We start from the raw sequence: 144,179 nt of genomic DNA, 5'->3' as shown, positions 1-144,179 counted from the left end.
ATGAAGACCTCCAAGATATCCTCCACCATGTCGGTGAAAATAGCCATCATGCAACATTGGAAAGTCGCCGGAGCATTACACAATCCAAATGGCATTCTAGAGAAAGCAAATATGCCATAAGGACATGTGAAGATGGTCTTCTCTTGGTCCTCCGGGGCAATTAGAATTTGATTGTACCTAGAGTAACCATCCAGAAAATAATAGAAAGCCTGGCCCGCAAGACGATCAAGCATTTGGTCAAGGAATGGCAATGGGAAATAATCTTTTCTAGTCACCTTGTTCAGCTTCCGATAATCCATACAAACTCTCCACCTGGTGACCATTCTAGTGGGAATGAGCTCATTGTTGTCATTGGTCACCATGGTCATACCACCCTTCTTCGGCATACATTGCACTGGAGAGGTCCACGAACTGTCAGAAATAGGATAAACCACCCCTGCATCTAGCCACTTGATAACCTCTTTCTTCACCACCTCTTGCATCGCCTCATTTAGTCTTCTTTGATGCTCCAAGGAAGGCTTTGCATCCTCCTCCAAGATGATTTTGTGCATGCAAAATGCGGGGTTTATTCCCTGAATATCAGCTAGAGTCCATCCGATTGCTCTTTTCTACTTTTGAAGAACCGCCAAGGTGGCCTCAACCTGCATGTTAGTAAGGCAAGAAGAAAGAATAACAGGTAAAGTAGAATTTGAACCCAAGAATTCATACCTGAGGTGTGGAGGAAGTGGCTTCAACTCCAACACCGGTGGCTCCTCAATCGATGGCTTTGTTGGTGGAGTTATGCGGTTTTCAAGATCCAAGGATAGCCTCCTAGGCTCATATAAATATGAACCCATACCATGCAATGCATTCACGCATTCCATTCTACTAGCATCATCATTGACATCTATATTAAGAAGCACGACCTCAAGGGGATCTTCAACATGGATCGTGGAACTTGTGTCATCCACTATCACAGCTGTGACAATGTCCACAAATGAACACACCTCCGTGTTATTTGGTTGTCTCATTGATTTGCAAACATGGAATACCACCTTCTCATCCCCCACTCGGAAAGTCAACTCACGAGATTCAACATCAACCAATGCCTTCCCCGTAGCTAGGAAAGGCCTACCAAGAATAATTGGCACTTCAAAGTCCACCTCACAATCCAATATGACAAAATCAGCCGGCAGTATAAACTTATCCACCCGGATAAGTACATCATCGATTATGCCCAAAGGTCGCTTTATCGATTGATCCGCCATTTGAAGTCTCATTGAAGTGGGTTGAGGTTGTCCAATTCCCAAAGTCTTGAAGACCGAGTACGGCATCAAATTTATGCTAGCCCCCAAGTCACAAAGGGCCTTGGCAAAATCCGCACTTCCGATAGTATAAGGGATAGTAAAAGCTCAGGGGTCCTCAAGCTTGGGTGCCATTGAATGCACTATGGAACTCACTTGATGAGTCATTTTAATTGTTTCACACTCCATCGACCTCTTCTTTGTTACCAAATCTTTCATGAACTTAGCGTACCCCGGCATTTGCTCAAGTACCTCCACCAAAGGCACATTAATTGTGAGGCTCTTCATCATGTCAATGAACTTTTTGAATTGATTGTCACTCTTTTGCTTTGCTAACCGTTGAGGATAAAGTGGAGGTGTCCTAGGCAAAGGTGCCTTGGCCTTTGGTACAACTGGCTCGGGCATGTCAATCGTGTGTTCCCTAGACGGGTTCACGACATCTTGAGTCTCTACCTTGGTTTCATCATCAATATCAATCCGCACATCATTGTTCACATTTTAATTAACCATATCATCAACAATCAAAGGTACATCATTATCCCGTAACTCAATATCTTCATCCATAACTTGCTTTTGCTTTGAGGCATTCACATCACCGCCTCTCCCACTTCTTGTTGTAACCGCCATCACATGATTATTATTCCCACCCTTCGGATTCACTGCCATATCACTTGGTAGCACACCCTTGGGACGAGTATTCAATGCTTGAGAGATTTGTCCTAATTTCACCTCCAAGTTCCGGATAGATGTATTATGAGAAGCTAATTGGGCAACGAAATCTTGGTTCTTTTTCATCATTTGCTCGAACATGCTTTCAATTCTCCCCATATCACTCCAGGAAGAACTAGGACCTTGAGAAGGAAAGGGGGGTGGATTGTTCGGTTGTTGGTACATGGGGGCCTTTGAAAGCCTTGCCCCCCGTTGCCTTGGTTATCGCTATTGTTCCACCCACCTTGATTGTTGTTGTTGCCCCAATTATTGTTATTACCATTCCAATTCCCTTAGTTGCTTTGATTACCCTAATTGTTGTTTTGGTTGTTATTATTCCAATTGTCACCACCTTGTTGTTGATTGTTGTTATTCCAATTACCTCCGCCTTGTTGTTGATTGCCCCAATTTCCGTGAGGACACCATTGTTGATTCGAAGAGTTGCCTTTATTCCCTTGGTAGTTATTGACATATTGGATCTCTTCGCTTTGGTCATCATAGCACTCATTTGAATAACCACCACCATCATTGTTGTTGTCATATTGTTCACAATTACCTTGAGGATGTTGCCCTCTTTGCCTCCTTTTCAACATAGAAACACCTTCCATTGCATTGACTTGGTGCGGGTTTTGGACTTGTTGCAATTGCGCCTTTGCCAATTGATTCATAGCTGTTGTAAGATCGGCAATAGCTTGGCCATGATCGTGTAATTCCTTGTGCAAATGGATGACCGTAGGGTCACCTTGGGGCACATTTGCTCGGCTTTGCCATGCCGAAGAGGTGTCGGACATTTCATCAAGTACATCACATTCCTCTTGGTAAGAAAGTTTCATAAAGTTCCCTCCGGCCAATTGGTTCACAATGCATTGATTCGTGGTGTTGATGCCCTGATAAAAGGTTTGTTGAATCATAGCCTCGGTCATGTCGTTATTAGGGAACTCTTTGACCATTGTTCTATATCTTTCCCATATCTCGTGCAAAGGTTCCGTTGGCTCGTGCTTGAAGGCTAGAATTTCATCCCGAAGAGCCGCCATATGACTTGGAGAAAAGAACTTGGCAATAAATTTGTCCGCCAATTCATCCCATGTTGTAATTGAATGATTGGGGAGACTTTCTAACCAATCCAATGCTTTACCCCAAAGAGAGAATGGGAAAAACCTCAATCTCAACGCATTCTCGGACACGTTTATCTGCTTACTACCCCAGCATGTATCCACGAACCCCTTCAAGTGCTTGTAGGCATTTTGATCAGAGGCACCCATGAAATACCATCTTTGCTCGAGCAAGGTCACCATAACATTTGTGATTTGAAAGTTTTCCGCCCGGATTCGGGGAGGAACAACAGCACTGGTGTATCCTTGATTTGGTAAAACTCTGGGAGCCACTCTCGGTGGTGCCGGAGGAGGGTCTGGAATATTGTTGTTCTTATTTGCATTTACATTGGCATTTCGGCCTCTCCGTGGTACTTGAGGTAAGACCTCATCTTGTTCTAGATCCTGTACCTCCTCCCCCGCTATCACGTTGCCGAGATGGTCATTTGCATTAAGAGCCATTTGTACCTGATTGATCGACACAAACAAAATTAGTAAACAAGAAGGAAAGAGAAGCAAAACACAAAACTAAATAAACATATAGTCAACACCGTAAGCTCCCCGGCAACGGCGTCAAAAAGTGATCACTGCCAACTCGACGCTACACTAAGGTAGGTAGAGCGGGTCACAATAGCTTTTACCCGATATGAGGGTCGGGATCGAATTCCTCAAGGAGCTAGTAGTGGAGTTGGATTGTCTGTCTATCCTAGAGATGTGTTTGTACTCCTAATGTCACCTCAAACATTTTTGGGTTTTCAAATTATAACTATTTTTGTAAAACTATTGATTAACACTAAATTATGCTACGAGAATATTGCTAAGTTGTATCTAATGGGAAGACGGGCACTAGGGTCGTGACACTGCCTAGGTGGCTAATTGACGAGTAGATGTTACTAAGGTTCGATTGACATAATTGGGGCTTATGCTACAACCGTTGCATAATTTTACCCACTCTCACACCTCTCGATAGAGAGAGTGATTTTGCCCAATTGACTCTCTCAAGACCAAATGGGTAGGCAAATTAGACCAAGCAACTAGGGTTCCAGTAGGGTAATTACTCTCTCGAAGTTTAACCCGTTAATTGGGACTATTATTTCTCATGAGTCCATCCCAATTCCTTGTTGGGTCAATTTTTGCGGTCATAGGCTCTCTTTCTCAAGAAGAGTTAAACCCACAAAGCTTGAATCAGTGTTTGCAACCACCAATTCTAGATTAAAACATAAAATCAACCCAAATAGCAAACACCCATAGTCAATCTAACACTAGATGACAACACCCATCAATTACCCACACTAGGGTTGAGCCACAACCTTAGCTAATGGGTTTAGCTACTCATGCTAGATAAAGAAATTGAAGAAATAAATGAAGAACTAAGCATATTAATTAATTGCTAAAATTAAATTACAAGAATCTATCGTAAATGTAAAGCAAAAGTGCCAAAATGGCTACAAAATATGTTCTCACGAGCGCAGCTCTCCACTGATGTATCTGATAACCTAAAAATGGTAAAATATTCTATTTATACTAGGGTAGAAAAACTAGACAAAAATACCCCTGCGGGGTCAGTGCGGGCCGCATTAAATGGACCGCGGCCGCACTGGGCTCACTTTTGCTTCTCAGAACTTGGACTCCGCGGACCGCATAGAACGGACCACGGCCATGGTGGGAGCTGGCGCGGTCCGTGCAACCACGACCGTGGACCGCATGGCACTGACTTTGCAAATTTCATCTCTCTAAACCTCATGATCGCGGACCGCACAAAAGAGTAGTGCGGCTGCGGAGCCTTCACTGCGGACTGCGAGATGTGTACCGCGGCCGCGCTTCTTCTAGCCTGATTCACCAACTCTCTGAACCACCTAGTGCGGCCGCATTCCACTTTGCGCGGTCCGCACTAGGCCTTCTTTTCTTAAATTTCTTGGTCTTTGATACTTGAGCAGGTTTCACTCCTTTTTGAGCCGATCTTTGACATTTCGTTACTTTGTCGATCAAACCTGCGATCAAGCACAACTTGAGAGCCTTTTAGGACTATTTTGTAATAATATATATTAAAGCATAGTCAAGTAGGGGCATAAAACATGTTAAAATCCTAACTTATCAGGCCCTCGCTTAATTAATATTTTAATCCTTTAGAAATCGAGGCACGCCATTTAGCAAATTTCCATGGCCATCGCAAAGTCAAAAACGCGTAGTCACTTTAGGCGCGTTATTTTAATAATTAACTTCCTTAAACTCAGGTGTGCATTTCATGTGACCCAAATCCAAATCTTAACAACGTTAAATAAAATGTGTCTCGGACTGCGGGTGCATTTCATGTGGCGTGGTCCAAAGACGTATTTTAGATGACATTGAAATCTTCCTAAAATAAATAAAAGCGGTTTAAATTAAAATGCACATAGGCTTTAAAAGTGTTCTAAATCAGATAAATAGGCCAATAATAACAGTTGAGCGACCGTGCTAGAACCACGGAACTCAGGAATGCCTAACACCTTCTCCCGGGTTAACAGAATTCCTTACCCGGATTTCTAGTTCGCGGACTGTAATACAGAGTTAACCTTTCCTCGATTCAGGATTTTAAACCGGTGACTTGGGACACCATAAATCTCCCAAGTGGCGACTCTGAATCTTTTAATAAAATAATCCCGTTTTGATCGTCATTTTAAGTTGGAAAAAAACTCCCTTATATCCCTTTACGGGGGTGTAGGAAAAAGGAGGTGTGACAGCTCTGGCGACTCTGCTGGGGATCGAATCCAGAATCTCTGATTCAGAGTTCAAGAATTCGAGCTTAGATGAATTATTATAGTTGGCTTTATCCATTATCTGATTTTGTTACATGTTTGGGCCTAATGGGCTAATTGTTGCTTTTACCACTTTGATATTCTGTGAACTGTATATAAACTGCTACGGAACCCTTCCTCTCTCTGAGTCTTCTAAATCATGGAGAAGTGTGAACTTTGTGTGACTTCTCTTCTGTTAGAGTCATATCCCAAATTTTAGAACGAGGTTCGGACAAGTTGCAAAGTCGGTGAAGCTTCTGTATTTCCGGTACGCTGCCCCTCCCCCTCGACTCGAGCTGTCCGCTCGGGTAAGCCAGGTCTAGAACAAATAAACCCAGGTTTTTAAACCTAGTATAACAAAACCTCATGTCGTATCCCTAGTAGGAACGTTTGTTTGCATCACGTGCATTTGACTTTGGAGACTCAACACAGGGGCTGGGTCTGTCTAGGACAGTTGTACCAAAAATGAAAAGACCATCCTGATATATCTTACTTGCTACTTGTACATTTATTTGATTTGGATTTGCATGTTGACCGACTTTTGAATAATGGGAGAAAGTTGGAAAAAGAGAATAGCAATGTGAGGGTTAAGTGAATTAAATCACCTGTTTTGGGAAAACCAATGTCCAAATGATACTAAAACTCTGCCGAATTTTTTGAGAAAAAAAAATGAAAAAAAAAACGGTTTTTTTTGAAAAATAGTTGGTTTTATTTTATTTGCCCGAACTACGCCAGTTTGATTCTCACAGGGTGTGAGATACGTAGGCAACCCCCATCGGGTCCAATTTCCCTTTTGCAAAAATAGCCCAAAAGAACAAAAATTTAATTTTATTGCAAATAAGTAAGGTGATGTCATTCTTGTCTAAAATAGCCGAATGTCCCCAAAAGGGCGCCGGAAGGCCGTTTTTGCAAGAAAAGCCACCTTTGGTCATTTCTCAAGGTTTTTGCCGGTTAGCGAACACAACCTTAAAATCTTCATTTTCGGAGTGCTGAAAGGCTGTATTGGTAAAGCCGGATATTTTTGTGGAAATTTTGAAAAAAAAATGGTCATTTTTCTTGAGTCAAAATGAGTCATAATTTTCTTTTAATTAAAATCACCTTAATAAATGTGCAGGATGAGCACAATTCAAAATGAACCTTTCTCAGTCCGTGAAGAGATCCCTTTGAAGCTACATATGTGGTGGCATGATTTGGGGGACGACAGCAGGAAAGTTGTGACAAAAGCATTGGGTGGTCTTATCGGGCTCTTGAAGGTTAAGCCGAGAAAGGACATAATTGAGACATTGATACCATTTTGGGACCCAGCACATAATATATTCCACTTTGCTGATTTTGAGCTAACTCCTACACTGGAAGAGATAGCAGGCTACGCCGGTTTCGGGGGGAATCTTAGAAATCAATACCCGGTAGCACCGAGAATAGTAACCCCTCACAAATTTTTGGACTTGTTAAGCATCAGTCGGGACATCCGAGACGGAAATTTGGCCAAAGGATTCTGTACCTTCTACTTTTTGTACCGACGTTACGGGAATCCCCGTGGCTTCGAGACGCCAGATACTGGTCTTACTCACCTGGGAAACCAAGACAAGTGGGAAGCTCAGAGAGGATTAGCTTTTATAATGGCATTCCTGGGTACTTTAATTTGCCCCAGAAAAGACGGGAACATAGAGTTGGGACTCGTGGGGATAGACGACTTTATGATGAAAAAGGCAAATGGGACCATAGTGCCAATGATTTTGGCAGATATTTACCGATCTCTGACCCTTTGTCGAGAAGGGAGAAAGTTCTTTGAAGGGTGCAATATGTTGTTACAATTATGGATGGAGGAACACCTTTGCCACCGTCCTGGATACTTGAATTGTGGTATGACTGTCCTTGAGTGCATTTAAAAACATGAAAAGCAGGCAGAGGGTTATGAGTTCCCGGATGGTACGGAAGCATGGCATGCTCATTTGAGATCTTTGACTGCAAATAAGATCGAATGGACATTCGAGTGGCTCTCTGTCAGTGAGGTAATTTATATGTCGGCTGAGGTATGCTTTCTGTTGTTAATGGGTCTTCGGAGTATCCAGCCTTATGCCCCACACCAAGTTCTATGTTAGTTAGGCCGATACCAGACCATCCCACATGATGAGGATTTGAGTCGGCAGGTTATTGAGTTGGAACCAAAAGCCGCTTTTCCAGAAGAAAGAGTGCATCAGATTTGGCATCAGTGCATATTCCTAGAGCCTAGAACTCAAGTACGAGATTTATCTAGAGGCGAGGTGGAGCCTAGTTACACTGCTTGGTATGGTAAAAGATCCCGAGTTCATCATGAGCCCGAAAGGCCCGCAAAGAAACCCCATGTCCAACAATTTACCGACGAAGCACAGGTGCAATGGGACTGGTTGACCAAAAAAAATGAGTACCGAGCCACCATAAGCAGGCTGGAAAGGCAAGTCATGGATATTCGATTTGAAAATGGTTTGCAAGCCGCCGCAGATGAGGGAGAGAAGAAAAAACTAACTTAGGAAAATGAAGCCCTCAAAGCTCAAATCTGGAAGATGAAAATAGCTGCTAGAAACCCGGAAAGAAGCCGAGCGGATGAAAGGCTTATAAGCAGTCTGAAAAAGAAAGCCCTTGAGTATCAAGATGGCCTAGAAAAGTCTGAGGCCCGTCTCGCAAAAGTCCAGGCTCAATTGGCAGAAAATGCAAAAGCGCGGGCACAGTTTGTGCAATAAATGAAGAGAAAGTATGAAGGGACAATCACCAGCCTAAAAGGAAAAGTAACTACTCTTGAGAATGAGGCAGCCAAGCGGGCTAAAGATTTCAAAGCTGATAGGGAACACTGTTATGATTTGATGGCTCGGATGGAGGAATAAATGTAACAGTTGCAAAATCAACATCTCCATGATACTCAGGTGTTAGAAGCCCGGAATCAACAGGTCGGGCGTCTGCTTCAGGAAAAGGGAAGAATCTGAGAGCGGGTCAGAGCCATTGCCGACTACATTGTTGTGAAATGCCAAGCATGTGAGGATATGACTCGCACCACTTTCTTCGCGGCAATGATGTCGTTTGTCCGACAAATAATGAGTGATTTGGAGAGGCTTCAAAGGGATCTTGCATATAGGCCCATGGCGAGACCGAATGATGTCCCGCAGACCCCAGGAGCATTTGAGGCATTAATGTATTCATGATTTTCATTAGAGTCTATTAGACTGCGAGTCTGTATTTTCTTTTATTGGAGTTTGTTAGTTGGTTTTCGAGTCTATTGTTTTCACCTTTCTATCAGAGTCTGTTGGTTTTGTTTTGAGTTAGAGTCTATTAATTTCCCTTTTCGAGTTTGTTAATTTTATAATTTGGTAAAATGAGTGGTTGTAATCAAAACTGTTTTATTTTATGTGAAGCCATGATACGTAGGCAATCTCCATAAGATTCGACCATAACCAAAAGAAAAAAACAGAGGAAAAACAAGAGAAAAACAAGAAAAGAAAAGAGAGAAAAATAAGAAACCATGGGGAGGAAACAACGGCAAAATAAGAGAGAGAAATGAGAGGATAAAAACAAAGAGAGATCAAGCAAGGAAAAGCAAGAATGAAAAAGAGAAAAAAAGAAGAAGTTGCAAATGGAAATAAGGAAAAGTCGGGATGACGCAAACAACCGATCAAATGCATAATAGAAATGATTAACTGCTTAGGTGCATTCACTCCTCAAATGTGTGATTACCTATCCGTTAAAGCGCTAATCGCTAACAAGTTTGTTATTGACGAAATTATAGTCCAGGCAGGTGGTTAGTTTGATTGGCATTCTGGCAACTCACTCCTACAACACCCGGTCCAAAAACAAGCTGAACATGGCCAACCAGGAACTTGAGGCAAGTATTGTCGATCCGTCAAAAAAGGTGGAAGAATAGGAGGTTGATCTGAAAGATGAGTTGTATAAGCTGAAGCAGCAGATGGCTGAGATGTACCAAGCATGGGCAAAAGGGCACCCACCGCCAGTTTACCCCGCCAACCCTGCTTTTATCTTGCCATTGGCTCAGCCCCAGGAACCTCCCACTGTGAACTCATCTCCGGCCTTTCCCCTCTACCAACAATGCCACGACACTACTTCCCATACATCACAAGCTCCACCACCCAAACAAATCGCGTACCCCCATCCACCAGTCACTCCTGTTTTTGTGGCACCCTCACCTGCTGCATTACACCGATCCTTCAGTAAGCCTCTGTTCCAGACTCACGACAACCAGTATTACTCCTCGGAGCCCACTTTCAAGGTTCCCAAACCCTATTCCTACACTCCTCATTTTGACCTCCCTGCGGAAATGAAAAAACCATCTAACAATACCGAACGGGAGGAGATGTTCAGGAAAGTTAAAAGCCTGGAACAGTCATTCAGAGACATGCGAGGGTTAGGAGGTCAAGTAAGTGTGGACTCCAAAGACCTATGTCTATTTCCAGATGTGCAATTGCCAGTAGAGTTTAAGATGCCCAAGTTTGATTTGTATGATGGGCACAGTGATCTAGTGGCGCATTTGAGAGGTTTTTGTAGCAAAATGAGGGGAGCTGGCAGGAAAGACAAGCTACTAATGGCGTATTTCAGTCAGAGTCTGAGTGGATCAGCATTGGAATGGTATACTCGACAGGATCATGGAAGATGGTACACATGGGATGATCTAGCCCAGGCATTTGCTTGTCACTTCCAGTACAATCTCAAAATTATTCCGGATCGTCTGTCTTTGACGAAACTTAAGAAAAAGCACAATGAGAGTTTCAGGGAGTATGGTTTTAGGTGGAGAGAGCAGGCAGCAAGGGTTGACCCTCCAATGAAAGAAAGTGAAATGGTGGATTATTTTTTGCAGGCCTTAGAACCTACTTATTACGGTCATCTGGTATCAGCTATAGGCAAGTTCTTCAATGAAGTGGTAAAGATGGGTGGTATGGTAGAAGAAGGGCTCAAGACAAACAAAATCATGAGTTATTCGGCTATTAAGGCAACCACCCAGGCCATTCAAAGCGGAACTGGGGGAGTAATTGGAAAGAAGAAGAAAGAGGATGTAGCAACGATTGATTCAGGAGCTTGGTTCGGACCCAGGGGTTCACCTCACCACTATCATCAGCCTCGTCCCCACCACCAAACATACCCCCATACCCCGTATAATCTACCCCAACACTACTACCCACCACCAAACCCCCATTTTTCTGTCCACCATGCCCAAACATACAGCCAACCTCCGGCCCACGCGCAATGGCGCGCGCCAGTCCCACAGAATACATACCCAGCTCCACAAAATGCCTATCCACCCCTAAGAGCCTACCAAAACCCTCCTAGATCAGGTTTCCGGCCCAACCAAGCATTTAAGAACGAGAGGTTACAAAAGAAGAAAACCTTCACTCCATTGGGAGAATCCTATACTAGTTTGTTCCACAGGTTGAGACAATTGGGTATGTTGAGTCCGATTGAGTCAAAACTGCCAAACCCTCCCCTGAGGAATCTTGATCACTCTGTGAGTTGCGAATATTATTCTGGTGCTTTGGGGAACAGCACGAAGAAGTGCTGGCTATTGAAAATAGCTATTCAAGAGCTCATTGATACTAATCAGATTGAGGTCCAAGCTCTGGAGGCGCCCAATATCAACCAGAATCTGTTGCCAGTCCATCCTAAGACAAATATGATTGAGATAGTGCATAAGGGAGGGTATCCCAAGAAGCCTTCGCAGACCATCATGATGATTTGGTCCAGTGAAGTCAGGCCAGTTGAAAAGTCGACAAGTGAGAAATCAGTGATCAGGTTGAGCGGGGCAAACAGCGAACCATCTGCGGTGGTCAAGAAGGGGACCCCAAGTGATATGGCATTAAAGCAAGAAAGAGCAAAAGTGGTTGTGCCAGGAGTGGCGAACAAGCCTGTTGTAATTGTGGAGGGTGCTCGCACAGATCCTGTAATTATCAAACCTGTCACCCAATTACCAATAGTCAACAGCAAGGCTGTCCCATGGAATTATGAACGAGTAACAGTGACTTACAAGGGGAAAAAAGTTAAAGAAGAAGTTTGTGAGAACCATGGTTTGACTCGATTGGGGAGATGTTTTGCCCCTGAAGAGTTGAGAAAAGCTAAGATCTCCAAAGATAACCCAGTGCTGGTGAAAAACGTTGTGACCGAGGAAGAAGCAGAGGAATTTTTGAGAAAGATGAAAGTGCAGCACTATTCCATTGTGAAGCAGTTGAGGAAGACACCGACTCAGATTTCACTATTGTCATTATTGATCCATTCAGACGAGCATCGTCGGGCTTTGATGAAAATCCTGAATGAGGCCCACATTCCTGACAAAATCTCAGTAAACCACTTGGAAAAGATAGCTAACAAGATATTTGAGGTAAACGGAGTCACTTTTTCTGATGATGAGTTACCCGTAGAGGGCACTGAGCACAATAGGGCCCTTTATCTTACGGTAAAGTGCGAAGTTTTCGTGGTTACTCGAGTGTTGATCGATAATGGTTCCAGTGCCAACATTTTCCCTCTCTCCACCTTAAACAAGTTGAAAGTGGAGGATGAGAGAATTCACAAGAATAGTATCTGCGTTCGGGGATTTGATGGCGGAGGCAAAGATTCAGTTGGGGACATAGTGCTTGAGCTTACAATAGGTCCAGTTGAATTTACCATGGAATTCCAGGTGCTCTATGTGGCCATTTCTTACAATCTACTGTTAGGTTGATCTTGGATTCATGCTGCCAAAGCGGTCCCGTCTACTCTGCATCAAATAGTCAAGTTTGAATGGGATAGACAGGAAATTGTTGTGCACGGCGAAGACAATTTGTGTGTTCTCAGTGATGCCATTGTTCCATTCATAGAGTTTGAAGATGACAAGGGGCCATGGGTTTATTAGGTGTTTGACACGGTATCGGTAGAGAAAATTCCAGAAAGGAAGTGAGTTCCAACTCCGAGAGTAGCTGCTGCATCAGTCATGGTAGTTGTTGAATGTTGAAAAATGGTTTTGTATCGGGCAAAGGTTTGGGTGCATCTCTGCAAGGTATCGTACAACCGGTGTCCCTCCCTAAAAACTTGGATACATTTGGTTTTGGGTTCAAGCCCACAGTTGCGGACATAAAAAGAGCCAGAAAGTTGAAACAGAGGGCATGGGTCCTCCCAAAGCCCATCCCACGGCTCTCTAGATCATTTGTCAGGCCTGGCACCAAGAAACGCCCAGTAACAACAGTTCCTAATTCTGTGGTTGGTCCTGATAAAGAGTTGATTGAAAGGTTCGAGAAGTTATTCGATGATGTGAACATGGTGGAAGCTGGAGAGTGTTCTAGCAAGGCGGATGTGCAATTTGTTGGGCCCAGTGCAAAGATTAACAATTGGGAAACTACTCCTCTCCCCACCAGGAAGGAGTTTTGGTAGTTTGCTTTGATTTTCTTTCAGTTTATCTGGATTATTCCAGGTTGTAATTCAGATTCTATGTTCCGTCCGTTTGGATGTATAAACCTTGTTATCTTTTAATTTCAATGAAATGCAATTTCCCTTTTTCCTCATTCCTGACAGTTTTATTTTTGTTTTCTTTTCTTCCTTATACAGTTCTTTTTATGTTGGTTTCAATAACATGACATGCATGAGGAATCTTTGGCTCTGTCTTAAAAGTCAATCTAATTCTGAAATAGTAATTCAAGAAATAGAGTGTGATGATGAATCGAAATACGACGAGGATGAGGCATTTGAAGAGATTAGTAAAGAACTAAGCCATTTTGAAGAAAAATCCAAGCCTAACCTGAGTGATACAGAAGCAATCAATTTAGGGGACCCAGATAATATCAGAGAAACTAAGATAAATGTCCATCTTGAACCTCAACTTAGGGAGGAGATAATTAAAGCGTTACTTGAGTACAAAGACGTCTTTGCATGGTCATATGACGACATGCCAAGTTTAAGCACTGATTTGGTGGTTCACAAATTACCTACTGACCTGGCATTCCCTCTTGTCAAGCAGAAGCTGAGGAAATTTAAAACTGATATGCGTGTGAAGATCAAAGAAGAGGTCACCAAGCAGTTCGATGCAAAAGTCATTCGGGTTACTCGGTATCCCACTTGGTTAGCCAATGTAATACCTATGCCAAAGAAGGATGGCAAGAACAGGGTGTGTGTTGATTACCGTAATCTTAACAAGGCGAGCCCCAAGGACAACTTTCCACTGCCAAATATCCACATTCTGATTGACAATTGCGCCAAACATGAGATTGGGTCCTTTGTGGATTGCTATGCGGGCTATCATCAGATCCTAATGGATGAGGAAGATGTAGAGAAGACAGCATTCATCACGCCATGGGGAACATACTGCTACAGGGTCATGCCTTTTGGTTTGAAAAATGGTGGGGAAACTTACATGAGGGCAATGACAACCATATTCCACGACATGACACATAAGGAGATCGAGGTTTATGTGGATGATGTGATCATAAAGTCTAGAAAGCAGTCTGACCTTGGCAAGGATTTGAGAAAGTTCTTCCAAAGGCTTCACAGGTACAATCTTAAGCTCAATCCTGCAAAATACGCATTCGGTGTGCCATCTGGAAAATTGTTGGGATTCATAGTCAGCCATCGAGGTATTGAATTGGACCCGTCAAAGATTAAAGCTATCCAAGAATTGCCACCTCCAAAGAACAAGACTGAAGTGATGAGTCTATTAGGGAGGGTGAATTACATCAGTAGGTTTATTGCTTAGCTTACGACAACTTGTGAGCCTATCTTCAAACTATTGAAGAAAGATGTTGCGGTCAAATGGACAGATGAGTGTCAAGAAGCATTAATAAGATAAAGGGGTATTTGTCAAACCCACCTGTGTTGGTGCTACCAGAACCGGGGAGACCTTTGATTCTGTATTTGACAGTTTTGGATAATTCGTTTGGTTGCGTGTTAGGTCAGCATGATATCACCAGCAGGAAAGAGCAGGCCATCTATTATCTCAACAAGAAGTTCACATCTTACGAGGTTAAGTACACTCACCTGGAAAGGACATGTTGCGCCCTAACTTGGGTGGCACAGAAGCTGAAGCATTATTTGTCATCTTACACTACTTACCTCATCTCTCGTTTAGATCCATTAAAGTATATCTTTCAGAAGCCTATGCCCACAGGGAGGTTTGCAAAGTGGAAGATTTTGCTCACAGAATTTGACATTGTCTATGTGGCCCGGACTACAATGAAAGCCTAGGCATTGGCCGACCATTTGGCTGAGAACCTAGTAGATGAAGAATATGAGCCTTTGAAGACTTACTTCCCTGATGAAGAGGTAATGCACATTGATGAGTTGGAACAAGTTGGAGAGCCAGGTTGGAAACTTTTCTTTGATGGAGCTGCTAACATGAAAGGTGTTGGGATATGAGCTGTATTGATTTCTGAAACAGGACATCACTACCCTGTTACGGCTCAACTTCGTTTCTACTATACTAACAACATGGCTGAGTACGAGGCATGCATTTTGGGTTTGAGGTTAGCTGCGGACATGGGTTTCCAGGAAGTGTTGGTCTTGGGGGACTCGGACCTTCTAGTGCACCAAATTCAAGGGGAATGGGAAACACGAGATTTGAAACTCATACCGTACCGGCAATGTTTGCACAATCTTTGTCAACGGTTTCGATCAGTAGAGTTCAAGAATATTCCAAGGATCCATAACGAAGTTGCTGATGCTTTGGCTACCTTGGCATCAATGTTACATTATCCGAATAAGGCTTATGTTGACCCGTTGCATATTCAGGTCCATAAGCAACATGCTTACTGTAATGTGGTGGAAGAAGAAATTGATGGTGAGCCTTGGTTTCATGATATCAAGGAATATATCAGGATGCGGGTGTATCCAGTACAAGCCACAAGTGATCAAAAGAGAGCAATTCGTCGTTTGGCAAGTGGATTTTTCTTCAGTGGAGGAGTGTTGTACAAAAGAACCCCAGATGGGATTGTTAAGATGCATAGATGCTAGACAGGCCACGACTATCATGATCGAAGTACATTCTGGAGTCTGTGGGCCGCATATGAGTGGGTACGTGTTGGCAAAGAAGATCCTCCGAGCAGGTTATTATTGGCTCATTATGGAGCGAGATTGTATCAGTTTCGAGCGCAAGTGTCATCAGTGCCAAGTGCACGGAGATTTGATTCATTCTCCACCATCTGAATTGCACACAATGTCTGCACCATGGCCTTTTGTTGTGTGGGGCATGGATGTCATTAGGCCAATTGAACCATCGGCATCAAATAGGCACAGGTTCATTCTAGTGGCCATCGACTATTTCACCAAGTGGGTAGAGGCTAAAACATTCAAGTCTGTAACCAAGAAAGCGGTGGTTGATTTTGTGCACTCAAATATCATTTGTCGGTTTGGGATACCAAAAGTGATCATTACAGACAATGGAGCTAATCTCAATAGTCATCTGATGAAATAGGTATGTCAGCAGTTCAAGATTACACATCGCAATTCCACCCCTTACCGCCCCAAGGCAAACGGAGCAGTAGAGGCGGCCAACAAGAATATAAAGAAAATACTTCGGAAAATGGTGGAAGGTTCCAGGTAGTGGCATAAAAAGTTGCCTTTTGCATTGCTGGGTTATCGCACTACTGTTCGTACTTCAGTGGGGGCAACTCCTTATTTGTTAGTGTATGGCACTGAAGCAGTAATACCCGCGAAAGTTGAAATCTCGTCCCTTCGGATTGTCGCTGAGGCCGAAATTGATGACGATGAGTGGGTCAAAACTCGCTTGGAACAATTGAGTTTGATTGATGAGAAAAGATTGGCAGCGGTGTGTCATGGTCAGTTGTATCAATAGAGGATGGCAAGAGCATATAACAAGAAGGTGCGTCCACGGAAGTTTGAAGTGGGTCAGCAAGTGTTGAAACGTATCCTTCCACATCAGGCTGAGGCAAAAGTCAAGTTCGCCCCAAATTGGCAGGGGCTGTTCATCGTGACGAGAGTGTTGTCCAATGGTGCTATTTAACAGACATAGAAGGCAAATGTGTAGAAATGGCCATCAATTTCGATGCGGTCAAGAGATATTATGTATAATTTCTTTGTTTAAATTGTATTTATTTTTACTTGGCATGTTTTGAAGATTGGAATGACGAAGGCATTTTGTTCTGCTATCTAAACACTTTGTCCTTTGTTATCCCCTTGAGCCTTATTTATTTCCTTTCATACCCCTCTTTTGGAATCAGTGACAAAATTCAAAAATGCGAGGGCAAAAGATAAGTAAAAGAAAAGAATGAAAAAAGAAAGAAAAGAATGAAAAACAAAAATAAAAAAAAAGAAGAGAAAAGAATGAAAAAAAACAACAGAAAGAAAAAAAAGAGAGAAAAGAAAGGAAGAAAAGGAAGAGAAAAGAAAAATCACAACAACAAAGCAATTTCTATGATATGAACTACGTTTGACCTGATTCCTTTTAAGAATACGTAGGCAGCCTCACGGTTCGGTCCCATCAAAATAAAATCCCAAAAGTGTCCAATCAGAGAAATTGGGGCAGAAGTTGTGATTGTTGTAAGAAATTTGATTCCGAAAGTTGTAATTTTGAACCCATTTGAGTTGTTTTGAGCCTTTTGACACCCTTTCTTTCTAACCCTATCCAAACGCCCACGTTACGGTCCAAAGAAAGACCTTCTGATCAGTCTTCGAGAGAGGCCAACTCGAGCAAGTAGAAGTGATTCATATTAGGGGCAACACTCTAGTCCAAGCAGGAAAATGAAAAATGAGAGAGTCTTATTGGTGAAAACCCTCACGGGCACCATAAGGCAACGGGGGCTGAGAGAAATCAAAAATGAGAGAGTCTTATTGGTGAAAACCCTCACGGGCACCGTAAGGCAAAAGTAAGTTGAGAAATGAATAAATGAGAGAGTCTTGTTGGTGAAAACCCTTTAGGGCACCGCAAGCCGAACAAGGTCAAGGTTTTGGCGAAGAAGTCAGGTTATAGAAACTCCGGGGCAACAAAGTATGGCAATTGAAAGTTGGTTGATTGGACAGACTGGGCCGATTAATCCGAAATGCATGTCATGATCATTGGTATCAGCTGCTCCACTCAGATAAGTCTCTTTTCTTTTTCCCTTCTAGCAGTCATCCAGTTTTGGATTTTTCTTATCCTTAACTCTCAAAGTCACTGCATTTCATTTCTTTTAGGTTTTATTTCCCTAAGATGTTTTCAATGTCAGTGTTGTTTGAGCAAATAAGAAAGGATTTCAAAGCTCACTACCAACTTCCAAAATTGCACAAAGCACAGTGTGGCCAAGGCATAACAAGGATAGTATGATGAAAAGTGGGATATAAAGTGTCAGCGAAAGTTCCATCGGCGGAATGATTTGGTAATTTCATGGGAGATGCAGAGGTTCCAATAAAGGGGTCAGAGATGTAAAACAACGGTTTGGGTATAAGAACATTCGGGTCATCCAAGGTCATATGATTTGAAAGTCAGTCGAAAAGTCAAGCGGTTCTTGGCCAGTTCAGGAGAAGTCAGTCAAAACAAAGCACGACAGCGGGGAGGTCATTTTCAGCAAGAATGCCACAAACTAACCACCACATTTTAAACTGACAAGATTTTTCTTTGATTGAAACAGGGGCAGAAAATTTCGATTACTTCGGAGAAACCTACTATAAGGAAAGGCAAGCATCATAAAGGTTTGACTGTAAATTTTCAGGACCCTCCTGGAAAATGGGACCTAGTTTAAAAATCGAAACAATCATAAGTAGCAAAATCTAGCATAAATGTAACCCCAAGGAATATAAGTTGGTTTTCAAAGTTTGCATGTTTAAGATAGGATTTAATTAAGAGTTGTCAGGACCCTATTGAATAATGGGACCTAGCTTTAAAATTTCCATTGGATAACAAATTTAGCGTAAGTTCTGGTGTAGGGTATTATAATTTAGTCGTAAAATAGTCACTCTTAAGATAAAACTTGACTTTTGATTTTTAGGACCCTCCTGGATAATGGGGTGTAGTTTAAGACCCTCTTAGATAACAAGAATTAGCGGAAGTCATACCTTTAGGAGATATAACTTAGATTTAAAATTGTCATTTAATTAAGAGTTTTCAGGATCCTCCTGGATAATGGGATGTAGTTTTAAAACTTGCTTGGATAACAAGACTTAGCATAAGACATACCTTCAGAAGACATAATTTAGCTTTAAAATTGTCATTTAAATAGGAGTTGTCAGGACCCTCCTGGATAACAGGATCTAGCTTTCAAATTCTTGATAATGTTTGGTAACATGATTCAGTTTAACACTCACAGATGTGCCCAGCTACCAAACTGGGGCAGGAAATTTTCTTTGTTTTGTCTATTTTTGTTGAAATCAGGCACCCAGTTGGAGAATAGGGAGAAGCAATTCAAGTTCAGCAGTCAGACGCCCACCTGGAGAGTACGGGAATACAATTCAAGTTCAGCAATCAAGAGCCTACCTGGAGAGCACGGGAATACAATTCGAGTTCAGCAATCAGGCGCCCACCTGGAGAGAACGGGAATACAATTCAAGTTCAGCAGTCAGGAGCCCACCTGGAGAGCACGGGAATACAATTCAAGTTCAGTAGTCAGGAGCCCCCTGGAGAGCACGGGAATACAATTCAAGTTCAGCAGTCAGGCGCCCACCTAGAGAGCACGGGAATATAGTTCAAAGTTCAGCAATCAGGCGTCCACCTGGAGAAAAGGAAAAGCATCTCAGATTACAATTCAAATCGGCAACAAAGGGACTTCACCGGGAGAATACAAGTCAACAAGGCAACAAGAACCACAAGAGCAAGTTTGAAGATATAGATAGGATTTTTGTAATGCATAGATCATAGTCTAGTCTAGCTTCTTTTTATTTTGACATGGTGTAATAAGGAGTTCAGTAAGCAGTAGCAGCAACAACAACAACAATAGTGAGATCACAGCTTCATGGTAGTCCCAGCTACCGAAACTTTCCGAACTACACTGACCTGATTCCTTAATACCCAAGGATATGTAGGCAACCTCGGAAGCAGGGTGCGGTCAAATCTTTCAAAAAAAATGCTTCCCACGGAGTATTCAAACGGGCAAAAAATCACTCGTATTCGCTCACTTTATCTTTGCACGAAAACTCTTCGTGTTTCCGAGCAAAGAGGGGCAGCTGTGAGCACGTGATTTTTGCCCTATATGAATTACTCCAATAAATTTAAGAAAAATAATTTTTTCCCATTATTTGCAATTTTGTGAATTTTTGTAGCATTTTTTATTAATTGCTTGCATTTGTCTTTGCACATTTATTTTATCTAATTCATGAAAATAAAAAAATACATTGCATTTGCATTTAGGATTTAATTTTGCATCTTAGGATTTAATTCGTAAATTAGTTGTTCTATAAAATATGAAAAAACACAAAAATAGTTCATGTTACATTTTAACTCTTTAATTTTGAATTTCATAGCTTTTCTTTTAATTTAGGACTTAATTAATTATTATAAATATTATGTTGAGTATTTAATATAATGTGGTAGGTTCATTTAGGTTAATAATTAATCTAGGTTTTATTTTTAATTTTGAAAAGAAGAGAAAATTTGAATTTGAAAAAGAGAAAAAGAATTAAAACAAAAGAAGTCTGGATTTTGGGCTATTTCAATTTAACTTTACCCATCCCAATTAATTCCCCATCAACCCGTTGAAATTGGCCCAAAACCCATCGTTTTACCCGGTCCAAGTGGTCAGCCATGAAGACCTTTGAAATGACGTAGTACGGGGACGATACTACGTAGTTTTGAGTTCATTAGGGTTAAATCGATCTCAGCCCTTCAGTTTTCATCATCCAACGGCTGTGAGACGCCCTATAATTTTAATTAAAATTGTCTGAACTTTAAAAGAACCTCGTTTCTCTTCACTTCCATCTCTCATCTTCAACCCTAGACCCGCCGCCTTGAACCCCTTCACCATCTCCGGACGGCAGCGGGGCTCACACCACCACTAAAATCCAACAATGCAACCGTCACCCCTCCCTGAACCCCAATCCACCACCATTTCTCCCCAAATCCTCACCAAATTGGGTCAATTTCAAATCTAAAAACGAAGAAAAGAAAATCCTACAAGCTTTCGAGTTTTCTATGATCGATGCGGCTTGAAACTAGTATTGTTCATTTGTTCTCAAAGAAAACATGCGGGTAATACCAGTTTCGGGTCAAATCGAAGTCGCTTAAGGTTGTCAAGCCTTGTCCGTGTGGCCATCTAGGTATTCTCGTTCTTTTCTCCTTCGTCTTCGTCTTCTGTTTTGTTCGTGTACTCGCCTCCTTCTGTTTCTTCTCTTTTCTGTCTTTTAAATGTTTTTAAGTCATTTTGTGTGCGTGTTTGTGATTCTGAATCTTCCTTCTCTTTAATTTAAGTTTATTTTTAAGTTCAATGAAATAGGAATAGCGTATCAATGTCTTGGTATAATTTGATTTTGGTTCAATTGCTTTAAATTAATGTTTCCGAACACCTTCTATTGAAAGGTTTGTTTGTTTAAAAGGTTCCGACTATGTTCATAGTTGGAAATTCATGTTTGGGCTATAGTATTCAGGCCCATGGGTTGGGTGAGGTTTTATTTTAAGATGACCCATATCTGTTTTGGTTTATAAAGGTAAACGGTAGTTGTTTAAGGGGTGGTTTAGGAAATTGGGCAGAGGAATCTTTTGTAACTGCATTAGGAAGCTTCTAGGAAAGTGGGGGAAGGGATTGGCTTGCAAAAACTGATTTGAATTGGGGTCTGAACCGAAATGATGAAATTGGGGAAAGGGGTGAATGATAATTAACAAAGCTATTACTGCTGCCCTAAAAACCCCTCTATAAAGTCCCTATTTCCTAAATTTTGGTAAAGAGGATCAGACCTGGGAAAATTGAAAACGGCTGAGACTGAAGAGTTTTGAGAGAACATTGAATTTCTTGCATTTCTTTGGTCAAAACTAGTCCAATTTTGCCTTAAAAATTCTTAGCTAATCAGATTTTCGAGATTGTTGTTCATCTGGGCTCTTTATTGGTTGGAAGAAGTGAATTTTATCTGGTGTTACTGATTTTTTTAGAAGCTGATTCTATTTGTTGCTGCTGTTAGCAGATTCCAAGCACATTTTTGGTTTGTTTTTGCTGTATCCAGGTACACTCTCGAATCCCTGGAATGGAAGTGGATGTAGTGATATCTGTAATATTAGAGTTGATGACTGAGATTGCTAAATAAAGTTTTATACTCAGGTGTTCATGTATCCTATTATTCAGAGTTACTTCTGCAGAAATCAGTGTAGTATTTCAGTGTTGAATTAGATGTTTTACTAGTTTTCGTAGTTTTTTTTATGTAAATAACATAATCACATTTTAATAGCTGGCTACAAAGTTTGTTTGAAGCATCCTCCAACTGAAATTGGAGGCTGTGCAGTTAACTGGAAGAGGAGACCCAAGTACCCCTTGGTAGAATTTTGTTCTAGTTGGTTTATGGCCATTGGTGTTCATATGTGGTTGTTACTGTTTTTCTATGTAAATTCATACCATTGGCTTTAGTTCACATAAGGTAGTTATCATCTGATTCTTGGTTAAATGGCATCTTTGGTTTTTTTAGTTGACGAGAGATAAGAGAATTATTGAATCAGTATGTGGTGATAGAGTAGAGTTTCAAGAGTTTGACATGCCTACTGCAAAGAGAACCCCATAGAACTCGAGAGAGTTGTTGAATGCATACTATAGGTTCCTAATCCAAGTCACAATGATATGTCCTAGTTGATTACTAAAAATGATAGTGTAAGATTTCTGCACTCATTAAGCAATTACTGTCAAAAAGGAAACCTCACGCGATATGATTTGCATGTGATGTAGCTGTTTCAACGATAATTGTTTTCTTTCCTTCTTTACATTTTGTGCTGAATGAGTACGCTGTTTTTTGGGCTTACACAGTTATCCAAATTAGTGTGTTCATGTATTACGTTTATCCTGAAATGATTAAACCCCTTTAACCCCTCCTTAATTACTTAGATTCTTTAGTTTAGCTTGAGGCGAGCTATATTAGATAAGTTACAATTTATGGCCCTCAATAGCTAATGTAGGAACCCTTTTGTTAGAATAGTTCGAGGCGTGCCATGCCAAGCAAATCTCAAATGCATGGCCCTCGCTTAATTAATATTTTAATCCTTTAGAAATCGAGGCGCTCCATTTAGCAAATTTCCATGGACCTCGCAAAGTCAAAAATGCGGAGTCACTTTAGGCGCGTTATTTTAATAATAATGGAATAAGACAATTAAAGGTACTTGCGCTGAAAACAACAAGAAATTATAACAAACAGGCAATAAGTGCACGGTATCACCCTTCGTGCTTTTATTCTCAATCCTCACCAATGCAATCAAGTAATGAAAATGTGCACGACATCACCCTTCATGCTTTATCTCTCTTACTCACCATGTAAATATTAGAAATGTGCATGGCATCACCCTTCGTGCTTTATCTCTCTTCCTCACCACATGCATCAATATCAATGAAAATGTACATTGCATCACCTTCGTGCTTTATCACTCTTTCCTTACCATATGCATAAGTATGAATGTGCACGACATCACCCTTCGTGTTTTATCTCTATTCCTCACCATGTAAATATTAGAAATGTGCACGACATCACCCTTCGTTCTTTATCTCTCTTCCTCACCACATGCATCAATGTCAATAAAAATGTACATGAATCACCTTCATGCTTTATCACTCTTTCCTCACCATATGCATAAATATGAATGTGCACGGCATCACCTTTCGTGCTTTATCTCTCTTTCCTCACCCAAACAATAGCAACAACAACATCCCGGCAAGGGAATCAACAACAAGAATAAACACATCCCGGCAAGGGAATCAACAGTAAGAAATAAATACGTTTCAGGAAGGGAATTAACTATAACCAAACTTGTACCAATAATTAACTTCACAAATGAAACCTCAACTGGAGCCAATGCTCAACAATAAACAAATACCACGAAGATAATCATAAGTCTCGCTCAACACGGAGAATCAACAATTTAGGCATTTATAGTACTTATTAAGAAACACAACGATCACAATTTAAGACTCACGGGCATGCTTGACACCGACGTATAGATACTCGTCACCACACCTATACGACGTACACTAAACTAGCACATAGCAAATAAATCACAATACCTATTTCTTCAAGCTAAGGTTAGACCAAACACTTACCTTCAACTTCCACGGCCAACTCAAGCCTCAAACACCATTTTTCCTTTAGAATTCGCCTCAAATTTACTTGTATCTAACCCAAATTAATTTAACATATCAATAAATACTAAAGAATTCATACTCAATGCTTAATTATAGGTTTATCATTTTTCCCAAAAAGTCAAAAATCGACCACAGACCTTGTCATGACCCGAATCAGAGGGCCGTGACGGGCACCCGGTGCTTTACTCAACCGAGTACCAACGTAACATATCTTTCTTATCATACTATCATGAGTAAATGAGCCAGAAAACCGGTCATGAGATAACAAGAATAAAACATAAGGGAGTACTCAACATATGAAGACCCAAAATGATATACAAACTTATATATGTGACATACGGGCCTATAAGGCCGACATGACCATTTGTAAACTCAAAACATAGGCCTACAAGGCCATACAAGTGTCCCTACACCTGACATCTGTCTACAAGCCTCTAAGAGTACATAAAATCATAAAGATAGGGATAGGGCCCCGCCATACCAATCAATACATATCCAAAGCATACTGACCAACTAGGCAACTCCGGAGCAAGTACCGAGTATGTAAGGTAGGAAAGCATAAAGAAGAACAGTAATGTAAAGAGAGATAGAGGAGATACAACTTGTAACATCTGAGTGCCTCTGGGGGCTACTGAGATGAAATGCATAATACATATATATACATGAACTTTTTTAAAAACAGTCGCCTCTGTGGGCATCATCATCATATCGTACCCGGCCTCAAATAGGACTCGGTAAAAACATACCCGGCCATCATAAGGCTCGGTAGAATCGTACCCGGCCACGTGGAGCTCGGTAAACCCAACTGATCAGTGATTTCACAATAGGTGCCATATCCGGCCGACTATAGCGCGGCTCGGTAGAGTAAAATAGATACATATATATAATGCATGCTCGACTCATGGAATCACGTTCTAACCCTTTCGGAGTGATGTAAGGTCATTGCACCTTCGATTAACATTATGGACATCCCTACCATCAATATGAACCTTAGTGGGATTTAAGGATCATACACACTTGTTTAGAATAACTTTATAAGGAAAGAACAACATGGACAACCTTAGTTTCTAGGAGTAGATCCGTTATGAATTAGCGTACCGTTTATGTTCATGTCACTTTAGATCATGCCAAAAGAAAGAAGTAAGTGCCTTAACATACCTTGTATATTCTTCCCAACCTCAAGCTATGCAATTTCATGGCTCCTTAGTCTACAATAAGAGAAATGACACTCTCGTTATTGTTTAAGCGTCGTAACTATTATGTATCGACCACAACCTATTTTACAATGAAACGGACAGAACCTCCCCTATATATATGACTTCACACTAGTCAAAACAATCACAAACAACCCAACATACCCCTATCACTTCATACACAACACGACAACCATAATAGTGTCAACCAACCCGAAAATGTTACGACGAACGACCAACAAACAACCTTGCCATTATGTGGTGTTTCTCCACAACCTTCCTCCTCTCAACTCCATAAAAATAGTAGTAAAAGAGACAACCCAATACCAACACGAAACAGCCCAAAAATATTCCCACAAGTTCATCAACTCAAAAATAATTTTTCAGTTTACTTAAACACGTTTCGACTTGTCTTTTCTTTCAAATTGGGAAATACAACCAAAAGTACATCATTATACCTCTTATCTAATAAACCAGCCATGAATTCAACTTAAAAATAAGTTTACAACTAGCCAACTATTACACAAGAACAAACAACATACCATTCTTTCGAAACTAGCTAGGTCTATTCTTTATGATCGAGTTACAACTTGCAAACGCATAGATAATGGAAGGAGAAGCATAAACTTACCTTGTACTGAGTATAACCCATGAAACCTGGTCCTTTTTCATCAAAAATAAGTTCCTCAACACGGCTACAAGAAGGAGAAAGAGAAACTAGCAAGCTATCCGAACTTTTCAGCACTAGAATCGCGTCGTAACACCCGGAATACCCTAGGGTTTGTGTGGAATTTCTGGGGAGGATTTGCAGGGGTTCAATTAGGTTTTCTTGGTCTGAAAGATAGGTGAAATAACTGAGTTTATAATCCCTTAAATGTCCCCTCTTGACCGACTTAGTTGAGGCCTCTCTTTTTGGCAAGTAGGTGATGCACCTACTTGTCACATACTAGCTGCGCGGTCTCGCGAAAATGCAAATATCTCTATGCTCAGAGATCGTATTGATAAACGGTTTAATGAGTTAAAAACTAGACTCATATATCTTAAATTTCATATGTAGATCATTCCTTGATTTAAAGTATGTTGGGAGAAAAACTCAGCTACATTTAACCTAAGTTTCAACTCATTTTTGAATGTAACTTGTGATGACCTTTTCCAACTTTTGTTCCACAACTTGCTTGACTTAAAAACATAACACACGACTATCATAAAACTAAACTAACTCATAACATAACCTCATCATCATGTTAATCACCCTTGTCTCACCCCAAAAGTATAGGTTATAACATTCCAAACTTGTCGACATTCGACAAAACTTATTTTCTTTAATTCATTTAGCGCCTAAGCTTTCCAACCCTTTTGGTACTCGTTATTCATGATCATAAAGATTTGTAACCTCCATTATAAAAGGATTAACTTACTTTACATACTTTCAAAGTTGATCTCATTTCTGAGCTTACATCAATTGACTTACGGATACTCTAACATACAAAAACATAGGGTGTAACAGGCCTGCTTGGTCAAATCTCGAGGTTCGGACCAAAACCCGATCACCCATTCACCCACGAGCCCGAATATGCAATTAGTTTCGAAATTCGACCCCAAAACGATGTCTAAATTCCAATTATCCAAAAGCCCTAATTCTACCCAAAATCCCTAATTCTACCATGGAAGAACAATATTTAGGTCTAGAAATCTAATGGGTGTTGATGGAAAATGAAGGAGATGGGTTTAGGAACAAATACCTATGATTTGGGGTTGATTTTGCACTTCAAAAATCGCCTAGGTTCTGATTTTGGGGAAGGAGATGTGAAAATATGGCTTATTCTCGATTTGCTACTGTTTTAAAAGAGTGGGCAAGCCTTCATCGTATTCGCGATGGGCTTGCCGCGTTCGCAAAGAGATGCCCGTTGAGGACTTACGCGATCGCGAGTTCTCCTACGCGTTCGCGAAGGGTAAGTCCCCTTGACCTTCGTGTTCGCGGACAGGCGTACGCATTCGCGTAGAAGAAATGGCAACTCCCTAGCCCACCTCCAATTTACTATACGCGTTCACGGGACATGGGTCACGTTCGCGTAGAGTAGCCCCCCAGTGCTCCGCGTACGCGTCCCTGTCTTCGCGTTCGCATAGAACAAATTCCGCCCCCAGCCTAGTTCCCTTTCGCGATTGCAAGAGTTACTTCGCGATCGCGAATCACAAAATGTCTGTGCATCAGAAGCAGCAAAACCTGCAACTTTCCTAAGTGTAAAAACATCTCGTGGCCTATCCGAAACTCACCCGAACCCTCGAGGCTCCAAACCAAACATGCACACAACCCTAAAAACATTATACGGACTTACTCGTATGATCAAATCACCAAAATAATGCCTCGAACGACGAGTTTAGTATCAAAATCAAAGAAAAGTCTCAATAACTCTTAAGTTTAATTTTTCACAACCGAGGGTCCGATTCACGTCATATGAAGTCCGTTTCTTACCAAATTTTATAGGCACAACTTAAATACCATATAAGACCTGTACCGGGCTCTGAAACCAAAATGCGCGCCAGATACCATCAAATTCAAACACATTTAAATTTCTAAAAACTCTTAAAATTTCAGTTAAACAATTTTCTTCAAAAATTCATTTTTCTGGCTTGGGACCTCGGAATCCAATTCCGGGCATACGTCCAAGTCCCATATTTTTTTATGGACCCTTCGAGACCGTCAAATCATGGTTCCGGGTCCATTTATCCAAAATATTGACCGAAGTCAACTTAAATTTAATTTTAAAGGAAAAATTAGCATTTTTATCAAATTTTCATATAAAAGCATTCTGAATATATGCTCGAACCGCACACAAATTGAAGTGAGATAAAAGGAGATTTTTAAGGCCTCGAAATGCAGAATTGACTTGTAAATCAAGTGATGACCTTCTGGGTCATCACAAAAATGTCTTTAGTCTTTAGTCACTGCTTTAATAAATTTTACCTGCCCGGACAAAAATACCCTTCTGCTCATAAAGTTCAGAACCAAGTGTCCTTAACTTATGAGCTTATTACTATAAGTTCAAGACTAGCTATCCTTAATTTATGACCTTGTAAGTCTAAGTTTAGGACTATATGTGCTTAACTTTTGAACTTGTAACTCTACGTTCAGGACTACATGTCCTTAACTTTTTCTTGAAACTCGAAGTTAAGGACTACATGTCCTTAATTTATGTGCTTGTAACTCTAAGTTAAGGACTACATATTCTTACGTTGTGTGCTTGTAACTCTAAGTTAAGGACCAAGTGTCCTTAATTTTTGAACTTCCAACTTTAAGTTCAGGACCAAGTGTCCTTAACTTATGAGCTTGTTATTGTAAGTTTGGGACTAGCTGTCCTTAATTTATGAGCTTGTAAGTCTAAGTTAAGGACTAAATGTCCTTAGTTTTTGAGCTTGTAACTCTAAGTTCAGGACCAAATGTCCTTAACTTTTGAACTTGTAACTCTAAGTTCAGGACTATCTGTCCTTAATTTCTGTGCTTGTAACCCTAAGTTAAGGACTACTTGTCCTTAATTTCTGTTCTTGTAACTCAAGTTAAGTGGCAGCAAAATCTCTACTTTGGTCAAGAGAAAACAAGCTGAAGATAAAAATTACTAATATCTACTTGCATATTCTCATCGAATTGCCAATCAAAGGGTTATATCAAAATATTGCAAGATTGCGTAATCTGGAGAATTTCAAATTGAAAATACGAGACACTTTTGTGGAAGATTGTTGGGACGACAGTAATGTCGTGTTCCAAGCACTTAAATACTTGAAATTATTAAACTTCATAGATATTAGAGAATGGAAAGCAACATCTCTACTTTGGTCAAGAACAAAACAATCCTGTACGTTCTTTACATTGGTATAACATGGACAAAAAAGAAATAGAAGTAAGGGTAACACTGTCTTTTTATATTAATTTTAATAGATTAGTGGCTATTTTTGCTCAATATTAAAAATGCAGGATAAAAAATAAATACCACTTTAAAAAATAGTTTCCCCACACAATTTTTACTTTGTGGGATATATCACACCAACTACTAACATATTAATGACAATGCGGTATAACATGAAATAACACTACTAACAAATTTATACATACCATTTTATTGAAATCAATCTGACGTGAAAAATTAAATAATTTGTCAAAAATCTAACATGTGAAATTCTTAAACCATACGAGTATATTATACTTCACTTTCCAATTATTATCATAACATGAAATGCATAAAACTTAATAGAGAATAATATGACAAATAATCATTTCATTTTGTATATATTTAATTATAATAAAATACAATAGATTTGAAATATAATAATTAAAAAACTTATGTATTAATATTTTAGACTAATTCTAAGTTATAACTTAAAATAAAATGTGATACTACATATTTATACTTTGAATTAATTTAAAGATGAGTATATTAAATAATTAAATAATATGTACTCAAAAATATTTTTGATAGATTTTAATGACGAAAGAGCTCTAAGTAAAAGGATAAAAGTATAAAAATACATTAATTTTAGGAATAAAAATTATATTTATATATGATTATCAAAAGGGTAATAAGCAAGATATTAATCTAATTGATAAGTTAATAAAAGAATACATAAAAATATAACAATATTAAGTAATGAATGATGCAACAACTATAAGCAAAAATTGAATAGTCTTTTTTTGGTGAAAATGTGCAAGGATAAAACTTATTCGACTTTGAGATAAAATATAAAGTGGTAGTAAAAATTTTATAAAAACAATATTCTCAAACAAGACATATTACAATGTGGTATCTTTAGTATTCTTTAATATTGATCACAAAATAAAATGCAAGTACTACGATCAAGGGTTGGGTTGTTACATATATATAAAAAAAAATATGTTATCCAGTACGAAATATGAGAAACGATTTCATGTCCTGTTTATTAATATCTAATGATTATATATAATTTTTATCTGGAAGGTTTGAATTTTAACGTAATTTGCATGTATATAATTCGAATAACCAAAATCTATTTATCCGCACATCACACGGGTACTAATACTAGTATTTATACGTACCATTTTATTGAAATCAATATTACGTGAAAAATTAAATAATTTGTCAAAATTTTCAACATGTGAAATTCTTCAATCATGCGAGTTTATTATACTTCACTTTCCAATTATTATCATAACATGAAATGCATAAAACTTAATAGAGAATAATATGACAAATAATCATTTCATTTTTGTATATATTTACTTATCTCGAATTTTTTGTTTGGCTCTGAATTAGCTCCCATAAACCTCAATTTACCGGATCAAGATGATTGGAGACCATTTAACGAAGCAACATTTGTTGTTGTTTCATTGAACCTTCAATGTGGCTCATTAAAGTGCTACTTAAACGAAACATTCTTTGTAACACGATAGTGATTAGTAAAGAGGAAAAGAACCTCCTTAAACACGAAATTCTAATTACTTAGTTTGCTCGTTTGGTCCTTTGGACGAAATTCTAATTACTTAGTTTGCTCGTTTGGTCTTCTGGGTCATGTCATGTAACATTGCATTGTAGGCTTGTAGCATATTATATTTGTGGTAGTATTTTCAAAATAAATGAATTCAAGTGTCAATATGCATGTAAAGAGATTTTACATGTGGCAAGCCTTCTAGAAGCTATGGACAAATGGCTTATTTTGTTCAAGTATCATCTTGCATGAAGGAAATTTGACAAGTAAAATACTTGTCTTGTGTAGAAGCTTTCCTTAGGCCTGTATATAGTCATGATTAGGACATCATTCTTCAATCATCAAACACCAAGAAAAGCTAATCATTAGCAAAGACGTCCCTCTCCTTCCAATTTCTTCTTCTATAATATTTTAATTGACATAAGATATTAGTTGCCCTTTCTCTTCCAACTTGCTGGATTTATTATTTAATTTTGCTGATTTTTGTATCCTCTAAATAAATAGAGATGAGTTTGTTTAATCCTGGAAAAACATTTCACATTGCTGAAATAATTTCTTAGGACATTGCGTAGCACAATTCAAGCTAGTTGGTATATTTCTGCTCACAAAAAAATTTATTGCAGTATTATTATCGTTATTTTCCGGCGTAATTTCCCTACAATATCTGCTCCTAACTATCACATGAGGTGTGCTATTTTTTCAAGGGGATCCAACCGAGGTGTAAGTAGCCGCTTCATTGCATGAAAAAGGAATTACGGTGCAATACCAATGGAGAAGGTTTACAATTAAACAACTAGAGGTCTTACAACTTGTGCTTTACATTAGAGAAGATGCATCACCACCTTCGGGACTTGGGACGTCCGCACTTGGGCGATCATGAGTCAGAGTTGGAACGTCCGTGTAAGCATGCAAAATTTATTGAATTGAAATTCAATAAAATATTTTGGATTGTACTTTAAATATATGTTAGTTCAAATAAATATTATGGGTCAATATGATTAGATTAATTATATTAGTCCAATATATATGGATTAAATAAATAAGTTTTAATCTATTGGGCTAGCCCATTTAATTGGGCTAAAGTGATGAGCCCACTTAATTAAGCCCAAGATGTTATCTTCTTAGAGGCCCAGTTTGGTGTCATATGTCAAATGACGTGGCGAGCCAAGTCAAACGAAAGAGCCAATAGAATTGTGCCATGTGTCAAAATGACAAGGCATGCCCAGTCACACTAAAAGTCCAATGAAATCGCGCCACGTGTGCAAGTGACATGTTCTGGCCAATCAAATGTGGTCATGTCACACTTCAATTTGATTGGTCGGAAAGAGTTTGTTCTTATCACAATTCCTTCTTTCCACAACTATAAATAGGGGTCTTTATAACTCAGAAAAGACACCAGAAGTTATAACAAGAAGCAAGAGAAAGCTCGTGGATCAAACGCCGCAAATTTCTCTACAAGTTTCAAGCTTCAAGTAATCAAGTTCAAGCTCAAGAACGAAGAACAATTCAAGTATTCAAGATCAAGAACGAAGTCAAATCAAATACAAGGCGTTCAAGATCAAGGCTACTTGTTTGTGATAAAATTCGTGGCAACAATCAAAGTGTTCGTGACGGATAAATCAAATTACAATCAAGATCAACCTCAAAAGCCCTTGAATTTATACTAGAAAAGTAGAATCAGAGGAATCATAGAGATTGTAACACTCAAATATTCGAAATAAAATACTACGATTGTTGCGATATTTTTTCGGTCTTGATTTTATCTTCTCGACCCAAATTTATTGTCTACAATCCGCAAATAGGTTAATTATGAGTTAATTGGAGCTTTCAAGAGTCACGATATCATCAATTCGTCTCTCTAGGGTTCAACCCTGACTCGGCTACGCTCTAGGGTTGAGGTTGGGCTATAACCACTTAAGTGTATGTTATAAATTTGAATGCAACTTAATTCGAACATATTTTGATTTTTTTTTTTTTTAAATGATTTGGGTTATCTACTTCAATAGTTATAACATGTTGCCGAATTAGTAAACTTTCTCCTTACACTTTTTTTTTTCTCTTTAATCTATTTAGGAAGTCTTAATCGTTCTTCCATTCTGATTGGAATTAATTCATCCCAACGAATAGCATTATTAGCATAGTAAGTAAGTAACATCTAAAAAATTGCCAAATAAAATGAGCTTATGCAAAATTAAAATATTGCAAGAACCATGCCGACTTAACTAAAATAATGTAAAAAAATATAAAAAGATCTTTTATATTTAAATACTGACCGGAACGAGGAAAACTTACAAGCGTCCTCCAAAATTGTTGCATGATTCAAGGGGAGCTGCCTCGGGGAAAAAATATACGTAATTTGTAAAGTTAAATATTATTGCATCCAAGAGATATTGGGAATGGATCGAGGATGTCACATTATTTTTATTTTTTTTTATCTATTGCAAAATTATCATACTATAATAACATTTGTAATGAATGACAAAACCAAATCTCCTCGTCCGAACCACATTCATCCAAAGCATGTTTTACTACTCAAAACAAACAGTAAAGGCTAAAGGGTATTCCCTTACCATCCTTAGGTAGAAAAGTACCAAAAAAGAGTAAGAAAAAGAAACAAGAAATAACTCTAATTTGGCTTATTTTTGTCAATACTACTATTAGCATCCCCATAAGGAATGAAGCTTCTCCACCAGGTGTTTCCCCATAGATTAATGATGTTGCTATAGATGAATTGCCCAACTCCATTATTTACATTTTCCTTTGAAGCATTTTCTCTTTCCACGGTCTGTACTGTTTTCTGCAAAAACAAGAATTTGGCCATTTTATAAATTATGGGAAATTGAAAAATATAGTAAAACCAATAACCTATGTTGCTCGGATTCTCTGAAAATATTGTCTCATTCATATATGTCGGATCCTCATAAAGTGCACTATTTTCTGAAAGATCCAACACACACTCAATAACAGTTTTGAAAAATCCGAGCAACACAGTCAATTAATCCATTCATGGGATGATTAAAGATGCATACATTGCTAGGAGTGAATTTGAGTCCAACTTTTATGTGCCCTTTGTATGTGTCATCTTCAAGCACCACATTATAAGCAACTGGTGTCACTTCCATGAATCCCTTTTCATTCCCCTCAGTAACTATTCCTTTCAGATAAATTCTGACTCAAATGAATCAGAAACCGAAAAATCAAAAATTAAAATTTTTCAATTAAATAGCTAGGGAGTAGTATAATAAGAAAAATAAACAGTAAGGATATGTTGCTGCAGAATTGGTTCAGGTAAAAATAGAAAATATTCTTAATTAAGCTTGTAAATTGTGTAAAAGATTTTATTCTACATCATCATTACATCATATAGCCACGCGAGTATGCAAAAAGCAGCGTCTTCTTTTTTTTATTTTAGGTATTTGGTATCTAAAACACACTATCTTAATTATTTTTTTTGGTTTCCCATTCGGTATTTGGGTATTTGCAATGAGGTCCGACTAAATTTAGATTCGCATTGAAAAATCCTACATTGGTCCCTAACAAAAGCGATTCTATACCCAAAGTTCGAACCGAGATATTTGATTAAGAATGAAAGACTACTTATCACTTTACCACAACCCTTATTGGTTAATTGAGATTCACTAAATGAGTTTTCTAACAACGTAAAACGATTCATATCAAAATATTATATGGATGAAGGAATTTCAACTATTCCACTGCATTTCTTGCTGATATACGAATATAGTTATAAATATGTAGAAAGAATGTCAAAAAAATTTAGTTTTTCATAAAAGAAAAAAAAAAAAAAAAGAGGGCAAGTAAGGGTATTACGTGGTTTCACCAACAAATCCACCGGCTGTGAAAAATTCCTCGTCCATAATTTTTAGTTTAAGGTAGTACCACTTTTCTAATTTGGAAGTTGGCAATTCATACTTAAATTTCTCATTCCACAAAATTTCCTTTGGATTGCCTGCAGTGAAAAACAATTAAGTCATAAAACGGATATGAATATCACTGACATTATTGTACCAATATATATTTATGAGTTAATTTTGTATCACCTTGTAATTTGCTGCTATTCTGGAGACATAGTACGATGGTTTTCCAGATTATACAGGTTAATGCAAAAATATATAGGAAAAAAGAAAAAGCAAACCTGAGGAGGTTTTTGTTCTGTAGGATTGAGATCCACATTCAACAATGACATAGTACGATGGGTTCCCTACACAAATCAAAGTAATAGTCCGTAACTGTAATGAGGTTGACCAAAAAAAAAGATTATGATATTTCCCAAAAGCAAATTAGGAGAACTTTTTACGCACCGAATATTTTCTAAAACAAAAAATTACAAGTAACTGTCCATAATAAATGAATTAATAAGCTGTAAAATAAACTACAAGTTAAGTCTTTGCCAATAATGTTGGAGCCGCAAATGAATAATAAGGCAAGTCACCTATTACGCAAGTTAAAATGTATTGACAATATAAAATTTTTGTACACTATCGGTGCATACATGTAAAACCCTTATTGTATCAATAATGTTGGAGTGGCAAATGAAAAATAAGGTAAAGTCACCTATTAGAACACGTCAAAATGCGCGAATAATATAAAAATTCTTTACATTATTAGTGTATACACGTTAAATCCTTACCAATAATGTTGGAGTGTCTAATGCCTCGGGCACTTACAACAAAAACTTCAAGGAGTCCTCCCTTCATGGAGTTTTCCTTTCTTTCTTTCAGATTTCCTTTTAGTTTAAGGATTAATAAATCTTTAGGCAGTTCTAAGTAATGCAACAGAAAACATACATTAAAGGAGTTACAGAAAGAAAAAGAAGTTTGGCAATGTATTTGAAGACGTTACTAGTGCATGCACTAAATGACAATAAATATTTATCCAGAATTAAAGTATACTTCTTTAACGGGAAACAATTAGTAACGAACCAGTTCTTAGCACTTTATATAGCTTTTATTATATGGAAATCCAAACTTAAACTTTTCACCATTATCAAATTATAGGAAAGTTTATTTGTTAGAAATTCAATAAAATATCATCCACAAATGAAAAAAGAGAGAATAAAGATGGTGCCATCATTTATTTTTCTTCCTGCAACCATTTAGGAAAGTTATCCAAGAAATTTTAGAACAAGAAAAGACAAGTTTAGCGTTAATAGATAGATTTGTCACCTCGAAAAGACATTTTCCCTTCCCCTCTAATCAAATTTTCTCTTTTGTCGTTTTTGGATTTTTCTTTAGGTCGTTTAATTACGTTTTTCTTTTGTGCTTCACTATTTACGTACTCAAAGTCTTCATTATTTTCGTGGTATTTATTGTAATAGAGAAATAGCACATGTAATAGTTAGTTAGTCACGTGCTTCTTTCTGTTAATGACAGTTGTTAATGAGTTGTCAATTAGTTAATGGGTTAGCCTAAATTAATGATAATTAGGTGTATAAAATGTACTGATCTTCTTCTTCAATAAAATAGTTGTTCATTTCTCTCTTAACCGTTTCTCTCTTCTCACAGCTTCTGCCATTATTACACCTTCAAATCCTTGCATTTTATCTTGGTATCAGAGCGGGAGATACTGGAATCTCATGTTGTCACGCTCTTAAGCTGATTGCTGGTCTAAATCTCTCAATTTCGTTGATCAATTGATGTTATTGATGCAACAATGGCAGAAAACATAATTGACCACACACATTCCCTGTTTTTGGGTCCTTCAGACACTACGAGCTCAGTATCGATTCCAGTAAAGCTCACTGAGTCGAAAACTATGGGTTATGGAGTAGGTCGATGAGGATTGCACTTTTGGGGAAGAGGAAGCTAGGGTTTGTGACCGGTATGTGCAAAAAGGAATCCTACAAGACGGTTGATTTATAGGAGCAATGAGAAACCTGTAATGCTATAGTTTTGTCATGGATCATGAACAATGTGTGTGAGGAGCTCCTTTGGTGGCATTGTGTATGCATCAGATGCTCATCTTGTTTGGGAGGATTTACGAGAGAGATTCGATAAGGTCAATCGAGTAAGAATTTTTCAATTACATCGTGAAATTGCAACCCTCTCACAAGGAACTAGTTCAGTTTCAATCTACTTCACAAAACTAAAGGAGCTTTGGCATGAGTATGATGTGTTATTCCCTTTTTCTAATTACGGATGCCCTAAATCTAAGGAAAATATGGAATAACTACATCAACAACGAGTTATGCAATTTCTCAGCGGATTGAATGAGTCCTATGATCAGGCTAGAAGACAAATTCTCATGAAGACAACTGCACCTACGCTGAATCAGGCCTATGCAATGTTTGTACAAGATGAAAGTCAGCAGAATGTGGGTGCCAATGTTATGACCGATAGAGGTGATCCTACCTTGGCTATGCAAGCAACTAGCAGAGGACAAGGATATCGAGGCAAGAAATAATATTTTCAATGTGAACACTCCGGATGAAAGGGCACACCAAGAAAAATTGTTACAAAATTATTGGCTATCCATCAGATTTTATTCCAAAGAAGAAACAAGGTACAGGGAACCCTGACAACTGGAGAGCTACTAACAATGAAAATCAAAATGGTGGAAGAAGGCCAGATAATTGGAGGAGAGAACCCCTTGCAGCTGTGAATCAGGAAGATATTGGATCATGTTCACAAGGAGATGGACATGGACAGACAACAACTGAAAACAAGGGATACTACTTCACTGATGCAGTACAATCAAATTCTGATTTTGCTAAACAAAGATTGTGGTGATCACCAGGCTAACATGGCAGGTAATGTCACTTGTTTAATGTCTAATTCCAACCAAAAGGAAGAGGAGTGGATTATTGACTCAGGAGCAACTCATCACATTGCCTCAAAAATTAGAATTATTAACTAATACTATAACTACAAACAAATCTAACAATGACAGAGTACATCTACCTATAGGGGAAAAAGCTGATATCACACATATTGGTAGTGCATGTTTGCTGGATAAAAAAACAGTGAAAAATGTTCTTTATGTACCTGATTTTAGGTTCAACCTATTGTCAATCTCAAAGCTCACAAGATCACTGTCTTGCAATGTCAACTTCTTTCCTGACTTTTGTGTATTTCAAGACCTCTGCAATAGCAGAGTGAATGGGATTAATAGATAGAGAAGTGGATTATATTTGCTTAGAAATGGAAGATTAACTAACAAGTTGAAGGCTATTTGTGCAATGAGTAGATTGTGTGAAGGAACCAGCAACCTATGGCATATGAGACTGGGACATCCCTCATTGTTAACTACGAAGAATATAAAAGAGTTACATAGCTATGTTAGTAGTATAGCAGAGAATAATTATTTTGTTTGCCCCTTAGCAAAATAAACTAGGTTGAAATTCCCACTTAGTGACTCTAGAGCTGATGGATTATTTCATCTTGTACATATGAATTTTTAGGGCCCTTATAAGGTTCCTACATTCAATAACAAGTACTACTTCCTTACTATTGTAGATGATCATTCTAGATACACATGGCTACATTTCTTGCAGCTAAAGTTTGAAGTTATAGTAGCAATAAAACAATTCTTTAACATGGTTCAAACTCAGTTTGGAGTCATGGTTAAGATACCGAGATCAGATAATGGGACTGAATTTTTTAGCTCACAATGTGCAACTTTGTTGAGTAATCTTGGCATCATTCATCAGAGTAGTTATCCTTATACCCCTTAACAGAATGACATAGTAGAAAGGTAGCATAGGCATATTCTTGACACTGCTAGGGCATTGAAGTTTCAGGGGTCCATTCCTATGAAGTATTGGGGCATATGTGTGAATACTGCAGTATATTTGATTAATAGGCTGCCATCAAAAACTCTAGGGGGCAAAGTGCCTTTTGAGCTACTATATGGTAGAAAGGCTTCTCTTCTTCATCTAAGAGTTATAGGTTGTCTATGTTATGCAACAAATCTGCCCAAGGGATACAAATTTGCTGAAAGAGCTAAAGCAGCAGTTTTAATGGGATACTCTGAAACATAGAAGGGATATATACTTCTGGATCTACAAACTATGCAATTCTTTAATAGCAGGGATGTTGTTTTCAGGGAATCTGAGTTCCTTTTGCCAAAGGGAGTACTAATATGAGCAATGAATCTGAATTGTCTATGTCTTCTCCTTTACATATAAAGGTATCAGATCACAACAATATTCCTTGTGGATCAAACTTACTAGAAACAACAGTAAATATAGATCACACAGAAACAGAAGATGATACACAACATGCAGTTGAGGAGGCAAATTCTGATGGTACTGATGCAACAATTCTTCAGGATGCATAAGTTCAGAGTCCTAATGTTTAGGATGCAGAGGCTCAGAATGAGTCACACAATGAAATGCAACAAATCACTTGAAGAAGAAAATGAAAGTGTGCCATCAAACATAGGCAGGAAATCTTCAAGACAGACCAATGAGCCACTATGGATGAAAGATTATATCACTACAAAGAAGGTTGCTACTTGCAATTATCCAATTTCAAACTATTTGTCTTATGACAAAACATCCTCCAACTATCAATGTTATTTGGCCAAGTTCTCTCAACAGATTGAGCCACAGTCCTTCAAAGAAGCAGCCAAAGACAGTAGATGGATTGAGGCTATGAAATATGAGATAAAGTCCTTAGAAGATAACAAAACATGGTGTATAGTTGATTTGCCAAAGGGTAAAAATACAGTAGGCTCAAAATGGGTATATAAGATTAAATATAAAGCAAATGGGGACATTGAGAGATATAAGGAAAGGCTAGTGGCAAAGGGGTATGGTCAAAGGGAAGGATTGGACTATCATGACACTTTCTCACCAGTGGAAAAAATGGTCATTGTGAGGTCAATCATAGAACTTGCCACCTCAAAATGTTGGAATCTATTCCAAATGGATGTGTACAATGCCTTCTTGCAAGGTAATTTGTATGAGGTAGTTTATATGGAATTGTTTGAGGGATTTAGACAACAAGGTGACAAGAAAGTTTGCAAGTTAATGAAGTTCTTATATGGTCTTAAACAAGCTTCAAGATAGTGGAACATCAAAGCTAACAGAAGCATTTTTAGGTGCAGGTTTCACTCAAAGTAATTATGACTACTCTCTATTCACTATGAGAAGCCAAGAAGAGGTAGTGATTGTCCTAGTCTATGTGGATGATCTTCTCATCATAGAAGCAGTGCAAACTTGATCAAACAGGCCAAGAATACTTTACACCAGAAGTTCAAAGTCAAGGACCTAGGAGAACTTAAGTACTTCATGCGAATTGAAGTACTAAGATCCAAGGCTGGCATTCTGTTGAACCAGAGGAAGTATGTATTGCAGCTTATCTCAGAGATGGGATTAAGTGGGGTTAAGCCTGCTTGCACACCCTTAGAGGCCAATGAAAAACTCACTTCAGTAGAATATGATCAGGCAAATAAAGTCAAAGATTGATCACCCATTGCAGGATATCAGTGCCTATCAAAGGCTAGTTGGAAAGTTGATGTATGTCACCATTACAAGATTTGTCATCAGTTATGCTGTGGAAATCTTGAGCCAGTTCATGCAAAGGCCCAAGAAGTCTCATTGGGATGCTGCAGTTAGAGTTGTAAAATACTTAAAGGATGCACCAGGACATAGAATCTTAATGGCTTTTAATCACACAGGGGAGCTAACATGTTGGTGTGATTCAGACTGGGCAGCATGTCCCAATACAAGAAGGTCAGTTACTGGTTATGTGATAAAGTTTGAAACTTCCTTGGTATCTTGGAAATCAAAGAAACAACAAACTGTGTCAAGAAGCTCAGCTGAAGCTGAGTACAGAAGCATGGCTGTTGCAACTGCTGAAATCATATGGTTACTGGGTCTGTTTAAAGAGTTGGGTGTGAAGATTACACAACCCGTGACAATTCTTAGTGATAGTAAGTCTTCCATTCAGATTGCAGCAAATCCCATACTACATGAACGAACAAAACACATAGAAATCGATTGTCATTTCATTAGAGACAAGATCACAGAAGGGATAGTTCAAGCAGTACATGTGAATACAAAGGAGTAGCAGGCTGATTTGCTAATCAAAGGTTTGGGAATTGCTGAACATGTGCATCTTCTTGACAATCTTGGAGTGCTCAACATTCTACAACCTCCAGCTTGAGGAGGCATATTGTAATATAGAAATAACACATGTAATAGTTAGTTAGTCACGTGCTTCTTTCTGTTAATGACAACTGTTAATGAGTTATCAATTAGTTAGTGGATTAGGTTAAGTTAATGGTAGTTAGGTGTATAAATGTACTGATCTTCTTCTTCAATAAAACAGTTGTTCATTTCTCTCTTAACCGTCTCTCTCTTCTCAGAGCTTCTGCCATTGTTATACCTTCAAATCTTTGCATTTTATTTGTATCTTATTAGTAGGCTAGTAGCTGTTTTAATATTAACATATAAAAAGTACTTACCTAGTACTCTCTCCGTCTCAAATTTTGTAACACACTTTTCTTTTTAGTCAATTCTAAAAAGAATAAAATATTTTTATATTTAAAAATAATTTAACTTTAAACTTTTTAATTTACCAATTTTACCCTTAATAAGAAGCTTTTATATCCACATAAATTATGATTCCACAAAGCTTTGACCCTTTAAGTTTTTAGGACCACAAGTTTTAAATATATTTTTTTCCCATAAACTCTACAATAAGTCAAACTACGACACACAAATTAATAAAAGGTAGTAATATTTTTTGAGAAAATGACAAAAATGGTCTCTTTTGTTTACAGGTGAATTCAAAAAGGTCTCTTACATATATTCCTAAGTAATTTTAATCCTTTAGAATTTAGAAAAAATGAATACTTTATGTCCATTTCAAATATTTAACAAATTACCTCGGATAGAATGTGGGCAAGGAAAGAAGCGCGCACTAGAGAGGATTTTTAAAATTCTTTATTCTTGTTTATAATGTTACGGTATTTTCAAGCTTTGCATTCTAAAGAGCATTAAGACAAACAGCTTATGCCCAAAATCGAAGAATTCCGCTCATTGCACAAGAAAATCGATCAATCAGCCTAGACGAACACCACTATGTGTCTCCATTCCACCGGCAAAATGCTCTGCAATTTTTTCTTGTCATTTCCGTCCTCGATTGTGACCCTCTTTAATTTGGCCTTCTATATAATCTTCTCTATTTACTTGACACTCTTTTCATGTACATAAAAACAATTCTTTTGTTTCTGTTTCTGATACAAGGGTTCTAGTTTCCTTCTCATGGACGAGAATAAACTTCACTTGTCTCCTCCTAAGGTCAGTGTCTATTTTGGACTATAAAACATAGTTTCGTTCTTGTTCTTCTTTATTTTTCTTTTATTTTTTGTGTAAGTTTTTGGCTTTCGGATTGTGCTGGAACGGGTAGGATCCCTCCATCCCTAACCTAACCAGAGTCTCGAGTTCAAGTCCTGCGAATGGAAAAGATCCTAATATGCAGTGCTTACCCCTTTAATGGGCCTTACCTGTGCGAATCCGGATTAGTCGAGGCTCCGAGGCGTGCTTCCCCTTTAATGGGCCTTACGCGCGCTAATCCGGATTAGTCGGGGCTCCAAAAGTCGGGGCTCCAAAGCGGGAAACCAAAAAGAATTAAAAAAAATGCAGGGATTGTAATTGTGAAAGAGGTGAATCCAAAATCTAAACTTTGTGGGTTCAATTTTTAAATTAGTACTGAACTTGTTGTACTTTTGAATTAATTCATAGTGTTTGAGGAAACAAGAAATAGTATTAGTTTGAAGATCATTCACATTCACACTCTTATTTCACACTCTTAGTATTGTCAACATTCACATTCTTATTTCACATTTTTTTCTCGCATAAAATAATGGATAGATTCATACATAACTTATATGTGTATTATTTATGAGAAAAGGTAAAATGATAACCAAAGAAAGTACGAGCTATGTTGAATTTTATAAGGTGATTAATTCTCCTTACAAACCAACTAAACGGGCTATGTTCTTAGAGACAAAATTAACTTTTTGTTGTCTTTTAGTTTTTTCATAACTTTGTGTGTTTGGCTGTATTGTTGGTTTTGTTGCACACTTGCACTCATAGATATTTTCCTATATTTTCAATTTTTCTTTGTGGAGCAAAATTGCACTAAACCCTGTTACAATACGATTGAGTTGACGTATTTCAAAATCATAAATTTAATTCCTCAATATTTTAGAGATCCTACCCATATATTAATTTATATGGGATTTGCTTTTATGAGGGAGTTAATTATTTAGAGTTGAAATATAGTAGTATATTGGTAAGTAAGTAAATTAAAATGTATTGAAGTAAATATAATAAAGAAAATATAATGAGCTTGAAAAGTCAGCTATGGTCCAGTGACCATGTGAATTGAATAATCAAAGCTATGGTATGGTGACCATATAAATAAAATAATCTACTGCTCTACTTTTCATAAAACTTCCCTATGCAATAACATGCTTGGAAATTGTTTCATGTCTTGCTCTGCATGTAAAGAGAAGGTGATTTTGTATAGAGATTTTGACCCTCCAGCCACTCAATCCTCCATTCTGTCTGACGCAAAAACGCAAAAGCACATCACATTCCCATATAATGGACCTTTAAGTTTGTTGGTATTATTTAGCTAGCAACTTTTTAGTTGCAAAAGGACCAGCATTTAAGGAAACACTTGCCATCAGTAGCATACACAAGATTTTGCTCGAGTGGTGTTGATCCAATTTCGTAAATTCGTCTTGTACACGGGTTGTTGGGTTTAAGGCTTTACTTTCTATCTCAAGTTGATATTTTTTCTTGAGAAAGAATCTGAAGTTGATATTTACTTGTATTACTTTTTAAAATGGTGTAATATGCATGTTATTGTTATAAAATAATATGCTTACATACATATTTTTTAGGTGAAGTGATCCAGTGTGTCTCCGCCCTGCTTGCTATAATGGATGTTATGTTCACATCACACTTGCTTCTTATTAATTGTATAGTGAAGTTTTTTCTTGCACTAAGTTTGGTTAATGGTACATTTTGAGCAGCAGATGCTACCTCAAAGAATGGACTCAGGAGGTCCTTATCGTCTTCTGCACTGTTCAGGTTTGGGTGACAAAGAAGGTGTGATGCAAGAGCTCGGAAAAGGAGTGGAACCCAATCTGGTTGACTATGATAGGAGAACAGCACTTCATTTAGCTGCCTCTGAAGGTTGTGTGGAGATTGTTGTTCTACTTCTTGAGAAAGGAGCTGATGTGAACTCCACAGATCGCTGGGGTCGAACTGTAAGTTGCACTTATTGCAATTAAGTGAATTACCTTTACAGTCTGTTCTGGATTATTGTTTTGCATCAATTTTATTTTACCGTATTCTGTTGTTGCAACAATGCGTGGATAGACTATATTGTTTGTTGTCATTGAATTACATTTTCTTATTTGGTTTGAATGTTTTATACTACTATATTGTATACTATTATACAATAACCGATGATCTGTAAATATAGGATTTATTAGCAATTCAAAACCAATAAAAAGGAATATATGGTTGAACTGTAAATATTGGATTGATTGCTTCCATGCTATAACCAAAATTTACTTGAAGATATATGGTTCTTTTCTTTTACTGTAGCAATCTGTAAGGTTATAATATAGGGCTATAGCTTGTTTCTCAACAAATTGATTAGTGTAAGCTTTGATCAAAATCTCGTGCAGCCACTTTCCGATGCCTGCAACTTTGGTCACAAGGATGTCTGCAAGATATTAGGGGCACATGGTGGATATGATCCGGTATATGTCCTAACCTTTTTTCTCGGTCATATGATTTCCACCACAGTGTACTCCGAATGATATCTTAATTTTGTCTCACAATACTGCTTGGAAACAGAATGGGTAATTTGCTTTTCCTGCTATACATGGTTGAAAAAGAAACTCTTCTATTAATAAGATTGACTAGAAAAGCTGATGCAAGGAGTAACAAACTACTTTGTTTATAGTTCTAAATTATATATTCATCGATCACTCAGACACTAAGCACACATCACTTTTATCTGTGACTTTTTTTGCTTATAGTATAAGCTTAGACGGGCTGCCAGCTATACTAGTTAATTGGCTCGTATAGGAACATCACTGATTTGTTGAAGACATAATTAAGTAAATAAAAGTGCATTCTCCTCCTATAACTTATCTTCTTAAATGAGATAATCACACTCTTCAATATGTTACGAGAGCCAAACCCATCGATCCTTGTTGTTGTGTTTCTCAATGTTGGACTCCCGTTTTATGTTATCCCCGCTCCAATTGTCCAATCCTGGGCGTGTGGTGGGTTTTTAAGTCCCAGCATTGGCTGAAGGAATAGGTTGTGTCTCCTTATATTATTGGGCAATCCCCCTCTCATGAGCTAGCTTCTAGGGTTGAGTCAGGCTCAAAATTCATTTCTTATCATCAGATAGAGATTCCATGTGTTGGGCACATGAAAAAGAATTAGGGCCGCACGTGAATGAATAGGCATGGCGAAAACATAATTAACTCGGTAAATTTCATTGGTGTCCCTTTTGGGAGCGGACGTTTAAAACTTTTGTCCCCATTTTAAAAACGTTTGCAAATATTGATCCAAACCCATCGATCCTTGTTGTTGTGTTTCTCAATGTTGGACTCTCGGTTTATGTTATCCACACTCCAGTTGTATAGTCCTGAGCGTGTGGTGGGTTGTCAAGTCCCAAAATTGTCTGAAGGAATAGGTTGTGGTCTCCTTATATTTTATTGGGCAATCCTCCTCTTATGAACTAGCTTTTAGGGTTGAGTTACGCCCAAGATCATTTCTTATCATCAAATAAAAATTTCACGTGTTGGGCTCATGAAACAGAATTGGGGCCGCATGTGAATGAATAGGCATGTCTAAAACATAATTAAGTCAGTAAATTTCATTGGTGTCCCTTTTGCGAGCCGGTGTTTAAAACTTTGTCCCCATTTTAAAAACGTTTGCAGATCCACACTCTTCTTCCTCCTCCTCCTCCTCCTCCTCCTTTTTTCTTTTTGATCTGATTTTAGTTGCAAAAGTAAACATGTCATATTTGGTTACTTAATTATCCAAACTTTTGAAAATGGAACGATGAAAAGATCAATTCCTAAAGAAAGGCTCTTTTAGTCCAAAGAAACAGTCGAAATTGCATTGGATGACATGAAGAGGAAACATAACTTTAACAAAGAAAGCTGAGTGAAATAGTGCCTAACTACCAAATATTCCAATGAACTTGCAGAGTTGGAAGATCCTTTGTCGATTACTAACAGATCTAGAACTATGGATTTACGGAATTATGCACACCCAAAGCTAATGTGTTGAGATATTGAATCATGTTCTTAATATATTTCCCTTTCTAGGTTTCAGATTATTGCATTGTCCACTCTAGGTGTAGGATCTCCATGCCTTCTTCTCAGTGGCTCTTTCCATTTTAGTGTATGATGAAACTCCTTTTGACTGGATGAAATGAGAACACCATCATAAGTTTATTGTCGCCCTGCTTACTAGCCTTACAATCTCCTGGTTGGTGAAATCCTACATATTGGCTAATACCACTGTTGGTTCCCCAAATACACGCAAGTATACGTGTGATAAAGTGACTTGAAAGTCGGATGTCGAACGCTCATAGACTTAGATCAACCGTTAACTAAGCAAGCTAAAATCAATTAACTGTCCAAAATAATTGAGAGTGATGTTTTTCTATTAAACTACTATTGCAGAAATTAAACAAGTAACAACTAAGTTATCAAGAATGCAAATGTGTATGATGAGATTTTAATTCAGAGGAGATGAAGATTCCAGGGCTGTGGTTGGTTTATCAATCCTATTAAGTTCAATAATCACACTTGTTAATCCAGATTATCTATGGTTGCTAATTAGCCGGATCGTTTATATGAATAGCATGTTCCAACAATACTACTCTCCTGTTCACAATATATCAATCCTATATTCCTATGGTATTGAGTCTATCGTTAACGAATATAATACGATATTTAACTAAGCAAGACCGTTAGGTATATTCCTATCCTAATAGCGAAATCTTTCCCCGAGTCACGGGTTCAGAAACAAGCTCTCGTTAATTCTACTCTAATCTAAACACGACTTTCTCAAGCATAGCATAGATAGTATGGTGAATTGGTAGCTACAACAATTCACAAGTTAAAACTAGAATTAAAGAAACAACCACAAGATGATAATCCGAATCAACGAAGATGTAATTAATAAACGTTAATAATCATGTCAACCACAACCCTAGAAACTAAAGTGCTTAGTCACTCATGTTCGTAGTAACAACTTTCCGAGTATTTTGCATAAACAAATTACAAAGAAAAGATGAAGGAATGAAGAACTCGATGATTTTCTCCTCCAAAGAATGTTCCCAACGTCTTCTCTCCTCCCAAAATAGTCTCCTCGATCTAAGGTGTGTCAAAAGTCCCAAAAATAACGTTTTTACATGTACTTATACCAAGTAGGGTCGAGCCTAGACGAAAACACCTTTTCCTGTGCGAAATAGGATTCCGGCTCTGCACAAATTGCACAGGCGCCCCGCATGGGGCGATGTGCCACGCGGTGTGGTAGTGGGCTTTATCAGAGAGCGTGCAAAATCACAACAACAACAATTACACAGCCGCGGCACGCCACGCGGAGCGGTTGTGTCTTTTTCTTAGTACGGATTTTTCTTGATTTTTTGACATCCAAACGTGGTTCTCGACCCCCGAACGCGATCCCGGCTTAATTCCTTGGGCTTTTACTCAGACTTCAAAGCTCCAAATAGCTCTAATTCGTTCCATAACATCTACCTAGCTCGGAATCACTCCTACAAGGCATAAAACACGCAATTAGTACAAAACACTAGCGATTAAAGCTCAAACTCAATTAAAGTGCAGTAAATTAAAGTGTAATAAGCGACTAAAATAGGTAATTATAGCCTATCATCAACCACCTTTTCAAAAGGGAATAATAGTAGATAAAATATATGGATTCCCAATCATATCTGCATGTGATTGGTGTATTTACAGAATGTTGAAGCGTTCTTAAAAATTTCTTTCCTTTATCAATCAAAGAAGAAACCAGTCAACATGAATCAAAGAAATGACAAATCCCAAGGAGACAAACGCAAGAATGGATCCCAAACGGATTTTCCAGCAGACTAGCTAGAGTTAACCGCACAGTCAAACGCAATAAAGCAGCCGAGAGAGAGAGAGAGAGAGAACCATCAATGAAATTACACAATGAACCCGCCGTTTTAAAATCACGTGCCTAACTCCTTTATTTCCTATCAACTAACAACTACTCTTCCCATTCACAGTTACAACCAAAACAACTAAAAATCACGTGCCTAACTCCTTTATTTCCTTCGGTCACTAGCTGACTTTCCAATTTCGATGTTGGACTTGTAACAAAAGTTGCTTCATACGCTGGTTTTGGGGTTTCTATCAGTATAATGCATGAATTAGGGGATCTATACAGCATGTTAAAATCTGTGAGAAATATCCTCTTGTTTCCTTTTCTTTCTTCTTCTTTTCTTTTACTTTAAGTGGTTTATGAGTAGTGATTTTGAACCATGATATCCTGCGAGCCATGCATGACATCCCTTTTCTGTGAGCATGAATTGTATGTTGCATCCCAACTCATTTAACTCATTTATCTCGTGATCAGCTAGCTTATAATTATGTGAATAAACAAAGGAAGCTAAGTAACAATAATCCCCAGCAAGAAAACAGGACAGGCTAAGTCACAAGTATGCCTTCTGGATGAGTTAATGACTTAATGTAGATAGGATCCTTGTCAGAACTGTATGTTCTTTACCACTATGTTATCTTTATTTTTGTTGCCGTGTTAGATAATGTGAATTTCCCGGAAATTTTGTATGATATCAACGTCTCTTTTTACCGTAATTTCCTTTTGCTTGACATAGTTGGGTGACTCTCCTACGCCATGTTGTATAATTGATCATGGTGAAGTTGACATGAAGGATGCAGCTCTTATTGGAGAAGTAATTTCTCTTACCCAGAAGCCAAGGCAAATATCAACTTGACTATGTTTTTTTAATATGTCAATTCACCTTACATTTGTTTTGACTATTAATGATTGTGAGTGTGAATAGCAGGGAGCATATGGTGAAGTTTATTTGGTAAAGTGGCGTGGCACAGAAGTTGCTGCAAAAACCATTCGCGCTTCCATTGCATCAAACCCAATGGTGAAGTAAGTTTACTGATTTTTTCCAGAGCTGTAATTTAAAAATCACATAAGCAACTGATGGGACTGATTGGAAGTGGTTGACTGTTTCATGTTCTTTTTTATCCTGTACAATCAAATCACTTTTAAGGTCTTCTATCTTCAGTATCATTAAGAACCAACTATACTCCCAAGGAGATAATTTCACTCCAGGTCTATATGTCAAAAGCTTGCCAAAAAGTTGTTGGCCAAGCAATGGACTTTTATTGTGTCAAAATTTCTACGGCTTCTTTAGATCTCTGATATTTTCTTTTCCAGAACTTGGGTTAATATGACTTAGAGTAACAACTTACTTCGTCAACTTGGCTTTAACATTCGGATTCGTTAATATGACGTAGAGTAACAACTTACTTCGTCAACTTGGCTTTAACATTCGGATTCATCCATCCATAATTGAGAGCTTCACAGGAATGCTTTTCTGAAGGAGCTAGCGTTGTGGCAAAAGTTGCGCCATCCCAATATTGTGCAGTTTCTTGGCGTCCTAAAGCAATCTGATCGATTGATCTTCCTTACTGAGTATCTTCGAAATGTAAGCCGTGTATGATGTCACAAGCACTCTGATTTCACTTGATATTCCGTAATAGCTATATAAGTGTTATTATATGGGCTTTCAGTAATGCACGCACTGATATTTCTACAAATTGGAATCTAGGGAAGCTTGTATGACCAATTGAGAAAGAAAGGAAGACTTGATCCACTGACAGCAGTTGCTTATGCATTAGATATTGCAAGGTATAATGTTCAATCAAAAGCCACCTAGAATTCAAGTGTTACATTTCACCTTTTACCACAATTTACAGCATTTTTTATTCATTGTTCTTCAAAACAACTTTGTAGCTTTTTCACCTCTTTCTTTTCAGTTAAATGCAATCATCTGCATTTACTATGTGCAATCACCAAGTATTTTAATTGAAAGTTACAGGAAAAGAGGCACTCTTCCAGTCATTAATGTGCAATAGTCTTACGATGCATCTTATGCCAAGATAAATTTGGTAATATTGGTTCAGATTCTTTATAGCCAGAGTTCTTCAATAAAATATGTACTTTGTTCTTATTATAAAGTTTGTAGTCTATCTGAGCAGAAACATGACCAAATCTCCCCTTAATTTAGCCACGACCATAGATAAAAGGTGCGTTGATATGGAAAGTGTAGACAACTAAGTGCAATCCAAAATTCTTAACGCAAAGTATCAAATGCCAAAAAGATGGATCAAAGAATGAAAATAATTGTGGGTTATTTGCTTTCAACTTGGTGCTCCTCATTATGAAATGTCTTTAAACATTGAAGCAGTTGTCAGACTCACTTTTCGTGGTTGACATACTTTACTGTTTAAAGAGTGGTTGTCGTGCATATTGTACTCTTTAAAGCAGCTATACTAAGTTCTCTGTTTGCATGTGCAGAGGAATGAATTATCTTCATCAGCATAAGCCTCATGCTATTATCCATAGAGATTTGACTCCTAGGTACTGGCAGTTTCACTAGTTACATTTAACTCAGCTCATATGCATCAAACCATTGGTACTTGTCACTTCAGAGAGTACAAACTACTTCCTTTATAGTTCAGATTTAAGATATCTTTGCAGCTATTATATCAAATTTCTACTCCTGCAGAAATGTATTGCAGGATGAAGCAGGGCATCTTAAAGTCACAGACTTTGGACTCAGTAAAATTGCACAACAGAAGGATTCTTATGGTTACAAAATGACTGGAGGGACTGGATCATGTATGATCTACTACTAAGCTAATCTGTATTTCCTTTTCTTTGGTCAGTCGACTCCCGAACATAATTATATCCATGGTTATTAGATCGATACATGGCTCCAGAAGTTTACCGTCGAGAATCATATGGAAAGAGTGTTGATGTTTTCTCATTTGCTCTAATCGTTCATGAGGTAAGTTGAAATTACACGTTTACATTTTGTCCAACTGAAGATATGCACGGTTTATCCATTTTCATCATCAGAGTTTCTTTTGGAAAGTTTTCCATACATCTATTAGATGTTGAGTTGGTACTTCGTGTTCTCAAATCTTGCTGTGGAAAGTTAGGCCCCTAATCATGAGAGTAAAATAGCTACGGAAACAATCCTCACATGGTTTGATGATTTGGCTTTGCAATGTCGTTTCTTTAAATATAAAATAAAAGCTAGGGATATATATGCTTCTGTATTACAGATGTTCCAAGGAGGACCATCAAATAGGGAAGCAGCTCCAGAGACGGTGGCCGATAAGACAGCATACGAAGATTATCGGCCACATCTTGCTTCATACATATTTCCGGAGCCAGTCAAGACGTAAGTTAGTCTATTTTTGTTGCATTTTCAAACTTACCATTTTTCCCTTTTTTGCTAATAGAACTACGCCTATGTGGTGATCATTGAAGTCCAACTGTATTAGTTTGTATTTCCAAAGTGTCTATACGATGTAGGTCTTTCTTAGCATTTTTTATTTTTTATCTGTGTTACATTTTGAGTTTCAATGTTTGGGGTTAAGTATAGTATTTTTTAACTGGTTTTGACGTAGTTGTTTGAGCGTTTTGATTGTTTTTGCTGAAAATGCTTGTTAATATTGAACTTGTTCGGATTGCAAAGTTTTAAAATGTTTCCTGATTTTGAAAAAGTGAAAAGAAATCATTGTGTATATAATCAAATCAATGACTCACCTTCTTCAATTGTGAATAATTATCTGGACTAATACCTTGCATTTGACATAAATTTTTTGTTTTTGCATATTTGGCATACAAATTGATATTGAAAAAATCTGGCAATAGAATTTGAATGATAATTATCTTTTAGTAGATAGTAGAAAGAAATCATAAATACCATAATAAACTTGAAGTTTTTTTCTCCTGTTTTATGTGAATAATATTGAACTTGTCCAGATTGCAAAGTTTTAAAATGTTTCCTGATTTTGAAAAGTGAAAAGAAATCATTGTGTATATAATCAAATCAATGACTCACCTTCTTCAATTGTGAATAATTATCTGGACTAATACCTTGCATTTGACATAAATTTTTTGTTTTTGCATATTTGGCATACAAATTGATATTGAAAAAATCTGGCAATAGGATTTGAATGATAATTATCTTTTAGTAGATAGTAGAAAGAAATCATAAATACCATAATAAACTTGAAGGTTGTTTCTCCTGTTTTATGTGAACTCATTACCATTTAGAGAGTCAAACATATTTTTTACTACTATTTTTTGAACAATCCAATAAAATTTAAGTTATAGAATTATTTTTTGTAGTACTTTTATGTACTTTCTAGATATGCAGATTTCATTTCAATAACTTGAGGTGTCAGTGTTCGAACTCACATAGAAAATTAGATGAGTTGCATTCTTATAGACAGTAATTTCTCAAATTTGGTTTCTGTGGCAAGAATCTGGAGGCCAGTTTAGTTGACGAAGTAAATGTGGCCTTGTGTTTCTCAGATTTTGGTTTCTGGAATAGAAGCGATTAAATAAACACTATAACTCTAGGCACAATGGAGTATCAAGCACTTTCTCCTTTTCTGGGTTTCAAGCTGGTTACTCCTTTTATATGCTAGAAAATCTTAGGTACATGTGTTGGCGGGAGGCAGAAATTACCTGGTAGATTAATCTAGGTGCATGCAAGCTGACTCGAACACCACCCTTATAAAAAGGATCCTAGGTAGGCACTCCAATCACATGGAGAATTGGTTACTTCTTTTATATGCTATCCTATGGTTTCTATTTTTGATTGCTACTACCACTTGCTTTCTAATTGCTGATTGTACATCACAGCATATATATGATTGAGTGCCTAGGTACGTCATCCTTAAAATTTCCTATAGCCAATCTCAGGTCCTTTCAGCATATAGCAAATTGAGTTTAAGTTCTATGCATTGGGTGTGAAAAATATTACACAATGAAGTCAGTTTTAAAGTAATTACGGGTAAATCTCGATTATAGACACTACGTGGTAACCTAGTAAAATGGTAACTAACCTGCTATCAGATGCTAAATTCACTGACAGCTTAAAATATCTTTAATTTGACAGTATACAACTTAAATCCGTCGAAATTAGACACAGAGACACAACAAAAACTGACATGACATTGTGTGCAGGCTGCTTCGTGAATGCTGGCACAAGAACCCTGATCGTAGACCCTCCTTTCAAGAAATTATTGAACGGCTTGAGAAAATCTATGAAACTATGCAAGATAAGATAGTTTTGGGAACATGCTGTAGCTGTATGATATTATGAGTTGTTAATTATCTGATCCTGAAGCTGATCTGATGTATCTCCTATCGCATTGATTTCATTTCTCTGGTTACAAGGAGCTTCTGCATAGCCCTCTCAGATTTGAAAATACATAAATAAAGTGCAAGTTTGTCTTACTGGAAGGATATGAGTTTGTAGCAAATTTTTATTAGAGTTTAACTTATATGCATCGACATCGCTAAAAAGATTTGCACATAGTTTAATTTACCTGCGATAATAGGTTATTTACCATGCCTTGCAGGTTACCAGTCCATGCTTGCTATAGAAGGTACCTCTGTAAATGGCTTTTAGGTGATCATATAGTGTAAAATTTCTTACAATGTTAATGTATATTAGCTGAATTATTTTTTATTATATTATAATTCATTGTGTCAATGTTGCTGTCTGTCATCTCTGAGCCTTATTAAGCTTGCTCATATTTTGATGGTCGAGTTTGTATTGGGGTATCTGTTTTAGGTTGTTCATATCCCTTCCTAAATCCTTAACATTGTAGGTGGTTTTGAAATTAAATAGACAAAGCTAATTTATCAGACAGATGTGTCTGAACTTGGTGAATTTTCCATTGGACATCTATCAAATATCCTTATCTGCTGCAGCTTACTACATTGACATTCACTAACAACTGCAACCAACAATTAGCTATTACTATGATCCTTCACCACTGTCCATATTTCATGTTCTTTTGCTTCACCATTTCTAGTTTATCAATCTCCAACAATGTACAAAGATGAGGCTGATTGCCTTTTCATTGAGGACGACAAGGTGGCTCACGTCGCTTTCCTTCAGATTGGGTTAGTTGGGAATATTCTCATATGCTTGGCCTAAAATTGATGATATTAGGAAAGACATGTTCATAATTTCAAGGAAAGTTTTCGATTGTGACTTATGAGATTGGATCCTTTGCACATTTTTCTTGGATTCACCAATGAAGAAGGCTACAAGTTATGTTTTTTCGAATGTTTTGGGTAATTTATGACACGCAGATGTGTACTTTTAGATACATGAAAGACTTCACCCAAAAAAAAAAAAAAACCTTCTCTAGCTCCTGTTTGGATTAATTTTCCAGGCTTGGTATTGATTTGATATGTCAGCAATAAAACCTATTGGATGTGTGCTCTCATTTGATAGTCCTACTGTTTTATGGTCATGACTAAGCTTTGCCAAGGTTTGTGTAGAAATTGACCTTTTTTCAGAAATTGTCTAGTCGGAATTGGTTGAAACTTTATCAAAATTACATCCTTCAGTGATAAAAGGTTATTCACGGTCAGTAGAATATGAAAATATATCATACTGTTTTACATGTTTAATGTTTTCATCAAGAACATAAAGGTGAGAATTGCAAGTTGACAATGATAATGGAAAAGATAGATACCTCAAAAATTAAACCAGAAAATTACTAGAAGAAAAAGTATGTTGTTGTGTGACAACAATTATCCGTCAATTTCAAGCAAAGTTGGGGTCGGTGGTATGAATTCTCGCTCATCATGCCACTCTGTTTAAGCTCATCTTAGATCTATATTACAACAACAATAATAAATACTAATAGTTCTTTATATATTCTATTGACATAAATTTCATATATGACCAAAAGCTCCTCGAAAGCAAAAAGGTAAAAAAGTTCTTTAAACAATTAGGACACTCTACCAAAAGAGATAAATAGCTAAATGACCGTGTATTATCTGTTCGATTCTCAATGGTGTGAATGCTCAAACTAATTAAGATGCGTCAGTTGATTTTAATTTTATAAATAAACTAGCGTTAAACGGACAGACAAGTCTGGGTGGTGTAGTCGGTTATCACGCTAGTCTCACACACTAGAGGTCCCCGGTTCGAACCCGGGCTCAGACAATCTCCCTTTTTTCCAATTTTCTATTTTTTTTGCATTCTTTCTTTTATTTTTCTTCACTTTCATTCTTCTTTTTTACTTTTAATTTTTTTTTTCCGTTTGTTACAAAATGTAAAATGTTAAGGCAAGCATGGATAATTTTTTCTTATGAATTAATTAGCTTGTAATTTAGCAGTAGCAACTTATAGTCATTACTAGAGGATACAAGTAGCAGCTCGAAGCCTTTTTCCCCAAGTTCTCCAAATTGGATTACCTAAGAGAGAAAGTGTATTAAATTTATGATTGTCATGCCAATTTGCTTCCTCGATTTCCATTAGCCAATACAGAAGACTGGAGTCACTGAATTTGAACTCAACTCCAGCCTCCAGGAGTCTTATTTGCTAAGTGGAAAGAGGCTATTTCTGAAAGAAAAGATTTCGACCGATCAATGCTTCCATATTGGGTGGATAAGAACTAGTTTCTGTTCCTCTCCCTAGTTACTTTCGAACACCGAAGCTTTCTAAACTTTTCTTGTTTTTTGTTTTTATGATAATCAAGAAATCTTCTTGTATTTCTTATTCACATATCTTTGTTATTACACGTTGTGTCGATAATCAAAAAATTCCGAGGGCAAACTGACACGCAGTTTAAAACTCTCTGGTTAACGGACTCACTTTTCTTTCCTTCTCTACTTGAATATCAAGATTTTGGTCCGGAATAGAGTTTGAACTCGCAACATTCATCTAATCTAACACATCAAGCGCTATTCAGTACAGGATTGGCTGAAGTATGATACGAAAATGCGCACTAAGAAACTTTATGCAAGTTAGGAGTATACATGAGTCAGGTTAGTTTGCTTTTTATGGAAACCAAACCAAACTAAACCCTGTTCCTACATGTCGCACTCCAGAAGCAATTCATTCAAGATGGCCAAAAAAAAAAAATACACATATTTCATGAATTTCCACAGGCTCCGGTTATACACCTTAGACCCCTAAATGGAAACTGCACCTTGATTAGACTAATACTCTTTTGAACTGAGTTTTTCTTAAAAGAGTTAAACTCATGAGAATAACAGCTCACATGAAGGTGAGCTTGTCAGGTTATAGACGAAAAGTGTAATTCATTCAACTGATGAAAGATCCCTGGATACCAAAATAAACACTCCAGCATCGATCACATTTACAGCATCAGTAATATGCTTAAACAAGGCCAACTCTAATATTCACATTCACTCAAAGAAGAACTCAGAAACTAAAGTAGAGTTACAGATGTTGGGTTGCTGTAGTCCTACATTCTGCCTCCTTAGACGAGAAAACAAGCTAGCCGCCAGACTTTTGATGTTTCTCTGACGAGCTAGGGGCCAATTTCTCAGTCTCGCGTTCTTGAACACCTTTCTTTGGTCCAAATATCGACTCTTTCAGAGAATGTTCTGCTGACAGTATTGCATTTTTAATCTGACATTTTAAAAGCAGAAACAACACATCAGGAAGAGCTTATTGCAAAGCAAAATAATATGCAACAAAAGAAGCAAATTCTTGAAAGGTCACTTGATAATAACTTAGAGAGAAAAAAGAGATGACAATTTCTAATATGCTATGCTAGTACCAAACATTGCAGCAATTCAAAGAGATGCACTTTCTACCTGGAACAAGATTTGAAAGATGGTTTTTTTTATAAGGTAAATTGTATTAATCAAAAGGGAGAGAAACTCCCGTATACAAGAAGTATACCAAAAAGTAGAGAATTTACATCAGAACATGATTCTCTACAAAAGACGCCCAATCTTCTATACAAATAGGGGTTATATGAGTGCACCAAAAAGCGATCAAAGATAAAAGACTATTCTTAAGATGTGAAAAAGGAGACTCAATCCCCTCAAAAGCTCTCCTATTTCTCTCCCCCCAAACTATCCACATGAGAGCTAACAGGGCGAACTTCCACGCCTTTTGCTTTCTTCTTCTACGGAAACCGGCCCAACTATATAGCATTTCCTTTACAGTGCTTGGCATCACCCATTGAACACCAAAAAGGTTAGGATCGCCCTCCACAAAGCCGAGGACACAGGGTAATGCAACAAAAGATGATCAACTTCTTCCCCTGAGCTTTTACACATATAGCACCAACTAACAAGTGTAATTCCCCTCTTTCGAAGATTCTCACTAGTCAAAATCACTCTCCTCGCCATTAGCCATGCAAAAAAGCACACCTTCGTGGGCGACTTAGGAATCCAGATCGAGGAGTATGGAAAAGAGGCCTCCTTTCTCACCAACATACTCTGGTAAAAGGACTTTACGGTAAACAAACCATCGCCACGCAAACCCCATCTCCAAGAATCACAAGATGGCAGAGGCCTGTCTTGCCCATATAGTAGTGTCAATAAATCTTGGAGTTCCGCAATCTCCCAATCTTGCATTTTCCTTCTAAATGAGAGGTCACATACTACTCCCCCTTCATGCTCCTTACGAATCTGTTGGACCATCAATTCCTTCTGGTTTGAAACTCTGAAGACATGGGGAAGGAGACCCTCAGAGTATCCTCTCCACACCACCTATGATTTTAAAAGCTGATTCTCCTTCCATCTCCCACCCTATAAGACATGTTGCCACTGAAGCATTCCCAATTCTTCATGATGCTCCTCCACATGCCACACCCGAAAGGTGTTGTGATTGCCTTGGTCCTCCAATCCCCTCCCGTGAAATCGTACTTTTCTACTATGACCTCCCTCCATAGAGCATGCTCTTCTACCCCGAATCTCCACAGCCATTTCCCCAACAAAGCTCTGTTGAATACTCTAAGATCTTTCACTCCAAGTCCACCCCACTTCTTTGGGGAAGTGACTGTCTGCCAATTCACTAGATGATACTTTCTAGTTCCATCCGCTGCATCCTAAAGAAAATTCCTTTGAAGCCGCTCCAGTTTTTCTGTGATGCTCACAGGAGCTTGCAACAGGGACAAGTAATAGGTGGGCATACTCGATAAAGTGCTTTTAATGAGCACTTCCTTTCCGCCTTTGACAAGTACCGTTTCAGCCAGCCTGCAAATCTTTTTTCAACCCTTTCGATCACTGGATTCCAAATCGTAGTATCCTTATGCGAAGCGCCCAATGGGAGACCCAGGTAAGTAGTGGGAAGGGAGCCCACCTTACATCTGAGAACATAAGACAAAACATCAATGTTAGCAACCTCACCCACCGGGAAAATCTCACACTTGCCGAGGTTGATTTTGAGACCTGATACTATCTGAAACCACTGCTGGACCTACTTCAGGTAGGTCAACTGATCCATATCGGCATCACAGAAAGCCAAGGTGTCATCCGCAAAAAGCAAATGAGAGACTCTTTGGGCACTGGGCATCCCAATCGGAGCTAAGAATCCTCTCAAGAAGCCTCCGCCCGCCGCACGATCCATCATTTTACTCGAAGCATCCATCACTAGAAAGCATGGGGGATAGGGGGTCTCTTTGCCTGAGACCCCTGGAGCTGCCAAAGAAACCACACGGGCTACCATTAACTAGGATAGAGAATCTGACTAAGGAAATGCAGAATTTGATCCATCCCCTCCATCTTGCCCCAAACCCCATCCGCATCATAATGAAATCCAGGAACTCCGACATGGTCGAAAGCCTTCTCAAGGTCCAACTTGCATAGTAAGCCGGGATCTCTATTTTTCCTTCTGGAGTCTACAAGTTCATTTGCCACCAAAGCGGCATCCAGGATCTACCTACCGTCCACAAACACATTCTAAGCACCTTCTCGAGTCTATTGGAAAACACTTTAGAAATAATCCTGTAAATGCTCCCCACGAGACTAATAGGCCTGTAGTCACTGATACAAGATACATCTTCTTTCTTAGGCACAATAGTAATAAAAGAAGCATTGATACTTCTCTCGAAAACACCATTCACATGAAAATATTCAATGGCTTCCATCAACTCCCCCTTGATGGTGTCCCAACAGAGCTGGAAGAAGGCCAAGGAGAAACCATCAGGGCTAGGGGCCTTATCACTAGCACAAGTCGACACAGCCTCGTGCACCTCCTCCTCCTCGAAAGCCCTTTCTAGCCATTCACTGTCTCCCTCCCATATGTGGTTGAACTCTATTCCCCCTCAAAGTCGGCCTCCAACTAACTTCCTCTTTGTATAAGTTCTCATAAAACTCCACTATCGCCCCTTTTACCTCCTCCTCTCCCTCAATCCTCACCCCATCCACAAGTAAGGACTCTATGAAGTTTCTCCTTCGATTTGCAACTGCCACCCTTTGGAAAAATTTAGTATTCGAATCCCCTTCCTTTAGCCATAGCGCCCTCGATTTTTGCCGCCAACTAGTCTCCTGAGCTATTGCTAACTCGACTATTTCCCTCTTAACCTCCCCCAATCTCTCTTTCTCATATTCATCTAACTCCCTCGCCCCTTCCCCTCTCTCTAGATCCCCCAATTCATGCATAAGCTCCCTCATTTTAACCTCAACCCTCCCAAAAATTTCCTTATTCCACCTAATAATATCTCCCTTGAGCAATTTGAGTTTCTTCGAAAGGCGGAATGAAGGTGTCCCTGATACCCCGTAGCTTGTCCACCATTCTTTCACCTTGTCACCAAATCCTGGCACCTTCAACCACATGTTCTCGAATCGGAAGGGAGCACGCACCCCCCTCCCTCTGCATCCATCTAGCAAGATAGGCAAATGATCCGAAGTCAGCCTAAGTAAAGGAATCTGCAGCACGTTCGACACCAGCTCATCCCACGAGGGCGATATCAGAAATCTATCAAGTCTAGACCTTGAGTTGGAATCCTCTGCCCTGGCCCAAGTAAACATTTCCCTTGACAGAGGAAGATCAATGAAAAAGTGATCATTGATGAAGTCAGAAAACTCCTCCATGGCCCTCGAAATCATACTACACCCTAATCTCTCCTCCGGGAATCTAATAGTGTTAAAGTCTCCCCTAAAACCCATGGAATGTCCCATTCCCCCATCATATTAGCCAGTTCCTCCCAGAAAAACACCTTGGACCCTTCTCCTACCGGTCCGTATACTCCCCAAAATCCCCACTCCACCCCACTCCCTCTATTTTTGACAAGAGCTGCTAAAGAAAAAACTCCCTTCTTAATCTCCTTTACCTCCAAGCTTCTATCATCCCACATTAGAAGAATACCCCCGACACTTCCCGCTGCTAGAACCCAGTCATATTTTACCCAACTACCTCCCCAGACACTCCTCACAATCACATCCGACAAAACTTCCATTTTTGTCTCCTGAAAGCAAACTAGGTTAGCACCCCACTCTCTAACTCCCACTTTGATGATGACCCTTTTATTTGGGTCATTCATCACCTTCATATTCCATGAAAGAATTTTAACTTCCATAAGAAACAATATCCTCCTTCTCCCCACCCCCTCTAACTGAGTTCCCTTCCTCCCTGTCACATACCCGGCCCCTTCTCTGGTACACCACTACATCCCCTAAATTATTTTGCTTAACACCTTGACCCAACTCCCTCCCTGCACCATCATAACAAGATTGTTGCTCAATCTCCCTCAACAGTTCTAACATCCTATCTTCCTTCCCTTCAAAAGAAACACCTAGAAACTTTCCAAAGTTTAATAGTTTATCCTCCATCTAGAAAGACATATCCCCTCCTCCAATCCGTGACGAGATTGGACAGGCGTCTTCTATATGCACCCTTTCCTTGCCCCTACCGGAGGAATACAAGACCATAGCATTGCTAGCAATAGGAACTTTAGGTGTCGAAAGGATCTCGCCATTTCCTTGAGGGGTATCAATCTCAGAAATTAGCACCCCGCTGCTACAGGAATGACCAGAAACACCAGTAGGGTAGCAGGAAGGAGGAGAGTATGGAGCCTTTGGCGACATCTTAACTGGAAATACTGGTCCGGCACTAATATCAGATGGGGCATGCTCAACAATCTTCCCAGAAGAATAAGAAGCTTGAAGTGTAGCCTCAACACAACTAAGCCCAGGAGCATATGAGGGGGCGATGGAGCTGGGTCCATCAGAGGCGGGAGGTCGTGGAATAACAACACCATGTATAGCCAGTGCCACCCCTGAAGCAGCGTCTGCCACTACATTACTTGTGCGCAAAGGGAGGCCACACTAGTTTTGCGCAAACAAGACATAAAGGAAAAACAAGTTGGCCTATACTATTTACTACTTCCAGACACACAATTCTCACGGAGCACGTGAGTGCCACAGAGTAAAAGTCAATGTACGAGAAATAGACTTCCAACTGCAAAGCTCCATTTCTCCCAGAGAAGAGTCCCATGCATCTGTGCATAAACTGACTCAAGTATGAATAGTAGGTACACTTGCAAAAGGTGAACGAACTTTTTACACTCCCCAAAGTCATGTTGCCACAAATTGAAATAAATGAGTTTATGCTAGCGGAAAATATAGAGAACTTCCACTACCTTTATTTTTATTTTTGTTTTGCATAATATCCCAGATGCCCCAGTGAGAAGGTGTGAGAGATTGACAATGGTGGGCCTCAGTAGAGGCAGAGGTAGACCGAAGAAGTATTTGGGAGAGGTGATTCAGCATACTGAGGAAATAACCCTTGATAGGAGGGTGTGGGGGTCGAAGATAAAGATAGTAGGTCAGTAGTTAGTCGTGCGTTTCTCTTCTACATACCGGTAGTATTACTTTACTTTCCAAGTTCTTACTTTTCTATGATTATCTGTTAATTCTTTGCTTCGGTTATCTTATTTTCTTGTTATTGTTACTGCTTTGTTTGTCCTTTTATTGATTATTGGGATTATGCTTTCCTTGAGCCGAGGGTCTATCAGAAATAACCTCTTCACCTTCACAAAGGTAGGGGTAAGGCTGCGTATACACTACCCTCCCCAGACCCCACTTGTAGGATTTCACTGGGTTGTTTGTTGTTGTTGTTTTGCATAATATTCGCCATAGATATTAAATGGACTTACATGGTCAGTGAGGATTCACATATTCGACCCCGACTTATAGCCAATTTGGCCAAGTTTCTCCAAGTTGAAAAGTACTTTTTTTTCCTCAAAAAAATGCTTTTTTTTTCAAAGTGGAGTGTTTGGCCAAGCTTTTAGAATTTTAAAAAATTGCTTTTGAGTAGAAGTAGAAGCAGTTTTGTAGATGCAGAAAAAAATAACTTCTTCTCCGAAGCACTTTTTTGAGAAGCACTTTTGAGAAAGATACACTTAGAAGTACTTTTTAAAAGCTTGGCCAAACACTAATTGCTGCTTAGAAGTGTTTTTCTAATTAATTAGTCAAACACAAACTGCTTCTCACCAAAAGTACTTTTAATAATAGCACTTCTACAAAAAAAACACTACTCAAAATAAGCTAATTTTTCCAGCTTGGCCAAACAGGCTATTACTTGGAATTCAGGCGTAGTTATTGTTATAGTACTCCAATATTCCAATTACCAAGTTCCTACAATATGTTTATTTTCTTGCTGTTGTTACTGCTTTGTTTGTCCTTTCATTGATTGTTGGGATTATGCTTTCCTTGAGCCGAAGGTCTATCGGAAACAACCTCTCTACCTTCAAAAAGTTAGGGGTAAGGTTGCGTACACACTACCCTCCCCAGATCCCACTTGTAGGATTTCACTGGGTTTGTTGTTTTTGTTATTTTGCATAATATTGGCCATAGATGATATTAAATGGACTTACATTATCCGTGAGGATTCATATATCCGACCCCGACTTGCTTGGGATTCAGGTGTAGTTGTTGTTATAATACTCCAATATTCCAATTACCAAGTTCCTACAGTATGTTCCGGAAAAAACCAACCTATTTGTTCACTCCATTACATTTTTCTACTCTAATATGCTATAATTAATAAGAGTTTAAGTTATGTACACGGTTAGCGTAAAGAATTTTACACTACAGGTCACCCCAAAGATCTATACAGGTAAGCCTCAACGAAAATTAGGATTTGTAATCTTGAAAATAGTGCAAATTACCTTTTGTAATAGATAAATGTGACCTGATAGCGTAAAATTTATGTACACCAATAGCGTATATAACTTAAACTCGATTAACAAAGGAAGAAGAAAAGGAACTTCTAGGGCAAGCCCTGGTACTAATTCTAAGGAACTCAACAAATTACAGGACCAATTGAAACCAGAAACGCAAAATTCTTCACCAGCAAGAAAAATAGGGTAAGAGGAGGCACCTAATACAGAGAAATATGTAACTATTATCAGTAGATAATTCCCAACAATTGAGATTTCTTACTATTTATCAAGCCAACTTGACCCATTATTTGTTTAAAGCCTTTGAAAGTCCTTTCCCCCAACATGAGATTCGGTTTGTATTCCATCCCAAATATATTATCACTTAAGTTATGACTCTTTCACATGAGATCAGTAAAAAATAACACAAAACATCTGTAAATAAAATAAAGGAGAACATCGTAAGGTTATTTCTTACAATTCAAATTGTAAATGGGCGCAGGAGATCATTTCCTCTACAACAAACGAAAGTTTTCACATTTATACTAGTTCAAAACCAAATATTAAATTTCACGATCAACTACTCACACACAAAACGACGAACTAAAAATTTAAATAGATGAACTTCAAGATTAAAACATCAACATGTAATTAAAAATGAAAATTGAAGGACGCAATTAGAAATTATACCGGGTCAAGAACATTGGGTTCAGGGCCATAATCAGCAGTGAGAAGAAAATAGGAAGCAGTGACAGTAGCCACCATAGTCGTCCTTCTTACGAGTTTATCAGTTCTGGGGTTCATTTTTCCTTCGCGAATTCTGAACTGGGGAAGCAGGGTTCGTTTTAAGAAACAATGAAACTATTGGGGGTTAGAAAGAAATAAGAGAGAATTTTTAAAATGTAATTAGTAGAAGCGATTTGAAGAGTTTAGAAAGTATTGGGTATTAGGAAAGCTACGCTGCTCTTTTTGAAATATCTTTGAGGGTCCAAACAGTGAGACAGGGTTCCTAGGAGGTCTTATGGAGCTCCCCCGGAGGCTAAAGGGATTTCGGTTGCCTATATTAGGGTGATTAAAGACATGTATGATGGAGCTAAGACTCAGGTTAGGACAGTAGGAAGCGACTCCGAGCACTTTCCGGTTATTACGGGGTTGCACCAAGGGTCTGCGTTTAGCCCATTCCTATTTGCCCTGGTGATGGATGCACTAACTCATCATATTCAAGGGGAGGTGCCATGTGCATGCTATTTGCTGATGACATAGTTCTAATTGACGAGACACGAAGCGGCGTCAACGAGAGGCTAGAGGTTTGGAGACATGCCCTTGAGTCTAAAGGTTTCAAGTTAAGCAGGACGAAGGCGGAATACCTTGAGTGCAAATTTGGGGTCGAGCCAACGAAAGTGAGAGTGGACGTGAGGCTTGACTCTCAAGTCATTCCCAAGAGGGGTAGCTTCAAGTACCTTGGGTCGGTTATTCAGGGGATCGGAGAGATCGACGAGGATGTCATACACCGTATAGGGGTGGGGTAGATGAAGTGGAGGTTAGCGTCGGGAGTCCTGTGTGATAAGAAAGTGCCACCGTTACTAAAAGGTAAGTTTTATAGAGCAGTGGTTAGGCCTGCCATGTTGTATGGGACTGAGTGTTGGCCGGTTAAGAACTCACACATCCAGAAGATGAAAGTAGCAGAGATGAGGATGTTGAGGTGGATGTGCGGGAATACAAGGATGGATAAGATTAGGAATGAAGCAATTCGAGAGAAGGTGAGCGTGGCTCCCATGGAGGACAAGATGCGGGAAGCAAGACTCAGATGGTTCGGGCACATTCAGAGGAAGAGCACTGATGCACCGGTGAGGAGGTGTGAGCGACTGGCTGTGGTGGGCACGAGAAGAGGTAGAGGGAGACCTAAGAAGAATTGGGGAGAGGTGATCAGACAGGACATGACACGACTTAGGATTGCTGAGGACATGGCCCTTGACAGGGAATTGTGGAGGTCGAACATTAGAGTTGTTGGCTAGGGGTAAGTTGTGAATATTTCTACAGTGCACTAGAGTGAGATTAGCCAATTAGGAGTTAGTTTTAGGATGCTAGTAGTCATCTACTGATGCAGGGCTTTATCTGCTAGTTATTATTATACCTTCCATCTATTTCGTATTTCTTATATTGTTGTTATTTTATTATGATTCTATTGATGGTACTAATATATCGTCTCTTGTTGCTTTTTTGAGCCGAGGGTCTCCTGGAAACAACCTCTTTGCCCCTCGGAGTAAGGGTAAGGTCTGCATACATATAATCCTCCCCAGACCCCACTTGTGGGATTATACTAGGCTGTTGTTGTTGTTGGTCCAAACATATTCCTTTTTGCATTTTTCACTAAAAGGAAGGAAAATAAGAAATATCACATTCTACATGACACGAATTTCTTTTTAATTTGTCCCGAAAAATAATTTTTTATATTCAAAAATAATGTCACTTAAACTTCTTAGTTTTTTTTTTTTTTTTTTTGCAATGACATGATTTTATAGTCATAGAAATGTCTATGAATATTTTAGACGTCACTTTTTTAAAGTCTTTTTTTACTTTCTTAATATTCGTGCCCCATCAAATACCGTCATATAAATTGAACTGAATGTGCCCATTATCTAACACGATCAAATTCGTATAATAAAGTATACAGAGTATACCTTTTAATATGGGTTCAAGTAGTAAAAACAGCCTCTTACGGAAATGCAGGATAAGACTGCGTACGAGATCCTTATAGTCCGGCCCTTCCCTGAATCTTGCACATAGTGGAAGCTTAGTGCACCGAGTTGCTCTTTAAAATATATATATTTTTAACATGTGTACGGGCTCGAAATAAAAGAAGTGTAAATAAAAAATGAAAAAATCCAGGCAAGAAATATGATTACAATAAGGTAGGAAGTTTGTCTATTGATCACAAAAAGAAAAGGAAAAAACTTTATTTACTGATCAGAAATACACAAACATTTTGGATTTTTTTTTATAGAAAATAAATTGATCAATAATTTAGGATTCTTGTGACTCTTCCTCATCAGGTTCCTTTTCTGGTTGTTTATCAATTGTTTCCTTAGCAGCCTCATCATCTTCAGGTTCATTATTTGTTGGTGTTTCAGCATTAATCTTCTTATTATTTGCAGCTTCAAGAACATGTTGATAAGTGCCTTTTTCCATGAAGAGTTGAGCAAAATGGTGCTTGCAATAAAGGACTCCATCAAGTGAAGCATAAGTTGCATGTGTAAGTGGACAACCTCCATGAGCACACTTGAAACATGATTTGTGAAATGATTCTCCTTCCATTGTCACCTGAGATAGAATTTCAAGATCTATTTTACCAATCTTTGATGATGATTCATATAGCTGATTCCAGCTTGTTGGAACTGAGACATAGTAATAGTAGTAGTTGTTGTTGTAATTGTATTTTACCGATCTTATTTACTTTTTTCCTAAGAGTGTGCTTGATATGATATAAGTCATTTTTTCAAATATTTTTTCCGAAAAATATTTTTCTAAAAGTTGTTTTTCGGTGTTTGATTGGTGAGATATTTCTCGAAAAAATATATATGTCCTCCGTTTTAGTTTATGTGAATCTATTTTCTTTTCTAGCCTGTGAAAAAAAGAATAACCCCTTTCCATATTTGAAAATAATAATGATTCATATCCACACATAATATATGTATCTTATTTTGCACCACAAGTTCAAAAGTCTTCTCTTTCTTTTTTTAAATTTTGTGCCCGGTTAAATAGGTCACATAAATTGAAACGGGTGGAGTATTGAAAATTAATAAAAAAATATTAACAGGTTAGAGAGTTATTTCGATGAAGGTATTGAGTAATATTAATTAATAATAACACCAAAATATTCGTAAGAGCAAGTAATATGAAGTTAAAGTAAAAAGATAATAGCAGGGAAAATAACTTTTGTCTATAGGTGAGGGAAGTCATTTTCTCCCTTCTGATTCTAGTAACCAAAACATAAAAATGTGATTTTCTCATAAAAAAATATTTTCCTAGAAAATGAATTTCGTCATACTAAATATGGGATCACAATACTAAATTTAACTAGTTAATGAGATTATACTGGACCGTTGTTGTTGTAATGGTTTTTTCAAAATAAATGATATTAACCTTTTCAAGTGGATAGACAGTTTTGTTGCAAGCTGCACATTTGTCTTGGGTTCCAGAGAACATGGCAGAGAGTTTGCTTGGAGTCCTAGTCTGCAAAAAAATTCATAAATTAGGGGTTTTTTTTATGGAAAAATAAAATAGAAAATTTTGCATTTGCAATGTCATGTAGAATCAAATCTAATTAAAATTAATAATGTAGATATATCATGAGTTGTACGATACAAAGAGAACATACCAGTGCATGTTCCCTCTCAGGCTTAGCAGCTGAAATGTTTAATTACATGGGGAAAAAATGATTAGTAAAAATGAATAAATTGATTGGTAAAGAAGGTTAATATTAATGTATTATATAATCTATTGGAAAGTATGTCTCACAAGTCTGAAAGTTCTTGCTAAAATTTCCACATTCCTTAAAAAGCTGTTCGAAATGAGGCTTGCAATAGAGGACTCCATCCATGGAGGAGTAGTTGCTCATCTACATATATAATTGCCAGATTATCCCATGTAATAGCATAAATGAAAAAAGAAACATATAAAAAAACACAAAAAATAAGATAAGGGTGATGTATTCTTTAAGTACTTAATGTTCTTAAGCCACAATGTGTTTGAAACTAAGAGTACATAAGGCCAAGATCTCAATGATCCTACATCGAATGAAAACTGTACATCAATTTTCTCATTATAAATGTAAGGAAAGTGAGAAATTTGTCACTATTTGTAGTTTTTCCTAGACGCCTTTTATTTATATTCTTATTCTTATTTTTGGGAGGTTCTGGTGGGGGAAAACTCCATGCATGTGTAAGCATGCACATTATCGGTCCAAGTCTGGATAAAAGAAGAGGGTCGTGGTAGTAAATTAAATTAGTACTTTGCAATTAATATCTCATAGTACATAATATGTAACCGCTTTAAATGTTTAAATATAGTGACATAGACGACTTTAACTTGTTTGAGATTAAGATATAGTTGCTGATATATTGAGGTGAGGAAAAGGGTGACCTTTCCATACACATACTTATAAGGATTGAAGAAGATAGAAGGTAAAATATAAAGGAAATGAAAGGATAAGCAAGCAAGAAAGATTTGAGATAAAGAGAAACTTCTTAGTCAACTTGTTGAAAATTGAACAAGGGATGTTGAAACAAGAACAGCGACTATTAATACGCCTCAAATCTTAAGCAAGTTAGGTCCGATTATGTTAAATTTTCACAGTCCATAAGAACATATTTAAAGAACTCAAAAAGAGTAAGAAAATGCACCACAAGAGTGCCTTTGCAATGGCTGCATTTGAAGCAAGATTTATGGTAAGTTATACCATCAGCAGTCAACAAATCAACAAAATAAACAGTCTTATCACAAGCTTTGCATTTATCCAATGTTCCTGTGAATGCCATTCTTCTCTATTTTTGATGTCTTCTCTGCTTTTGTTTGAAAATTCAATCTCAATAACTTCTTTAATTAAGAGTTAGAAATGGCAGAGAAAAAAACTTCAACAAGAAAGGTCTTCTGCCCTCTTATAATATCTAACTTCTCTTTGTTATTGAGATTAAACAAACAACAAAGAAGAACACCCTGTCTAATGGAGAATTCATTAACTTTTCTTGTGGAAAATAATTAGTTGGATTATGCTATTACACCGATGATTTTAGGACACGTGATTGGGAGATCCAAATATTAGGAGGTACAATTTGCCTCTCATTCTCTCGAATTTGAGTGAATTTAGGCCCTTCTTTGACTTTTTCCCATTTATTACAAGATTGTAATGTAATTTATTCTAGGTTGTTATGTTAGTTAAAACTTGGCATTTTTCCTTTCTTTTCTTGTAATTTTTTTTAAAAAATGTACTAAATGCCATTTTCTATTAATTTATATATATATATTGGTTTCCAAAAATTACCAATATGGATCAGACACAAACCTTCCCAAGAAAGGGAAAAACAGACAGAACATCTTGACTTATTGACTCGTTCAACATAATACATTCATGACTCGCTAGTCTAAAAGTTGCTTGGAGATGGGGTCGAGAGGTACACCATGGAAGAGAATAAAATGCATGTCCCAGTGGTTGTTATAGCAGTTCTTTCTTTTCCTAGAAAACGACTGATAAGTTATGCGAGTATGATTTTGATAATTTGTCAAAATTCATGGAAGAAGCATATAGGAACCTGATACAATCAGTTCCCTTGTGCTCTTTGCAACATACCCTGTTGTTTGGTTTAATTCTCGGGAAAAACAAATAAGGGAACCTCAGAGGGAAGAGATAGGATCAGTTCCTCAGGCCGTCACGCAAGTCAACTCTACAGATGTTAAAGCTATTGCACTATACTTGCAACAGTACAATAGCATAGTTGCAATTTGCTAAACTGGAAATACCTTGTAACTACCCTCGTGATCTCACATATATAAACAACATGTTACAAGGTTTTGACCTAACACTTGCAAATACAAAATCAATTATTCTCTCAAGTGTGCCGCCATCTCTGTTTCCCTCAGGTGCATTGAAGAACAAAGGAGCTACAAAACAAAGGACCAGAACCCAACATTAATGTCTTGTATCCTTTAGTTTGATGTGTCTTTGTCTTTTGTATTTACTTATAATTTCTAAACAACTTTTTAGAAGCATTTAGTAGGATATCATTTAAACCATTATTGCTTTTTGGTTGTTTGACTAGAGTTAGTCAAGTGTGTGGCTTTGTAATCGAGTTAGTACAAAGGGCTTACAATAGAGTTATTGTAAGAGGTGAGTGTTTAAGAGTTTAATTCCTAGATTGCAATATGTTGTAATCTGAAGTTTGCTTAGTTAGTGAAGTTGAAATCCTATTAGGGTAGGTCGTGATTTTTAATCCCATGAGTTGGAAGTTTTTCACGTACATATTGTGTATTCTTTATTTACTATTGTTGTGAGAACTTTGGTGGACCATAGTTTCTATGAGCGACCCAAGTTCTTTTTTTACATTCCGACAATCACTCTTATTCTCTTTCTCCGAGTTACGGCCATAAGCCACATGATTTAGACATATAGCGAATTCCAATTACACGCAAGTTGGTTTTCTTCCTTACGGTTTCACCAAAAGCCTCTGTCATATCAAGGTTGTTTGGTTCAATACCATTTGGGCGTTTCCAATCAAAATGGAACAAAAGCTGAGCAAGTGGAAGCTTAAGATTTGATATTCCAAACAAACCAGGACATGCCCTTCTTCCAGCACCAAAGTATGAACTCAAAGTGATTCCCTTTGAAACCAAGTGTCGAATTTCGGTGTCTTTCTGGTTCAAAACATTCAGCATTTTCCCAGTACTTTGGATCCCTACATATTGCCCATGCATTAACCATTAATCTTGTATTGTCATGTTTTTCTGATGAAAACTTAGGGTCCACCAAACTGTATAGTCAGTTCTCACGGAACATACATAATGAGAGACAAGTAGATAACACAATAGAGTTTTATATGAAAAACTCCCAGCTCACAGGATTAAAAACTACGACCTACACTCGTAGTATTTCAACTTCACTACTAAGCAAACTTTAGATTACAAACTATTGTAACCTAGGAATTACACTCTTAATCCCTCACTCACTTGTAATAACTCTATTACAAGCCTCTTCGTAATAACTCTATTATAAAGCTAACAACTTGACTAACTCTAGACAAGACATAAACACAAGGTTTATGGTTTTACAAATGATTTCCTACACAATACTTCTAGCTGAGCTAAGTAGGATTACAAGTAGATCACTCAAACAAAGTTACAACACAACTAAAAATATTTGATAACACGGTGCAGGAAACTGGTCCTTTGTTCTGTTGTTTTTTGTTCTTGAAGCCTTGAATATCACTTGCAAAAAGGCAGCACACTTGAGAGAGAACTTGATTAATTTCAGGATGTGCAAGTGTGTGTTTTTCCTTTGCTTCATGTTGATAATATACAAGTGATGTCACTTGGATGATGTAAGCAATTATCTGGTACAAGGCATTCCCCATAAGTGAATGCTGCACTGTTTGCATTATTGCGTGTGTACAAAGGAACAGTTGCAGCAACTTTACAGCTGTGAGGAGTTGATTGGTACAGTCAGCAAGGGAATTGATGTCCATATGTTCCCTCTTTCGTTTCTTTGACTCTAGTTGTTGGAACTCATGCTCGACTTGAGACTTGTTGTTCTTGAGCACTTTGAGAATGTGTAACAGGTTCTCGATCTGATTTTTATCATAAAGTTTATTAGATCATCAAAATATAAAAACACATAACTTATCAATTTTCTCCTTTTTGATGATGACAAACTTATAATTGAAGTTCTCCCTTAGAACCAGATCACCATACAATATTTCTTGTATTCCCCCTGAGAACCTGTTCCCCCTGTCAATTTTCCCATTTTTGGCATCATAAAAAGATTATGCACAAGTAATAAGCAAAAAGAAATCCAACATGATTAACTCATGCCACATGTGTGCACAAAGCATGACTAAAAACATAGCATAAGAGTAAAACATGCATAGCAAAAGGACGAGATGCTTATTAATTTGACAAAAAAGCGAACAGAATTAGTAGTAGCATTGTAACACAACCATTCACAAAAAGAAACAACCTAAAAAGTACCGGCCACCAAAAATAACAAAACAAAGGGACCAAGATATAGGACATACAACTTTTAACTGGACAGTGGGAAGGGAACTATTTTAAGGAGCACTAGAAGAGGGAGGCAGAGATGAAGAGACAAGGGTACTAAGGAGGATATCCATTCGAGCATTTACCGACACTTGCTTGTTAAGCAGCCTCTCCTTCAGGTCCTCGACCTGTTTCTTGAGATCAACATTTTTCTTGGTCAGTATAAGCACGTAATTTTTGACCCCCACATTAGAATTATCGTTAGTATTCGTAGTATTTTTAATATTTATTTGAGTTTATAGATATACAATTTTAGTTTTAAGATATGAAATTGAAAACACAAAAAAAATAGATTCATTTTTTCTGTTTAATTCAGGTATTAGGTATTTTTAGAAAGATATTATTTTTATTATTATTTGAAAATGCCAAAAATAATTTTGTTTTAACGGTTAATTTTATTTTAATAGTTTATTCTACTTAAGTAGGACTAATTAATATTTTGATAGTATCTTTATCTTTGTTTTGTGTAATAAGCAAGAGTTGATATTGGGTTGATAGATTTTTGGCTAATTAGGCTAATTTTGAGTACATACCTGCCAACAAAGGCCCAAAGCGGACAACCCATTCCCCTTGGCCTATACTCCTTTACCCTACCACATAAAAGCCAATTCATTCATACACAAAAAAAAGAACCCTAGAGTAAAAGAAGGAAAAGTTGCGCAACAGCTTGAAGAGGAGAGAACGAGAAAAGCACTTTGTTTCTGCATTTCCAGCTCCATAAAAAAAGCTGAAAAATCAGACATTAAAATAGTCCCTTAAGCTTCGTAGCGCTCCTACTCATAAGCCTAATCTTTTGTCCCCTTTTTCCATCAAACTACAACTTCTTTTGCTTTGAATGTGCTCAATATCAGCCTAAAACTCAGATGAATTCCACCACATAATGCAACAAAGTAGCCACGAAAACCAAGCTCCAAAAGCCTTAAACTCAGCCGAAAAATAACTCCAAATACCAGTCCAAGAAGGTTGAAATTGAGTTTGCCGATGAGGTGTTTGTTTGCAGCTCCGGCGGCGGTCCGATATGTAGCCATATACGTAAGAAACCATGTAGTCTGGTGTCCAATGTAAGGATGGTAAAGTGCAAATGTTGGACCTTCATGGATATTCATTGAAAGGAATATTCGCACCAGAACTTGGAAATCTCACTCAAAATCACTGTAAGCTTCAACTATACTTACATGGATCTGGTTTTAGTCTAAGAACAATATCTAGTGTGCTATGTTCATAGAATTAATACTTCCCGATCTAGGTTAACACTATCTTATCCCTTTACAATTTGAAATTGCATCGAATTTACATATTAGTACAGTTTTCTATTTTGTTTCCATTTGTTACTTAGGAGCTGTCTCATAATATAAAGAGTGTCATATACATTGGAGTGGACGTCTGCCAAATTAAAACTTTACCTTATTATTTTTGCCAAAGAAAACGTGCGAAAGTAATTGGGTAGATTTTTTCCCTTTTCTATTTTTTTTACAAAGAGTAACTGGGTAGATTTTTGGTAATCATAGCTTCACCATCCACTGTTCTGCATCTATATAACTTGTTTTAGAATTTTAATAAATTTTCTTCTTCTCTGAATGCTTTTCGTCCAGTGTGCTTTCTGAAAACCATCACTTTGGTCGTATTCCTAAAGAATTTGGACGTCTCATAGCTCCTTGCCTCATAATAATCTCAAATTAGTTTAGCAAAAGGATTTATAAATATCGTAGCTTGCTTTAGGCACGACTAATAATATGAATTATCGTGGCTATGGGTACGGTTCCTATAACATAGTCATGATACTTAATTCCCAAATTCGAGTGCACGTTTCGCGTGATTTGACCCCCGACTTCAAATAATAATAAAAATTAACATGTTGTGAATCGCGGGTGCTTTTCACGTGGCGCGATTCGCAATGTGTACAAAAATACAAACGAGTACGCGACATCGCGACTTGTTCAAACAAATTCTATAAATACTAAAAGCGGTCAAAAAGTAAAAATGCACATAGATTTCAAATATGTATTAAATCAGATAATTAGGTTAATTATTTATAGTTGAGCGACCATGCTAAAATTACGAAACTGGGGAGTGTCTCACACCTTTTTTCGGGTTAACATAATTCCTTACCCGATCTTCTGTGTTCGCGGATCATAAATAAGAGTCAATTTCCTCGATTTGGGATTTTAAAAATAAATCGATGACTTGGGACGCTATAATAATTATCCCAAGTGGCTACTCTAAATGAATAAATAATCCCATTTTGATTAATGTCACTTTAATTGAAAAAACTCCTTATCCCCTCGGAAAAAAGGAGGTGTGACAGTTCTGACGACTCTGCTGAGGATCGAACCCAGAATCTCTGGTTTAGGGTTCAGAATTTGATTTTAGAATAACTGTTATACTTGATTTTTGTTTATTATTATTATTTTTTACGTGTTTGAGTCTAATGTGCTAAATGCCGCTTTTTACCGCTTTGATATTGTTTGAACTGTATATAAAATTGTTACGAAACCCTTCTTCTCTTTGAGTGTTCTAAATATTCTGGGAAGCACACGCTGGCGTGACTTCTTTTCTGTTAGTGTCATACCCTAATTTAGGACGAGTATCAGATTAGTTACAACGCCGGATGACCTTTTGGTTCCTGGTACATTGCCCCTCCTCGGCTCGAATTGTCTGCTCGGATATGCTAGGTCTAGAAAAACACACCCTAGGATTTAAACCTAGAATAACATAGCCTCATGCCGGATCTCTAGTAGGTACGCTTGTTTGCATCACGTACATTTGACTTTGGGGACTCAACAAAGAGGTTGGGTCTGTCTAGGACAGGTGTACCTAAATTAAAAGACCATCCAGATGCATTCTAACGTGCTACTTGTGCATTTATTTGTTTCATCTTGCACGTTGACCGACTTCTAGAATAGGGAAAGAAAATCAAGAAAAACCAAGAGTGAAGTAGAAAGAGAAAATCCATCCGGTTTTGAAAATCCCGGTACTCGAAATATCCTGAAACTCTGCCAAAATTTTGAAAAAAATAAATAAAAGAAAAAGTCATTTCAAAATAAGTCATATTTTCCCGTTGTGTCAAAATTGGCCGAACTATGCGGGTCTGGTTCTCACGGGATGTGAGATACGTAGGCAAATCTCATCGGTTCCGGCCCACAATTTTCAAAAAATCAAAAAAAAAAAAATTCTTTTACTTCCTTCTTTAGAAAAGTCTTTCTTCGAGACCTTAATTTTTTTTAAAGACAAAAATCTAAAAATATTTTCTTTTAATTTCTTCTAAAAATTCAAAAATATTTTCATTCTTCTTCATAAGTTTTTCTTCCACAAATTAAAAAGAAAATTCAAGATTCAAAAATATTTTCTTTTTTCTTTAGAACTCGCTCTTTCATAAATTCAAAATAAAAGTCAAAAAAAATCAAAAATATTTCCTTTCTTCTTTAGAAGTTTTTCTTTCGATATTCCCCCAAAAAATCAAAATTAAATAAAAACATATATATATATTTTCTTTCTTCTTTAGAAGTATTTCTTTTCAAAAAGTCTAAGAAACAAATAAATCGAAATGCAAAAATATTTTCTTTCTTCTTTATAAGTTTTTCTTTCTGAAATTAGAAAAAAGAAATCAAAATCCAAAAAAAGAGAGTTAGTTTATTTCCTTTATTCCTGATCTTCCCGAACTACGCAAGATTTAATTCATGTTCCTACATGATACGTACGCAGCCCACATCAGGTTCGATCGACCATTTTCAAAAAAAGAAAAAAGAAAAAAGAAAAAAAATGATGATGATAATAATAAGGACTAACTGAGTCCATTCTAACGTGTCTCTTGTTTTGAATTGTAAAGAAAGTTTGAGCTGGTCGGTTTGTGGTAAACTGGCAACACAAGATCCAAGAAAAAAATACCATTGACAACTGACATCGAAGCTGTTACAGGTGCTTAAGAGACTCAGGATCAGCGGGTTCAAAAAGAGTCTACTGTGGTTGAGGAAAATAGAATAGTGAAACAACAAATGACCGAAATGTGTCAAGCATAGGCCAATGACCAAGGACAACCTTTTCCTATTCATGGTTTCCCAGAGTTCACATTCATCTCGACTACTACTATTCCGGTATCATTGTCTGATCAATCTTATCCACTTGGGTTCAATCTTTGTCCCAACTATACGACTATAACTCGAACTTCTGTTGCGCGCTCCCAAAGTGTGCCATTAACAACCAATCAGACAACCACTACTGTTGTGCCCATCTTCACCATCCCACAGTCGATGGTGGTGCAGAGGAAAACCCATGAGTTACAATTTGCTATCCAACAAGAACAATACCACTCTCTTGAGCACCACTCGTACCTATTTGATCTTCCTGCAAAGATTGAGAAGCCTGCCCGAAAGATGGCACAAGAAGAAAGGACCCAAAGAATGAAAAACTTAGAACAATAGTTGAAAAATATGCAAGGGTTGGCAGATCAGAAGAGTATTGCCTTCAAGGATCTATATATGTTCCCCGATGTTCGTTTGCCACTTGGTTTCAAGACTCCCAAATTTGGAAAGTATGATGGACATGGAGACCCCATAGCCCACCTGAAAAGGTATTGCAATCAACTAAGTGGTGCGGGAGGAAATGAAGAATTACTAATGACTTATTTTGGGGAAAGCCTTACGGGGATAGCCTCTGGATGATTTACTGATCAAGACACCTCTCGCTGGCATGTCGGGGATGACATGGCACGTGGGATGACATGGCCCGGGCCTTTGTCAAATAGTTCCAATACAACATGGACATTGCCCCGGAACGTAATTCCCTTTCAAATATGAAGAGGAAACCAACTGAAAGTTTTAGGGAATACGCCATTAAATGGAGATAGCAAACAGCTAGAGTTAAGCCACCTATAGATGACCACGAGCTAATAACTGTCTTCCTTCAGGCTCAAGAGCCAGATAATTTTCAAAACATGATGTTCGCAGTGGGCAAATCCTTCTAGGAAGCAATCAAAATGGGGGGGAATGGTTGAGAACGGCCTTAAGACGGGCAGAATTATGAGTTAAGCAGTTCTAAAAGCCATAACTCAGGTTGTCTAGATTGAATCCGTTAATTTTAGTGACATGAATGAGAAGGATGAAGAAACCATGATGACATCAGGGTCGAGAAGAGGTCCTAGGAGAGCATCTCGAAGGTATGACCAGCCTCATCTGGTTTCCGATGATGCTCCTGAGCACTATTATCCACCTCAGAACCCATAATACTTTGTTGTTGCACCTCAGTATGTTGTCCAGCCATCAAAACACCCCAGAAGGCGAGCACGAGCATCATAAAATCTCCACCAGCCTCCACAAAATTTTCAAATGCCCTATAACCCACATCCAAGCTTGGGGTATAGAGGGGAACAAAGGTTGAAAGATAATTTTATACCAATAGAAATCATATGCAAGCTTGTTTGAGAAATTAAAGTATTATGACATGATTGCACCAATTCCTCCAAATTATGTGGACCCACATGAATCTTTGACCTTTCTAGAAGGTGTGAATATCATTCCAATGCTAGGGGCACAATGTTGAAAGCTGCCAGGATTTAAAAAGAGAAATAGAAAGGATGATCCAGGAAAAATTGATTATGATTGAAGAAGGCCTTGGTGATTCTGATGAGCAAATTTATGGCTAAATGTCAAGCTTAGCAATTGAAAAGTCATTCCCTCCTCACTAGGAAGGAATCTTGGTAGCTTGTTTTGATGTTTTTCTATTCTTTGGGTTATTTTAGGGTTGTGACCCAGATTTTATTTGTTTTATTGAGTCAAACCCTTCTATCTATCTATTTTGTTTGTGTAAGTCCTGTCTGTTTGTTTTGTTGCTATTTTCCTTATCTGGTTTATTTTAGGGTTGTAACTCGGATTTTAGGTTGTTTGTCTTGTTGTCAAACCCTCCCATCCTTTAGTCAATGAAATACAGTTTGTCTTTTTTGTGTCATTCTGCGCTTAGTACTTTTCTCGCTAGTTTTAGTGACATGACATGCATGCAAAATTTTTGGCAAGATCTTAGAAAACCAATTTAGCTCGAACTAGATAACTGAGAACCAAACACTTTTGAGGACGAAAAAGAGTTGAAATACCTTGGAATTAAGCCCGAGTAAAATTCAAGTGGAACTAGAATAGTCATACCCGTGGAAGTTAAGGATCTTTACCTTCAAAATTATTGTGAAGATCAGATTTGAGAATGTTGAATCATTTGAAGTTCGATGGAAAGTTTGACATTAAGAGATAGAAAGTGTTTTTTGACCACGACACACCAAGAAGACAGACATGTTCATCAATGTTGTGATCACGAAAGGATACTATGTTTAGCATTCTCGAGGCTGGGAGGCCCTTTTTCTGCTACCTAAACACTTTATACCCTTCGTTACCCTTTTGAGTCTATGTTATTTTCTTTAACCACCATCTTTTGGAATCAAGTTTAGAGTTAAAAGTCCAAAAAATGATGCTTCCATAGTACAAACTGGGGCAATTCTTAGAAAGTTCAAGTGAAAAAAGAAAATAAGAAGAAAAAAATAATCAAAGGTCCATTCTGCCAGAAAATAAAAGAAGGGGCAACTTGTTTTGAAAAAAAGAAAGAAAAAAAGATAAAGAAACACAAAGAATGATAAAAATGGTTAGGTCAGATGTTTGAACTATGTTTGACCTGATTCCTTTAAAAAAGGATACGTAGGCAGCCTCACCCTGGATTCGGTCCAACCAAAAAAAAATCCAGTATCTAAAACTAGGGCATGAGTTTGTTTTAGTTTTTGAAAGTATCGATTCCAAGAGTTGTAAGTGTACAATCTATCATATTGAGTCTGCTTTGAGTCTTCATGTCATTCTTTCTTTCCAACTCTATCCAAAAACCTTTCAAATAGAGACCTCCTGATCAGCCTTCAAGAATGCCAAGAGACGCATGCAATGAGCAACAGTTGCCACACGACATAGAACACTTTCAAGTTGCTCACAAAAAAAAGGAAAAAAGAAAAAATGAGAGAGTCTTACTAGTGAAAACCCTTACGGGCACTGTAAGGCGATAATAAGTAAAGATAATAAATGAGAGAGACTTGTTGGTGAAAATTCATCGGGGTACCACTAGTCGAAAGTGAGTCGTGAAGCTGATGCAAAGGATTGGCACGAACAAGCCCAACTTCAAAGGCCATAGGATGGTGAAAGGAAAGATTAGATCAGTTTGATAGATCAGGTCGTTGATTCCAAAATGCATGTCATGATCATTAAAGCTAGTTATTGACCCAAAAACAATTCCTTTTATCCTTCCCGGCAGGGGTATTTCTTCTTAATATTGTTTCTTTGCATCATTGTGTCCTCACTCTGAGTCCGTCCTTGTTAAAATAAGTAAAAAAAAGATTTCAAAATCTGCTACCAGCTTTTCAGTTGCACAAAGTAAATTTGGCCAATACACTCAGGTGTTACAGTCAACATGCCTTAAGGATTCATGCAAAAACTTCCCCCCCCCAAAGACCCTTGTCTGCCTACTTGGCTAAAGCAAGCAAAGATAACCTATGTAATACTGAACAGAGACTATGAAGTGTGCACATCTTGCAAAAGGCGCATACCCAGTTGCGACTCTCTCTGACAAACAAATTGCTCAAAAAGCAATAAGCAATTCAAGATATCAAAAAAGGTCACTAATAACTAGGGATTCTAGTCTAGTTTATGCTTCTTTTTTGCTTGAGTTTTGGACTAAAATGTGTACAAGTATTCCCCAAAATCTAAATTGTTGTGCTTGCTTGCAGTGTTTGGTCAAAAAGGGACAAGGATGTCATAACCAGCACAAAAAAAAGAGTGAAACCAGCACAAGTTCAAAACCAAATCAAAGCAGCGCTATAGCATAAAATCCACCGCAGCCGCAAAAGACTCACCGCGACCGCGGTTCGTGGTGGCAAAGATTCAGAGAGTTGGCATTTTTAGAATTCAAGCTACCGTGGTCCGCAGTGATTTTGTGTGACCGCGGTACCTCCACCGTGACAACGGTCAGTATACTGCGGTCTGCGATGGAGGAGTTCAGAGAGCCTGGAGTTTGAGCAAAAGCTGAAGACCACGGTCCACGGTTGATTTACCGCGGCCGCAGTAGCCTCACCGCTGCAGTGATCCATTTTCCGCTATCAACGGTACCTCCGTCAGGGGCATTTTTATCCGAAAAATTTAGCTGTGTATAAATACTTTCTTTTCAGATTTTTAGGGCACCTCATCAGTAGGGAGCACGTGAACAACGACTTTTTCCCATTTTGAGTAATTTTGTAGCTAGTTTAGCAATTAATCTTAGTATCTTATCTTGTAATTACAATTTATGGATTATTCTTCATTTCAATCTATGATTTCTTCTTCAATTATGAGTAGCTAAACCCAATAGCTAGGGTTGTAGCTCAACCCTAGTGTGGATATTTAATGAGTCTTTTATTTTAGGGCTTAGATGTTTATGAGTTATTGTTATTTGGCCTGATTTATGCTTTCTATGTTGAATTAGTGGTTGCAAATACTAATTTGTGCCTTTTTAACTTAGGCTCTTCTTGAGAAAGAGAGACTAAGTCTAGTAATTTCAGGCCAACAAGGAATTGGGGTGTATTCAAGAGATTGATAGCCCCAATTAAAGGGTTAAACCTAGTGATAGTAATACCCGACTTGAGCCAACATTGCTTGCACAAATTGAACACCCAATTGGGCTTGAGAAAGCCAATTAGGGCAAGGTCACTCTTACTACCGAGAGATGTAGAGTGAGTAGCTTCGTGCATTGGCTATATCATGAACCCAACTATAACAATATTGCCCTAAGTTCTCCCGTTAGATACTCACCTAGGAGTAGGTCACTTCTCTAGTGCCTCTTTACCCATTTAGAAAATTTTACAACCATATCTACTTAGCTTACTTCCGCACATCATTCGTATAAAATTAGAAGTAACAAACAAACAAACAAACATGATTGGAAGTGTAATCAAGAGCACTACACACTGCTAGATTAGATAGAAATCCAACTCCAAACATTGTATTAGCTCCCTATGGATTCGATCCCGACCTTCTCGGGTAAAAGCTGCATCGACCGCTCTTGCCACTCTGTAGTGGTGTAGGGTTGGATCCGATCATTTTTTGGCACCGTTACCGGGGAGCTAACAATTTTGGCTATCTATCTAAATAGTTTTGTGTCTTGTTTTTCTTTCCTTCTGTGGTACTAACTTGTGTGTGTTGCCAATCTAGGTACAAAATGGGGAACAATAACAATGACCCTCTTGGAAATGCTATTTTGGGGGAGGAGGTAGATGACAATACTGATGAAGAGGTACCCTTAGTGCCTCAAGCCCAAAGGAGAGGCCGCCAGGCCAATGATAATGTTCTAGACCCTCCCCGCCACCTCCAAGAGTGGCTCCTCAGGTGCTTCCAAACCAATGATATGCTAGTGCAATTTTCCCACCTTGGATCCGGGCGGGCAATTTTTAAATTAAAAATGTGATGTTGACTTTGTTGGAGCAGCGAGGGTATTTCACAGGTGCTCCTTATCAGAATGCTTGCAAACATCTTAAAGGCTTTGTGGATACTTGTTGGGGAAGCAAGCAAACAAATGTGTCAGAGGATGCACTTCGGTTGAGATTGTTCCCTTTTTCACTTTGAAGGAAAGCTTTGGACTGGCTTGAAAGGCTTCCCAACCATTCCATCACTACTTGGGATGAGTTGGCGGACAAGTTTATAGCAAAGTTTTTCTCGCCGGGGCATATGACAACTTTGAGAGATGAGATTTTGGCCTTCAAACAGGAACCTAATGAACCACTTCATGAGATTTGGGAGAGATATCAGACAATGGTGAAAGAATGTCCGAACAATGACATGACCGAAGCAGTGATTCAACAGACATTTTACCGTGGCATTAACACTACCAATCAGTGTGCAGTGAACCAGCTAGTAGGGGAAATTTTATGAACACACCTTATGATCAAGCGTGTGAGATATTGGATGAGATGGCAGATACTTCCTCAGCTTGGCAAAGTCAAGCCAATGTGCCACAGGGTGACCCCACTGTCATCCACTTGCACAAAGAGCTCCATGATCATGTCCAGGCAATAGCAGAGTTAACTACCACAATGAACCAGTTAACGAAAGCTCAATTGCAACAAGTTCAATCTTCTAGACAAGTAAATGTTGTGGAAGGTGTCAACATGTTGGTCAACAAGAGGTAACAAAGAGATCAATAAGGTCAAGGTAGTCCGGATCAATATGACCAAGGTAATGGTGGTTTCAATCAAGATGAGGGCTATGATGAGCAAAATGAAGAAGTGCAATATGTAAACAATTACCAAAAACAAAGGGGCAATGCTCCTAATCAACAACAACAATGGAGATCCCAACGAAATTGGGGGAATCAAAACCAACAAGGTAATAACAACTGGGGGAACAACAATCAAAATTGGGGCAACCAGAACAATCAGGGAAACTGGAGTGGCAACAACAATAATTGGGGAGGAAACAACAACCAAAGGGGTTGGAACAATCGCAATCAAGGGAATCGGGGGCAAGGCTTTCAAAGACCTCCGATGTATCAACAACCAAACAACCCACCTCCATTTCCGTCCCAAGGTCCTAGCTCGTAAAATAATGAGATGGGAAGGATCGAGATGATGTTTGAACAAATGATGAAGAAGAACGCCGACTCCGATGCCCAGTTGGCATCCCACAATACTTCAATCTGGAATTTGGAGATTCAACTTGGCCAGATTTTACAGTCTTTGAATACTCGCCCTAAGGGAGCTCTAGCTACTGATACAGTAGTAAACTCGAAGGGTGGGAACAACACCAGTTATGCAATGGCAGTGATTACTAGAAGTGGTCGAGGTGGTGATGTAAATACCTCCAAGCAAAAGGAAATTGTGAGTGATGAGATTCAAGTGCAAGATGATGATGTTCCTCTAGTTGATGAGCACGTGAGAGAAGAGAATGTGAATGCATAAGTGAGGATTGATGTTCATGATGATGAGGTGGATACCCAAGATGATGTGAACCTGTATAGGGAACATGTTATAGACATACCGAAAATGGTAGTACCCAAGTCTAAGGCTCCCTTGCCAAGGCCTCCTCCACCTTACCCTCAGAGGCTTGCAAAGCAAAAGAATGAGAACCAATTTAGAAAATTTATTGACATGATGAAGAGCTTATCAATCAATGTTCCTTTGGTGGAAGATCTTGAGCAAATATCGGGTTACGCCAAGTTCATGAAAGACTTGGTGACTAAGAAGAGATCCATGGACTGTGAGACCATCAAGATGACTCACCAAGTAAGTGCAATTGTGCACTCGGTGGCTCCAAAGCTTGAATATCCCGGCGCTTTCACCATCCTGTTTACCATTGGGAGCGCTAATTTTGCAAAGGCATTGTGTGATTTGGGTGCAGGTATCAATTTTGATGCCTTACTCCATGTTCAAAACTTTGGGTATTAGGCAACCGAGGGCTACTTCAATGAGGTTGCAAATGGCGGATAGAACTATGAAGATGCCGCTTGGAATTGTAGATGATGTTCTTGTTCGGGTGGACAAGTTCATTTTGCCTGCTGATTTTGTGATCTTGGATTGTGAGGTTGATTATGAGGTTCCGATCATATTGGGAAGACCTTTCCTTGCAACTGGGAAGGCCTTAGTTGATGTGGAAGCAGGGGAACTCACCTTCCGGGTGGGTGATGAAAAAGTGGTCTTTCATGTGTGCAAGTCAATGAAGTAGCCCAATAGTACTGAAGTGTGCTCTTTTGTGGATCTTGTTACAGTAGTGATAGTTGATGATACTAGTGCAATTATCAATGTGGATGACCCTCTAGAAGCGGTGTCGTTGAATCCTGATGTAAATGAGGATGAAGGCCGGGTGGAGTGTGTCAATGCTTTACATGGAATGGGCTCTTACTCTTATGAGCCTCAGAAGCTCTCTTTGGATCTTGAGAATAGGAAGACCCCACCAACAAAGCCCTCAATCGAGGAACCTCCCGTGTTGGAGTTGAAGCCGTTGCCTCCACACCTCAGGTATGAATTCTTAGGCCCTAGTTCAACTTTACCAGTTATTCTTTCCTCTTGTCTTACTAATATACAGGTAGATGCCACATTAGTGGTGCTCCAAAAATGGAAAAAGGCAATTGGATGGACTTTAGCTGATATCCGGGGGATAAGCCCCGCCTTTTGCATGCACAAGATTATTCTTGAGGAAGATGCCAAGCCCTCTGTGGAACATCAGAGGAGGTTAAACGAGGCTATGCAAGAAGTTGCGAAAAAGGAGGTGATCAAGTGGTTGGATGCCGGGGTTGTGTACCCCATCTCAGATAGTTCTTGGACTTCGCCGGTGCAATGTGTACCGAAGAAGGATGGTATGACCGTGGTTACCAATGCACAAAATGAGTTGATTCCCACTAGGACTATATATTACTGGATGAAGGGTGTGCATGGACTACCACAAGCTGAATAAAGTGACCCGCAAGGATCACCTTCCATTTACTTTTCTTGACCAGATGCTAGATAGACTTGTTGGGCGTGCCTTCTACCGTTTCTTGGATGGGTATTCTGGGTACAACCAGATTTTGATTACTCCGGAAGATCAGGAGAAAACCACTTCACGTGTCTGTATGGTACCTTTGCCTTTTCTAGGATGCCATTCGGGTTGTGTAATGCACCGGCCACATTCTAGCGGTGTATGATGGCCATATTTACCGACATGGTAGAGGACATTTTGTAGGAGTTCATGGACGACTTCAGTGTTGTGGGTGACTCATTTGATGAATGTTTGAAGAATCTTGACAAGGTGTTGGCCCGGTGTGAAGAGACCAATCTTGTGCTTAACTGGGAAAAATGCCACTTTATGGTCAAGAAAGGCATTTTCCTCGGCCATAAGATCTCAAAGAAAGGCATAGAGGTGGACAAGGCTAAAATTGAAGTGATCTCAAAGCTTCCTCCCCCTACTTCAGTTAAGGGGGTTAGAAGTTTCCTTGGGCATGCGGGGTTCTACCGAAGATTCATCAAAGACTTTTCTAAGATATGAATCTCTTGTGCAAGTTATTGGAAAAAGATGTCACGTTCGTGTTCAATGAAGAATGTATGAAAGCTTTTGAACACCTCAAGTACAAATTGACAACCACTCCCATTATTACCGCACCCAATTGGAGCTTACCTTTTGAACTCATGTGTGACGCAAGCGATGTTGTGGTAGGAGCGATTTTGGGTCAAAAAGTGAATAAGATATTTCACCCGGTGTATTACGCAAATAAAATAATGAATGATGCTCAAGTGAATTACATGGTGACGGAAAAAGGGTTTTTGGCTATTGTGTTTGCAATGGATAAGTTTAGGCCTTATCTCATGGGTTCCAAGGTAATAGTTCATACCGACCATGTCGCACTCCGCTACTTAATGACGAAGAAGGATTCCAATGCTCGGTTGATGAGATGGGTCTTATTATTTCAAGAGTTTAATTTGGAGACTATGGACCGAAAAAGGTGTGAAAACCAAGTGGCGGACCACTTGTCCCGCTTAGAGGAGGAGGGGAGGCCCCGTGATGGCCTCGAGATTAATGATTCATTTCCCGATGAGCAACTTATTTCTGTGTGTATGAATAGTATGCCTTGGTTTGCCAATTTCCTTGTAACCGATATTGTTCCGTATGAGCTCTCTTCTAACCAAAGGAAGAAGCTTAAACAGGATAGCTTGGACTACTACTGGGATGAGCCGTACTTGTTCAAAATCTGTAATGATGGTGTGATTTGGAGATGCGTTCCGGATGAGGAGCAATTGAGTATTCTAGATGCTTGTCATTCCTCTCCCTATGGTGGTCATCATGGTGGGGCGAGGATAGCTTTAAAGGTGGTGAGTTTTGGGTTTTATTGGCCCACATTGTACAAGGATGCAAGTGAACTAGTGAAGAGATGTGATGAATGTCAAAGAGCAGGTGGAATTTCAAAGAAGGATGAGATACCTCTCACCACTATTCTTGAGGTTGACATATTTGATGTATGGGGCATTGATTTCATAGGTCCGTTGTAAGCTCTTGTGGAAACACATTTATTCTTGTGGCCGTTGATTATATTTCAAAGTGGGTTGAGGCCGTGGCTTTACCTAATAATGAGGCCCGGAGTGTTGTGGCCTTTCTTAAGAAGAGTATCTTTACTCGGTTTAGCACTCCTAGAGCAATGATTAGTGATGGAGGGTCTCATTTTTGCAATAAGGCATTTGACACTTTACAAGGTTTCTACCCCTTACCATCCTCAAGCTAGTGGGCAAGTTGAAGTCTCCAACCGGGAGATCAAGAGTATATTGTCAAAGATAGTCAATGCAAATAGGACCGATTGGTCAAAGAAATTGGATGATGCTCTTTGGGATTATAGGACTTCTTACAAGACTCTGATTGGTATGTCTCCGTACCGGTTGGTATTTAGGAAAGCTTGCCATCTATCGGTCGAGTTATAGCACAAGGCCATGTGGGCTTTGAGAAAGTTAAATCTTGAATGGGATGTGGCAGCAAATCTTTGGGTGGAGCACCTTAATGAGCTTGATGAGTTCTGGTTTCATGCCTACTCCAGTTCGTCCTTGTATAAGGACAAGATGAACTACCTTCATGACAAGTATGCTCATGGCAAAGAGTTCAAAGTGGGTGATTTGGTTTTCTTGTTCAATTCCCAGTTATGACTGTTTCAGGGTAAGCTTAAATCAAAATGGAGTGGACCTTTTGAGGTGGTGCTTATGACTCCGTTTGGTGATCTTGATTTGAAAAACAAAAATGGTGAGATCTTCAGAGTTAATGGTCACAGAGTCAAGCACTATCTTGGCAAGTTTGATGATAGCCACGAGGGGGCAATGATCTATCTCAATTGATTGATGGTAAATTGTGTCATGTCGCGATATTAAATCAGACGCTTCTTGGGAGGCAACCCATGTATTTTTCTTTGATTTTTTTCTTAGTGTAGGATTTGCTTTTGAACTAACTGGTTGTGAGATGTGTATAGGGATGTCTGATGAAGTACAGGACTAAGCTGGCAAAAATGTGTCACTCTCTGAAGTTTGGACCGCGGCCGTGCTCCATTTTTTGCGGTCTGCGATGGCTGTATCGTGGGGGCGGAATTTGATTGCGGTCCGCAGTGCTAAAAGGTCAAAAATGGAGGCTCTCTGAATATTTAACCGCTGTCGCGATGGATTTTTCACTAACCGTAGTGGGTTACTGCTGTCGTGAAACATTTTTCGCTGTCCGTGTTGGTCTCAAAGCAATAGCCGTTCAGAATTTCACAATCACGGTCCGCGGTGCATTTACCGCGACCGCGGTAGGTAAGAATTAGTGGCTCCTAGGGCTTGTCTATAAATAGGACCTCAGGCTCCCCTTTACATTTTTCGCCCTTTACACTCTCAATCACTATAAACTAGTGTTCACTCACGCACTAATTTGCACAACACAAGAACTGAACTTCATCTGTAATGCATCTCACTTCTGGTAATTCAAATCTATCCTTAGCCTTTAATTTTGTTTTTATTTTCTTTTAATTTGATAGTTATTACTTCTTCTTCTTCCTTTTTCTTTCAATTTTTAACTTAGGGTTCTATAATGTTAATTAGATTAGGTTTTAATTAGTCAGAACTGGTGATTAACTACCTAGTGGGTTGATAATATGTTGATTAATGCTAAAATACATGAAAAATTGGAAACCCTAGGTGCTGAGCCTAAATTTGACCTTTGCGGTCCGCGGTCACCTATCTTTTGAGAGATTTTCAAGTCTTGATAACCGCGGTCCACGGTGGCATTTTTCACGGTCCGCGGTGCAGTTACCGCGGCCGCGCTCCATTTTTTGCGGTCCACAGTGCCATTTAATCAGAGAGTGGGTAGTCTGAGTCCCACCTCTCCACGATCCGCGGTTGATTTTTCGCGGTCCACGATGCAGCCTTCGCGGTCGCAGTGCATGTTTTGTGGACCACCGTCTGTAGTTTTGCTTTACACTGTCAACTATTTTTTCTGACTGCTTCTTCTAGTCATTGCTCTAACAAGTTCACCTGACATACTTGCAGACGATGGTTAAATCCAGAGGATGTGGTGACAAACAAAAGGGTAGAGTAGAGTCCTCCCGGGGTAGGGGATGAGGGATGATTAAATTGACCCTAGCAGCTTAGAAAGCAATTGGGGAAACCAAAAAACTCATCAAAGCTGCAGATAGAGCTACTTCCCATTCTGAGGGAAGTGAGTATTTGCCCTTCCGGGAGGCATCTAAGTCTGATTCAGTGCCGGAGTATGTACCTGACTTCCCGGAGAGGAATCATTTGAGATATTTACCGACAACTCCGACCTCTCCTACTGCTCATGCTTCAGTTCAGATTTCTTCTGAGTCGTCTGAGAGCTCAACTGAGAGCAGTGATAGTGCAGCTTCAACCTCACCTACACCTTCATCACTGGGACAGGATGTAGATGCTGGGGCACTAGATGAAGAGGGAGAGGGTGTGCCCCAACCTGGGGGTGTGGAAAGAACTAGAAACCCTGAGGTGTGGCAAAAGCGGTTCGTCAGTGAGCTAGCTTATCACAAGTTCCGAGAATGGTGGCCTCTAAGGTCGCTTATTATTGAGCGCCAGTTCATAGAGAGGGATCTCCTGCCGCATAACCCCAACGTGAAACAACAATTCAATGAATAAGGGGGGGGGTGGGATTACTTCACCAGCGGGGTGTTAGAGGCAAACGGGCATTTAGTCAAAGAATTTTACGTTAATGCTTCCCACATCAAGAAGAATACCAAAGTGACTAAAGTACGGAATTTGAAAGTGAAGTTCGATGGGAAGACACTTAATGAGTACCTGGGCTTTCCTGAGGAAGATGAATCATTGTACTTGGAGAAATTGGCACTTGATAAGACAGCCCGTCCATGGTTAGCATCATATTTGGCTCTCCCGGGCACCACCCCAGCATGGTTGACATCAGGAGTTGCAATTTTGAGGAAAACTTTAAACTTTGAGGCGAAGGGGTGGGAGACTTTTGTATGCAGCAGGATGGACCCCACTACCCATGAAAACTCTATGCCGGTCTCCCGGGCGATATTAGTGGCTTCTATTCTGGCAGGATTCCCGATCAATATTGGGAATGTCATGTCCAGGGTGATCACTAGGGTGGTCAATGAGGGTGACATATCATACCCCTTCCCAAATTTCCTTACAATGTATTTGGAAGACCAGGATGTGGAGAAAAGGAACTTTGACGTGAAGGTGAAACCTAAGATACCCTTTTCCTGGTACAGCCTCAAGGTTGATGACAACCCTAAAGCCAATGATCCTAAAGGCAAAGCCACTACTTCTACTAGCCAGTCTGAAGAGCCAGTAGTAGTAGTCACTTCTTCTCAACCTCCACGGCCACACCAGAGATTGCCCCGGACCATCTACCTCTACTCCAGATATTCCATCCTCCTCAGCATACCCATTGACTGCCCACAGATTAAACCAAACACTCTCCAGTATCAACAACTGGATGCAAGCAACAACTTCTAAGTTGTCTGTACTTTCTAGTTCAGTAGCAGCGCAGTCAGTGCCCTCATAGCCACAAGTGCTAGCTTCGGTTGAGGAGACTCTCAAGGAGTTTCTGGAAAACCAGAAGAAGCTCTTTGATAACCAAAAGCTGATAATGGATGCTCTTGTTGAACAAGGGAAAACATTGAAGTAGCTGGGCAAATACACAAAGAAGTTGAAGCATACACGGGCATCGAATGAGTCGGTCAAAGAATTGAGTGGAGAAGTAGAGAAGATGAAGCCAGTTGATCATTTGCCTTTGGAGCTGCTATTGCATGATCAACCTCCAGCAGCTGAGATATAGTAGGTTCCAGAGTAGGAGCTTGAGAGAGCTCCAAAGAGGAGGAGGATGATCCCTCAGGTGGACGATGTTGAGATTGAGTTGGCAGAGATGGAGGGTGCTGTTTCTGACCAGCCACAGGCTCCCGGGATAGCTGATCCAGTTGCCTAGCCACAGGATCCCGTGCTACCACAGGACCCCCTCAGTCATAGGATCTCGTGCTACCACAGGACCCCATGTAGACGAAGGATCCATATGGAGTTTTCTTCACTCTCTATCTTTCTTTTTGAGCTTATTTTTGGTTAGTTAGCATTGAGGACAATGCTAGATTTCATTTGAGGGGGTGGCCCTACTTTGATTTTTGATTTGATAGTTGGACTATAATTATGAAACTAATTTCTTTCTTTATGCTTATTTTTCACTTTTGGTATGTAAATAACTTTACTTTTTATTTTACTTTTCGTTATTGATTCTAGTTTGGTCTGTATATAAAGTTACTCTCATGTATATATTTATTCCTTCTTATGTATATTCATCTGAACCCCCTTTGTACATATTCAGTTTACTTTCCGCATTTTACTTCATAGTTTCTTTTACAATTTCCTTAATAGTATAGCTTCTCATTTCATTTGATAGCTTCTTTTTCGATTCGTAGCTTCTTATTTTTCAAGTTTCAATGATCAATAAGCCTTTGGTTTTCTTAATGCCACGGTTCTTTCCAAAGGTGGAGTTTGTATGAATCGGGTGGCTCTTCCCGATGATGGATGGCATGACAACCTTCTTAAGGGTTTGAGTCTGTTTTTCTTTTCGTTTTTGTGTAAATAGTAGCTAGTAAGCAATGGTGCCTCAGGCAAAACTTCACTTGGGTCTAACACATTTACCTTTGACCTTATGGTTATAAACAAATTGTTGTGTATAGGATGGTGATAGTTGTGACCTTGAGACTCTTGTGTTGGCTAAACAATCATCGAGTGGTTTCTCAGAACCATTTGTGTTGCTCAAATCTTAGCTAAGGTTGTTGTGGGCCCCCGACTCTGTTTCTTTAGCAATCCGATAGCTTTTGTGGTGAGGTATTGTTTTGCAAGTCCAAGTCCCGTGCTAATGAGTCTAGAACTTGCCTTGAATGTTTGTCTAGGCGAAATATTAAGTGTAGCTCGACTTGAGAAGTGATTATAGGCTCTCCTTAATTCCAATTGAAACTTGAAAACATCCATAGCCTACCAATGATGTTATCCCTAGTGAACCCCGTCGAGCCTTAGCCCTTATTCTTTTAATAACCATGATACAAACCTTTATCCGTTCTAAAATGATCCTCTCTTGGCACCCTATATTTCCTTAGCACAAGGCAAAAGCATAAGTTTGGGGAGAGAGACGAGGAATGCAAAAGTGATAAAAGGTACAAAATGAAGAAAAGGAAAGGCAAAGAAAAGAAAAAGAAAGAAAAGCCAAAGATTCAAAAAGAAAATGAACAATGTAGAAGAAATGAAGGGATTAAACGAAAGCAAAAGATGCAAGGCATGGAAAGATTAGAAAGGAGAAAAAGAATTGAAATGAACAAGAAAGAGTGACAGTGTGTCTCTCTATCCCCTAAAAGAAGAAGTAAATGACTCAAAGAGTCGAGAAAATATGTGCCAAAATGAAGCAAATGAAGTGCTTAAGGAAAGATAAAACCTTCTTAGACCAATGCATCCTACCCTGAACCAAAAAGCCTCCATTACATTCCCACAAAAGCCATATATGATCTTGAGTTGGGTGAGCTTACATTAGTGGTGACTCACATAAGGGGCAAACTTATGGTACTTAGATCCGGACTTGTGACCTTCCTTTGAGAGAGATGAGTGTGTTTTCTATAATCCTCGTTTTGATTGCTACAATCTAAAAGTGAGGTTTACTTATGGGGAGTTGAGGAGTATGAGTTTGGGTTCCACAACGACCAATGTTACAGAATGAGTTTCCTTGATGAGTTGAGTCAATTCTTGATGCTTTTGTGTCGCATTATAGCCATGGTAAAAAGGTTGTGTATTGTTGATAATGCATTTGAGTTGAGGGTAATTGTTAGTCCTAATTGATTCTTGATGAAGTTACTTTAGAACAACTAAATTTTCCTTTCTTTTATCTTGAGGAGATGGGAATTACTTTATTTGCTTGAGGACAAGCAAAAGCTTAAGTTTGGGGGAGTTGATAACTAGGGATTCTAGTCTAGTTTATGCTCCTTTTTGCTTGAGTTTTGGACTAAAATGTGTACAAGTATTCCCCAAAATCTAACTTGTTGTGCTTGCTTGCAGTGTTTGGTAAAAAATGGACAAGGATGTCATAACCAGCTCAAAAAAAAAAGAGTGAAACACGCACAATTTCAAAACCAAGTCAAAGCAACGCTACAGCATAAAATTCACCGCAGCCGCAAAAGACTCACCGCGACAACGGTCTTTTTATCGCGGTCCGCGGTGGCAAGGATTCAGAGAGTTGGCATTTTTGGAATTCAAGCTACCGCGGTCCACGGTGATTTTGTGTGACCGCGGTGCCTCCAATGCGACAACGGTTAGTTTACTGTGGTCTGCGGCGGAGAAGTTCAGAGAGCCTGGAGTTTGAGCAAAAGCTGAAGACCGTGGTCCGCGGTTGATTTACCGCGGCCGCGGTTGATTTACCACGGCCGCGGTAGCCTCACCGCTACAGCGGTCCATTTTTCGCTGTCAGCGGTACCTCTGTTAGGGGCATTTTTTTCTGGAAAATTTAGCTGTGTATAAATACTTTCTTTTCAAATTTTTAGGGCATCTCATTAGTAGGGAGCACATGAACGACGACTTTTCCCATTTTGAGTAATTTTGTAGCTAGTTTAGCAATTAATCTTAGTATCTTATCTTGTAATTACAATTTATGGATTATTCTTCATCTCAATATATGATTTGTTCTTCAATTATGAGTCGCTAAATCCATTAGCTAGGGTTGTGGCTCAATGCTAGTGTGGGTATTTAATGAGTCTTTTATTTTAGGGCTTAGTTGTTTATGGGTGATTGTTATTTGGCCTGATTTATGCTTTCTATGTTGAAATAGTGGTTGCAAACACTAATTTGTGCCTTTTTTACTTAGGTTCTTCTTGAGAAAGAGAGACTAAGTCTAGGAATTTCAAGCCAACAAAGAATTAGGGTATATTCAAGAGATTGATAGCCCCAATTAAAGGGTTAAACCTAGAGATAGTAATACCCGACTTGAGCCAACATTGCTTGCACAAATTGAACACCCAATTGGGCTTGAGAAAGCTAATTAGGGCAAGGTCACTCTTACTACCGAGAGGTGTAGAGTGAGTAACTTCATGCATTGTCTATATCATGAATCCAAATATAACATTATTGCCCTAAGTTCTAGATCCCATTAGATACTCACCTAGGAGTAGGTCACTTCCCTAGTGCCTCTTTACCCATTTAGAAAACTCTACAACCATATCTACTTAGCTTACTTTCGCACATCATTAGTATAAAATTAGAAGTAACAAACAAAAAAACATGATTGGAAGTGTAATCAAGAGCACTACACACTACTAGATTAGATAAAAATCCAACTCCAAACATTGTATTAGCTCCATGTGGATTCGATCCCGACCATTTCGGGTAAAAGCTGCATCGACCTCTCTTGCCACTCTATAGTGGTGTAGGGTTGGACTCAATCAGTCACCTAAGCAAAGATCTCCAATTGGGATAAGACTGAATGAGCCATAAATACAAATGGTACTGGGTGTGAAACAATCAGGGTTGATGCAGAGCAAAAGTCTCTTGAAACCAACTCAAACTGATTGAGCAAAAGTCAAGCTGCCCAAGACTCAAGGCCACAAACTGACCACCACTTTCAAAACTGAAAAAATTTTCTTTGTTTGAAAGAAGAAAAAAGTAGTGCAAGGAAAGTGGTTAAAAAAAAGACAAAAAGAAGAGAAGAGAAGAGCCAACAAAGGAAAGTTTCTCAAATCTTTGCCTTTATTTGTCTTGCTAGTGTGCATAAAATCTTGCCACTACTCTTCATATTTTTTCCTCCTAGGGTAATATATACTAGTCTGATGGATTTTCCTTCCAATAAAAATCTTAGTCTGATGAGTCATTCTCCTAAGGTAAAAAGCCCTAGTCTGATGAATTTTCTCCTAGGATAAAAATCTTAGTCTTATGAATTTTTCTCCTATGACAAGAAACCCTAGTCTAATGAACTTTTTCCTAGGATAGAATCTTAGTCTGATAATTTTTCTCCTAAGATAAGAAAACCTAGTCGGATGAATCTTTCTCCTAGGATAAAAATCTTAGTCTGATGAATCTTTCTCTTAGGATTGAAGTCTTAGTCTGATGAATTTTTCTCCTAAGATAAAGAAAACCTAGTCTGATGAATCTTTCTCCTAGGATAAACATCTTAGTCCGATGAATCTTTCTCCTAAGATAAAAAGCCCTAGTCTAATAAATTTTCTCTTAGGATAAAAATCTTAGTCTGATGAATTTTTCTCCTAAGATAAGAAACCCTAGTCTTATGAACTTTCTCCTAGGATAGAAATCTTAATCTGATGAGTTTTTCTCCTATGATAAGAAAACCTGGTCGAATAAATCTTTCTCCTAGAATAGAAATCTTAGTCTGATGAATCTTTCTCCTAGGATAGAAGTCTTAGTCTGATGAATTTCTCTCCTAAGATAAAGAAAATCCAGTCTGGTGAATCTTTCTCGTAGGATAAATGTCTTAATCTAATAAATCTTTCTCCTAAGATAAAAATCCCTAGTCTGATGAATTTTCTCCTAGGATAAAAATCTTAGTCTGATGAATTTTTTTCCTAAGATAAGAAACCCTAGTCTGATGAATTTTCTCCTAGGATAGAAATCTTAGTTTGATGAATTTTTCTCCTAAGATAAAAAAATCTAGTCGGATGAATCTTTCTCCTAGGATAGAAATCTTAGTCTGACGAATCTTTCTCCTAGGATATAAGTCTTAGTCTGATGAATTTTTCTCCTAAGATAAAGAAAACCTGGTCTGATGAATCTTTCTCCTAGGATAAACGTCTTAGTCTGATGAATCTTTCTCCTAAGATAAGAAAACCTAGTCTAATGAATCTTTCTCCTAGGATAAATGTCTTAGTCTGATGAATCTTTCTCCTAGAATAAACGTTTTAGTTTGATGAATCTGTCTTCTAGGATAAAGTCTTAGTCTGATGAATCTTTCTCCTAAGATAACATGATAGAAATCTTAGTATGATGAATTTTTCTCCTAAGATAAGAAAACCTTGTCGGATGAATCTTTCTACTAGGATAAACGTCTTAGTCTGATGAATCTTTCTCCTAGGATAAATGTCTTAGTCTGATGAATCTTTCTCCTAGGATAAACGTCTTAGTATGATGAATCATTCTCCTAAGATAACATGCTAACAACCTTAGTCTGATGAATCTTTCTTCTAAGATAAAAAATTAGAAAACCTAGTCTGATGAACTTTCTCCTAGGATAGACGTCTTAGTCTGATGAATCTTTCTCCTAAGATAATAATAATTATTAAAAAAATCTAGTTTGATGAATTTTCTCTAGGATAATTAATAAAAAAAAGTCTGGATATAAAAAAGAAAGGGTCAGTTTCAGTTTCCTTAAGTTGTTAATCTTAGTTTTTCTTTAGTTCAGGGGTCCCGCCTGAAAAATAAGGTCAGTTTTAGTTTCCTTAAGTCGTTAATCTTAGTTTACCTTTAGTTCAGGGGTGTCGCCCGGAGAATAGGATCAATTTTTAGTTTCTTTAAGTTGTTAGTCTTTAGCTTTTCTTAAAGTTCTGGGGTCCCGTATGGAGAATAGGGTCAATTGTTAGTTTCCTTAAGTTTTCAATCTCTGGTTTTTCGTTAGTTCAGGGGTCCCGCTTGGAGAATAGAATCAGGTTTTAGTTTTCTCAAGTTGTTAGTCTTTAATTTTTTTAAGTTCAGGGGTCCCGCTTGAAGAATATGGTCAATTGTTAATTTCCGTAAGTTTTCAGTCTTTAGTTTTTCTTAAAGTTCAGGGATCCCGCCTGGAGAATAAGGTCAATTTTTAGTTTAGTCAAGCTTAGTTTATAGTTTTCCTTAAGCTCAATCTCATAGGAGACGCACATCTTAGTCGAGTCTTTAGTTTTACTCTCATTATTGTATCTTTCATCAATAGCATAGGTGATTTACAATTTTGTCAATAACTCGCAAAATTTTCCTAGTGAAAACTGGGGCAGAAAAATTTCGTTCGCTTGTTTTTTTGGTATCTGAGCAGGTTTTACCTCGAGGCACAGGGTTCGAGATGACCAAAAGAAGAAGTCTCAATCCAGAAAAAAGAATAGAAAAAAAGAAGTGAACCTAAAATGCAGAAGTAGATGAAAGATGCGAACTGCTCAAGACATGACTGAAGTCACGAGCATTGCATTCGCCATTTTTATCAGAAGAGGCCGTAGAAGAATGAACTAGCACCTGCAGCTAGCAAGCATCAAGGTTCAAATCAAAAGTCTGTATGAAGAACCATTCAAGACTCAAGATCAAGCTTCAGAAGACTTATAGATATGAATCTTATAACTCATAGCTTGTTTAGTTTCTTTTTTATTTTTAATTTTGATGTAACAAACGGGACTGCGGACCGAAGCCTCGACCGAACCTCACTCGACTCTCTCATCCTCTCCACACACTCCATCACTTCATTCACTTCCTAACTACACGTGACCTGATTCCTTTATAGCCAAAGATATGTAGGCAGCTCAGATGCCAGGGCTCGCCACAATCTTTTGTCCATCTTTCTTTTCTTTTGAATAAGTGCCAGGTCAGAAATCAATTATGTTGTTTATTTGATTCTTTGCTCAAAAATACTTCGTGTTTCCAAGCAAAGAGGGACAGCTGTAAGCACGTAATTTTTGACCCGCATATTAGAATTATCGTTAGTATTTGTAGTATTTTTAATATTTATTTTAGTTTATAGATATTTTATCTGCAATTTTAGTTTTAAGATATGAAAGTGAAAACACAAAACAAATAGTTTCATTTTTTCTGTTTAATTCAGGTATTAGAAATTTTTAGAAAGATATTATTTTTATTATTATTTGAAAATACCAAAAATAATTTTGTTTTAACGGTTATTTTTATTTTAATAGTTTAGTTTACTTAAGTAGGACTAATTAATATTTTGGTAGTATCTTTATCTTTGTTTTTATGTAATAGGCAAGAGTTGATATTGGGTTGATATATTTTTGGCTAATTAGGCCAATTTTGAGTACAAATCTGGCCACCAAAGGCCCAAAGCGGACATCCCATTCCCCTTGGCCCATACTCCTTTACCCTACCACATAAAAGCCAATTCTTTCACACAAAAAAAAAAGAACCCTAGAGTAAAAGAAGGAAAAGTTGCGCAGTACCTTGAAGAAGAGAGAGAACGACAAAAGCACTTTGTTTCTGCATTTCAAGCTCCATAGAAAGAGCTGAAAAATCAACCATTAAAATAGCCCCTTAATCTCCATAGCGCTCCTACCCATAAGCATATTCTTTTGTCCCTTTTTCCCCATTAAACTACATATTCTTTTGCTTTGAATGTGCTCAATTCCAGCCTACAACTCAGCTAAATTCTAGCCTAGAATGCAACAAAGTAGGTGCCAAAATCACGGAACTCGGGAGTGCCTTACACCTTCTAGCGGGTTAACAGAATTTCTTACCCGGTCTTCTACATTAGCGGATCATAAATAAGAGTCAATTTCCTCAATTTGGGATTTTAAAAATAAACCAGTAACTTGGGACACCATAATAATTATCCCAAGTGGCGACTCTGAATGAATAAATAATCTTATTTCGGTTAATGTCACTTTAATTGGAAAAACTCCCTATCCCCTCAGAAAAAAGGAGGTGTGACACTTATACAGTAAGCCTTTGTGCCTTGTGCACTGCTGGAACCAGGTGCCTCTTGGGCCTGACTAAGTTGTCCCTCAAGAATAACATTTTGTGCCTTCAACTTCCTTATCTCTTCATTGGCAGCATTCTGAGCCTCAATCAATTGAGAGATAGTGGAATTGCTACCAACCCCCTCCTTTCGTATCAATTCACTCACACTCTTCTAAGGTGGTTTTGGAGAAGGTCTGCTTGCAAGTTCCCATTGTTGTTTTTCTCAAAGGGACTTTGAAGAAATTAAACACCTAGGTGAGCAAGAATCTGTATGGCAGGCCATGATTCTCATCATTAAAATCTGCTACTTTCTTCATATGTTCGATCATAAGACTAGGCAGATTGATTGTGGTGTAGGCATCTAGTGCTTCCATGAGGAATATGCATGCTTTTGACGTAATGAAGCGCCTTTCTACACGTGGAAGCAAGACATTGTTCACTATATCGAACAGAAGTTGATACACTGGAAGGAGAGCCTTCTTGTGCACCCGTTCCCCCTGCTGTACAATATTATCCTTCAGAATGGCACTTCTAAAATTTGGAGAACAGGTCCCCTCAATGGATAAGATCCTTTCAGTAGGCACTTCCAAAATGTCCCCCAAGACAGTTGCGTCCATCACAAAGTCTACTCCGTTCACCTTCATACAGATGTTATCGTCTTCCACTGTGTAAAACTCTGCGTAGAAGCTATGCACTTCTTCCTCATATACATTGGGACTCATTTATGAACAGGTGTGTCTACTTTTGAAACTCACATATGTCAACCAGTTGACGCATCCTTGTCATGTCAAGAATGGCAGGAGCAAAGGTTCTTCTCCACAGTACCCTCTGCTTCCTAAGGTTTGCTCTGCCTTCATCCTTGGACTTAGTCACTTTTGCCTTCTTGGAGGAACTAGGTTCCTCGGTATCACTAGCTTTCCACTTCACAGACTTTCTCACGCTTTTCCCTTTCTATGCAGATTTCCCAGACAATTTTTCACCAGATTCTTTAGACAACTTTTCACCCACAACATTTTCCATAGAGGGCTCTCTACTGGACTTAGAAACCACAGGTATCTTAGAGGACTTACGAAATAAGGAATCTGGTTCCTCATTTACTTCTTCAGTTTCAACATCAACCACAAGTGCTTGAGGCACCTCCTCATCATTCACAAACTTTCTCCCTTTTACCTGCCCGGCTGTAGATGCTATATTTGTCTTCGCCATCTGTGAGAGAACAAGAATAGAATGGTTCAATCATCAATAATAGAATGAAATCGCATGATAGAGAAATAAAGAAGTGAATATTTTCCTTCCTAAAACTCCATAGTCTCTAGAAGATAAGCATAGACGTCTTTGTACCGATCCTCCAGACTCTGCTAAGCTTGCTCATGACTAGTGAGACCTAAGCAACCTAGGGCTCTAATACCAATTTGTCACGACCCGGAATCCCAATAGTGGGATCATAATGGTACCTAACATCTACTTGCTAGGCAAGCCAACGTGAACAGAAAATTTACTGATTTTAACTATTTACGATAAGATAATAACAATGAAAATGATATAAGTTTAAAGCATAGTATGATAATACTAAATAGCGAGTCTAAACATAACCCAGAAACTAGTGTCTCGAGTACATGAACGTCTAGAGTGCTACAAATATGGTCTGAATAAAATACACTATTTTGAAACTCAGAAAAGAAAATAGTAAAGATAGGAGGGAATGGGACTTTAGGGCTGCGAACACTGTACGACTACCTCAAGTCACTATCAACAACTAGATCCGAGCAAAAAGCTACTGAACACTGTTAGGATCCACTCCGGTATCTGCACAAGAAGTGCAGAGTATAGTATGAGTACAACCAACCTCATGTACTATGTAAGTGACGAGTCTAACCTCGACGAAGTAGTGACGAGGCTAAAGTGAGCCACTTACAATAATCTATATGCAGTAATAATAATAATAATAATAATAATAACAGGGGCGCGCAACCTGATCCTACCATACACACAGAATACTACCTTATTTCATCATAGCATTATTTATCAATATTGAGTATCACATATACAATCCGTTGCGGCGCGCAACTCGATCCCGCCATATTATCATAATGAATATCATACTCCTTCCTTAATCTATCATATCATTATTTATCAATATCGAGTATTACGTATACAAACCATTGCGGTGCGCAACCTGATCCCACTGTATTATCATAATCAATATCATATTCTTTCCTTATTCCATCATTTCTCAATTCGTTGCTACGTGCAACCCGATCCACAAATAATTTCAATAAACATAAATAATCCAATAACCCAATTTATAAGAATTCCTACCATTAATGAATATGAGTGCAAGACAATAAAAGAACCACGTAATAATCAAGGAATGCCACAATCATCACAAAATAAAAGGACATGTAAAGCAGGTAACAATCAAGGTGTGCAAGTAAATAATTAAAGGCAACTAGCAAATAAGCATGGGATCATGGAAAGGACGAACAATTCAATACAAAAATAATTAAATGACTAATAGCAAATTACGGCATAGAAAGCAATTGAAGCATGTAACAATTAATGCTTGGAATAAGATAAATCATGAAATAACAAGAAACATGGAAACAAATATCTTAACGACGCATATACACTCGTTACGTTGCATATACGCCATTTTCCTCACATAATCCACATATCACATAATTCAAAGATTCCTAATTCCCTCAAGTCAAGTTAGATCCAATACTTACCTTGTTCCGCAATCAAATCAAAGTTCAACCAGGGCCTTTCCTCTCAAATTCATCTCCAAACCAATCGAATCTAAACAAACATTATTAAAATAATTCAAAATAAGCTTTAAAAACTACCCACAAATGAAAGAGGTTCAATTTAGATCATTTGTTAAAAAGTAAACAAAAGTCAACCCCGGGCCCCGCTTGGTCAGAGCCCTAGATTCGGACCAAAACCCAATTATCCATTAACTCTCTAGCCCAGTTATGTAATTTATTTGAAATCAACCTCAATTCGAGGTTTAAATCTCAAATTTTACAAAAATCCCTAATTATACGCAAATTCCTAATTTCTACCATGAAAATCTTAAATTTGATGTTGAAACTTCATGAAATGTAATGAGTAATTGAAAAGAAATGGATTAAAGTCACATACCAATGAATTTGGGAAGAAAACTCTCTTGAGAAATCGCCTCTAGGGTGTTTAGGGTTGAGAAATTGTGAGAAATGAGATAAGTCCCGCTTTTTCCCTCTTTTACCCAACTGTGAATGTCGCAATTGCAATGTCTTATTCACAATTGCGAACATCGCAAATGCGAGCCAAGGGTCACAAATGCGAACCCTGTCAAAGAAGAATAGAAGTTGCAAATGCGATATTTGGCTCGCAAATGCAAACTCCCAACCTTCGCAAATGCGAAGACAACTCAAGGACACACTGAGTTGCAAATGTGACTCTGACATCGCAATTGCGACTCTGAGATCGCAAATGCGATCTTTAACATTTCGCAAATGCGAACTATTCCTCGCAAATACGAGTTCACCCAGCCTAACCCCCTGCTCGCAAATACGATATCTTGATCGCAAAAGTGAGGCTGACATTTGCGAGCCAGACCTCGCAAATGCGAGATCTGCAGAGCATACCAGCAACAGAGAAATTACCAGCTATCTCCCAAGTCTAAAAATTAATCTGTAGCCTATCTGAAACTCACCCGAACCCCTCACAGAGTGGATTATATGGATTCAACTGAACTTATTGGTTTCAGCTCAAATTATATATTATATAAATACAAAAACAATTTAAAATGTTAATATATAAGAAGGTTACATTAATTCTGAACACACTTACTTCTAAAATTTGGATTCACTTATATCTTTTGAGTTTTCAGTTTTTATTTCTAAGATAGAATAGAAAAAGAGGATTGTGATATGTTGGTGATGAACGTAAAATAATAAAACCATGATAAATAAGACAGGATAAAATATGGTAACAATAAAGTATGCTAAATTTACATCCTTACAAAAAGATATGTTTTATGAGTGTCTCCAGACATTCATTTTAAACAAGCGTAGTCGTTGTTACTTTATTATATGGGGCCCCTTCTATTAAAAGTACAAAAATTTAGTTGTTTATTATATTTGTGAAGAATTTTGTATGATGATTATTAATGAACATGTCATTATAAAATTGTCTTATTGTGAATACATACAAATTAAGACATATCAAACAGATTTGCAAAAGATTATCATATGAATCATGAGTTTTGACCGTATTAGTTTCTAATTAATCATGATTCATTAGGATCTTCAGGTGGAGAAACTAAAATCTGGATTTCAAAAATAAGAACCCAACTCACCGGTGAAAATAGCGGCGGATTCATAATTTAGATGTATGGATATTGAATTTTATATATACTAGTATCTATGAACGTGCGTTGCACGTTAATAATGACATATAATGGTTTAAACATTTAAATTATCTAAAAGCCAAAAAATATTATTACATTAGCATAATACATGATTCAAAATAAAAGAATATCATTAGAACTTACACAAATGATCAATTTAGTCATGTTAGTTAGATAATTATGTATTATAATTTAAAAGTATTTGATGTGATGATGTCTTACCGAACACTTTTTTGTAAATGATGTTTTTTTTTGTATATGTTAATTTCTTTCTAATGCTTTGGTTGCTCTGCCGTAACCAGAATTCTTGTTGTCGGTATTGATATTCCTCTTGAAAGTGTAACATATAGTTGTTCGTGCAAGAAAATATATTGCAATAAATATAGTCTAATATTTAGGATGTTTGTCCTTGTGCTTTATTTATTATAATTGCAAAATATAAATATACCTAAAATTATTTTCACGCAAATTTAAAAGGATATTCTTTAATTTCGAAAGACGAAAGTTGAATTCAGGGATAAAAATATACTTAAAAGTACATTGACCAGTATCATAATTTTTCTATGTACTTGCTATTACATAAGCTATTCGGCGGATCTAAGCTTTTCAGTAGCACGACGGGCATATTTGTTTTCCAAAATCAATATATATGCAATGGAAGATCAATTTTAACTTAGTATATTATATATATGATGACACTTACGTATGTAAGAATTAATAAACTTGACAACAAACCTGTGTGGTAGAAGGCCATTTGGTATTAAAGTATTTAAATATTTTTCTTGGTAGTAATTGTTGGTATCATCTTCTGCTGAGTCAAAAACTGAAAAATATTTTATTTTTACCATAAAATTTCGCAATTAATCTTTTATTTAGTTGATAAATATATTCATTTATGCTAGCTAAGATAGCTTTTTAATTTCTATCATGCAATTTCCACAAATTGCGTTTTAATATAATGATAGAAATATTTCCCTTATAAATGCACTATTATTTCGAAATCATCTTTTATTAGATGCTCCCCTTCATTTCCGACACGAAGCAAGAAGTCACCAAATACTCGATCTGATCTTACTTTATATTTCTTGTCAGTTCAATTTTTTTCATTTGAGGCTATAAGTATAATTTTGGCAAACTAGTTTTTACAGTTTCTGCTTTCATCTATTTTGAAACTATTGGTAGTACTTGATAGAAATCCCCTTCCAAATCATTAATTTTTCACCAAACGGTTCGTTGATATTCAATATATCTCCAGAAATCTCGGGCAATTATTTTGCTCATTTGACACTTAGTCTCTTCATCCAATATTATCAATTTTGCTTTCCTTATAAATTTAGCAACATTGCTCTGCTTTGATATATTTGTGATGGTTATTTTAGTTGTTTGAAGAGGTATGTCAAATTTAAAGTGAGTGGCCTCGTAATAAAATCATTCCTAGTACACCATTTGTTATTATTGTTAATAGTATCGTGCCTTTTGATTGACATTTGCAAGTAATGCATGACATAGAGATATTATTTCGATTTCGTCGGAGGCATCTACAAAGGATAATCCCGCTATACCAGAGCCGATTCATTATAATGTAGTCTTGAAAGCTTGTTCTTGTTCAAGATTTAGGTTTGATTGTGCTTCAGTAGACAATTGTATGGCCATTTGATTCTCAATACTATACTAATTACTTTTTTAAGTTTGTGTTCTAATTTTTTTAATCTATAACACATTTTTTATGAAATAAATTTAAGTACCTTAAGATTTTTTTAATTTATAAAATAATTTTACTTATATGATGAATTTAATAAATAATTAAATTAGATTCTCTTACTAAATAATTAATTGAAAGATTTTATTGTTTGGTCTTAACATAAAAAATAATTTTTTTATTTTGATTAGATTCTTACTATTAGTTAAAGATTTAATCTTAATTATAAATTATCCACCATAAATTTTATTTTTAAAGAGTAAAAGGATAGATCTGACATTTCACTTTTAGATCTTTATATGTGCAGAATCATTGGTGATATTGACTCTTGCCAACCATTTTTCTTTCTCTTTCTCACACGTTTATATTCTTAAATATTTTCTTAGTTGTTGATATTACATGAAAAATCAATTAAAATATATTATTTGAGTAGGAAAACGTTCAAATATAATATAAAAATATAATACGAAGATATATTTTTTTTCTCAATTTCAACGCTTTATGCATTTCATTTAATAGCACTTTTATATTTTCTTGGTATTGGATGTTATGGAGTGGTAGTGTACTGCTAATGTTGATGATTCTTAGAAAATTAATTTAATATTGACATACTTTAAATAGGAATTTAATGGACAAAATTTTATTAATTTTAAAATCTTAAACATAAAAGGTCTTGCAGTCCAAAAAAAAGAGGTTATTTTATTATATCATTTAATTATGAGTTTTTCTATTTAATATTTAGGACCATTTTTCTCTATCAATATTGTATTCGTGCTTTTATAATAATATAGACTCTCTTTTTCTAAATAGATTAGGACAATATAATACATTTTCAAATTAAATTAGTAATAGGACATTACAATACTTTTCCAAATTAAATTAGTAATAGAAATTTTTAACGTGGAAGTAATTATACTAATAGGATTCCTAACATGTAGAATTATATCCTAAAACTAATAGGATTACAAGGCTAATATCTAGAATTCCAGTTATGTCCTTTTATTGTGAGTTATTATGCTTAATGTTATAAGGTTATTTTTGTAAACCGATATTGTATTCATGCTTTTATAATATATATATATATATATATATATATATATATATATATAGAATACATATATTGTAGGGGTGGCAATTGGGCGGGTTGGGTCAAAATGGGTCAGAATGGGTCAGATCACTAAAGGGGTCAAAACAAACCCAACCCTACATGGGTCAAGTCGGGTCAAATAACAGGTCATAGCCTAACCCGCGCGACTTTCCTCCTTTGTTTCTTCCTATTGAACTTATGATTTCAAATCTCTGCCAACATATGCAATTTTCTCAAATCTTTTTGTTTACTTGTTTGTCACAGCTCACATACAGTCATATCGAACAGGATAATTCAACAAAAATCCAACTCATTTAATACAATTTCAGTATCCTAAAACTTTCCTCCAAGATAAAACTTAAAACTAGAATTATAAATTGCCAAGTTAACCGCTAAAATAAAGTTGAATGCCAACACTAAAAAGCTATAGTTCAATTGCATCTTTTCATGCCTCCTGCACCACTTCCTCGTTTCCTCTATATTCTGCTTTGCCAATCGCCCAACTTCCTAGATTTTCTGTAAATTAGTCATATCCTCAAAATTTATTTTACGCAATAGCTCTGAATTCTCATATATATGGAAAATATGCTACTACCTAAAAATATCCTATAAGGCCTAAATAAACTTGAAAACCAAACAAGAAAAAAGAAGAAAGCATAATTAAGTAAAGTAGAAGATCAAAATAGTGCATCAGGTTGGAGTCACTTGCCATGAATTCAACATCTTGAAAATAAAACTTAATTAAGAACAGGTAAATATTTTCTAACTTTTTCACTACCTTGACAATCATATCTCTGCTATCAAAAATGGTAAATTTTCCGTTAGAAACCAAAATACGCATATTCAACATTTCATCGTTATGTAATTTTTCACCTTTACTGGCACATAATGAAGGGAAACATATTAAGCTTAGGAACTACTCATGTGCTGCAACCCCAGAGAAGAATAGGGAACTTGCGCAAAAATCTGGAAAACTAATAAATTCAAAATCATGAACGCTATCACGTCATTTTCGTTTAAGAAAGTATGACTCCAAGAAATCACGTAAAATCAGAATCAAATTCTACCTTTCACAATATAATTTAAGATCGAACAACACAAGACTCATAGAAGATCTTGATTTATCAGCACCTCTGCAACAATCTTCTCCACATCAATTGCAATATCTTCTTCATCAGAATCATCAGCTACTAAAAATAGACAAAAAGAATTGATAACTACAGAAAAGAGTAAGATACTTTGACCATGAGGAGAAGGGGCCTACAGATGGAAAAATGTGGGTTTTTAAGAAATGGAAAAGGAAAAAGTATGATTCTGAACATACCCACGCGCCTAAAGGGGTGTGAAAAATATGTTTTTTGTCATGTCAGCTTATTGTGTTTAATAGATACATATTGAGTGAAGTTAAATTATCCAGTAGGTACAAGACTTAATTGGAGTAGCTAAGTGAAAATATTGGACTAACTTTAAACAACAATATATGTATTCCGCGTTGAATTTAATACTAACTGTACTTATTTTTCACACACATAAAATAAGGTCATAGCTTGAAGTTGTGGATTTATGCATTCGTCCATCCCATTGTGTAGTAAGAACTGAATAATCAGAGGCCCTTTCATATTAAGCAATGAGGAAAAATTCTTTTTTATTTTTTTTTGTTTGGTGCGGGCGGGGTTTCACCACTTTGGCTTGAATCACTCTTTGTCAGGATATATTTCGTCCATGGGAAAAAAATAATAATAAAAATGATGCTAAATAGTTGAAGCTCATACTTCTGTTTGTGCACAATAAGCAGGAACAGTAAGGAAATATAGAACTAGGATAATGTACTATCTACACTTTCTTTATTAATCCATTCAAAAAGGAATAATCTATTTCTATATTTAAAAATAATTTTATTTATCCATTTTATCCTTAGTGAGAAGCTTTATAGTCACAAAAATATCCCCTATAAAGCTTTGGTAGAATACATCGACAGCCCCAACACGCGGAAAGTTTTAGTATAATATATTGGAGATTGGAACACCAGTGCTCCAATCTCCAGTATATATGCTGTACCGGTATATTATATTGGAACTCCAGTATATTATACTGGAGTATTTTGCCGGATATTGAATAGTATTTTCGTTCAAATTTATTTTTACATGAAAAGTGGCTAAATTTCGATTACTTTTGAAACTATGACTATTTTTGAATGACTACTTATAAATCTGGCTATTTTTGAATTTCTCCCAGAACAAAGTATTGGCAATGTTGCTCCTCAATTTGTAGATGGCAATGTTGTTATTCAATTGGAAAAGGAGGATGTGGATCGGGAAACTGAAAAATGGAAATGAGCCCTAATTGCTTATGTAATTGGGGATTGTCCAAGGTATAATGTCATGCGTAGATATGTAGATCTCAAGTGGATCAAAATAGCAAACTCAGATCTATTTATGCATGAGGAAGGGTATTTCATCATCAAATTCCAATCTATCGATGATATGCAGAAAATTCTATGTACAGGACCATACACTATTAATAATCGACCCATCATTTTGAAGCCTTGGACTGCAGATTTTGACTTCGATAAGGAGTTCCCTACTGATATACCAATATGGATTAAACTCCCAAAATTACTAATGAACTGTTGGGGAATTAATTCACTAAGTAGGATAGCAAGTGCTACAGGGATACCAATGTATGTAGGTGAGTGCACTGCCAAGCAAATACGTGTGTCATATGCTCGAATGCTTGTGGAAGTTAATGTGACAAAGCCATTGCCAGACCAAGTTGAAGTGAATGATCCTAGTGGCAGAGTGTTTCAACAGGCTGTATCATATGACTGGAAGCCAATGTTTTGTGAGAAATGTCAAGTTATTGGTCATGAATTGTCCAAAGATATAGAAAAAGAATAAAGAGCAACCAACTAAGCAAAGAGGGCACAAGAAAATAGTACAGAAATGGGTGACAAAAGAACAACAAAAAAAGCAGCATGATAGCACCAACAAAGGAGAAAACCAGGATGAAGGAACATAGGCTAGAAACAGAGAAGCAGATGGTAAACACATGCAAGGTGTTGAAATACAAGCAACTAATTTGGTGCAGGATCAACAACAAAGAGGGGGAAATGGTATCAGTACCCCTGACAAGGGAAAAGCAGTAGACAGGGTACCAGAACTCAATCTACAAGAGTTTCCAATATTATGTTCAGTGCCAACAAAGAATGTGTTTGAAGTGTTGAATAGAGGCCATGGGGAATCCAAATCAGCTCCTCCTGACAAAGGAGGTGGAACCAGTGATTAACATATAAATTGGCTTTTTGGAATGTAAGGGGTGCAAATAAAAAGTATAAACAGAAGGAACTGAGAAAATATATAAAGACAAAACATATTACCATATCAGGAATAACAGAAACCAAAGTCAAAGAGCACGAAGCAACAACTGTGGCAGCTAATGTGGCTCCCAACTGGGGGTTTCTGAATAATTACAGGAGTACAATCAATCGAAGAATCTGGCTACTATGGGATAGTAGATTATATATAGTAGCTAAGCTGAAAGAAGAAGCTCAATTACTGCATTGTCAAGTTAATACAATAGCATCAAATAAGACATGTGCTATAACTGTAATCTATGGGTATAACACATGTGAGGAAAGGAAAAGTATATGGGATACACTTAAAATACTGGCTCAAGGAATGAATATACCATGGTTAATTGTTGGAGATTTTAATGCAATGTTATATCCACAAGATAGATTATATAGAATCTAGTACAATATGGGGAGATCAAGGATTTGAATGACTGTATTCATGAGTTACTGCTCAATGAAGTAAGATGGACTGGTGATTACTACACCTGGACAAATAAACAACAACGTAATGAGAGAATTTGTAGCAGACTGGATAGGGCTTTTGGTAACCATGAATGGATGATGGAATGGGGTCATATTGTGATGGAATATGATGTGCCACTAATCTCAGATCATAATCCAATGGTGCTTGCTTTACAGACAAATAAGAGGGATATCAAAGTTCCATTCAGTTTTTTCAACACTTGGGCGGATCATGACAAGTTTTAGGATATAGCGAAGCAAGTATGACAACAAAAGTTTTCAAATTGGAAGATGAAAGATATATGGATGAAACTGAAGGCACCAAAACCATTATTCAAGCATCTAAATAATGAGGAGTGTAGACAAGTGATTTTTGACCCTCTCAAGATTTTTTATATTTTAGCATGTAAATATTTAGTTTAAGCCTAATATCTTTATTTCAACTAATTTTGACTCTTTTACTTTATTTCGTCACATAAATAAATTACAAGAAATATTTTAGTTTATGTAGCTTTCATAAATTTAAATAAAAAAATATACAAAATAGTAACTTATTTTTTTTACTTTTAATATAATCTTGAAAACACAAAAATAGTTTCATGTTTTAATATAGTTTAGTTTAATTAATTAGGATTAGCTTTTGCATTGTATAATATTTTTATCTTATATTAAAAGGAGTCAATTAAGGTGTTGGACCACAATTTTAGGAGTTTTAGAGCTCAATTGCCGGCCCAATTCAAATTAGCCCATTAAATCTAATATCCAATACCCATTAAGCTAATCCTAGGAAACCTTCTAGACTCTTCTTTGGAATAAAAAATAAATAAAAAAGACCCTAAGAACCTATTAGCAATCAAAAAATAGCTACACAATATAAAAATACCTAGACCCCTAACCTAGAGAGGGGGGCATCAGAAAAAGCGGGCAGCCGCAATTCCCAAAAGAAGAGACCACCCCCCTTCTCACGTCGTCTTCTTCGATCCCCCCCCCCCCCCCCACGTTTTTGATTTTTCTTCAACAACCAAACCAAAAATCGCTCATCCCTCCCCGTTGAACCCCTTCTGCTTCGTTTTGAGCAGCATCCCACGCCGAACCCCATATCCAGCCGACCCTACACCACCTTCCTCCACGTCTGCCAACTCCGGCGAGCTCCATCGACACACACAAAAGGAAAATAGGGGATGAGGACGAAGCAGAAACAGAGGGGAAAGGAACAGGCTTGTAACACCTTAAACTCTGCGCAAAAATGACTGAAGACCAACCCCTAAACAGTCCAAAACATCCAAATACAGTCAATGTTAAGTGAGGTCTCCGTTCAAATTTCGGCGAGGTTTTTCCGGCGAGGTTTCTGTCTCAGACTATAGCTATTGCCATTTTCGTTTTCTCCCTGTTCGCTGCATGAGTTTCACAAGTTTGAGTCTCTTAAAGAGCTCGTTTGTTAAATTTGTCCGAAGCTCTGTTCGTTTGTTGCTCGTTCCGAGGTTGGAGATTTCCAGCGAGGCTTTTCGTTTGAGGTTCTATTCAGCGAGTCAAGCTTAACTAAGGTCCATTTTCTTATTGTTAAATTTGGATATTCGTTTGCAGTTCATCTTTTACTGATTTATGTCAAGTTTGAATAAAATGTGGATGTATTAATATGGTCTTGTATGTCCGATTGGCTCTTTGGTTTTGGAAGCTTTGGATTCTAAATTTTGCATACTCTGCTTATTTGCTTTGAAAATAGTTCATTGAAAGTTTTTGTCTAATTGCTCTACAATTAATTACTTGAATAACTGAAGCCTCCTCTATCTTTTAGGAAATAAGTTTTAAATTAGCTTTCTCATCAGTGTTTTTAGAAATGTGGATTAGAGTATCCTTGCACATATAGCCTAGCTAAGGGGAAAAAGAAGTTGTTTCCTTTTTTGATTAATTGGTAGTACTAGTTAGCTATCTTGGAATGGATATTTGGCTTAATAAGTGCATTTCCAAAAATTAGCAAGTGTTGAAGGAGAAGAAAAGTTACTGAATTCTTATTATTTTCCGTTTTTGGTTGTATACTTGTGCTACATAACAAGGTCCAAATTTCCTCCTTGGTTTGAATCTTGATCATGCTTAATTTCATTTCTGATTCGTTGGTTTTGATCTGTTTTGCTCTTCTTGATTTTACTAGTAGTATCAAAATTTTGGGCAAAGTGTCAGTTGGGTTTGGAATTGGTTGCCGATGAAATTTTTGTATCAATTAAATGGTTGGCCAAGGAGTAACATATCACGTGAGTTTTGAATAAGAGTTCTAATATGGGTAGAGGTATTTCAATTAATTTTTGATGAAATAAATTTGGTTGGCATAGGTGTTAATTTGGGCATAACTAATGTAGTTTAGGTGTGTTAATTAAATAAAATTATCATAGCTACAGGTACGATTCCCGTGACGTAGTTGTGATGCTTAATTCCTAAAATCCGGGTGTGCATTTTATGTGACCCGACTCCAATTTCCAACAAGGTTAAATAAAGTTTGTCGTGAATCACGGGTGCATTTCATGTAGCGTGGCTTACGATGTATTTTAAATAACCTTGAATTTTCATAAAAATATTAAAAGCGGCTAAAAAGTTAAAAGAGCATGTAGGTTTAAAATGTGTAATTAAATCAGATAATTGAGCCAATAATAATAGTTGAGCGACCGTTCTAGAACCACAGAACCCGGGAATTCCTAACACCTTCTCTCGGATTAACAGAATTCCTTACCCGAATTTCTGTATTTCGCGGACCGTAATTAGAGTCAAACTTCCTCGATTCGGGATTTAACCGGTGACTTGGGACACCATAAATTACCCCAAGTGGCGACTCAAATTTTTAAATAAATAATCCCGTTTCAATTGTCACTTAAATTGAAAAAAATCTCTTATACCCTTCCCGGGGTAGGAAAAAGGAGGTGTGACAGCTCTGGCGACTCTGCTGAGGATCGAACCAAGAATCTCTGGTTTCGCAGACCAGGGTTTAGAATTCGAGCTTAGAATATCTGTTATAATTGGCTTTATTTATTATCTGGTTCTTATATGTTTGAGCCTAATGTGCTAAATGCTGCTTTTTACCGCTTTGATATTGTTGAACTGTATATAAACTGTTACAAAACTCTCCTCTTTCTGAGTCTTCTAAATCATCTGGGAAGTGTGCACTTCGTGTGACTTCTCTTCTGTTAGAGTCATTCAAATTTTAGAACGAGGTTCGAACAAGTTGCAAAGCCGGTGAAGCTTCTGTATTCACGGTACGGTGCCCCCCCGGCTCAAGCTGTCCGCTCGGGTAAGCCAGGTCTAGAACAAATAAACCCGGGTTTTTAAACCTAAAATAACATAGCCTCATGCCGGATCCCTAGTAGGAACATTTGTTGCATCACGTGCATTTGACTTTGGGGACTCAACACAAGGGTTGGGTCCGTCTAGGACAGGTGTACCCAAAAATAACAGATCATCTTGATGCATCCTACGTGCTACATGTTGCATTTCTTCAAGGGTAAAAGGGTCATTTGGCGGACCAATGATAGTTGAGGGCAAATGAAAAAAAAGAGAAAAAGAGGGTGAAGTATGAAAAATAAAGCAAGTAGGGCTCGGTTATGTTTTCCTTCACATTTTTTGTTAAGAAAAAAGAAAAAAACATGAAAAATTCAAAAAACAAACATTTTGCACCTTCCCATCATTTTCGAAAAAACCAAAAAAAAGGGAAAAATAAAATTCAAAAAGAGTTTATATGTTTCATCGTTTTTCAAAAAAGGACAAAAAGTTTTTTTTTCCTCTAAATTAGTTATTTTTTTCAATTCTCGCCCTTATCCAATCTGTCCGAATTACGCATACCTGATTCTCGTCTTTCGGGGCGGGATACGTAGGCAACCCACATAGAGTCCGGTCTTCCTAGTGAGTTTAGGTTCTTGGCTTCACGGGGTCTTAGCCAAATCTTGCATTTTTTGCCACATAGGTTAACTTTAGAAAAATAGTCACAACCATGTCTTGCATATGTCTAGTAGGGAATGTTATTATCTCACATAGTGTTGGTTTCAATTTTCTCATACAGGTATGGATCTACTTACCGGAGTTTGAGCATGACAGACCCCTAGGACCATTTAGTCAGGATTGCTCATTCAGGAGTGGATTAAAAGAAGATTTTCTTTTATTTTTTATGTTTCAAGTTTTTCTTTTTATGTCGTCTTTTACCTTCTAGCTTTGTACAGTTTGTTGACTCTTTTGTTATTGTATTTCCTATTTTGTATTTGAAAAAAGATGTGTTATAAATCAAAAAAAAAGATTTTTGTTTTATGTTTCTGTTAGATGTTTTCTTTAGAATACCAACTCTAGAAGTTAAAAAAAAAAATCTTTTGTAGTTTTCCTTAGGAAATTAACGTCTAGAACTCAAAATAAAAATTATTTTTATATTTCCTTTCGTATATTAAGACTAAATATTCAAAAAATAATAATTTTCTTTTAGTACCTCTTTAAAGATTTTCTTTAAAATATTAATTCCAAAATCCAAAAAGATTTCTTTTGAGGCTCTTCTTTGAGAAATTAATGAAAAATGATTTTTTTTATTTTCGTTAGAACTTTAGGATATTGTACATAGAAGAAAAAACATACTTTATCTTTTTTTTATCTTTAAAGTTTCTTCCTTAGGTAATCAAAAACTGAAATCATCTTGTTCATTTCTCGTTTCGAAATCTTTCTTCAAGGATATCAAATGAAAATTCAAAATATTTTTCTTTGGTTTATTGTTTAGATTTCCTTCCTAAAAAAAAGAATCAAAAAATATTTTTTCTCTTGTAGGGTTTTTCCTTAATAATTTCCTATAGAGTGTTTGTTTCAAAAGAAAAAAAAGAAAAAAAGAAAAAATATATGCTCGTTAAGCTTGAGTTTAGAATAAGTTATAGAACATTAAGTCTAGAAAATTAAAAAAAAAAAGGGATTTGCTTCTTTATTTCTCTTTTCTCATCAGAGTAGTCATTAAGGTAAAAAAGAAAAAAAAAGAGAAAAAAGAAAAGAAAAAGAGAACGTTAGTTTGTTTGCTTTATTTCCGATCTTTCCGAACTATGCAAAGATCTGATTCATGCGGCATCATGATACGTAGACAACCTACATAGGGTTCGATCGAATCATTTTTTTATTAAAAGAAAAAGGAAAAAAAAGAAGAAAAAATTAAAAGAAAAAAGGAGAAAAAAGAGATGAAATTATGGGATGTGAGAAATGAGAGGAAAGAAAAGAGTGATAATTAAGAAAAAGAGGGAGGAAAATGAGCAAGCAAGTGCTAGAAAAGCAAAGAAAAGAGAGGATTGAAATAAACAAATTGGGATGATGCCATATGACCTTCATACCCTCGAAGTCATATTAGAACCGATAACTGTGACTAAGTGAATTGCACATAATGTGAGATTATCTTATGTTAAATGCCCTAACGCTAACGTGATGACTTCATTTTGTTCCTTTTGTTATCTTCATTATAGAGAATGGTGGTTGGTTTGTGGTTCTTAAAGTGGTAACCCTTCTTTACAACATAAGGTCGAAAGGCAATGGCAGGCGATAATGGAATTGAGTCGGTTGATACTGGTTCCCAAAAGCAATTAGTTGAACAGGGCAATGGGTTTGTTGAAGAAGTAATGATGTTAAGAAAACACATTGCGGACATATATCAGGCTTGGATGACTGGGAAGGCACCACCCCGCCACCACCTAGCTTCTTAGATGCTATCCTTACCCAAACTCCGGTCATAGTGCTAGATGATCCCCCATACTCTTCAGATCCACCCGCTTATCATAGCTTTCCCAACCACCCTAGTAGCTCCGTCACTCATCCTCCAATTACCTTTCCCCAAAGTTGCCCTCCTGTCATATCCACTATCCCCATGATCACAACTTCTTAACAATCTTCCCTTCATAGATCCAACAATGAACACCCACTCAAAGCTCATGATGCCCAATATTACCCCTCAGAGGTTGCCCACAAGGTTTCTGACTCATACAAGCAGAGCCTTCGGGATGAGCCTTATGTTGAAAATGAAAAGTTCACAGGAAAAGAAGGGCGAGATGAGATATCCAGGAAGCTGAAAGGTATAGAACAGTCCTTAAGGAGCATGCAAGGGATGAGAAACCAGATTAATATGTTCCTTGATGTTCATCTGCTCGCGGGGTTTAAAGTGCCAAAGTTTAATTTGTATGAGGGACGTGGAGATCTGGTAGCCCATCTGATGGATTATTGCAGTGAAATGAGAAGTGTTGGCGGGAAAGACGAGTTGCTAATGGCGTATTTCAGTGAGAGCCTGACTGGGGCAGCCTTGGAATGGCATACACGTCAAGGTGTCAGTAAGTGGTCTACATGACATGACATGGCTCAAGATTTTGTTCGACACTTTCAATACAATATAGTCATTACCCCAGACCGCTCCTCCATATCTAATATGGAAAAGAAATCGGAGGAAGGTTTTAGGGAGTTTTGGTTCATATGGAACGAACAAGTTGCTCAGGACAGTCCTCTCATTGATAGAAAAGATGTTGTTGAGCCCCGCCAACGATAGGATCCAGTGGGCATTCCCGCTCAATGCTTTCAGCCTCAATATCGACCCCATGGATATCCTCGTGCTCCAAATATTTCTCCCCAATGCTACTTCTCTCCATAAAATCCCCAAAGTCATACCTCACATTCCCAATACCCTATCCACAATGCACCGGCCATATGCTCCACACCTATGAGACCTGCGACGGCCTGCACCTTTTCCACAAATATCTTAGCCGCCTCCTCAAACATATCAACCACTTACCCGCAAAAGGTTTCAACCGAGGCAGAGTACAAAATGGGAAGGTAGCAGCAAAGAAAAAAGTCTTTCACTCCTATTGGAGAATCATATGCCAGTCTATTCCAAAGGCTGAGGCAATTGGACATGTTGAAGCCGATTCAGATAAAAATGCCAAACCCTCTCCCAAAGAATTTTGATTTTTCTTAAAGGTGCGCATATTGCTCTAATGCCCGGGGCATGACATAGAAAAATGTTGGCATCTGAAAGGAGCAGTACAGAAGCTTATTGATGCAGGTGACATTACCGTGCAAAATCCAAATGCAACAGATACTAGCCAAAGTCCATTGCCTGTTCATAATGAGACGCATATGGTGGACATGATTTGTGTGGAAAAGGAATATGAGAACTCTTCTGAGATCCTCGGAGGGCCACTTGCCACAAAGCTTTCAGCGCTATCACTCTTGGTTCCGGAAGTTGATCCTAAGAGCGAGCCAGCTAAAGGGACCCAAAAGCAATTTGCTAAGGACAATGCGATGAATACTTGTGAAGGTTCTAGTAATGTTGATGCGGAACCCAGTGGCTAGGATATCGAGCTTGGTGATTGGAAAGATGCTCCTTTCTTGGCCAGCCAGGGAGGAGTCTTGGTTGTTTATTTTGCTGTCATTTCTGTTGTCCGGGTTATTTTGGGGTTATAATTCGGATATTGTCTTGTGCCTCAAACCCTTCTATCCTTTTTTATTTTGCCTAGTTCCTTTAGTCATAGTAACTCATTTAGTATTATCTAGGTTTGTTCCAGGGTTGTACCCCAGTTTATTTTGCTTGTTTTGTTGTTCAAATCCTTTCACCATCTGTATAATGCAATTTCCCGTTTTCTGTTATTTCTAGTCAGTGTTTGTTTAGTTCTCTTTCCCTTTTATAGTTCTTTTCCTACTGACTCTAGTGACATGAAACGCACGCGTAATTCTCAGCCTGGTCTTAAAAGTTAGTTTAATCAGGAAGCAATGAAACAATTTTGAAGATGATAGGGACACTTGAGAAAAATAAGTACATATTTGGACATTGTGAGATCATTTAAAGCCCGAACCATGTGAAACTGGGGCATATAATTTGGGAAGTTAATAGGGTGACATGAATTCGTTAAATGAGAGTGCATCCCCAACAATTTGAAGTAAGAAATTTTGAGTTCAAGTGCATCTCAAGTTACAAGATAAAGTCAAGAAAGTTTTCTCTAAATTGACGGAGGATATCCATTATGAAGAGGGAATCACCCAACGAGGGTTCTGTACTTGACAAGGCGCTAAAGAAAAGTGGAAGGCATATCAGTGATATCAATGCCGAAGCTGCGAAAAAAATATTGTGCATGATCTTCTATTTTCATCCTCAAGTTGCATGTATTGTACTTGGCATTTTCAAGGATTGGGAGGTCCTCTTTCAGCTACCCAAACACTTATACCATTCGATACCCTTTTGAGCATGTATTAATTTCTTTGACCTCCCCTCTTTTGGAATCAAGTTAGAGTCATACGGAAAAAAAAGTTCATGTCCCCATAGGTTTACTTCAGAAAGTTAACTCCAAAAGGAAAATTCAAAAAAAAAGAAGAGAAAAATAGAGATAAAAAAAAGAAAAAAAAGAAAAGGTAAATAGTAACAAAAAGTAGTCTTGTGAACTACGTTTGACCTGATTCTTGTCACCACAAGATACGTAGGCAGCCTTACGGTTCGGTCATACCAAATAAAATATTTCATAATCCCACGAAGTCGAGAGTGGGGTAGTCTTTCTTAGAAATTCCATCTCAAAAAGAAAAAGAGAAACAAAAAGAGTCAAATTCCCTTATTTCAGAATTGGGGCAAAGTTTTTAAAATGGATTCCAAAAGTTATAAATAAATTAATCATGTTATCTTAGTTATTTTGAGCCTTTGTGATATCATTTCTTTCTAACCCTGTCCAAAGCCACATTACAGTCCAAAAAAGACCTCCCAGATAATCTTTGAGAGTGCTGAGTTTAGACATGCCAAGAGTATATGATGTTTTTACCATGGTAAATGCCTTGTCATCTGTAGAATCAGAGGAAATAAGAAGAAAAGAACAAAATGAGAGTCTTATTCGTGAAAACCTTCGCAGGAACCATAAGACAGTGGTGAGTTGAGAGAGAGAACAAAATGAGAGAGGCTTGATGGTAAAAACCCTTCGGGCACTACAAGTCGAATAAGGATCGTGAATCAGATTGGATAATCGGAGCATTGAAGCCTATTTTCACAGTTTAGGGGTATAACAAGAGTTGAACATTAGACTTTCTTGACAGATTAAGCCATTTTATCCAAATATGCATGTCATGGTCATTAGAGTTGGTATCCACATCTGATAAGTTTCTACTCTATAGTTTTCTTGTTAGGGATCATCTCTTTCCATTGTCCTTTACTCTGTTCCTTTTGTCTTGTTTACTTCCTCTTCCTGAGTCTATTTGGTCAGAACAAGTGAGAAATGACTTCAAAGTTTTCCACCAGCTTTCCAATTGCACAAAACGGGATCTGGCTAGCACATCAAAGTGGCATAAGTCAGGAAAGAACAACATGTGCACTGAGTTGGTAACAATCAAGGTGCTTTGAGATTCATGTGAAATACAAAGGTTCGGTAAATGTCAATTCATGAACAATACAATAGATAAAAGATGTTGGGTTTGAACGGATCAAAGGTATTTTCTGTGATAAGGTTGACAGAGAAAGTAGTTCACCAATAACAAGAAAGGTCTTCCAAGTGGAAATCAAAGTTATCATGGCAAGTGAAGGAGCAATAGACCTCAAGGCCAAGGCCAATGGCCTATGTCAGGAAAGAACAGCAAACGCACTGAGTTGGTAAAAATTAAACGTGTTTTGGGATTCATGTGAAATACAAAGGTTCGGTAAACGTCAATTCATGAGCAAAATGCAACAGATAGAGGAAGTTGGGTTTGAACGGATCAGAGGTATTTTCTGTGATAAGGGTGACAGAGAAAGTGGTTAGTCAATAAACAAGCAAGGTTTTTCGAGTTGAAACCAAAGTTATCATGGGAAGTGAAAGAGCGATCGCCCTCAAAGTCAAGGCCACAAACTAACCACCATATTTATAAACTCAAAAGTTTTCTTTGTATGAAACAAGGACGAAAATTGTGTCCAAATCAAAGCATGGAAGTTTGAATTTTTTCAAGTGTCGTGCCCAAATTTTGTTAGCACAAAGGCGGTTTGAGAAGGGGAAAGAAAAAATTGTTCGATCTACAGGAACCCTCCATGAGGAAAAGCATGGTTCAGAGGCAAAGAATTTTGTTCGTTCTGCAGAGATCCTCCAGGAAGAAAGCATGGCTTAGGTAAGTTCATTCTCGGCTTTTCAGGACCCTCCTGGATAATGGGATTTAATTTAAAATTTTCAGGACACTCCTGGATAATGGGATTTAATTTGAAGTTCTTTGTACCCTCCTGAACAATGGGACCTAGTTAAAATTTAAAACATTCATGAGTAACAAGATCTAGCATAAGCTCTACCTTGAGGAAATATAAGTTGGCTTTGAAGTTTTCATTCGTAGGATGGGATTTAATTTCAAGTTTTCAGGACCCTCCTGGATAATGGAACTTAGTTTTAAGACCTTCATTAGATAATGAGATTTAGTTTTTAAATTCTTAGAGCTCTTTTGGGTAACATGATTCGATTAACACTCACAGATGCTCCCGATATCAAACTGGGGCAGAAAAATTTCTTTTGTTTTGTTGTTATGTTGTAATTAGGTTCAAAAGAAAAGCAGTTCAAGTGTTGGAAATCAGGAGCCCACCTGGAGAACAATGGGAAAACAATTCAAGTATTGGAAATCAGGAGCCCACCTGGAGAACAAAGGGAAAACAATTCAAGTGTTGTAAATCAGGAGCCCACCTAGAGAACAAAGGGAAAGCAATTCAAGTGTTGGTAATCAGGCGCCCACCTGGAGAACTAAGGGAAGCAGTTCAAGTTTCGAGGAGAAAGCAGTTCAAGTGTTGGAAATCAGGAGCTCACCTGGAGAACAAAGAGAAAAGCAGTTCAAGTGTTGGAAATCAGGAGCCCACTTGGAGAACAAAGGGAAAGCAGTTCAAGTGCTGGAAATCAGGAGCCCACCTAGAGAACAAAGGGAAAACAGTTCAAGTATTGGAAATTAGGAGCCCACCTGGAGAACAAAGGGAAAGCAGTTCAAGTGTTGGAAATCAGGAGCTCACCTGAAGAACAAAGAGAAAGCAATTCAAGTATTGGAAATCAAGAGCCCACCTGGAGAACAAAGGGAAAACAATTCAAGTGTTGGTAATCAGGAGCCCACCTGGAGAACAAAGGGAAGCAGTTCAAGTTTCAAGGAGAAAACAGTTCAAGTGTTGGAAATCAGGAGCCCACCTGGAGAACAAAGGGAAAAGCAGTTCCAGTGTGGAAATTAAGAGCTCACCTAGAGAACAAAGGGAAAGCAGTTCAAGTGTTGGTAATCAGGCACCCACCTGGAGAACAAAGGGAAGCAGTTCAAGTTTCAAGTAGAAAGCAGTTCAAGTGTTGGAAATCAGGAGCCCACATGGAGAACAAAGGGAAAAACAGTTCAAGTGTTGGAAATCAGGAGCCCACCTGGAGAACAAAGGGAAAGCAATTTAAGTGTTGGAAATCAGGCACCCACCTGGAGAACAAATGGAAGCAGTTCAAGTTTCGAGGAGAAAACAGTTCAAGTGTTGGAAATCAAGAGCCCACCTGGAGAACAAAGGGAAAGCAATTCAAGTGTTGGCAATCAGGAGACCACCTGGAGAACAAAGGGAAAGTAGTTCAAGTGTTGGTAATCAGGCGCCCACCTGGAGAGCAAAGGGAAATCAGTTCAAGTGTTGGAAATCAGGAGCCCACCTGGAGAACAAAGGGAAAACAGTTCAAGTGTTGGAAATCAGGAGCCCACCTAAAGAACAAAGGTAAAGCAGTTCAAGTATTGGAAATCAGGAGCCCACCTGGAGAACAAAGAAAAAACAATTCAACTGTTGGAAATAAGGATCCCACCTGGAGAACAAAGGGAAAGCAATTCAAGTGTTGGAAATCAGGAACCCACCTGGAGAACAAAGGAAAAGCAATTCAAGTGTTGGAAATCAGGAGCCCACCTGGAAAACAAAGGGAAAGCAATTCAAGTGTTGGTAATCAGGTGCCCACTTGGAGAACAAAGGGATGCAGTTCAAGTTTCGATGAGAAACAGTTCAAGTGATGGAAATCAGGAGCCCACCTGGAGAACAAAGGGAAACAGTTCAAGTCTCAAGGAAAAACAGTGCAAATGTTGGTAATCAGGAGCCCACCTGGAGAACAAAGGGAAACATCAATGTTCAAAGGAAGACGGTTCAAGCTCAACAATCAGGAGCCCACTTAGAGAACAAAGGGGAAACGAGTCAAGGGAAAAGCAGTACAAGTGTTGAAAATCAGGATCCCACCTAGAGAATAAAGGGAAAGCAACAATGTTTAAGGAAAGATGGTTCAAGTTCAGCAACCAGGAGCCACCTAGAGAACAAAGGGAAAACGAGTCAAGATTTGAGGGAAAAGAAGTATAAGGGTTGGTAATCAGGCGCCCACCTGGAGAACAAAGGGAAATCAGCAATATTCAAAGGAAGACGATTCAAGTTCAGCAATCAGGCGTCCACCTGGAGAACAAGGAAAAACAGTTCAAGTTTCGAGGAAAAACAGTGCAAGTATTGGCAATCAGGCACCCACCTGGAGAACAAGGAGAATGCAGTCCAAGTTTCGAAGGAAGATAGTTCAAATGTTGGCAATCAGGCACCACCTACAGAATAAGGGAATTCACTTCAGAATACAATTCAAGTCATCAACAAAAGAAGCTCGCGACAAGAATGCGAGTCAACAGTCCGAGATGATCAACAAAAGTTAGTCGCAATCCAGAACAAAAAAAGGAAAGGCAAGAAGTGAATCCAAATGCAGAGGTTGATGAAAGATGTGAGCTGCTCCAGACATGACTGAATTCACAAGCATGGTATGTCCGATTTTGATCCGAAAAGCTGAAGAAGAATGAACTAGCATCTGCAACTAGCAAGCATCAAGGTTCAAATCCAAAGTCTGCATGAAGAACCATTCAAGACTCAATATCAAGCTTCAGAAGACTTATAGATAGGAATCTTGTAACTCATAGTTAACAAGCTTAGTTAGTCTTGTTTGTTTTTTTGATTTTGATGTAATAACAGGACCGCGGGCAGGAACCTTGACGGAATGGCACCTCGATCGGCTCTCCATATCGGTATACTCCGTCATTTCACTCACTTCTGAACTACACGTGGCCTGGTTCCTTTATAGCTAAGGATATGTAGGCAGCTCAGATACCAGGGCTCCGTCACATTCTCCTTTCTTTTAGCTTTTGGTCTCTTTAAATAAGGGTCAGGTCAAAAACCTGTCTAGTCGTTCTTTGTCTGAAAATACTTTGTATTTCAGCCAAAGAGGGGCAGCTGTAGACATGCGATTTTTGACCCTCCCCAAGATTTTTTATATTTTAGCATGTAAATATTTAGTTTAAGCCTAATATCTTTATTTCAACTAATTTTGACTCTTTTACTTTATTTCGTCACATAAATGAAAATTATAAAAAATATTTTAGTTTATGTAGCTTTCATAAATTTAAATAAAAAATATACAAAATAGTACCTTATTTTTGTACTTTTAATATAATCTTGAAAACACAAAAATAGTTTCATGTTTTAATATAGTTTAACTTAATTAATTAGGATTAGCTTTTGCATTGTATAGTATTTTTATCTTATATTAAAAGGAGTCAATTAAGGTGTTGGACCATAATTTTAGGAGTTTTAGAGCCCAATTGTTGGCCCAATTCGGATTAGCCCATTAAATCTAATATCCAATACCCATTAAGCTAATCCTAGGGAACCTTCTAGACTCTTCTTTGGAACAAATAATAAATAAAAAAGACCCTAAGGACCTAAGAGTAATCAAAAAATAGCTACACAATATAAAAATACCTAGACCCCTAACCTAGAGAGGGGGGCATCAGAAAAAGCGGAAAGCCGCAATTCCCAAAAGAAGAGACCACCCCCTTCTCACGTCGTCTTCTTCGACCCTTCCCCTCCCCCCACCCATTTTTGATTTTTCTTCAACAACCGAACCAAAAATCACTCACCCCTCCCCGATGAACCCCTTCTGCTTCGTTTTGAGCAGCATCCCACGCCCAACCCCATATCCAGCCAACCCTACACCACCTTCCTCCACGTCTGCCATCTCCGGCGAGCTCTATCGATGCACACAAAAGGAAAATGGGGGACGGGGACGAAGCGAAAATAGAGGGGAAATGAATGGGCTTGTAACACCTTAAACTCGGCGCAAAAATGACTGAAGACCACCCCCTAAACAGTCCAAAACATCCAAATACAGTCAATGTTAAGTGAGGTCTCCATTCAAACTTCGACGAGGTTTCTGTCTCAGACTATAGCTATTGCCATTTTCATTTTCTCCCAGTTCGCTGCGTGAGTTTTGCAGGTTTGAGTCTCTTAAAGAGCTCGCTTGTTAAATCTGTCTGAAGCTCTGTTCGTTTGTTGCTCATTCCGAGGTTGGAGATTTCCGGTGAGGTTTTCCGTTTGAGGTTCTATTCGGCGAGTCAAGCTTAACTAAGGTACGTTTTTTTATTGTAAAATTTGGATCTTCGTTTGCAGTTCAACTTGTACTGATTTATGTCAAGTTTGAATAAAATGTGGATGTATTAATATGGTCTTATATGTCTGATTGGCTCTTTGGTTTTGGAAGCTTTGGATTCTAAATTTTGCATACTCTACTTATTTGCTTTCGAAATAGTTCACTAAAAGTTTTTGTCTAATTGCTCTACAATTAATTACTTGAATAACTGAAGCCTACTCTATCTTTTAGGAAATAAGTTTTAAATTAGCTTTCTCATCAGTGTTTTTAGAAATGTGGATTAGAGTTTATCCTTGAACATATAGCCTAGCTAAGGGGAAAAAGAAGTCGTTTCCTTTTGTGATTAATTGGTAGTACTAGTTAGCTATCTTGGATTGGATATTAGGCTTAATAAGTGCATTTCCAAAAATTAGGAAGTGTTGAAGGAGGAGAAAAGTTACTGAATTCTTATTATTTTCCGTTTTGGTTGTACACTTGTGCTACATAACAAGGTCCAAATTTCCTCCTTGATTTGAAGCTTGATCATGCTTAATTTCATTTCTGATTAGTTGGTTTTGATCTGTTTTGCTCTTCTACATTTTACTAGTAGTATCAAAATTTTGGGCAAAGTGTCAGTTAGGTTTGGAATTGGTTGCCGATGAAATTTTTGTTTCAATTAAATGGAGCGTTGGCCAAGGAGTAACATATCACGTGAGTTTTGAATAAGAGTTCTAATATGGGCAGAGGTGTTTCAATTAATTTTTGACGAAATGAATTTGGTTGGTGTGAGCACGTAATTTTTGCCCTGCATGAAATACTCCCATAAATTCAAAACAAAGTAATTTCGTTTCATTATTTGCAATTTTGTGAATTTTGTGGCATTTGCTATTAATTATTTGCATTTTTGTTTGTGCATTTCGTCTGTTAATCAATGGAAAATACAAAATATGCTGCATTTACATTTAGGATTTAATTTTTGCATATTTGAAATAATTAGTAATTTAGTGTTTTATAAAACTGGAAAAAGCACAAAAATAGTTCATTTTTGCATTTTAATTTTAATTTCTCGAATTTTGTTAGCTTTCATTAATTTGGTATTTAATTAGTATGGTAATTATTTTTAGAGGTTAATTAGTTTAATTTGATAGGATAATATTAGTTTTAATAACTAATTTAGGATTTATTTCTAATTTTGGAAAGAAAAGAAATTTGAAAATTGAAAAAAAAAAGAAGAGATTCAAAAAACAAAGGAAAATTCGATTTGGGACATTTATTTAAACCCCCCATCAGCCCAATTGCCTCCCCCTCGTACCCGCCCAACGTAGCCCAATACCCGCCTGACCCGGTCCGGATCCCCCCTGAAACGAAACGACGCCGTTTCGATCAGCGTCAATCTGAGCCGTTGATCTCCACTTGATCGTACGGCTCAAAACATAAACCTGGGAAGTATATATATGTCCGAACGCAACCCCCCCCCCTCATTTCATCGTCCTAACTTCAGAAACCTTCCCCCCAAACCCTAGTAGCCGCCCCAGAATTCCCCACCGTCCGGTGGCGGCGCCACCGTGAACCGCCACCAAACTTACACCAAACACCCCCTCCTCCTCCTCTCTCCGAATCTACAAGTCCCCACCCTCGAATCAACCCAGAATGGCTCGAATCTGGATTTGAAGGAAACCCTAGTTGAGCCCCCCCCCCCAAATCCCCGGCCTCTGATGGCGGCGCCTACCCCGACCCTACCCAAGATCACACCCTATAACCACCCCACTCCCCTTTTTCTAAATCCCGGACTGATTTCTTTCGAATCTGCCCAGAACTTCTCGAATCTTGGGGCGTGCCCTACAAAGTTTATGGAAGCGGCTTTCTGTTTGATGTTCAGGTATCTTCTTTGTCCACTTTGTTTAGTTGTTTATCTTTTTTCTTTGCTTCATCTCCGCTTCTGGGTTTTGTCATGCATGCATGATTAGTTCAGGGTCCTTCTTAATTAGTCTAGCAGTTCAGTTGATTCCCTCTATTTTTGTGTCAGATAATAGTAATTTAGTTTAGGGTCTTAGTTTTAAGAAACTGGGCTTTGGTCTGTTGTTGGTTTGTCCCGCAAATGTAGCCCATTTAATTTGGTCCATATCCTTGGGTCAATTTGACCCGTTTGGATTTCTGAAGTAAATATCAGAGGTTTGAGGGGTAATTTGGGGTAGCCAGTTGAGGGAATCTTTGTATAACAGAACATGAAGCTTCTAGGAAACTGGGGGAAGGGGGTATTCTGTAAATCTGATATGTGAACTGAGGTTATTTGAGCAAGATCAAAAATTGAATAAGGGCCTAAGCTAAAATCAGAATCAAAAGGGTTTCATTTGTAAATATCTGATTCTAGAATAGGCTTGTCCTAATGCCTTGCCTATAAAGGCATCTCTATCTTGCCTTTCAAGGCAAGGATAAAAAAGAGCTGAAAAATACAGAAAAAAACTAAAAAACGGCTGGGATTTTCTTGAAAAATTTCTGAATTCCTTGCATGGTCGGTTGTAAAAAGTTGTTCCAACTTTGCTGATTTTGAATTTTCTGATTGCATTCGGTGAATAAAACTCGTGGAAACAATAGCTTCTCATTTTGGGATTTGAAATGAATTGAAAGTGTGTTGTGAAACGTTTTGGTTCAAACTTTGTTGAGGGTTACTGTTCCATTGGATTTTTGAGCTGATTTCATTATTCTGATTACTGAATCTGGGTTAATTGCTACTGCTTACTGCTGAGCTCCTCACTTCTGCTGACATTTTGCTTTCCAGGTACATGACTATGAACTTTATTTAATGTAAGGTTGGATTTGAAGAAATGAAATGGACATGGAATCTTGGAGCAGTGCATTGAATTTGCTCATTCCTATAGCTTAGTCGTATTTTTGCCTTGTTCGTAAAATGTCACTCATATATTTGGAAACTATCAGAATGTGTAGAATAGTCTGATCTTCCCTTTATCATGTTCACTCTTAATTGTTTAGCTATAAGCATGCCATGTAGCACTGGTTGGATCATGGACTTTGGCATGTGAATAAGTTCGAACTCATGTTAGTAGGACCTTAAGTTTGTAATTGCTAATTTTACGCTGGTTTGTTATGGATTGTGGTTAGTTTTTGGCTGTGCATTACTGGGATTCTTTGGTGTAGATGTGCGTTCGAGCTCACTGTGAAATGAGCAATTGTTAGTTTGGTTTTACTTCAGCAAGGTTGGTTTGATTTGTTCTTTTTTGTAATCATCAGGCCTTTATTTTAAGTTAATCTGGAGGCCTGGAAGTAAGCGGTCTACTGTTAGTTATTTAAATCAGACTTTCAAACTATCATTGCTAAACTGCATATAATCACCCATTAAGTAATCGAAGGCTGATTTTAAAGGTCGATTGAATAAGTAGGGGTGTCCCGTTGTTAGCCATTTGGACTCACGTTGCACCCAGTGATATTTTTTAGACGCTGCTGGTGTGCCTCAGGGATTCGACCTGGAGTCCCCCTTTCCACTGACGCCCAGTCTCCCTAAAGACTTGGGCTCATGTTTGGGCCCAAATTGTGTGGCCCTTTATTCATTAAGCCATCAGCTCATTTGGAGTTGGGTTAAACCCATTTGCTTAAATAACCAACCTTTGACTACACTTGGCATTTGATTAATTAAGTTCTTATCAATAATTAGGGCGTGTCATCTCTTATAACACAAGTAGTATATGGCCCTCACGGATTGGTTTAAAAACCATTTGGCTGGAATAATTCGAAGTGTGCCATGCCGTACAAAAATGACAATCGCATGACCCTCGTTTAATTAATGTTGATTTAATCCTTAAGAGTTCGACGCGTGCCATTTAGTGAAATTTCCATGGCCCTCGCAAAGCTGAAATGCGTAGTTGCTTTAGGCACGTATTTTATAATATCATCTTCCTAAATTCGGGTGCGCATTTCATGCGACCCAAATCCAAATCTCAACAATGTTAAATAAAATGTCTCGTGGACCGCGGGTGCATTTCATGTGGCGTGGTTCAAAGACGTATTTTAAATAACATTGAATCTTCCTAAAAAATAATTAAAAAGCGGCTAATAATTTAAAATTATACCATAGGCTAAAACATGCATTAAAATCAGATAATAGGCCAATTGTAATAGTTTAAGCGACCGTGCTAGAACCACGGAATCCGGGGGTGCCTAACACCTTCCCTCGGGTTAACAGAATTCCTTACTCAGAATTTCTGGTTCGTAGACTTCAAAAGGAAAGTCGAATTTTCCTCGATTTGGGATTTTTAAAATAAACCGGTGACTTGGGACACCAAAAACAAACCATCCCAAGTGGCGACTCTGAACAAAAATGAATAATTAATCCCATTTCGAATAATGTCACTTAAAGTGGAAAAACTCCCTTGTACTGCCTTCGGGTATGTAAAAAAGGAGGTGTGACAGCTCTGGCGACTCTGCTGGGGATCGAACCCAGAATCTCTGTTCAGGGTTCAAGAATTCGAGCTTAGAATAATTGTTATAGTTGGCTTTATCCATTATCTGATTTTGTTACCTGATTTGGGCCTAACGTGCTAATTGATTGCTTTTACCGCTCTAATATTCCGTGAACTGTATATAAACTGTTGCGAAATCCTTCTTCTCTCTGAGTCTTCTAAATCATGAAGAAGTGTGCACTTCGTGTGACTTCTTTTTTGTTAGAGTCATATTCCAAATTTAGAACGAGGTTCGGACAAGTTGCAAAGCTGGTGAAGCTTCTGTATTCTCGGTACGCTGCCCCCCTCGGCTCGAGCTGTCCACTCGAGTAAGCCAGGTCTAGAACAATAAACCCCAGGTTTGGAACCTAGAATAACTCAGCCTCATGTCGGATCCTTAGTAAGAACGTTTGTTTGCATCATGTGCATTTTGACTTTGGAGACTCAACACAGGGGTTGGGTCTGTCTAGGACAGGTGCACCCGAAACAAAAGACCATCCTGATACATCCTACTTGCTACTTGTGCATTTATTTGCTTCGGACTTGCATGCTGACCGACTTATGAATACTGGGAAAGGTTGAGGAAAGAGAAATGACAGTGCGAGGGCTAAAGAGAATTAATCGCCTGTTCTGAAAAAAAAAAACCAATGTCCAAATAGTGTCGAAACTCTGCCGAATTTTCGAGGACATATAAAAAAAATAAAAAAAGAAAAAAAAAGGGGGAGAGAAAGAGGTTTTGTTTTCAAAATAGTTCGCTTTATTTTCAAAAAATAGTTTTATTTGCCAATAAAATAAAATAAAAAGACTCTTGTTTTTAAAAATAGTTTGTTTTGCCCGAACTACGCCAGTTTGATTCTCACAGGGTGTGAGATACGTAGGCAACCCCCATCGGGTCCAACTCCCTTTTTGCAAAAATAGCCCAAAAATTTTACTTTGATTTGAAAATAATTAGGATGATGTCATTCTTGTCAGAAATAGCCGAACGTCCCTAAAAGGGCGCTAGAAGGATGTTTTCACAAGAACAATCACTCTCGTCCCTTTCAAAGGTTTTGGCCGGTTAGCTAACACAACCTTAAAATCTTCGTTTTGAAGTGCTGAAAGGCCGTGTTGGCAAGGCCGAATGTTTTATGGAAATTTTGGAAGTGGTCATTTCTCTTAAGTCAAAACGAGTCATGGTATTCTTTTAAACTAAAATCACCTTAATAAATATGCAGGATGAGCACAAATCAAAATGAACCTTTCTCAGTCCATAAAGAGATCCCTTTGGAGCTACATATGTGGTGGCATGATTTGGGGGATGACAGCAGAAAAATTGCGACAAAAGCACTGGGCGGTCTTATTGGGCTTTTGAAGGTCAAGCCCAGAAAAGACGTGATTGAGGCCTTAATACCGTTTTGGGACCCAGCACATAATGTGTTCCACTTTGTGGATTTCGAGTTAACTCCTACGCTAGAAGAGATAGCAGGCTATGCCGGTTTTGAAGGGAATCTCAGAAATCAATACCCGGTAGCACCAAGAATAGTGACCCCCCACAAATTTTTGGACTTGTTAAGCATCAGTCGGGACATCCGAGATGGAAATTTGGCCAAAGGATTTTGCACCTTCTACTTTCTGTACCGATGATACGGGAACCCACGTGGCTTCGAAACACCAGATACTGGTCTTACTCATGCTGGGAATCAAGACAAGTGGGAAGCTCGGAGAGGATTGGCCTTCATAGTGGCGTTCATGGGTATTTTGGAGTGCCCGAGAAAAGATGGGAACATAGAGATGGGATTAGTAGGGATTGCTAACTTTATGGTGAAGAAGACAAATGGGACTATAGTGTCGTTGATCTTGGCGGAAATTTACCGAGCTCTTACTTGTTGTCGAGAAGGAGCAAAGTTCTTTGAATGGTGCAATATGCTGTTACAAATATGGATGGAGGAACACCTTTTCCACCGTCTCGGATACTTGAATTGCGGTATGATTTAGCCGGTTCGAGGTGATTAATGATTGTAAATGATGTCCTGAGGGTTTGAAACCCCGAATTGCACATCGTAGTGATATATTGAGGTGAGACACTTGTTTGATGATGAGCGTAGGGTCATTTACTATTGGGGATTGTGATTTGGTCTGCCCCGATTGATGTTTTTACTGCGTATTTGACTGAAAATTATTTGTTATCATAATGGTTTGGGCTGATTGTCATATTTGGGTTTCGTGCCAACTATTTGAACTGTCCGGGGATTTTTATCACTATTTTCTCACTGTTTTGATTTATTACTTGAACTCAGTCCTGTGGTTTCCTATTGTTTTACAACTCAGCCACTTTTACTCAGTTTTGAGACTTAAATGATATTTCTAAATGATGTTTTGGGCTGAGAACTACTGTTTTACTAATGCCCGAGGGGCTTGTGATGATTTTTGGACTGAGTCCGGCCGCGGGCCAGATGTGAGAATACACTGAGTGATATGAGGCCGAGGGCCTAAGATACATTTACCCGCCACGAGGTGGCTTGAGTGATGTGAGGCCGAGAGCCGAGAGATGATACCATGAGATGGCTTGATATTACGCTTGGGCCGTAAGGGGCCCCTCCGGAGTCTGTACACCCCCAGTGAGCGCGGGTACCCATTGTGATCTAAGAGTGAGCCCGAGGGGCTGATACTGTTCTAAGAGTGAGCCTAAGGGGCTGATATTGTTCTGAGAGTGAGCCCGAGGGGCTGGTACTGTTTTGAGTTGTTGCCCGATGGGCGGATTTCTATTTGTTAATTACTTGCCAAATTACTTGTTTTACTGGTTGAAAAAAGAAGTTTACTTGATATTTCACTGATTTACTGTTTTAAGTGATTTTACTGCTTCGGTATAGATTGCTTTGTGCTTTCACGTGTTTTCTTGCTTTCAGACATTCTTTATATTTATTACTCACTGAGTTAGAGTACTCACTTTAATCTCTGCACCCCTGTATGTAGATTCAGGCACAGTAGGTCCCACTCTTGAGTGTTGATCCCTCTAGTCCAGGTGGTGTTTCGGAGACTATGAGGTAGTTATTGGCGTCCGCAGCTGCTGTGTCTCCCTTATCTTATTACTTTTATGTTCTTCAAATAGTTGTACCAGATATTGTATTTAGTAGACTCGTATCAGGATCCTTAGTTGCTCATGACTTGTAACACCCCGGTTAGAGCTGTGTCAGGTTGGATTTCCGCTTTGTTATCTCTATTTCCACTAATTGTGCTATTAAATCATGTTTGAATCATTCTTATGTTGTTTAACTGCTTAAAAGGACGAATTGGGTTAGACTGGTTGGCCTTGTCTTCACGAGAGGCGCCATCACGACCGGGTTTGGGGTTAGGGTCGTGAAACCTTAATGTTGATTCATCATCTACCACTAATAACTTGACTTTTTATGTAACACCGCCGATAAGGCTTGTGTCTCATCGGGGACATATGGAGTAATTAGATTGATCCACCTGGGGGTGATACTATACTTCCATAACCGTACTTTATAGCATCCCAATGTGACTCGCCTAGTCGCCTTATATGAGTATTTTAGCCCCTTAAAATTCATGCAATCCTCTTGAAGTCATTACTCAATCGAAGTCCCAAACGTCATCCTTTATCTATCATAATTACGCCCTTATTCCACTACCAGGGCAGCATTCCATCTCGTTTAAATGCTACTAGTCTTATACTCATTTGAGTTCATTCTGGCTATACTGGGCCTTCTATAACTTAGAGAATCCATCAGCTCTCTTATTTTCATGAGCTTAATCCCAAGAACTTATCCACTCTTGTCACATTTTCACTTACATTTTCTTATCCTTACTCTTGTCTTCCTAAAACCTTGTCGCTCTACCATACTTTAGCTTGCGACCTACACATATCAATTCATACTTGTTCACAACCTTCTTTCAACTTGCTTACACTATAGATTTCCTTATGTTATTCTAGAACTTCAAGTGAGACATCACATCATCTCTAACTCTTCTTTTACTCTCTAATTAGAACTTTCGGTACTTTAGAAACCATAAGCTAGAAGGTATGCCACTGACGACGCTGCTATCATTCCTGGATACTGGATCCCCACGCTTCTGGCCTTTTATCCACAATATGGACTATTCACAACCTTCTGCATTTGAGTATCTCATATGTTGTTCACCTTTACCTTTCTTACCTTAAAATCTTGCATCGTATCTTTTATCTCTTTCATGACCTCCCTTCTGCATAGGTATAATTCACGTTCACAACTTGAAGCTCTATCATAATACTTGCACCTCTGAGGCATACACAATTCGGTGGGAGCTTCATACTGACTTTTTATAAGGCTGGTACTTCTTCTAACTGGCTTTATCTTAGAGCCGTTACAGAATATAGCTATTGTACTATCTCTCTTGTACCTCTAATATTAAGAGAGATTCTTCCATGTTCTTAATCATGAAGTCTATAATTTTTTGGGTCCAATAATCAGACTCCTGGTTTACTTATTTGGTGTAACTCTTTAGTTTTCTCTTCCTTCTGATCAGTCTTTATGTAGGCTTAAGCTATCTTCCGATCTGCGACTCCTGGTATTAATCATTACCTTAGCCTTTCATGGGCATTAGGAAATATCCATGATATAATCTTCTAACAACTCGATCCTTTGTCTATGACTTGGGCTCAATTCTTTCTTTTAATTTATACCGGAGTCTTCTACGGCTGTATGTTTGTCAACATATATGTTGCATGGATAATACTCCAAAAATCTTTAGTGTATCATAACGTACTAGTCTGGATCATTGGTCGAATAATTCCTTTCGTTCCATCTCAGTTTTTTTTAAATGTATGCAATTACTCTTTCTGGTCTTTCTGCCCCCTTGTTGCGTGCATACTTAACTTATCCTAATTCCCATGCATGACGGATTTTTTGTGCAACTCGTATGGTATCGAATATTATCTTCGATTTGTTATGAGACTGCTTTTACATGACCATTTCTCCTTCTAGGTTGAAGCCTTCTTCATTATTTCCTCAGTTAGTCTCTCATTGTATACTTAGGGAGGACCATTTGACTCTTGTAAAGATGCGAGCTTATTACACCGTATACCCGATGGAATTTTTGACGTTCTTCCTCGCCTCTAATTATCCGTAGTTACTTACCTCCACGCCCTTGTTCTTGTAGGGTTGCTTCTGAACTAATATTTTGACTGTCTTCCCAGTGACATTCTCTTTTATTTCCGTAATACTTATATGGTACCTTTTACTATCTCAATTCCTATCTGAATATTTCTCAAGGATCACGATGTCATATTTGCGAGACTCAATTCCCATGTTGGAGTTCACTATGTTTATCTTGCACAATCTGTTGATTTGTCTGTATCCTCTTATCTAGCCATAACTAGGCTCTTCCTGAATCAGCTACTAACTACTTGTTGGCCCATTCTCATATCGATATTCCGCGTAACATTTCTTGGGTTATTCCTTTGTCTTAATGTGCTTGTTGCACCGACTCCTTATATATCAGGTGTTCATTCGCATTTATTTATTATAACATCTAGGCGAGAACCCTTACTGCCTCTCCCTGCCGTCGTGTAAGCACAATGTTCTGGAATCGTAGCATATCTATAGGATTTGAATAAGTGCAATCTCATCCCTTTTTTAGTTTTACCGTATTCTCCCTTTACCATTCCATAGTTACTAGAATCACTTAATTCTGACTTATTGCCACATCACTTCATATTCCCCCTTTAGGGGAGCACTAAGAGTTGGAGCTATGACGACCTACCTATAGATGTTTTACCTCTTCATCTTTGGCTTCCTTTAACATCATTGATGACCCTTACTCACCTTGCGGTAATTATTCTGTACCAAGGATAACAAAATTCCATACTCACGAGGGGGACACTTAGTATAACTGACACATGCAGTCTCTTAAGTTGAACTTTGCTCACATTGCTTGCTTTAGGGAAGCATCTTCCTGAATGATCATTCTCTGAATTTCTCATGAATCTTCTTATGTTGTCCATTCTATTATTAGGAACAAAATTTGAAATTCTCATGATGTCGGTTATTATCAATCACTCAACCCCTAATCATGTTTAGTTTATCTTGTTCACCAATCCATACTGGTTCTCGGTCTAACTTTTCCTTTGATAATCGCGTTAGAGTTGTGAACTTATTTCTCAAAATGAGGACATCACTGTATAGCCTATACTCTTTTGTTGTCCTAAGGTTTGTCACATCTCATCTCTTCCTTCACTTGACTATAGATTCTGTAATACTGTCATCTTTTGATCTACCGTTGTCATCCATATATCATATCTTACTCATAATGCTTCATTAACTCTTTTTTTATTTCCCGCTAACATTTATGCTATCACTTTATTTTGAAAACTTAAACAAGACATTCTTTTGCTTTTAGCTCCCCTTTGTTCCATCTAGTGGCTCTTCGAGTTGCTTAACGTTCTCGCTCTACTAGGGACGCAATCCGCACTAAGATAATATTTATCCCTTCAAGGCTTCTAGTATCTATATTTATAGTACTTATATCTAGCTGTACTATTTTAGTATGTGACATCTGAGTGTCTCACAAGGAGATCTATTAGTGCATTTGCAATATCCTTCGAAAATGTCAACTAACTCAAACAATCAATTCACCATTTTGGGTTACTTTAACCCTAGCCGGATCTAGATATCCCGTCCTTTCTTAATCTACACTTGTTGGCCCCCAATAGGGTATAATTGAGATGGGTATGGCCAATTATACATACCTCTATTACTGTTGAGAGTAACTCACAATGCTTATATTTTTCTGCCGGAACTATAATACTAATAATCTTCCTTAACTGGGTGCCTCGTACCCTCCTTCACTTTGCTTCTTTTACATGCTAAAACTTCTATCTCCCTCCTTATTCCTTTTTATCATAAAAGTGGATAGACATTCTTGCCTTAGGGATCCTAATCAAGAAGCTTACACATTTTAGTATACACATGATTTGCTGAATACCTCATATTTATCCATCATAAGCATGATGCAAAAATTGAGTTCCTCTGACTCAACTCTTCCACAGCTATATCTCTTACCAACCGTCTTTCTAGATGTAGGTATCGTCTTATTATGAATAAAATAGAGATTAATAGTTTGAATTCTTACAACCGAGCACTACAACACAATCTAGAGTAAGAATAAAGAGTGACAGTTCTAAATGCCATGTTGCCTCCTACTTATAAGTATGGTGCACAACACACCTATAAACGAGACTCTACTAGACACGGCTTGTATACTCCCTAGGACATAACTACTCTGATACCACTTTTGCCATGATCCAAATCGATCGGTTGCGACGGGTACCCGGTAAATTACTCAACCGAGCACCAACATAACGTATCTTTTTGTATCATACTATCATAGATAACTGAGCCGGAGAGGCTGTCATAAAATAGGTAAAATACAACATATAGTACCAACTTATACATAAGACATATGGTCCTCTAAGACCAAAATAACCACTCGTATACTGAACATAGGCCGACAAGGCCATACAATCTTTTACGTACATGACATTTGTCTACAAGCCTCTAAGGATACATAATTGTTATAAAGGTCGGGATAGAGTCCCACCATATCAAACAATACACATCTAAATCATACTAACCAAACGAATAACTCCGGAGCAAATGGAGTGCACCAACATCTTCCGCTAAGCTGATAGACTACTTGGAGGACTTTCGACCTGTCTATCGAGACCTGGGGCATGAACGCAGCATCCCCAGGCAAAAAAGACGTCAGTACAAATAATGTACCGAGTATGTAAGGAATGAAAATCAGTAAATAATAGGCAATAGAAATGAGAGAAGCATAGAGCAAAAGGCTCGACATGTAAGTCTGGATAACTCAGTAAATCATGTAATACTTATAGTGTCATGCATATGCATATGAATTTCATGTCGTGCATAGGTACATGTGTTCATAACATCATCAAGCCTCTGAGGGCATCCCATCATAACATCTCTGCTACTGTGAGCAACATCATCAACGTATACCAGCTGATCAGGTGGTGGTGCGAATATAACGTCATAACTTTTTTCCATATCCCATATACATATATATACATACATATATACGCGTATATAACGCCATCTAGTCATGGGTTAATATACATGTATAAATGCATGAAATACATATGAAATATGTTCATAAAATCTCTCGATACTTCATAAGACCATTATGCCTCTGATTAATATTATGAAATAAACTTTACCAGCTTACGTATTTTTGAGACCCATGAACAGATGATAAAATAATATGACACATGGGGAATCAAGAACATAAGAACCTCTAGTATTTCAATGAATAGAGTCATTTAAGGAAGTTGTGCATTTACTCTTTTCATTTGTATCATATGGATCATGCTAAAAGAAAGGAGGGATAGCCTTAACATACCTGGAGTAGGAAAAAATCCGTATGAAAAGGTTGCATAGTACTCCTTTAGAACCGCAAAATCTTGCATTGCTAATGTGTAAATAATTCTTGTTGGAATTGTTGAAACTTGTAGGAATTCTAGTGTTCTATTGTAGTATTACTTTGTAGGAATTTGACAAATGGCTAATGTTCTGATCTAATCTATAAGACTTATAAGAATCACAATGACAAGTTACAATCACAAATCATGTTCTCACTTAGTCAAAACTTATAAGAATTGCTAATGAAATGTGTCTTGTATTCAAGATATAAAAATGAAGTGTTTTGTAGTCATTTTGCCACCTAACCAAACTTGATCAAGAGTCATTTGGTTAAAGAGTGGCTTGCTGCCACGTGGGGTGGGGGAGGGGTTTTTAATCTTATCCAATAATTAATTATTTAATTAGGTAATATCCCGCTACCTGATAATTAGCTAATTACCCGCATAATTAAGAATTATTTCAAATTATTTAAAATTCTACTTATTTTTAATATACCCTTTTATACACCATACTATCATGATCATATGGTACTAGTCCATAAATATCGGGTATTAAAGTTCGGCCCGTATTTTATCCCAACATGCCAAACTTGAATGAAAATTTATTTTCTTTGACTTGCTTCCCTTCTCACCTTCACGAATTTACTCATCACTTATTTGAAATAGCATAATCCTTATAATATTCAAATAATCTTTTTCTTGGACTGATGTCAATTACCTTACAACAAATTCAATGTACAATACTAAAGGATGCAACATCGTGGTAATTTAATACTGTTGTTACACCCCATATTTTCGTACATGAAAAACGCCATAAATAAATTAATGATATCCCAGAAGTAAGATGTCACATCCTGCAGTACTACATTACGATGATGTTGCACCCTATAGTGTTGTACGTTGAATTTGTCGGAAAGTAATTGACATCAGTCCAAGGAAAAACTTGTTTGGAGATTATAAGGATTATGCTATTTCAAACAAGTAATAAGTGAATTTGTGATGGTGAGAGGGGAAGCAAGTCAAAGAAAATGAATTTTCGTCCATGTCTGGCATGTTGGGATAAAATACGGCTCGAGCTAAAATACTCGGTATTTATGGACTAGTGTCATGCGAGGTACCACATGACCATAATAGTAAGGTGTATAAGGTATGTGAAAAGAGAGTAATATTTTAAGTAAGTGGAAATAATTCTCAATTTTGCGGGTAATTGATTAATTACCGGGTAACAGGATATTACCTAATTAATTGGAGATATATTTGGATAAGATCAATCTCCCCAACGTGACAGCTAGTCTAAGCTAATTAGTGACTCTTGTTTTATGTTGAAATATGTCATATTTAAGAGGGTTATGTGGATAAGTTACCACATGAAGTGGGGCCCACACCACTAAGATTTAAATGTCTTTAATTCTCAAAATTGGAGGCTTACCACAACTATGTAACATGTAAGGCTCTAGCAATTATAGGAATTTGCAGTAGCAACATGAAGTGGCTTTACTATTTTTTTCGAAGACTACTTAATACTATAACAATGTGGGATTTGCGATTCTAAGGGAGTATGGTGCAATATTTCTCAAGAATATCATATGGATTTTCCTCTACTTCGATCCGCAGTTATATTTTTGTTGCAGTTGATGTATGTTAGAGGGGTGGCCAAGAGAATTAGCCCTGATATGTTAAGGCTATCCCTTCTTTCTTTTGGCATGATCCATATGACACAACGAAACGAGCAAGCACGCAAGTTTCATAAATGACTATATTCATAGAAGTATTAGATATATCTATGTTCTTGAATTTTCATGTGTCATAATATTTTATCATCTGTTCATGGGTCTCAGAAAAATACGAAAGTTGAAAAGAGTTTACTTTATGATATTACTCAAAGGTAAAATGGTCTTATGACATTCTGAAAGATTTTATTAACGTACTTTTCATACATTGGATTCATGTACATTGACCCATGACTAGATGGTATACACGTGTATATATATATGTATATGGGACATGGGAAAGGTTATGGCGTTATATACGCACCACCACCTGATCAGCTGGTATACGTTGATGATTTTTCCCACAGTGGCTAAGATGATATAATGGGATGCCCTCAAAGGATTATGATGTTATGAAATATGTACCTATGCACGACATGACATTCATACGCATATGCATGATACTATAATTATTTCATGATTTAGAAAGTTATTCAGACTTACAGGTGAAGTCATTTACTATATATTTCCTTCATGTCTGTTATGTACTTATTTATATGCCTTACATACTCAGTACATTATTCTTACTGACGTCCCTTTTACCTGGGGATGCTGCATTTCATGCCCGCTGGTCCCGATAGACAGGTCGAGAGCTCTCCAAGTAGGCTATCAGCTCAGCAAAAGATGTTGGTGCGTTCCATTTGCTTCGGAGTTGCTTGTTTGGTTAGTTTGAGTTAGATGTGTATTGTTTGGTATGGTGGGACTCTGTCCCGACCTTTATTAAAATTATGTACTTAGAGGCTTGTAGAGAGATGTCATGTACGTAAAAGATTGTATATCCTTATCGGCCTATGTTGAGTGTTCAAGTGGTCATTTTGGTCTTAGAGGCCCATATATCTTAAGTATAAGTTGGCATTACCTGTTGTATTCTACCTATTTCGCAACAGCCTCTCCGGCTCAGTTATTTGATAGTATGGCATGAAAAGATACATTATGTTGGTAATCGGTTGAGTAAGGTACCGGGTTCCCGTCGCGGCCCATCGGTTTGGGTCGTGAAAAAAGTGGTATCAGAGCAGTCCTGTCCTAGGGAGTCTACAAGCCGTGTCTAGTAGAGTCTTGTTTATGGGTGTGTCGTGCACCACACCTATAAGTAGGAGGCTACAGGACATTTAGGACTGTCACTCTTTCTTCTTACTCTAGATCGTGTGATAGAGCTCAGTTATAGGAACTCGATCTTATTCATAATACGGTGATGCCTATATGTAGAAAGATGGTTGGCAAGGGATTGAATGCGGTTGTGAAAGAGTTGAGTCAGAAGAACCCGTTAAGCTTCTGGAAAAGGTGCCTTAAGGAAAGAATATCTATACACCTATATGGTGAAAGACAATGAGTGATTCAAAAGGTAAATACAAGTTTTAGCGAGTAAAAGAAGCAAGGTGAAGAAGGGTGCGGGGTACCCTGTTAATAAAGATTATCCTTATTTACCATTCAGGAAGAGAGATATAAGCATTTTGAGTTACCTTCAACAGTAACAGAGGTATGTATAATTGGCCACACCGATCTAAGTTATGCTCTATGGAAACTAACAAATATGATTTAAGAGAAGGACATAATAGCACGATCCAGCTGGTGTTAGAGTAACCCAAAATGATGGATGGATTGTTTGCGTCAATTGACATTTTCGAAGAATATTACAATTAGATATGAATCCTAGGATGATCGAAAATATTTCTGAAGATAGGCACTGAAAACCTGGAAGGGATAAATATTACCTTAGTGTGACTCTCGTCCCTACTAGAGCGAGGATGTTGAGCAACCCGAAGAACCGATGAATGAAGCAAGGAGAGCTAAAAGCAAAAGAATGGTGTTGAAGTTTTCATAAGAAAAAGATAGGCAAGAATATTAGTAGAGTAATGGGAAGAGAGATAAGGAAGAATTATGAATGAGACATGATACATGGATGACAACGGTAGAGTGTTACAGAATCTATAGTCAAATGAAGAAAGAGACAAGAGGAGCCAGGCCTTGAGACAACAAAAGAGTATAGGCCATATAGTCACATCCTCATTTCGAGAAATAAGTTCGCGACTCTAATGTGATTAACAAAAGGAAAAGTTAGACCCTAAAGTAGTAGAAATCAGTATGGGCGGGTGAACAAGGTAAGCTAAACATGAATTGGGAACTGAGTAATTTGATAATGGTTGATATCACAGAAATTTCAGAGATTGCATTTAGGCAATAATAGAATGGACAAAAGAAGAAGATTCATGAGAAATTCAGAGAATCGTCATTCAGGAAGACGCTTCCCTAAAGCAAGCAATGTGAACAAAGTTAAGCTTAAGGGACTGTATGTTCTAGTTACACTAAGTGTCACTGTCGCAAGTAAGGAATTTTGTTATCCTTTGTGTAGAAGGATTATTGCAAGGCAAGTAAGGGTCATCGATGGTATGATAGGACGCCAAAGATGAACAGATAAAACATCTATAGGTAGGTCGCCATAGCTCCAACTCTCAGTACTCCCCTAAAGGGGAAAATATGGTGTGATGTGGCATTAAATAAGAATTAAGTGATTCTAGTAATTATGGAATGGTAAAGGAAGAATGCGATAAAAATGAGATTGCTCTTATTCAAAGCCTACAGATATGCTACGATTCCAGAACATTATGCAAACACAACATCAAGAAAAGGAAGTAAGGGTCTCTGCCCGAGATGTTATTGATAGATAAGGAGCCAGTGCGAGACGTAAGTTAAGACAAAGAAAATAACCCAAGAAAGATTACAAGAAACATTAATATGAGAATGGGCCAACGAGTACTTAGTAATTGGTTCGGGAAGAGCCTAGTTATGGCTAAATAGGAGATTAAAGACGAGTCAGCAGATCCTGCAGGATAAACATAGTAAGACCCAATATGGTGAATTCAGTCTCGCAGATATGGCATCATGTTCGTTGAGAAATATTTAGATAAGAGTTGGGGTAGTTAAAGGTACTATATAAGTGTTACGGAGATAAAAGAAAGTGCCACTGGGAAGTCAGCCAAAATATCAAGTTCAAAAGCAACCCTACAAGCACAAGGGGGTGTAAATAAGTAATTACGGATAATTATAGGCAAGAAAGGACATCAAAAGGTCTATAATAAGCTCACAACTTTACAAGAGTCAGAGGGTCCTCCCTAAATACTACAATGAAAGACTAGCTGAGAAAGTAAGGAAAAAGGCCTCAACCCAAGCTTAGTGACCTAAGGAGGGAATGGTCTTATAACGACAGTCTCACAATAACATTGTATGCACTCTATAAGAAAGTGGCACCTACTGTCGCTAATGAACGGGAAGTAAAGTCAAAAGTAATATTCGAGATCATATGAGTAGCACAAAAATTCCGGCATGCGTGGGAACTAAGATAAGCCAAGTATTCATGCAACAAGTGATAGAACAACCAGGGAAAGTAATTTCTTGCATTTAAAGAAAGCTGAGAAGGAACGAAAGGAAATATTCGATCAATGATCCAGAGTTAGTTACGTTACGAGCGCACTTAAGAGTTCAGAGTTTTATACATGCAACATATATGTTGACAATCATACAGACATATAAGACTCCGATATAAGTTAAAAGAAAGAATTGAGCCCATGGCATTGACAAAGGATTGAGAAGATTGTATCATAGATATTTCATAACACCCATAAAAGGCTAAAGTAATAACTAATACAGGAGCCACAAATCAGAAGATAGCTTAAGCCTACATAAAGGCTGACCAGAAGGGAGAGAAACTAAAGAGTTACATCGACTAAGTAAATCAGGAGTCTGATTATTGGACCTAGAAAATTATTAAAAAATCGTGATCAAGAACATTGCAGGATTACCCTTAATATCGAAGGTACAAGAGAGATAGTACAATAACCACATTCTATAATGGCTCCATCATAAAGCCAGTTCGAAAAGTAACAGCCTCATAAGAAGTCATTATGAAGCTCCCACCGGATTATGTATGCACTAGAGGTGCAAGTATTGTAATAGAGCTTCAAGTTGTGGATGTGAATTATACCTAGGTGGAAGGGATGTCATGAAAGAGGTAGAAGATGTGATACAAGATTTTAAGGTAAATAAGGTAAAGGTGAACAATGTATGAGATTCTCAAATGCAGAAGGTTGTCGATAGTCCATACTTTGGATAGAAGGCTAGAAGCACGAGAATTAAGTATCCAGGAATGATAGCAGCTTCGTCAGTGGCATATCTTCCAGCCTATGGTTTCTAGGTACTGAGAGATCTAGTCAAGAGAGCAAAGAAGAGTTGGAGATGATGTGATGTCTCGCTTGATGTTCCAGAATATTATAAGAAAATATATGGTGCAAGCAAGTTGAAGGAATGTGGCGAATAATATAAATAGATATGTGTAGATTGCAAGCTAAAGTATGGTATAGCGACAAGGCTTTAGGAAGACAGGAGTAAGGATAAGAAAGGGCGAGTGAGAAGGTGACGAAATGGATGTCCTCAGGATTAAGCCTATGAAGACAAGAAGATCTAATGGTTTCTCTAAGTTATACAAAGCTCGGTATAGCCTGAATGAACTCAAAGGAGTCGAAGACTAATGGCTTTTAGAAAAGATTGAATGATGCCCTGGTAGTAGAATAAGGGTGTAATTATTATAGATAAAGGATTACATTTGGACTTCAATTAAGTTACGATTTGAAGAAAAGAAAGGGGATTTCATGCGCTGTACGGAATTAGAATAACCCCCAAAGGATGTAGCACGTTATGATGCTATGAAATACGGTTATGGAAGCATGGTATCGCCCCTAGGTGGATCAGTCTAATCATTTCAGATGTTCCCAGATGAGACGTGTGCCCTAGCGGTAGTGTTACATAAGAGGTCAAGCTATCGGTATTAAGGTGAATCAACAATGGATGGATAAAAGTTACAAAGTATGAGATGAGATTAGGCCATCATTCTTAAGATGAACAATAATGAAGAAGCATTAAAGGACTTAGATTTATACATATAGGATAAGCAACGAGAGTAACCTGGAGATTGGTAGTAGACCTCAGTAACGATAAATCAAAGTTAGTGTTATGGCAGTAAAGTCATACAGATTGATAAATGGATCTATGAAATAAGGCATAACAATATTTGTAAGTTCAACAAAGTACTCGAACGAAGAATTTCAATATACCCATAGATGCCCAGAGGGACGTCTTATCAAGATCTGTATATGTTTACAAAGTGAGGCCTAGAGATTGGCTAAAATTCGGAAGAAAAAGGAGAGAAGAGTCATATAGGAGCACTTACAAGGTCAGAGTCGTACAAGCTGCATGACAGAAGATAGCAACAGTCACAAGTCAGGGTGTGAGAAAGAGGCCTAAAGGGGGGAATGCCCTGGCCTTTGGACTTATTCACAGAACAGTTGCCTAGATGGCAAAAGGACTACTAAAGTATTCGCAAGAGCTATGGGATATGAGAATGATAAGTACATCAATCAACATTCGAGGATGAATGTTCCAAAGGGGGGAATGATGTTACACCCTATATTTTCGTACATGAAAATATGCCATAAATAAATTAATGAGAGCCCGGAAGTGAGATGTCACTTCCCGCAGTACTACATTACGAAGATGTTGCACCCTGTAGTGTTGAACGTTGAATTTGTCGTAAGGTAATTGACATCAATCCAAGGAAAAGATTATTTGGAGATTATAAGGATTATGCTATTTCAAACAAGTAATAAATGAATTTGTGAAGGTGAGAGGGGAAGCAAGTCAAAGAAAATGAATTTTTGTCCATGTTTGGCATGTTGGGATAAAATACGGCTTGAGCTAAAATACTCGGTATTTATGGACTAGTGCTATACGAGAAACCACATGACCATAATAGTAAGGTGTATAAGGTATGTGAAAAGAGAGTAATATTTTAAGTAAGTGAGAATAATTCTCAATTTTTACGGGTAATTGATTAATTACCGGCTAACGGGACATTACCTAATTAATTGGGGATATATTTGGATAAGATCAATCTCCCAACGTGACAGCTAGTCTAAGCTAATTAATGACTCTTGTTTTATGTTGAAAGGTATCATATTTAAGAGGGTTATGTGGCTAAGTTACCATATGAAGTGGGGCCCACACCACTAAGACTTAAATGTCTCTAATTCACAAAATTGGAGGCTTACCACTACTATGTAACATGTAAGGCTCCAGCAATTATAGGAATTTGCAGTAGCAACGTGAAGTGGCGTCACTATTTAATTCAAAGACTACTTAATACTATAACAATGTGAGATTTGCGATTCTAAGGGAGTATGGTGCAATCTTTCTCAAGAATATCATACGGATTTTTCTCTACTTCGATCCGCCGTTATATTTTTGTTGCAATTGACGTATGTTAGAGGGGTGGTCAAGAGAATTGGCTCTGGTATGTTAAGGCTATCTCTTCTTTCTTTTGGCATAATCCATATGACACAACGAAACGAGCAAGCACGCAAGTTTCATAAATGACTATATTCATAGAAGTATTAGAGATATCTATGTTCTTGAATTTTCATGTGTCATAATATTTTATCATATGTTCATGGGTCTCAGAAAAATACGAAAGTTGAAAAGAGTTTACTTTATGATATTACTCAAAGGCAAAAATGGTCTTATGACATTCTGAAAGATTTTATTAATGTACTTTTCATGCATTGCATTCATGTACATTGACCCATGACCAGATGGCGTTATATATGTGTATATATGTATGTATATATATGTATATGGGATATGGGAAAGGTTATGGCGTTATATACGCACCACCACCTGGTCAGCTGGTATACGTTTATGATTTTGCCCATAGTGGCCAAGATGATATGATGGGATGCCCTCAGAGGCTGCTGATATTATGAAA

General features: G+C 37.9%; 7 protein-coding genes and 1 non-coding gene across 11 annotated transcripts; 5 read left to right on the top strand and 3 right to left on the bottom strand.

Annotated features, from left to right (window-relative positions):
* Positions 1 to 33,311: 33,311 nt before the first annotated feature.
* Positions 33,312 to 35,403, bottom strand: LOC104214181 (elicitor-responsive protein 3). Its single transcript, XM_009763816.2, has 5 exons — positions 35,334 to 35,403; positions 34,839 to 34,904; positions 34,514 to 34,652; positions 33,715 to 33,853; positions 33,312 to 33,482 (listed from the first exon to the last, which is right to left on the bottom strand). The coding sequence occupies exons 1-5, from the start codon at positions 35,398 to 35,400 to the stop codon at positions 33,312 to 33,314; spliced, it is 582 nt and encodes a 193-aa protein (XP_009762118.1). The 5' UTR covers positions 35,401 to 35,403.
* A 1,210-nt stretch (positions 35,404 to 36,613) lies between these two features.
* On the top strand, positions 36,614 to 38,681 carry LOC138875167 (uncharacterized). The gene is made up of 5 exons (XM_070153991.1): positions 36,614 to 36,807; positions 36,904 to 37,094; positions 37,181 to 37,389; positions 38,103 to 38,352; positions 38,488 to 38,681. Exons 1-5 carry the CDS (start codon positions 36,614 to 36,616, stop codon positions 38,679 to 38,681), a joined length of 1,038 nt encoding a protein of 345 aa, XP_070010092.1.
* Positions 38,682 to 41,587: 2,906 nt separating this feature from the next.
* LOC104214182 (serine/threonine-protein kinase VIK-like) lies at positions 41,588 to 53,697 on the top strand. Of its 4 annotated transcripts, none has more exons than XM_070153101.1 (12): positions 41,588 to 41,951; positions 43,700 to 43,933; positions 44,360 to 44,434; positions 48,583 to 48,660; positions 48,772 to 48,869; positions 49,311 to 49,431; positions 49,555 to 49,634; positions 50,304 to 50,366; positions 50,515 to 50,627; positions 50,711 to 50,796; positions 51,077 to 51,195; positions 52,995 to 53,697. In XM_070153101.1, exons 1-12 carry the CDS (start codon positions 41,916 to 41,918, stop codon positions 53,131 to 53,133), a joined length of 1,242 nt encoding a protein of 413 aa, XP_070009202.1. In that variant the 5' UTR covers positions 41,588 to 41,915; the 3' UTR covers positions 53,134 to 53,697. The 4 variants fall into 4 exon arrangements, with proteins under 4 accessions (XP_070009202.1, XP_070009203.1, XP_070009201.1 ...); XM_070153102.1 differs by having other exon boundaries at positions 41,589 to 41,951; positions 43,755 to 43,933; XM_070153100.1 differs by having other exon boundaries at positions 41,589 to 41,951; positions 43,697 to 43,933; positions 52,995 to 53,530.
* A 1,228-nt stretch (positions 53,698 to 54,925) lies between these two features.
* TRNAV-CAC (transfer RNA valine (anticodon CAC)) lies at positions 54,926 to 54,999 on the top strand. Its single transcript has one exon. It is a non-coding gene; the product is annotated as a tRNA-Val (tRNA).
* Positions 55,000 to 56,079: 1,080 nt separating this feature from the next.
* LOC104214183 (uncharacterized) lies at positions 56,080 to 63,800 on the bottom strand. The gene is made up of 2 exons (XM_070153215.1): positions 63,611 to 63,800; positions 56,080 to 56,433 (listed from the first exon to the last, which is right to left on the bottom strand). Exons 1-2 carry the CDS (start codon positions 63,722 to 63,724, stop codon positions 56,299 to 56,301), a joined length of 249 nt encoding a protein of 82 aa, XP_070009316.1. The 5' UTR covers positions 63,725 to 63,800; the 3' UTR covers positions 56,080 to 56,298.
* A 1,996-nt stretch (positions 63,801 to 65,796) lies between these two features.
* LOC104214184 (LIM domain-containing protein PLIM2c-like) lies at positions 65,797 to 68,641 on the bottom strand. The gene is made up of 5 exons (XM_009763820.2): positions 68,323 to 68,641; positions 67,439 to 67,538; positions 67,299 to 67,327; positions 67,064 to 67,153; positions 65,797 to 66,241 (listed from the first exon to the last, which is right to left on the bottom strand). Exons 1-5 carry the CDS (start codon positions 68,455 to 68,457, stop codon positions 65,945 to 65,947), a joined length of 651 nt encoding a protein of 216 aa, XP_009762122.1. The 5' UTR covers positions 68,458 to 68,641; the 3' UTR covers positions 65,797 to 65,944.
* A 14,107-nt stretch (positions 68,642 to 82,748) lies between these two features.
* Positions 82,749 to 84,726, top strand: LOC138875166 (uncharacterized). The gene is made up of 6 exons (XM_070153990.1): positions 82,749 to 82,988; positions 83,104 to 83,281; positions 83,471 to 83,565; positions 83,788 to 83,981; positions 84,127 to 84,316; positions 84,424 to 84,726. Exons 1-6 carry the CDS (start codon positions 82,749 to 82,751, stop codon positions 84,724 to 84,726), a joined length of 1,200 nt encoding a protein of 399 aa, XP_070010091.1.
* A 22,195-nt stretch (positions 84,727 to 106,921) lies between these two features.
* Positions 106,922 to 107,437, top strand: LOC138875165 (uncharacterized). The gene has a single exon (XM_070153989.1). It carries the CDS (start codon positions 106,922 to 106,924, stop codon positions 107,435 to 107,437), a length of 516 nt encoding a protein of 171 aa, XP_070010090.1.
* The last annotated feature ends 36,742 nt before the right edge of the window (positions 107,438 to 144,179 follow it).

Source organism: Nicotiana sylvestris, chromosome 8 (assembly GCF_000393655.2).
Source record: "Nicotiana sylvestris chromosome 8, ASM39365v2, whole genome shotgun sequence".
NCBI classification, from domain to species: Eukaryota; Viridiplantae; Streptophyta; class Magnoliopsida; order Solanales; family Solanaceae; genus Nicotiana; species Nicotiana sylvestris.
The sequence above is the reverse complement of the archived record's forward strand: the minus strand, read 5'-3'. Positions and strand labels throughout refer to the sequence as shown.

Excerpts from the sequence above, each read along its gene's own strand:
- LOC104214181 (XM_009763816.2), bottom strand. The coding sequence starts at position 35,400 with ATGAAGGGAGGACTCCTTGAAGTTTTTGTTGTAAGTGCCCGAGGCATT. Across the intron at positions 34,653-34,838 it reads CAGAACAAAAACCTCCTCAG|GCAATCCAAAGGAAATTTTG; the intron begins GTTTGCTTTTTC and ends TTTTCACTGCAG. Across the intron at positions 33,854-34,513 it reads GGATTTGTTGGTGAAACCAC|AATTTATCTGAAAGGAATAG; the intron begins GTAATACCCTTA and ends CATTTGAGTCAG.
- LOC138875167 (XM_070153991.1), top strand. The coding sequence starts at position 36,614 with ATGTGTGTGAGGAGCTCCTTTGGTGGCATTGTGTATGCATCAGATGCT. Across the intron at positions 37,390-38,102 it reads GATACTACTTCACTGATGCA|GGCCCTTATAAGGTTCCTAC; the intron begins GTACAATCAAAT and ends ATGAATTTTTAG. Across the intron at positions 38,353-38,487 it reads TCTTGGCATCATTCATCAGA|TATATTTGATTAATAGGCTG; the intron begins GTAGTTATCCTT and ends TGAATACTGCAG.
- LOC104214182 (XM_070153100.1), top strand. The coding sequence starts at position 41,916 with ATGGACGAGAATAAACTTCACTTGTCTCCTCCTAAG. Across the intron at positions 48,870-49,310 it reads GCATCAAACCCAATGGTGAA|GAATGCTTTTCTGAAGGAGC; the intron begins GTAAGTTTACTG and ends AGAGCTTCACAG. Across the intron at positions 49,432-49,554 it reads TTACTGAGTATCTTCGAAAT|GGAAGCTTGTATGACCAATT; the intron begins GTAAGCCGTGTA and ends ATTGGAATCTAG.
- LOC104214183 (XM_070153215.1), bottom strand. The coding sequence starts at position 63,724 with ATGAACCCCAGAACTGATAAACTCGTAAGAAGGACGACTATGGTGGCT. Across the intron at positions 56,434-63,610 it reads AACCCAATGTTCTTGACCCG|ATTAAAAATGCAATACTGTC; the intron begins GTATAATTTCTA and ends TTAAAATGTCAG.
- LOC104214184 (XM_009763820.2), bottom strand. The coding sequence starts at position 68,457 with ATGGCATTCACAGGAACATTGGATAAATGCAAAGCTTGTGATAAGACT. Across the intron at positions 67,328-67,438 it reads TAGCAAGAACTTTCAGACTT|CTGCTAAGCCTGAGAGGGAA; the intron begins GTGAGACATACT and ends TAAACATTTCAG. Across the intron at positions 66,242-67,063 it reads CTGTCTATCCACTTGAAAAG|GTGACAATGGAAGGAGAATC; the intron begins GTTAATATCATT and ends ATTCTATCTCAG.
- LOC138875166 (XM_070153990.1), top strand. The coding sequence starts at position 82,749 with ATGGTAGTACCCAAGTCTAAGGCTCCCTTGCCAAGGCCTCCTCCACCT. Across the intron at positions 83,282-83,470 it reads TGATTTTGTGATCTTGGATT|TAGTGATAGTTGATGATACT; the intron begins GTGAGGTTGATT and ends ATCTTGTTACAG. Across the intron at positions 83,566-83,787 it reads TAAATGAGGATGAAGGCCGG|GTAGATGCCACATTAGTGGT; the intron begins GTGGAGTGTGTC and ends ACTAATATACAG.
- LOC138875165 (XM_070153989.1), top strand. The coding sequence starts at position 106,922 with ATGCGTAGATATGTAGATCTCAAGTGGATCAAAATAGCAAACTCAGAT.